Raw genomic sequence first — 144179 nt, 5'->3', positions numbered from 1 at the left:
CGGGTTTGATAATTGGTGGGTCCAGATAAGTAGATTAAGTGAACATAAAAGCAGTATGTAATATTATTGTTTATGTGTCGTTATTACATCTCTTGTTTACCAGGATAACCAAACATTGTCTCGTAACATACCATGACATATAATGTACCAGCATAGTAACATATATATACAATTTTACAATTTTAAGCAGAACTCTCAATCATGATAACATTTAGAGGTTAGCAAAATCAGGGAAGTCTAGCCAGGGAGACCATGTGGACAAGTATTTCTCGCGTGTCTTAGATTCCCAGTGTGAAAGTTCTTCAAATCGCTGAATTTCAAACATCTTATCCAACCATTGTGTAAAAGTTGGAGGGGAGGTGTCTTTCCATAACAAGGGAATCAATAATTTTGCTGCCGTTATCATATGGGTTGGTAAATTATTTTTTTTAGGCATAAATCCAGTTATAGGTAGGTTTCCATATTAATATTAATTCCGGCGTTAATGTTATATCAAGAGAGCAAATGGTGTTTATGGTTTTTTCTATGTGAAGCCAATATGGTTGAATAAGGGGGCAGTGCCACCAAATATGTGACAGTGAACCAATAGCCCCTCTACACCTCCAACATTGATCCGAGATTGAGTTATTTATAGCGTGAAGCACTAGTGGTGTTTTATACCACCGTGTTACAAGTTTAAAGGAATTTTCTTGAATTCTCGTACACCTAGAGAAACCATGTGTATTCGCCAGTGTGAAACGTAATTCAGGTTCAGTAAGCTGTATTCCCAGCTCTTGTTCCCATTTCCCAATATATCGCGGTTTGAAATCTGTTTGCATCATTAAAGCATGTTGATATATCTGTGATAATTTCGGGGTAGTGTATGGGGTTAAGGCCAGCAAGTCTTCCAACCAGGTAGTAGTACGAGGCGTTACACATGATGACTTTAGTTTTTAGCATTCTATAAGAATATGATGCGTCAGTAAGAAATTCCCCGGTGGGATCTTGTCTTTTTCAATAAGATTCATTATTTCAGTATCTCCTGAAAGCTTATGAACATCGGCTATGGTTAGATTGTTCGATATATCCCAAGGAACTGGAGAGGAGGAGTTAGAGCCATGTTGAAGATATGGAAGTAAATTCAAGGGCATCAAGGAGGGTGGGGAGGATAGCAGTGTAGAAAATGTATTCACTTCTTGCCAAACTGATATGGTACCTTTAAGTAGAGACTCGTTGCAAATTTTGCTAGATATAGCTGAACGTAAACCCCAAAATGCCTGTTTTTCCCCAACTGACATAAGAGATCGTTCCAAAGAGGCATAAATATTTTCCGAGTCACGATGTGTCAAGATGGTCCATCGACGTAGATGGTTAGCCCTATAATAGGACAATAAATCAAAGAGGCCGAAGCCTCCCAATCGGGAATTCATAATAAGATACTTATAAGAAAGTCGAGGACGTTTGTTATTCCAAATAAATGCAGAGAAGGCTCTTTTTACTAATAGAAAAAAGGACATAGGAAGCCAGATAGGTACAGTCTGGAGGACATACAAGAATTTGGGGACAATATAGGTTTTAAGTATATTCCTCCTGCCCATCCATGACATAAAGGGTATATGCAAGGAATGCAAGTAAGTTTTAATGTCAGTTATCAAGTTGAGATAGTTAAGTTTATAGAGTAGGGATGGGTTTTTGGCAATGCGGATGCCTAGGTACTTAATAGACGTGTCTGGCCATAAATACGGAGAGCTATTTTTTAGTTGGAAAATCGTTGATTGTGGGACCGAAATGTTGAGGGCTTCAGACTTGCTGAAATTTATTTTAAAATTAGAGATCTTCCAAAATTCAGAGAAAATATGGGTGATCTGCGGGAAAGATCTCTCAGGATTAGTGGTGAGTATCAGCAGATCATCTGCAAATGCTGCTGTTTTGTGGGTAAATGAACCTATTGACAAGCCATGAATAATGGGGTCCTGTCGGATCTTCTGTATCAGTGTCTCCATGACCAATACAAATAGCGTTGGCGATAGAGGACAGCCTTGTCTCGTACCGTTAGTAATGGCAAAATAATCCGACAGTAGCCCATTGACTCTCACTCTAGCACTAGGGCCACTATATAGGGAAAGTATCGCTTGAATGAAAGAAGGAGGTATGCCAAATTTCTCAAGGGAAGCAATCATATAGGGCCAATCTACCCTATCAAATGGTTTTTCTGCATCTGTGCTAAGAAGAACCAAGGGTATACGAGATTTTAAGGCATATTGTACTAATCTCAAAACCCTGGAGGAATTATCTGATCCTTGTCTTCCCTTGACAAATCCGGTGTGTTCAGGTCCAATAATGTTAGGCAGCAGGGGCCTAAGACGGGCTGCTAGTGCTTTAGCCCACCATTTTATGTCAGTATTAAGTAGCGAAATGGGTCTGTAGCTTCCACATTGTGAAGCATCTTTACCCTCTTTAGGAATAAGAGTGATATGCGCTTCTAGAGCTTGGCCAGGGAGTTTCGAGCCTGTCAAAAGTGAATTACAAAGAGAGGTGAATGGAGCTATTAATAAATCTTTAAATTGTTTATAGTAGTTTATGGTATAACCGTCTGGGCCCGGACTTTTACCTGAAGGGATAGAGTGAAGGACTTGTAGAAGTTCTGTAGGGGAAAAAGGGGCTAGTAGTTCTTGGGCAGCGGTGTCGGATATGCGCGGAATGTCTATTGAATCTAAGAATGAATGGATAGTGTTTTTGGCGGTGGTAGGTGAGGGAATGGACGTTTTAGAGTCTGTAAGATTATAGAGGTTCATGTAGAATTTTTGAAATGCCTTAGCGATTGAGTTTGTATCTGTGACTAGGTTGCCCGGGGAGTGTGCAATCTTGCGAATGAACACTTTATCTTGATGTGTTTTAAGGAGAGCGGACATGGTCTTGTTACCTTTGTCTCCATGAGCGTAAAATTTAAACCGTGAAATTTGTAGCAATTTGGCCGATTTAATATTGAGAAGATCCTTGACTTTATTACGCAAAGTGTATAATTAGTCTTTAGTGGTTTCTGCTTGAGTGCGTTTATGGAGATTTTCTAGTGCGGAGATTTGAGAAAAAAGAGCATTTAAAAGTGCCGATCTCTGTTTTTTAACATATGTACATAGAGAGATAAACTCTCCTCGCAAGACTGATTTATGGGCCTCCCAGGTGATGGCCGGTGAGACATCTGGCGTAATATTAGTGTTAAAATAGTTCTGTATATGTGTCCGTATATGAGTTTGATGAGATGGATCTGCTAACAGGGTATCATTGATCCTCCAACACCATTGGCCCTTGGGAACATCTGCCAATGTCAGGGTAATGTGAATGGGTGCATGGTCTGAGAGGAGAATATTTCCTATGCCAGAATGGAGTAAGAAAGGGACATGAGATTGGGATATAAAGATATAATCTAACATGTGGTAAGTATGATGTGTATGAGAAAAATAAGTGTAGTCCCTATCAGAAGGGTGCAATAGTCTCCAAGCATCTGATAGGTGTAAGGTGTTGAAAACCCTACGAACTTTGGCAGTGTATTTATATGAGGTGGAAGATTTCCCAGTGGTGTCTAATAATGGATCCATAGGGATATTGAGGTCACCTCCCACCACTAAAACACCTTCAGCAAATTGTTTAAACAGTTGTAAGGTCTGAACTATCCACGTGGTCTGTTGTGAGTTAGGAGCATATAGATTAGCAATTGTATAAAGAGTATTGCCTAGGAGGCATTTGATAAATAAATAGCGACCTTCTGGGTCTACTACATCAGCTATCCATTTGAAGGGCACACTCTTGTGAAAAAGTATGCTCACTCCCCTACGTGAGGACGAATAGGTGCTATGATAAACGTTTGGAAAAACTTTCTTCCGTAAATTTGGAATTTTGTTGTGTTTAATATGTGTCTCTTGTAATAGAGCGATATTAGCTTTGTCTGTGAGAATTTGATGTAGAATTTGGTTTCTTTTTCGTGGAGAGTTCAGACCCCTAACATTAAATGAGGTAATTTTCAGGTCTGCCATTAATTCGGATTAGATGAAAGAGCAAGTCGACACATAGCCACAATTTGGTGACAAAGACCACCTATTATCTGTAAGGGGGGGAGACGGGTGGGAAAGAAGGGGAGGATAGGCAAGGGGAGGAAAGTAAATAAACATAGAAACAAAGTGGTTGTTAGCAACCATAAGGACAATAACAGCTCATGAAAATGAAAATGATAAATCATATGGGTGTGGCAGCTTGTCCTTATCCACAGGAGGAAATCTTGAGGTACAGAAAAATCCTGTAGGACTGAATACATGTTATACATACACCAACAAGTAATCCCTACACTGAAAAACCTACCAGAACATGGTAGAAGGGTTACATATCTAGGTATGGAAAACACTGAGAACAAAGGAGTCATACACTATTGGGATGAAATTTGCCAATGGCATAGAAAAATAAGCTTTATTAGGACAATACAAATTTCATACAATTTAAAATTAGACTGCAAAATCCAAGACCTGTACACCTCCCAAGTGGCATGAAAGAACACAAAGGAACCACCTCTTATAAATGCAGCTCCAAGAAGAAGAAGGTCTTTATAACAGATAAGCTAGGGCTCAAGCAACAAAATATAAGTTAAATATGATTAAGTATCAGTAAGGGCAAAAAAGCCAAACTGTGAAATATGAATGAAATTGTATCATTAATTCATCCAGACTCATAGTAACCTTTTGAGTAAATAATTATATGCTGGACTCAGAATAATGACAACGAATAGTTTACATAAGCCCACATCAAGCAAGACAGGTCTTCCCAGCAAGTAAAGCCACAAGAAGAAAGGCAAGTAGAAAAAGTATAGGGTACAACGTAAAGTACTACTAACCCATATAGTTCCTGTAGTTCAGTGACTTCCCGAGTACGGAGGGACCCCGACGCGCGTTTCGCGTGGATGGCTTTTTCAGAGGGGTATACTATCTTCGATCTAGTCTTTCTACCTTAAATACACTGTTTAATCCAGTCAGCTGGTACGGGTTGGCCAATGAAATCAACACGGCCGTGCTTGTCAGACCGAGACATCGCGAGACTCGCACACCTGCCAGCCGGGTCCCCACTACGCATGCGCGGCTCCGGAAACCGCGCACGCGCAGAGAAGCCGGTATACAACGTTATAGGATGAAATAAAGGTAAGTTTAAAAGACAAATGTTAATGCTACGAAGTTATATACTACAGTAATATTGTTTAGTGCAGATGTTAGAGCACACATCGATCCACGATGGTTCTCACTGGAATTGATCATAATAAGATCAGTGTGGAAGAATCGATACAATAAATCGGGATCGCAAAAAAAGCGCTAAATGACAGGTGAACCCTAAGGTGCTGTGATAAATTAATAAATATAATACATGGAAAAGAAAAGGTTCATCAATAAGAAAAAACAAATAAGAGATGAGCAATATATACATAAATATAATGAGAGTGCACAAAATACAATCCATGTTATAATAGCATGTTTATGTTATATTATCAGCATACAATGCTGAATTTAATCAACAGTGAAAAAAATAACGAATTAGGAGAGTCCCACTCTAAAGCGGAACACATTATGTGTTTGTTCCAACCATATCCCAGGCCGTCAAAAAGACATAAAAAATAACATATATACAACAATAATGACAGAAGATTATAAAGTACAGTGAATTATCCCACGACGTGTAGAGATACTAGACACGATTTCAAGCAGATCCACATAGTGGGAATTAAAGTCCCACGAACAGTAAGACAGGTGTTCCAAAGATATCGATCTTGGACCAATGTAAATACATGAAGGTCAGAGAATGGCCAAAGTAGAAGACTAGAAGGAGAAAATATAAAAATTAATAGACATACAGTTTAAAAACACAAGCATTTAAAAAATGGTAGAGGGATTACAGAAAGGGCGCAAAACTAAGTGTCTCATTCAGACCAACAGGGGCCATAGTTCCAAGCGTGATAATCCACTTGCACTCCCTCTGAGCTAGCAATTTCTTGGCATCCCCACCTCTGATGCCACATATCACCCTATCTATACCCCAAGCTTTGAAAGATCTTGGGTCACATGCATGATAGATTTTAAAATGTCTGGGGATTGTTTTCAGCAAAGTAAGATCTTCAATTTCCCTAGCGGCGACTATGTCGCGCACATGTTCCCTAATTCTGATCCGTAGTTGTCTGGATGTCAGACCGATATATACCTTTGAACAACCACATGTGGCATAGTATATGACGTTCGTTGTACTACAGAATATATAGTATCGGATCTTGAACTCTCTATTGTCAATCATAGAGGAAAAATTAGCTGTGCGGACCATATTTGTGCATGCCACACAATCGCCGTATTTATGAACTCAGATTATAATAGAAAAAACATTATCTCCTCACAAATATCAAGATGATAAACTGGTGAAAAATATTGCGGGAGATCTGTATGTTACTCACAGCGCTTCTTCCACAAACTTAATGGAGAAGCGGGTCGATCATAGAGCCATCAGGTAACGTATCCCGAACAGATGCAGATGCAGATGCAGAGCTTGGACTCGGAGCTCTCACTCAGCACGTCTTTCCACCATCAGCGCTAGGCCACGCCCCCCGTGTATTCCGTTTAAGGATAAGATTTATAGATGACTCAGGAAAGGAACCAAGGCAGAATTTGAGGAATTTGTAGCGACTCTCAATGTGAATAACCTAGGTTTATTTTTTACCTCTGAAATCAATGAAAATAAGATAACGTTTCTTGACGTGATGATTTCTAAAACAGCATCTGGGACCATTCAAACTAATATGTTCCGTAAGGACAGCGCCACAAATAGCCTCCTCAGATGGGAAAGCTGCCACCCAGTGAATCTTAAACGTGGAATACCTAAGGGCCAATTTCTGAGGGCAAGACGTAATTGTTCTACAATCTCTGACTACAAAATTTCAGCTAGGGAATTGGAAGGCAGATTCAGACATAGAGGGTACCCAAGTTATGTTCTTAAACAAGCATATCAGAATGCGCTTGGGTGTAATCGGAATGACCTGCTTAATCCAAAACCGCGGATAAAAGATGATGACACTATACGGGTAATAGGTACTTTTGACTCCGCGAACAAGGAGATCAAAGAAATCCTGCAGAGATACTGGGGAATCCTGAAAGCTGACCCCGACATTGGGAACTTGGTAGGAGACTCTCCTCTCATCACATATAGAAGAGGGCATAATGTGAAGGATCGATTGGTACATAGCCACATGAGTGAGCAGAATAAAACAAACACCTGGCTAGACAGGGGGGTAAGTGGAAGCTACAGATGTGGCTCATGCAAGGCATGCACCTCCATTATGTGTAGTAAGAACTTTAAAAGAACCAAGACTGGAAGGGTCTTTGAAAATAGATCATACATCAACTGCAAAACCAAAGGCATTGTGTATCTGATTACTTGTGGTTGTCAACTACAGTACATTGGCAAAAACAAGAGGGAGTTTAGAAGAAGGATTTGGGACCACATAGGTGACATCAGGAGAAAGGAAGATACTCCGGTGTCTCGGCATGTCTGGGAATGCCATCATGGAGATTCTCTTATTCTGAAATTTCAAGGGATTGAACATGTTAAACCGACGGCAAGAGGTGGTGACAATGACAAAAAGATCCTACGAAAAGAAGCACAATGGATCTATCACATGCAGACCATCAGTCCCTCGGGTCTAAATGAACAGATTTCCTATGCGTGCTTTCTTTAATTAGGAACCATCAATTTCTTACCCTTTACGCCATCCACAGTAGAGGTGCGGTTCATGTGCGGTTTATATGCGGTTCCTATGTCTTATTGAGGCGTTAATCGTTAGTCTGAACATTGTTCAAGACATTTCGCCTACATCATCGGCCCTCAGTATTGTTGATCTCTAATACGACCATATGCCAGAGTTCTAGTACCTCTATTATTTATGAGCAGTGTTTTGTGTGCATCCCCAAGATGATTCTGATATGCTATCATATCTATGTGACTGACCACTGTATCAGTTGTAGGATCTTAACCAAACAGATTCTTATTTAGTATTAATCATTCTATACTTACCCGATGTATCTTTCTTCCCCAGCATGTATTTATATCCGCTTCAGGATCTCCAGGGTTACCAGGGACGCTATGTCGTCCAACTTCACCCTGATTGGCGAGGCTGCAAGGAGGCTCGCCGCAATCTGGATACGTCACTTGTGACGTGTCTACTCGGAAATTGGCGGCAGGTCGGTAGCCACGTCAGTGGAGGGGGAGGGCTCTAGCCCTTCATATGCTCCCAGCCTCGCTGGCTCGTGTGCGGCCATCTGCATCAGAGTCGTGCACGAGCCGGGAGGTAGAACGCCTGCACACAATCTTAAACAATCCCTGATGATTTATCACATCTAACAGTGATATTGAAACGCGTAGGGTTGGAATTAATTGTTCAGCAAGTGGTCTTAGAGCTGTATCATATAAAAGGAGATATCAGTCTGCAAATAGGACTGTGGATAGACCCTTTCTCTCTGACCACCTGCTTGAGCCTGCTGGGCTGGAACAATCTTTTCAGCAAGTAGCTTCAGGGCTGTATAGTATAAGAGGAGATATCGGTCTGTAAACAGAATTATCAATAGACCGTCTCCTATCCCTGACCACTTGTCTGAGCCTGTACATATGTTTATCTGGGCTACATGAGCCAATTTTTTATATTCTATCAATAAAATTAACTTTTAATCGTTCTAATCAGGCAGTAAACCTACCAATTTAACTGAACGGAATATTACATCAATACAATCAGTTATCTATGTCAGTATAAGACAGCACATACTGATCTAGCAGGATCCCTATGCGCTGCCTAAATGAAGCGAGAGAAGTGCATGACGCTGATTGGTCAGCGTCATACACTCCTCTGTACAACGCCCACTTGGTCAGTAGTAAAACACGCCCAGTTGTCCATTAAGAAACAAATTAGCATAAAGCTAAAATCGCTAATAACGTGGTGAAAATAGATCGTTTTTTTTAAATAAAAAGCACTGCTGTCACCTACATTATAGCGCCCATCTCCTTATGTAGGAGATAGGGCACTTATATTGTGGTGACAGAGCCTCTTTAAGGTGCATCTGCCATAAGACAGATGTACTTTAAACAGCGGCATCTACAACATAAATAATTTAAATAGTAGGCAATTATTGGAGCCAAAACGGCTACCACCATCCAAATTAATTTGTCAACTGGGCAGCAAGCAGAAAATGTATTGGATATATTTAAAATGTACAATTGTACTGATTTTCATATGGTCATGGAAAAATATCTTTGAAGGTATAGTGTATAATCATTGGATTATTCCGAATTCCTTTTGTCTGTTCATCTTCCACTAAATTCACCACAATTATGCAAAAAGATTATTTTATGCCACTCAGTTACCAAAGGCCCCTTTACATGCAATGACTTTCATGCGAACAATCGGTGGTTCGGAAAATCGTTGGCGATGGTACGAGCCTCACACCAGGATGAGGAGCCTTAGGCTAGGTTCACACTGAGTTTTTTGCAGGAGGAATATCTGCCTCAAAATTCCGTTTGGAGTTTTGAGGCAGATTTTCCTCTGCCTGCATGCCGATTTTCACGGTGTTTTTTGCCCACGGCCATCGAGCGCCATGGGCATAAAACGCAGCGAAATACGCTTTCTCTGCCTCCCATTGATGTCTATGGGAGGTCAGAGGCGTAAATGCCTGAAGATAGGGCATGTCCCTTCTTTTTCCCACGACCCGGTTTTTACGCTCGCGGGAAAAAAACGCCTCTGCCTCCCATTGAAATCAATGGGAGGCATTTTCGGCAGATCTTTGGTGCGTTTTGCGGCGCGGTTTCCGCTTCAAAAAACTCAGTGTGAACTCCCCCTTATTGTTTTCTATACAGAATTTTAGTTAGTGTAAATATCACTTACATTTACTAATCGTGCAGCCAACAATAATAACTGTTACAGTGACCCGATCAGTCAAGATCAAAGATAAGCAATATTTTATTTTTAACCTTTCCCTATATTCAAACTGGGCATTTTCCTGTACACATGCTCACATATTAGCCAGCATAATCCGGTCTTTAGACTAGGGCTACTCGACGACTTTGGTCACATAACTGAGTTTCCATAGAAAAGCTGAGTTAATCATTTATGCAGGTTCATGTGACTTCTGATCACAAAAAAAACAAACATCAGCCATGTAAGGTTCACAAGGGCAATCCTGATGATAAAATAGTTTGTGATAATGAAGTTATTTTTGCAACATGACCAGGGGCGTAACTAGGAAAGACTGGGCCCCATAGCAAACTTTTGACTGGGGCCCCCCCTCCCCTGGGTGTCACACAACCCCCCCCTTGTAGATAGTGCCTTTTTTACAGCCCCCCCCTGTAGATAACGCCATACAGCCCCCCCTCTGTAGATAGCGCCATACAGCCCCCCCTCTGTAGATAGCGCCATACATCCCCCTGTAGAGAACGCCATACAGCCCCCCCCTGTAGAGAACGCCATACAGCCCCCCCCTGTAGAGAACGCCATACAGCCCCCCCTGTAGGGAACGCCATACAGCCCCCCCTGTAGAGAATGCCATACAGCCCCCCCCTGTAGGGCACGCCATACAGCTCCCCCCTGTAGGGAACGCCATACAGCCACCCCCCCTGTAGGGAACGCCATACAGCGTTCCCCCCCTGTAGGGAACGCCATACAGCGTCCCCCCTCCCAAAAAAATGCGACCTACAGTGTGTCCTACAAAATACATGTATCCCCTCTCCACAGGATCTCCACAGGATCTCCACAGGATAGGGGATACTTGAGTGATCGCTGGCAGCGATAGGGAGAACGGGGGACTGAAAGTCCCCTGAACTTCTCCATGACAAACCTCTGACTTCCGGCAAACCTCTGACTATCCCCTATACATGTCTTTTGCTCTATTTTGCACCTTCAGGACCAGACACCGTTTAGCCATTTTTAGCACGTGTTAGTTAAATGGCTAGAACTTTTTTATTTGTTGGGCTAACGACGTGATTTTTGCGACATTTTTTCCGTAGACAATGCAGGTTTAATTTTTTATCGTTTTTATACACACCTTTTTTGCTATTTTAGAATTTTTATTCATAAAGTTTGAAAATAATAGTAAAAAAGTAAGCTTTTTTACATTTCAGCTACTTTTTTTTGGTAATAACATAGTTTTACCCTAAAATAGACCTTTTATTTGTGATCGCCATTGTCTACCGTAAATTTGTATATATTACATGTCTTTATTAGGGTAATTGGGTCAGCGTTACAACAATGATTGGCGGGAGGGAACGTTTTTTTTTTTGGCGTGGGTATTTTATGTGTATTTATTATTTACATTTTTTTTGCACTTTACTTTATTCTTTTTTTATTACTATGGTCTGTCCCCCAAAGGTCAAAAAAGACCTTTGAGGAACTTTATATATATTTTTTCTTTCTTTTACACCATGTTTTTCCACTGTAACTGGAGCTGCACAGCAGCCCCCAGTTACAGGGGAAATCAGCCCTCTCATAGTGCCGATTGTCACTAATAGGGCTGTGCTGGGTCTAGTAAGACCCAGCAGCAGCCTGCCACTAACGGTACCCGGCGATCATGTGACTAGTCACATGATCACCGGGAGGATTAGAGACAGCGCCGCTGCTGCTGTCTCTATTCCTGTACACAGCGCGCATTGAGCGCTGTGTACAAGTGATCAGAGAAGACAGAAGCAGCGAAAGCTGCTTCTATCCTCTCCTCAGGGTTCCCCGGCAGTCACTGACAGCCGGAGATCCGACATTAAGCTGCCCGATCGCGCGGGCAGCAAGTTAAAACCCGAGCCGTAGAAAGTCTATGGCTCGGGTTTTAAGGACCCTGACCGCTGGCCGTAAAAATAGAGCCAGCGGTCGGGAACCAGTTAATGGCAGAGCGGGGAGATACCTCCCTGCTCTGCCGTAGTGTTCAGTGGCGTCCCGCTGTAGCAGCCATAGTGGCTGCTAGCGGAGGCTCCGGCCATGGTGGGGGCCCGTGCCGGCGGGCGACACGGGCCCCCTCATGCCGCGGGCCCCGTAGCAGCCGCTACTGCTGCTACGGCGGTAGTTACGCCACTGAACATGACAAAAATGACAATGCCAGGGATCCTACTATTGAAACGACCTAGTTCTGCACAGACATTTAGGTTAAAAATAACCATAAATGCAGTTGTTTCCCTTTCTGACCCATCACTTTTATGGTCCATTATACCTTTATTTCAACAATTATATTTTTGTAAGACAATATTAGAGCAGTATGTTATTAAGCTATAGAATGTAACTATGATAATAAAAATGTTTATTTAAATTACAGTGAAATGTAATATAACGGGACGATTTCAAACTTTCTCTGTGCAGCAGATATCTGATTTTTCCCAGTCAACACTAAAGGTATGTTCACACGTGCACGTCCGTTACGGCTGAAATTACGGAGCTGTTTTCAGGAGAAAACAGCTCCTGAATTTCAGATGTAATGGCATGTGCAGGCGTTTCTCGCAGCGTCCATTACGGACGTAATTGGAGCTGTTTTTCTATGGAGCCAATGAAAAATGGCTCCAATTACGTCCCAAGAAGTGACAGGCACTTCTTTCGGGCGTCTTTTTTACGCGCCGTCTTTTGACAGCGGCGCGTAAATAAAATGACCTTCTGCAGAGAACATCGTAAAACCCATTCAAATGAATGGGCAGATGTTTGCCGACGCTTTCAATCAGTATTTTCGGCCGTAATTCCAGGCGTAAAACGCCTGAATTACGTCCGTAAATAGTGCGTGTGAACATACCCTAACTCTGGACTGGAAGAACGTTAGGTTGTTATGCAAACTATTCATGGAGCACAATTTATATTCACATATCCTTTTCAACAGCAAATGGAAATACTCTTGAATTCATGCACACCATGTAAAATCCATATTCATTATATTCTTAGACATGTACTCACTTAGGTCCCAGTCTCTATAAAGCAATACAAAGGAACAGGTATCATAATGATGGATAATTTAATTATGGAACATTAATATTATGATCTGGAGGCTGCTATTTAACATGAGGATGAACAGCTTTTATGTTACCAACAAAGGAAAGATGATACAATGCATATCAGGCAGTTATTGGAGTCCTAATCCTTATCTATTCTTCTAGACAGATTTTAAGCCCATTTGGAACCTGTAAACACTTGTCATTTATGATGTTCAATCATTTTGAACTAATTATAATGGAAGGATTTTCGCTTACTGACATTAAACTATAATGTTTCACCAACATCTTATCTGACAGATACAAGGCTTTTAGGTATATAATTCAATAAAATAGTATAATATAGTACATTGAAAGACGAGAATGGACAATGATGTGATGAATAGTTAGTGCGAATACTGAATAAAAATTTATTGCACTGGTGCATAGGATTTCCTGTTCTGACATAGAAGTTGCAGCATTGAGATAACAATGAAATATACATTACACACAGGTACAAAGAGAAATTCGGTGACAAGTCATTTAGCAGGAATCACCACATGTTCCCCAGTAACTTGTTCCTTTAACCTGTTTACTGCCAAGGAAATATGTAATACATCATGACTTTAAATGCTTTCCGTTGTTATAATAATCTAGAGCTCAGATCTTGGCGTCATATTAAAGGCCAGAATCTTAGCTTTCAAATGATACCAGGCCTAAAATATTCAGAGAACAGCAAAGTCCGGGAGCAAAATGGAACGTTTTACGTTCTGTTTTGTGTCTCTGTAAGGGAGGGGTTAACAGCAGGAAGAAAGATCATCGTCAGTAAGCAGGGGAGGCCCAATAACCCTGGGGTGGGTGCCATTTTACTTTTCGCTTCAGGCAGCATAAAGGCTAGGTGTAGCCCTGTGAATCACTCTAAAGGCCCTTTTACACTTGCCAATTATCGGGCAAACAAGCGTTCCCGATAATTTCCCTGTGTAAACAGGGCAGCGATCAGCAAACGCTCGTTGATCAGCTGATCGCATAGTTTTAAAAGTGTAAAATATTATCGTTGTCGGCAGTACACCTCCCTGAGAAGTGCTGCCGACATGATACAAATGCACGGGACGAGCGATCGGAGTAACGATCGCTCGTCCACATACTAGCTCCTTGTGAAAGGAGCAAACGAGCGCCGATCAACGAGCTGTCTCGTTGATCGCCACTCTTTGCACCGGCCAAACTTGGCCAGTTTAAAGGTACCTTAACTGCAACCCTCATATTGCTCTATGATTAGAGAACAATAAGGAAATATAGTTACATAACATGGATAATGCACACAGCGATGTCCTACTGCAGGAATAATAAACACAATGAAGTCACAGTACAGTGATAATAGACAAAGAGAAGTCACAATACAGAGAATGAACAGTGATATACATATAATGATTTCAAAGTACATGGGTAATGACCAAGTAATCTAACAGTCCAACTGTTATAGTCACAGTGATGTTATAGTGCAAAAATGATGCACACAGTGATGTCGCAAAGTAACATAAAGGCATAAGCGAAGAAAAATAGCAATGTCACAGCTCAGGTATAATAAACACAGCATCATAATAAAGTGATATTTGGTGTTCTTTAAATAAATATCCAGTATTTCATATTTAAGTATTCTACGGTGGTACTATGTACACAGGCAGTTGTTAGGACATACCTAAGTATGCTCTAACAACAGGGAATATGGTCAGACAGCCCTGATTTCAATGGACCGCGATCAGCTTTGATCACGGCATTCAAGGGGGTATCTGCGGATAGAAGAGGCGTTAGAGCAGGGCTGAAGCTGTGTATTACAGCCTTTGCCCCACTCCTGATCGTGCCGGAACACTGACTGTCACAAAAAACAAGAATGCTCGTCCAAATGTGGCAAGCACCCGCCGCTCAGGACGAGTATTCTCGTCCTGTGTCTTCAACCAGTTAAAGGCAAGCTTTCCTAATACTTGGTTGCATTACCTTTTGCAACAATGACAGCTTGCAAATGTTGGTTGTAGCCATCTGTGAGCTTCTTGCACCTGTCTGCTGTTAGTTTCTTCCACTCTTCGGGTAAGTTCACACAGCGTATATAGTGCAAATTTTCCACAATGGATTTAATTGCTGAAAATCCACAGCATAATACAGGCTGCAGCGCTCACATGGGACGAAACGTCATCACAGGGGGCCGGTCTGCAGGATGGCAGAGGGACTTCGTCCCCATGGCTACGGAAGTATGAAATTATTTTTTTTTATGTGCAGCTTTCCGCTGTGGACATTCCGGGTGAAAAACTGAGCCACAATTTGGTGCGGTTTTTTTTGCCGGAATTCCCTGCGGCGCCCTGGGGAGGATACACTGTGTACTTTTATGCAGCGTATGCGCCCTGTCTGAACATAGCCTTACACTACAATTCTCTCAAGCTCATGAATGTTTTCAGGGTTCCTTTTCCCAATAGCAGATTTTAATTCTCTCCAAAGATCAGGACTCATTGCCGGCCAGTTTAAAACAGTCCATTTTACTCTAAAATACTCTGATAATTCTCTGATTTTATTGTTCCTGCAACACGTTCAAGGCCTTCAGTCCCAGAGGCATAAAGCTGACCCACAACATTATGGATCATGCAGGGGTGGCACGAGGGCAGAAGTCATTTTTGTCTTTCATATTGTCGCAGCAGTTATACATGGTACAGATCTAATATCCATCTCTCTTCTTACAGGTATATAGTCAATTCCAATCCTGCCATTAACTCCCTCTCTGCTGGACCTTAATTTCAAAGTGCAAAACAAAAGTCACTTCCATAAATCACTGAACCATCTGCTGTCTCTCTCCATTCTCCTGCTACTAGCTGCAGGGGACATCTCTTCTAACCTCTTACCTTCCACACATAGAAACCCTGTAAATCTTAATAACATTCCTTGTACGTCTTCTCCTGTCTCTTGTAACTGTGCTCTCTGGAATTCTCGGTCCGTGTGCAACAAACTCACCTTTATTCATGACCTATTCCTTTCTAACACTCTCAACCTTCTGGCTCTTACAGAAACATGGCTACACCTGGTGGTCTCCAGTTCTCTCATGCCCCCAGACCTGAGAACGAGCAAGGTGAAGTAGGCACACTTCTTTCCCAACACTGCACTTTCCAGGTCATTGCCCGAATACCCTCACTCCCACCCCCCCCCCTCTATTCTCTGAAATACCCACTCTTATTATGGGTGACTTTAACATCCCCATTGATAATCCAATCTCCTGATCTGCCTCTCAGTTTATATCTTTAACCTCCTCCCCAGGTCTTTTACAGCTTTCTTTTTGTCCTACACATGAAGATGGGAATTCACTTGATCTGGTCTACTTCCGGCTCTAATTTTAAAAACTATCAAACATTCTCTGCCTCTTCAGGACATGCCTACCTATTAGGGCATGCCCCCACGTGGCGGATTTCCTCCGCAACTGTCCGCATCAATGCCGCACAGAATCTGCGTTGCAGATTCTGCGGCGGATCTGCCCAAAATGTGCAGTAAATTGATGCGGATTAGCTGCTGTGTACTGCAGGAAAAGTGCTGCCCTTCTCTGTATCAGTGAAGGATAGAGAGAAGGGACAGCACTTTCCCTAGTGAAAGTAAACGAATTTCATACTTACCGGCCGTTGTCTTGGTGACGCGTCCCTCTTTTGGCATCCAGCCCGACCTCCCTGGATGACGCGGCAGTCCATGTGACCGCTGCAGCCTGTGATTGGCTGCAGCCGTCACTTAGAGTGAAACGTCATCCTGGGAAGCCGGACTGGAGACAGAAGCAGGGAGTTCTCGGTAAGTATGAACTTCTATTTTTTTTACAGGTTGCTGTATATTGGGATCGGTAGTTACTGTCCAGGGTGCAGAAACAGTTACTGCCGATCGCTTAACTCTTTCAGCACCCTGGACAGTGACTATTTACTGACGTCTCCTAGCAACGCTCCCGTAATTACGGGAGCCCCATTGACTTCCTCAGTCTGGCTGTAGACCTAGAAATACATAGGTCCAGCCAGAATGAAGAAATGTCATGTCAAGAAAGCAAGACGCATCCGCAGCACATATAACATTTTCATCACAGCTGCGGACTTCATTGCAGAATTTAGAATCTCCATTGAAGTCAATGGAGAAATTCCGCCGTGAGTCCGCAACCAGTCCGCCACAACTCCGCAACAGCCCTAGCATGCTGCGGACACCAAATTCCGCTCCGCAGCCTATGCTCCGCAGCGGAATTTTACGCCTCGTCTAAACGAACACTGCTAAATAAAAGTGGAAGTCAATGGACAAACGGCTCCGCTGCGGATTAACGCTGCGGAGTGTCCGCTGCGGAATTCAAGAGGAATTCCGCCACGTGTGACTTTGCCCTTAGACATGTACATTCCATCAACACTCAGCAATTTTAGACAGTCTACAGTCCCCTATCTCTTCCCTCTTCTGTCCCAGTCTGGCTGCCAAACATTACAATAAAACTCTCAATAATGCCTTGGAAGAAGAAGCCCCCCTAAACTCTGAAAATCTCGACACAGACAGCGACAACCTTGGCACATAACTTAACATCGCTCACTTCAGCAGTGCCAAGGTGCGGCAAACATCTGTGGAGAGAAATCGGATAAGTCAGCAGATTTCCTACATTACAAACTCATGCTCAAAACTTACAACTCTGCCCTTCACCGTGCCAAACAAGTCTATTTCACCTCTCTCATCTCATCAAATAATCCAAAACGCCTCTTTGATACTTTTTACTCCCTCCTTAGTCCTAAAGTGCAGATACCGATCACAGATTTCAGTGCTGAAGACCTAGCCAATTTTTTTAGGGTCAGTTCACACGTAGCGTAAATACTGCAGATTTTCCACAACGGATTTTGTTTGCGGAAAATCTGCAGCATAATATAGTAGCAGCAAAGTGGATGAGATTTAAACAAATCTCATCCACACACTGCGTAAATGCGGAGCGGAAAAAATGGTCAGAAATTGATATGCTGCTTCATCCCATGTGGCCTCTGCAGACAATGACGGGTTGCAGGGGTCACATGGGATTCAAACGTCATCCCAGGAGACAGGGCTGCGGGATGGCGGAGGGTCGTTTTGCCATTGTAACGTAAATATCAAGCTTTTTTTTTCAGGTGCAGTTTTCCGCATCACACATAAAACTGCACCACAATTTGGTGTGGTTTTTCGGCCGGAATTAACTGCTGCGCAGAGGCCGGATAAGCTCTGTGCTTTGATGCAGCGTATCTGTCCTGTGTGAACATACACTTAAAGTTCAAATTGACACCATCTGGCACATTATCTCCTAGTCCCCTAGTAGAATTGATCCTCTTCCCTCCCACACTCCCTTTTCTTCACATTCAGCATTTTACCCAATAACAGAAGTCACTAGGCTCCTCTCGTCTTACTACCTGCCTAAGGGTATGTTCACATGGCTGTAAATGCCCCCTGAAAAACGGCTGAAAATATGGGGACTGAACACCTCCAAACATCCGCCTACTGATTTCAATGGGAAAACGGCTTTACTTTCCCACGAGGCGTTTTTTTATGCGCCCGTTTTTATAAGTGGCATTTACGGGGCATTTACGGGGCATTTAAAAAAACGCCCCGTAAAAAAGAAGTGCATGACACTTCTTGAGCCGTTTTTGGAGCCGTTTTTCATTGGGTCAATAGAAAAAGAGCTCCAAAAACGGCTGTAAAAAACGCATCAAAAAACGCCTGATGCATAAAAAAGGCTGGAAATCAGAGGCTGTTTCCCCTTGAAAACAGCACCGTATTTTACAGCCATTTTTTGTTAAGCGTTTGAACATACCCTAAGTGATACTATTCCCTTACGTCTCGGCCAGTGTCTCTCCCCAGCTGTCACTAATCACCTAATATATTTGAACTCTTTCTTCTGGGATCTTTTCCTCCTATTTTAGGGTAAGGCCACACAGGGTCGACCCTGACACGGTCGCAACGCGGCCAACAACCACGCTGGCACTATGTAGGAGCGGCTGTCAAATACCTTGTTAGGGAGTATTCCAGTTACATGCGCATGTGCACTGCCAGTCCATTCATTCTCTATGGGAGCGCCGGAGATAGCCGAGTGCAGTGTTTGGCTTTTTCCGGCGCTGCCATAGAGAATGAATAGGGGGTAAGTTTTTGTAATTTGCTAAATCGTGCAGCCATAAAGGGTGTATTAATTTATGGCCACATGATTTTGCAGATAAAGGGATGGTTTACCCACGTTAACGTGCTGCCACTAACAGGCTGTTTGACAGCCGTACCGAACATGGTGCCGGCGCGGTTGTTAGCCGCGTTGCAACCGTGTCAGGGCTGCTCCATGTGGCCTTACCCTTAAACATACTGTTATAACCCTATTACTGAAAAAAAACAACTCTTGACCCGTCCTGCGCTGCTAACTACTGACCTGTCTGTAATCTTCCCACTATTACATTAGTCATCAGAACCAGATCCCTTCATTTAGCCGTATCCCCCATACCCCTTGCAACCTAATGCACTTCATGTCTGTCATACACAGACATTGGCTGGTAATTGGCTCTTGCAGCTTTATGTGTACTAACCTATGTTTATAAAAAAATATTTATATGCTTTATTAAGTTGACTATAAACTTAAACCGGTATTCCGGTTAGAACAAGTTACCCCCTATATGTAGGATAGGGGGTAACTTGCTAATCGGTGGACAGCTGGGACCCCCACTGTTCACGAGATTAGGGGATCCATACCAGTTTGCAAGAAGCGGCAAGTCGCTCATGCGCACTGCCGCTTCATTCATTCTCTATCCGAGCACCGGAGAAAGTAGAGTACAGCGTTCGGTTATTTCCGGCACTCCCATAGAGAATTAATGAAGCCGCAGTGCGCATGACAGCCGCTCTGTTCAAACGGGGGTACGTGACCCCGTTCTCATGATCAGGGTGTCCCAGATGTCGGACACCCACCGATCTGCAAGTTACCCCCTATCCTACGGATAGGGTGTAACTTGTTCTAACCGAAGTACCCCTTTAACACTGGTATGCATTGCCAAAAAGCTGTAGTTTGGTTTAATTTGTCCATAGAACATTTTCCCAGAAGGATCGTGGTTTGTCTATAAGAGTATATTTACACGCCCTATTTACGGACGTAATTCAGGCGTTTTACGACTGGAATTACGCCCGAAAATACGGCTCCAAAGCGTCGGCAAACATCTGCCCATTGAATTCAATGGATCTTACGGTGTTCTGTGCAGACAGGCTTTTTTTTTACGAGCTGTAAAAAGACGGCCGCCTCAAAGAAGTGCATGTCACTTCTTGGGATGTAATTGGAGCCGTTTTTCATTGACTCCATTGAAAAACAGCTCCAATTACGTCTGTAATGGACACAGCGAAAAACGCCTGCACATGCCATTATGTCTGAAATTCAGGAGCTGTATTTTACGTTTGAGTGTGAACATACCCTAAAACTTGTCAACATACCGTCACTTTTTTTATGCAAGCAGTGGGGTCCTCCTTTGCCCATAGACTGCTGTTCTTTTTCAGTATGCTGTGTATGACCACTCCAGATGTCTCCAGCACAGCCTGAAGTTTTTTGGATGTTTTAGGTGATCTTTTCCACATGTTAAACCAGCTTCCGTAGGGTTCTCCCGTCAATTTTCCTCTTTCCACCATGTCCTGGAAGATTCTTGATTGTTCCTTGGGTAGCAAAAATTCTTGAAAACATTTTGAATTATTAAAGCTGGAAAGCCATGTTCTTTGTTGATAGTCTTGTACCCTTAACCCCTTAATGACCAGCCTATTTTAAACCTTAATGACCAAGCTATTTTTTAAGTTTTTACATCGTCGCATTCCAAGAGCTATAACTTTTTTATTTTTGCGTCGACATAGCTGTATAAGGTCTTGTTTTTTGCGGGACGAGTTGTATTTTTTAATAGCACCATTTTTAGGTACATATTATTTATTGATTAACTTTTATTAACTTTTTTGGGGGGGGGGGATAGAAAAAAATCTGAAATTTCGCCACTCTTTTTTGCGTCCTAAATCTACACGGTTTACCGTGTGGTATAAATAACACAATAAATTTATTCAGCGGGTTGTTACGATTGCAACGATATCAAATTTGTATAGTTTTTGTATGTTTTACTACTTTTACACAGTAAAAACGCTTTTTTTTCAAAATTATTTGTTTTTGTGTCTCCATATTTGAAGAGCCGTAACGTTTTTATTTTTTCGCCGATGCAGTTGTATGAGGGCTTTTTTTTTGCGGGAAGACTTGTCGTTTTTATTGGTACCATTTTGGAGTAGATGCAACTTTTTAATCACATTTTTTTAAAGTCAGGATTCACAGAAAACAGCAATTTTTCCGTCGTTTTTTATTTAATTTTTTACGCCGTTCACCGTGCGGGTTAAGTAATGTAATAGCTTTATAGTCGGGGTCTTTACAGACGCGGCGATACCAAATATGTGTAATTTTTTTACTTTATTTTGGTTTTTTAATAGTAAAGCAGTTTGTAAGGGGTAAAAGTGGGTTTTTCATTTTTTTTTCACATTTTTTTTTTATTAACTTTATGAAACTTTTTTTTAACTTTTTTACTAGTCCCACTAGGGGACTTCACTATGCGATCCTCCGATCGCTATTATAATACACTGCAATACTTTTGTATTGCAGTGTATTATGCTTGTCCGTTTAAAACGGACAGGCATCTGCTAGGTCATGCCTCCGGCATGACCTAGCAGGCATTCGCTCCAGGCAGACCTGGGGGACTTTATTAGGCCCCCGGCTGCCATTAGAGACACAGACACTCGGCGATCTTATCGCCGGGTGTCGGTGGGATGAGAGGGAGCTCCCTCCCTCTCTCCAAAACCACTCAGATGCAGGGACATCTGCTCTGTTTACTTATTCCGATGCCGCGATGTAAAAAGTCTATGGCATCAGAATAAGGCCCGTTAATGACCGACGTAAAAAGACTATGGGCGGGTCACTAACGGGTTAAGACTGCTTGGTGATAATAGCATTTCTGGTCTGTTTAGACAGCTCTCGTCTATGTCTTAGTAAACAGGGAACAGGGAATAAAACTGGCCTCATTAAGCTTCAAAATCTTCGTAATAGACTAATTTAAAGAGATGTTAGCACTGACAAGATGGGGACATCCGAGTCTAACTTCCTGCCACTGTTCTCAATTTTGGATCCTTTTTTCTGTATTAAACATATGAGTGTATCTCTCTCATATCTATCTACTGTATATCCATCCAAGCAGTTTCACTAAACACATTATTTCAGGAGATATTTTACATGGTATACTTAAAGGGGTTATCCGGGGACCAACATTTTTAAAAAATGCATTGCATTAATATTTTTATGCAAAAAGAAGTCACTTACTAATGTACTTTCATTTAAAATTCGGTACTAAATAGTACCGTTCAAACCCGGTGAATTGTTCCTGGAAGTCCTGTCGCTTTTCTAATATTGATGATGGGCCGACACGGCCCCACGTGACTGAGGGCTTGCTTCCTGTGCTGTTCGTGTCGGCGTGTCATCAATGGCATGACCGCACGGGGCTGTCTCAATGCCTATTGCTGGAGTCCCCCGAGCAGAGAATCCATTAGCACTTTGCTCGGGACTCCAGCACTGCTCCCGACATTTGGTCAGTGACTTCAGATTTGGTCAGGGTTTCCTATCACTGGAGTTCCCGAGCAGAACATCAGCTGATGTTCTGCCCGGGGACTCCAGCATTGCTTCCAATGTCTCTGTCAATATATGGGAAGTGACGTCGGTAGTAGTACTAGAGTCCCCGAGCAGAGCATCAGCTGATGTTCTGCTCGGAGACTTCAGCGATAGGAAACCCCTGATGTCACTGTCCACATATGTACAGTGATGTCGGCAGCAGTACTGGAGTCCCCGAGCAGAACATCAGCTGATGCCGACATGAACAGCACAGGAAGCAAGCCCTCAGTCACGTGGCGCGTCATCAATATTAGAGCAGCTACAGGACTTCCGGGAACAATTCACCGGCTTTGAACGACACCATTTAGTACCAAATTTTAAATTAAAGTACATTAGTAAGTGATTTTTTACATAAAAATATTAATGCAATGCAATTTTTGGTCTCCGGATTATCCCTTTAATTGTACTGGGGTAGGTGGCGGCTTTAATTGTACTTGGGTGGGTGGCAGCATTAATTGTACTGGGGTGGGTGGTGGCATTAATTGTATTGGGGTGGGTGGTGGCATTACTAGGGATAGGTGGTAGCATTAATTGTACTGGTGTGGGTAGCATTATGGCAATAACTGTACTGATGTGGGTGACATTACTGGTGGTGGGTGGTGGCATTAACTGTACTGAGGTGGGTGGCATTACTAGGGGTGGATGGTGGCATTCATTATACTGGGGTGGGTGGCGGCAGCATTAATTGTATTGGGGTGTGTGACGGTATATAATTGTGCTAAAGGTGGTGACAATATTATTATTTGTACTAGGGGTGGGTCACACCATAAGGGTAGGTTCACATGTAGCATAAACTCTGCAGATTTTCCAAACTTATTTCATTGCGGAAAATACACAGTGTATTACAGTAGCAGCAGAGTAGATGAGAATTGAATAAATCTCATCCACACACAGTGCAAAAAATCCAAAGAAAAAACGTTCATAAATTGACCTGCTGCACGATTTTTTTAATCCGCTGCACGTCAGTTTATGCTTCGGAATTGCTGCTTTTCTGTTGCGGGTTTTCTCCATTGAATTCAATGGGAAGGTAAAACCTGCAACAAATAGCCAATGTTGCAATTTCATAAGATGGCTGCAGATGGAGGGGGATATAATGAGACATGTCATTCAGCTTCCTCCATTGCGTCTGCTCTAGTCTCTTGTGCATTGTGTTACTATAGAGGAGTCTGAATGACCTGTTTCTTCACATGTCCCTCCATCTGCAGTCATCTTAAGGACGGGACAGAAGGCTGACCGAGCGTGGAGGGGGGACTTCAGAAATATACCAAATGGGACACCACTTCAAAAAAGCATGTATAGCGTATAATCATTGTTAATATACGTTGATTAGCATTAAAATGGCCAATTCCTTTAAGATTGCGAAGGAACATAGCAATGGGGTACTTGGTTGAAATTTCCTTGGCTTGGGGTACTAGACTTGTCAGACAGAGCAGTGAATAGATACACAAATCATCTGTCGCTCTGGAGGAGCATGTCCATACATTACATGGACAACCTATTGAGTTCATTGGAAAATGTAGTGCCTGAGTACTCCTGTGGAGGAGCTGCAGGGAAATTGTACACATACTGCCAGGTTACCCCTTAGATTAAAACTGTTTGCTGGGGGTCCTAGCATCAGGACACCCTGTGACCAGCTTATTAAAGGGGTACCATTCCAACAATTCTAATTTCCATCTAAAATAGAAAAAAAGTGCAAAAAGTTTAATAAAACTGTGTATTCAGCTCTTTTATATTTAACTTTTTTTTCCGTCATTGATTTCCAAAAGTGACTACAGAAATTGTCTGCTCATACAGCTGCTACAGAATGTCACCCAGCTTTCCCAGGATGCTGCATGTCAAATCTACATAAGTATCATACTTGCCCCTCAACATGACATAAGAATCAAGAGCCTGGTCAGTAATTCTCATACCCTTCCATAAACTGCTAAAATGTAACCAAGAACAACTGTAGCCGGTCAATCGCTTCTCACCTAGATTAGCATTTATGGATGACAGATTAAGTAGGTTTTAGATTAAAGTGCAATCGTCAGTGGATAAATAATTAATTCTGCTAAATCGAGCAGTCCTGATACCTGTCCTGAAAATAATCCACACGGCCACATTATAGTATACGGAGCTAGTCAGAAGAAGGTGATGTAAACACTGCATTTTATATGGTCTAGCCTATATGTACTATTCTGTGATCTGTCCTCTATAATGTCCTGTACATGTGTGATATGTCCTCTATATAGTCCTGTACATGTCATCCTGTGTGATCTGTCCTCTATAATGTAATGTACAAATGTCCTGTGTGATCTGTCCTCTATATAGTCATGTACATGTGTCCTGTTTGATCTGTCCTCTATATAGTCCTGTACATGTGTCCTGTGTGTTCTGTCCTGTTTAGTCCCGTGCATGCCATCCTGTGTGATCTATCCTCTATAATGTCATGTACATGTGTCCTGTGTTATCTGTCCTCTATATAGTCCTGTACCAGTGTCCTCTGTGGTCTGTTCTCTATATAGTCCTGTACATGTCATTCTGTGAGATCTGTCCTCTATAATGTCATGTACAAATGTCCTGTGTGATCTGTCCTCTATAATGTCATGTACATGTGTCCTGTGTGATCTGTCCTCTATATAGTCATGTACATGTGTCCTGTTTGATCTGTCCTCTATATAGTCCTGTACATGTGTCCTGTGTGTTCTGTCCTGTTTAGTCCCGTGCATGCCATCCTGTGTGATCTATCCTCTATAATGTCATGTACATGTGTCCTGTGTTATCTGTCCTCTATATAGTCCTGTACCAGTGTCCTCTGTGGTCTGTTCTCTATATAGTCCTGTACATGTCATTCTGTGAGATCTGTCCTCTATAATGTCATGTACAAATGTCCTGTGTGATCTGTCCTCTATAATGTCATGTACATGTGTCCTGTGTGATCTGTCCTCTATATAGTCATGTACCAGTGTCCTCTGTGGTCTGTTCTCTATATAGTCCTGTACATGTCATTCTGTGAGATCTGTCCTCTATAATGTCATGTACAAATGTCCTGTGTGATCTGTCCTCTATAATGTCATGTACATGTGTCCTGTGTGATCTGTCCTCTATATAGTCCTGTACCAGTGTCCTCTGTGGTCTGTTCTCTATATAGTCCTGTACATGTCATCCTGTGAGATCTCTCCTCTATAATGTCATGTACATGTGTTCTGTGTGATCTGTCCTCTATATAGTCCTGTACATGTCACCTATTGTGATCTGTCCTCTATATGGTCCTGCACATGTCATCCTGAGGGATCTGTCCTCTATATAGTCCTGTACATGTCATCCAGTGTGATCTGTCCTCTATATAGTCCTGTACATGTCATCCTGTGTGAACTGTCCTCTGTAAATGTCCTGTACATGTGTCTTGTGTGATCTGTCCTCTATATAGTCCTGCACGTGTCACCCTGTGTGAGTTGTCCTCTATAATGTCATGTACATGTCAACCTGTGTGATCTGTCCTCTATAATGTCCTGTACATGTCACCATGTGTGATCTGTCCTGTACATGTGTCCGGTGTGAACTGTCTTCTATAATGTCCTGTAGATGTGTCCCGTGTGATCTGTCCTCTATATAGTCCTGTACATATCACCCTGTGTGATCTTTCCTCTATATAGTCCTGTACATGTCATCATGTGTGATATGTCCTCTATAACGTCCTGTACTTGTCACCCTGTGTGATCTGTCAGCTATATAGTCCTGTACATGTCACCCCCTGTGATCTGTCCTCTATAATGTTCTTTACATATCACGCTGTGTGATCTATACACTATAAGGTCCTGTACATTTGTCTTGTGTGATCTGTCCTGTACATGTGTACTGTGTAAACGGTCTTCTATACTGTCCTGTACATCTGTCCTGTGTGATCTGTCCTCTAAATAGTCCTGTACATGTCACCCTGTGTAATCTGTCCTCTATATAGTCCTGTACATGTCACCATGTGTGATCTGTCCTCTATAATGTCATGTACATGTCACCCTTTGTGATATGTCCTCTATATCGTCCTGTACATGTCACCCCGTGTTATCTGTCCTCTATAATGTACTGTACATGTCACCCTGTGTGATCCGTCCTCTATAACGTTCCATACATTTGTCCTGTGTGATCTGTACTGTACATGTGTCCTGTGTAAACTGTCCTCTATACTGTCCTGTACATGTGTCCTATGTTATCTGTCCTCTATATATAGTCCTGTACATGTCACCATGTGTGATTTGTCCTCCATAATGTCCTGTACATGTCACCCTGTGTGATCTGTCCTCTATATAGTCCTGTACATGTCACCCTGTGTGATCTGTCCACTATATAGTCCTGTACATGTTGCCCTGTGAAATCTGTCCTCTGTATAGTCCTGTACATGTGTCCAGTGTGATCGGTCCTCTATATAGTCCTGTACATGTCACCCAGTGTGATCTGTCTTCTATATAGTCCTGTACATGTGTCCTGGATGATCTGTCCTCTATAATGTCCTGTACATGTCACCCTGTATGATTTGTTCTCTATATAGTCCTGTACATGTCACCCTGTGTGATCTGTCTTCTTTCATGTCCTGTACATGTCACCCTGTGTGATCTGTCCTGTTCATGTGTCCTGTGTGAACTGTCCTCTATAATGCCCTGTACATGTGTCCTGTGTGATCTGTCCTCTATATAGTCCTGTACATGTCACCCTGTGTGATCTGTCCTCTATATAATCATGTACATGTGCCCTTTGGGATCTGTCCTCTATAATGTTCTGCACATGTCACACTGTGTGATCTGTTCTCTATAATGTCCTGTACATGTCACCCTGTGTGATCTGTCCTATATATGTGTCTTGTGTGAGCTGTCCTCTATAATGTCCTGTACATGTGGCCCATGTGATGTGTCCTCTATATAGTCATGTACATGTCACCCTGTGTGATCTGTCCTCTATATAGTCGTGTACATGTCATCATGTGTGATCTGTCCTCTATAATGTGCTATACATGTCACTGTGTGATCTGTTCTCCTTAATGTACTGTACATGTCACCCTGTGTGATCTGTCCTCTATATAGTCCTGTACATGCGTCCTAGGTGATCTGTCCTCTATAATGTGCTGTACATGTCACTCTCTGATCTTTCCTGTACATGTGTCCTGTGTGAACTGTCCTCTATAATGTCCTGTACATGTGTCCAGTGTGATCGGTCCTCTATATAGTCCTGTACATGTCACCCTGTGTGATCTGTCTTCTATATAGTCCTGTATATGTGTCCTGGATGATCTGTCCTCTATAATGTCCTGTACATGTCACCCTGTATGATTTGTTCTCTATATAGTCATGTACATGTCACCCTGTATGATCTGTCCTCTATATAGTCTTGCACATGTCATCATGTGTCATCTGTCCTCTATAATGTCCTTTACTTGTCACCCTGTGTGATCTGTTCTCTATATAGTCTTATACATGTCACCCTGTGTGATCTGTCCTCTATAAAGTTCTGTACATGTCACCCTGTGTGATCTGTCCTCTATAATGTCCTGTACATGTCACGTTGTGTGATATGTCCCCTATATCGTCCTGTACATGTCACCCCATGTGATCTGTTCTCTATAATGTCCTGTACATTTGTCCTCTGTGATCTGTCCTGTATACGTGTCCTGTGTGAACTGTCCTCTATATAGTTCTGTACATGTCACCCTGTGTGATCTGTCCTCTACATAGTTCTGTACATGTCACCCTGTGTGGTCTGTCCTCTATAATGTCCTGTACATGTCACATTGTGGGATCTGTCCCATTTATCGTCCTGCACATGTCACCCCATGTGATCTGTCCTCTATAATGTCCTGTACATGTGGCCCATGTGATCTCTCCTCTATATAGTTCTGTACATGTCAACCTGTGTGATCTGACTTCTATATAGTCCTGTACATGTCATCATGTGTGATCTGTCCTCTATAATGTCCTGTACTTGTCACCCTGTGTGATCTGTCCTCTATATAGTCCTGTACATGTCACCCTGTGTGATCTGTTCTCTATTTAGTTCTATACATGTCACTCTGTGTGATCTGTCCTCTATAATCTCCTGTACATGTCACCCTGTGTGATCTGTGTTCTATATCATCCTGTACATGTCACCAATGTGTGATCTGTCCTCTATATAGTCCTGTACATGTCACGTTGTGTGATCTGTCCCCTATATCGTCATGTACATGTCACCCCGTGTGATCTGTCCTCTATAATGTCCTGTACATTTGTCCTGTGAGATCTGTCCTGTAGATGTGTCCTGTGTGAACTGTCCTCTATAATGTCCTGTACATGTAACCCTGTGTGATTTGTCTTCTATATAGTCCTGTACATGTGCCGTGTGATCTGTCCTCTGTAATGTCCTGTACATTTGTCCTGTGTGATCTGTCCCCTATATATTCCTGTACATGTGTCGTTTGATCTGTCCTCTATAATGTCCTGAACATTTGTCCTGTGTGATATGTCCTCTATATAGTCCTGTACATGTGTCCTGTACATGTGTCTTACTTTGCTTTTTTTGTATATTTTTTAAAACGTTATTAAATTACTACCTAGAGCTTATTCAGACTACCGTAGTATACTTCCATGTGACGGCCGTTAAAACAACGGCTGTCACACGGACGCATGTATTTCAATGGGGCCATTCACATGGCCGTTGTTTCAACAGACCGTGTGAAGGGTCCATTGAAAAATAGAACATGTCTTATTTTCTCCAGTTTTCACAGATCCTTCCATAGACTCAAGTCTATGCGGATCCGTGAAAATGTGTGCAACTCGAATGTGAAAAACGTTAGTTTTTCACGTCTGAGTTTGCACTCGTTTATATGAATCTGGCCTTAGAACTTATTCAGATGGCTGTGTTCGGTCCGTGATATACGGAACCGTGTGTCGGCAATATTTGAGCCAACCACAGTTCAGGGAGCGGGACTCATAGTATCATAGTTATCTATGATGCCTTCCTCCCTGTGGGAATACTGTCCTGTACAGAAAACCTAATTACAGCATGGGACAGTATTCTGGCAGGGACTCCTAGCATCATAGATAACTATGATGCTAGGAACTCGGCTCCTTCAACTGTGATCAGTCCGGGAAATACTGCTGACATGAGGTGCGTAAATCACGGACCAAACACGGCCATCTAAATAAGGCCTAAGGTAATAGAAAGTGAGGATACATGGGAAAAAGGAGGGGAATTGGGCATAACCCTAGTGATTCTAATAAAAGTAGATAGTGATGGTGGGCGACACTACTCAGCGTACCCACTAAAATAGCACCCCCCTTTAAACAAAATAATATTTGGTGCCACACAATAGCATTCTGTGACACAAAATAGTATTCTGTGTCACAGAAGGGTATTATGTCATTAACATTATTTATATGTTACAGAATGTTGTTTTTTGACATTCTGCTCATAAACTCCTCCAGGCCTTTACATTAGTGCTACAAAATATCATTTTGTGAGACATAATACCATTTTATGACATTTTCAGACACAAAATCAGTTTAGATTTTTGTGGCGCATAAAGTCCAATTCTTTGTGAAAGAGTATACTCTTATATAGAATTTATATTCTCTGTGTCCCAAACATATTGCTTGTAGTTATTCTTTGTGATAATAAAATTGTCACATAATTACATTTACACTTATTTTGTGATTATAAAATGCATTTTATAGTATAAAATATTTTGTGAACAAACGGCGCTACATATCATGTCATCTGGTCTGTACTTGCTATGAACTGTCTTCCCTAATCCTGTACAAGTCATCATTTTATTTTTTCCATAGTTTTAATCGTTTTTTCAACAAAAAAAAACAAATTTCTAGAATGCAAGTCCTAACTTGTTCTTTGAAGCTTGCCACGCTCAGAAGGCTCCTGACACAAAGCTTTCCAGAGTCTTTGAAGGTAAGAAGGGAAATGAAGACTAGCCCAAATGTCTAGTCTGTAATTCTTCATGATGGTATCAACGTTAGACCAGGAAGCTGCACCTCAAATTCAGTCAACGAAATCTTCTGCCTTCCACTGAAGAGGTTGCTCTACTCTATCTGAATCAAGTCATCCCCTCAGGAGGAGTCTTATCCGCGAGTTTGTAACAGATCTCAATTACTTCTCTTCGCCATCTGGCTAGGGTGGCTTTTGAAGCTCTTCTTCTCTCCTAAGACTGTGATAAAAATATTTTATTATAAACCTAGAAACGGAGTCCGACACACCAAGGTTTGGTTAAAAATGACAAATTTTATTAGAACAGATAACAAAAGACATTTAAAAGTTAAAGATGATGGCCACAGTATGAAAAAGATGCCAGACAGTGATGTAGGCAATGTTAGAGTTGTAATACATTAAATAACAAAGTGACAAGGGGAAGAAATGAGCAATTCCTAATTCATAAATGAATGAATAAATGAAATAAATAAATAAATGAATAAATAAATATATAAATAAATAAATATGAGTGTAGCTATAGTGCACACAGTCCTGCACCCAGTGTAATGGGTGAGGATCACACCAGGCGGTGATATTAATCACAGCCAGATGCAGGAGTTGGAGAGAGCAACAGTCCACTCGCACATGTATAACCATCAAAGGAATACATGCATGGAAGGAACGGCTGAAATGAAGCAAAACGTCTTACCCATGTCACAGTTGGCACTGTCTGGCATCAACCCCGACGCGCGTTTCGGCCCTCGAGCCTTCGTCTGGGGGTCTGATAAAAATATTCCCAGACTGTCTGAACGCTTTGGTTCTTTCAAGTACATGCACAGATTCCTGGCAAGATCCAAAGGATGAATCTCCTGGATCAGACCAATCTGAGTAGGTAAGTATCTTTGGCATCCTCTGGTTCAGAGCAGGCACAGTTCTCGTACTCCTGTCTCAACAAAATAGTCTTACAGGCACTTAACTTAGTCCTCACAGATCTATCGGACAACAAAATAAACATACAAACCATTGGCCAACGCGTGGAGCATCTGGAGTCTGTGGTTACCATTACCTTCTGTTACTTCCACAAACTTCAGCATGAGGAGACTCAATTGAACAAGGATTTCAGTCTTCTGGAGGACCAGGAGAATAGAAGCCTCCTTTCCCATTCCAACCATTTTTCGTTTAGAGAGTCAGTATTAATTAGTCAAACACCTATAGAAGTAAGCCTCAATTCAACTACTATGGCATTTGCTAACTTAGTGTCATACAAAGTTAAAGGCTTGAATTTGCCTAAGAAACGCACCCAACACTTGACTTTGTTGAAAAAAGATAGATAATCTTTTGAATTTTTACAAGAAACACACTTTAAGGAAGGGAAAATTCCAAAATTGCTCATTAACACTTTCCCAAATGGTTCCATGGTTGCTCCCCCAGGTCTGACTCTCGGTGTTGCGATTGCGTTCCACAAGGATGTTCCCTTTACCCTCACTGCCCAGCATTGGCCCAGCTTAAAGGCCAACTAATGGTATGGAACTGTTACGATGCGGGGTGTGGACCCACTGGGCCGTACCGCGTAGCGGGATGGCAGCTGGCCAAACAGGTATAGTACAGAGTCTATAGTCCAGAAAGGGCACTTGAGGCAATGTAGACAGTAGCAAGGCAGGCTCAGCTGGGACCAGACAGCAGGCAGACGTCAGGCGTAGAGTAGCGGAACAGGCGTGGAATACAGCACAACATGACAACAGCTCAGCACGGCACTAGACCAGAATAGCACGGGATACAGGATACAGGAACAGGTAACACTTGGTAACTGGAAGACACTAGGAGACCATTTGCAAGACAAACTTTGGGTAACGAACAACGCTCAGGCAAAAAACAAGAGGGCAGAGCCCTTTTTATAGTCCAGTAACATTCTGGGCTTGATTGCAGACTTCCTGCAATTATGCGCGCACTGGCCCTTTAAGACCGTGCACGCACATGCGGGCGCACGCGCGCGCGCCCTCTGGGAGACAGTCTCGATACCAGGAAGAGAGTGCTGGCGCCTCACTGGGGGACAACGCTCAATGGGAACACACATGTCCATGGCCGTCGAGGGGTAAGTCAGAACGACGGGCCGTGGCCATAGACATTACAGGAATTCATACAGGATAACACTACAAGCCCCCATTCTTCGTATATATTTGATGCCTGCCTCGTTATTGATTAAAAAAAGTAAAAAAATTATTGGAGCTGATAGCACGAAAGGCAGGCGCTGGAAATGGTAATGCCTTGCCGTTTTATTGGAAATGCAACCCTCTGGAAACGTTTGTGAGATCTTTTATAGGTTCACATATATCAGTTGTATCAGCATCAGTTTTTTTCGTCTATCAAGTGATTACAACTGATGCAAAAACTGATGCGAAAATGTATCAGTTGCTATCAGGCTTTTTCACGATTTTTACTACAAAACCATCAGTTGTTGTTAGATGTCATCAGTTTTTACCATCCGTTTTTAACACCAGTTCTTACCACAATGGTACACAAAATGGTAGTCTAGGCTCTGAAAATGTGCCCCTGTATATAGTGCCACACACCCCCTACAGATAATACCGCAGTGCCCTCTGTAGACAGTGACACACCCCCTGTATATAGTGCCACGCACCCCCTGTAGCTAATGCCACAGTGCCCTCTGTATATGGTGCCACACAACCCCTATAGATAATGCTGAAGTGCCTTCTTTAGATAGTGCCACCCCCTCCCCTGTATATAGTGCTACTCACCCCCTGTATATAGTGCCACACATGCCCTGTAGATAATGCCGCAGTACCCTCTGTATATAATGCCACAGTACCCCCTGTAGATAGCGCCACTGAAGATCCCTCTAGCAGAGGAATCCCCAGCCAGAGCTTTGCGGATGCTGTGGCCAGGGATTCTCTCTTGGAGGACCCCCTGATGGCACTGTCCATATATGGACAGTGATGTCAAGGGCTTCCCCGAGCACAGCGCTTAAAGTAGTGCTGTGCCCGGGGAATTATTGGTGAGCGAAGGAGCTCCCTCTGCTCCTCCGCTCTGAACTCATTCTGAAGCAGGGACTTGATCTTTCCCTGCTACAGTATTAAGTTCAACTGTGTCTGCGTCCTGAGGACGCAAACAGAGTTGACAGCGGGACATGCCCCTGGCTGCATGGAGCAGCGGGACACCGCCCGGAATCCGGGACTGTCCCGCTGAATCCGGGACGGGTGAGGGGTTAGTCACCAGGGTCTCAGCCTGTAGCGGAATAACCGGCAATGCTATGACCGGGGATTCCGCTCCTAGCTCACATCCATCTTCCTGCTGGGTGCTGCCGGAAAGTGGATGTGGCTCCCAGGGAGATCCGGCGCCATACGGTGCCACAACTGATGTCCCCTGTGCCAGAATAGATCCCAGATATTGGGATCCGTTCTAGCATCAGTTTACCTCCGGCTTTTCTTCAACACGCCGGAGGTAAACTGAAGCGGACGCCGGACATATGTGAACGGCCCCTTATAGGGATGTGAAGATTATTTTTTTGAAGAAAAAAAATCCAAAGTAGCCATGAAATTTCCTGACTAGAGAAGAGCATCGACTAAATTTGTGGTCTCTTTCTTTCTTGAGCAGCAAGGATCTTTCTAGACTTTCTGTTGGAATCCTGGTAACCTGAATATTTGGCTCCAGCATAGAAGGAAAACTTATTGCATAGCCTTCAGGTATAACATCTATAACCCAGGGATCTAATTCCTGTTCTGGCCAGGCTGATGCGAAAGATGTCAGCCTTCCGCCCACCAGAGGGTTATCGGCATCAGAAGTTATATAAAAAGATAAAGAAGGATCTTCCTCAGTCTTAGGTAACCTCCTCTCTGTGGGTTCGTACCCCTGTTCTCTTCATGCTTTCTGGTTCTTGGAGCTCTGGTACCCGGCATGGAAACCCCTTGATCTGAGAATTTTCTCCTGGATCTCTGAAGAAAGGGCAAGGATTTCCTTTGTTGTTTGATAACCTTTGCATAAGTTCACAGTCCGCTATGCATCAAACAATCTGCCTGGTTTAAATTCCATGGTGCATGGTTTTCTGGGAATATACATTGATGGTCTATGTTTAGCATAAGTCATCAATGTGGGATGGGTGGTGGTCTTACCCCCTGGGCAGTGGCATAACTACTGCTGTAGCAGCCATAGCGGCTGCTATGGGGCCCGCGGCATGAGGGGGGCCTGTGCCACCCGCCATCATGGGCCCCCCCATGCCGGTGGCGCCGCTATGGCTGCTACAGCGGTAGCGACACCACATTCAATAGTATCTGTGTCCCTAAGAAGCAGATACTATTGAACACACATCGCCGGAGCAGGGAGGTATCTCCCAGCTCTGCCATTAAAGGGGTTGTCCAAATAAAACACATGTATCCACTATCCACAGGATAGGGGATACATATGTGATTGTTGGGGGTCTGACTGCTGGGACCCCTAGCGATAAGGAGAACGGGGTTCCGAAAGTCCCCCGAAGTGCTCCATGAGAAGCATGGGACTTCCGGGGTCTGTGTCTGGCAATTGTGTCCGGCATCTCCACAGAAATGAATTGAGCGCTTGTGTGTGTGCGTGACCGGCGCTCAATTCATTTCTATGGAGCTTACGAACACACAAGCCAGATACAGACCCCGGAAGTTCCATGCTTCTCATGGAACACTTCAGGGAACTTTCTGTCCCCCGTTCTAATCACTGGGGGTCCTAGCGGTCGGACACCCAGCGATCACACATGTATCCCCTATCCTGTGGATAGGTGATACAGGTGTTTTGTGGGACAACCCCTTTAACTTTGCTACATATGGCGCTATCTACAGGAGTGGGGGGAGCTGTATGGCGCTAACTAGCGGAGGGGGAGCTGTATGGCACTATCTACAGGAGGGGGAGCTGTATGGCGCTATCTACAGGAGGGGGAGCTTTATGGCTCTAGCTACAGGAGGGGGAGCTGTATGGAGCTATCTACAGGAGGGGTTCTGTATGGCGCTATCTACATGAGGGGGGTCTGTATGGCACTATCTACAAGAGGGGTGTCTGTATCATGCTATCTACAGGAGGGGAGTTGTATGGCGCTATCTACAGGATAGATGGCGCTATTTATAGTAGGGGGGTCTGTATGGCGCTATCTACAGAGGGGAGGTGGGGGTGCTATCTACAAGTGGGTGTGACACTATCTATAGGGGGGCTGTATAGCACAATCTACAAAGGGCACTACCTACAAGGTGGTGCTGTGTGGCAGAATCTTCTGGGGGCACTATCTACAAGGGGGGCTGTGTGTGGCACCCAGGGGAGGGGGGCCAGTCAAAAGTGTGCTATGGGGCCCAGGTATTCCACGTTACGCCCCTGCCCCTGGATATCCACTGATTAGCTGAATGAAGGAGTATACTATTGAACACACATCGCCGGAGCAGGGAGGTATCTCCCAGCTCTGCCATTAAAGGGGTTGTCCAAATAAAACACATGTATCCACTATCCACAGGATAGGGGATACATATGTGATTGTTGGGGGTCCGACTGCTGGGACCCCTAGCGATAAGGAGAACGGGGTTCCGAAAGTCCCCCGAAGTGCTCCATGAGAAGCATGGGACTTCCGGGGTCTGTGTCTGGCAATTGTGTCCGGCATCTCCACAGAAATGAATTGAGCGCTTGTGTGTGTGCGTGACCGGCGCTCAATTCATTTCTATGGTGCTTACGAACACACAAGCCAGATACAGACCCCGGAAGTTCCATGCTTCTCATGGAACACTTCAGGGAACTTTCTGTCCCCCGTTCTAATCACTGGGGGTCCTAGCGGTCGGACACCCAGCGATCACACATGTATCCCCTATCCTGTGGATAGGTGATACAGGTGTTTTGTGGGACAACCCCTTTAACTTTGCTACATATGGCGCTATCTACAGGAGTGGGGGAGCTGTATGGTGCTAACTAGCGGAGGGGGAGCTGTATGGCACTATCTACAGGAGGGGGAGCTGTATGGCGCTATCTACAGGAGGGGGAGCTTTATGGCTCTATCTACAGGAGGGGGAGCTGTATGGAGCTATCTACAGGAGGGGTTCTGTATGGCGCTATCTACATGAGGGGGGTCTGTATGGCACTATCTACAAGAGGGGTGTCTGTATCATGCTATCTACAGGAGGGGAGTTGTATGGCGCTATCTACAGGATAGATGGCGCTATTTATAGTAGGGGGGTCTGTATGGCGCTATCTACAGAGGGGAGGTGGGGGTGCTATCTACAAGTGGGTGTGACACTATCTACAGGGGGGCTGTATAGCACAATCTACAAAGGGCACTACCTACAAGGTGGTGCTGTGTGGCAGAATCTTCTGGGGGCACTTTCTACAAGGGGGGCTGTGTGTGGCACCCAGGGGAGGGGGGGCCAGTCAAAAGTGTGCTATGGGGCCCAGGTATTCCACGTTACGCCCCTGCCCCTGGATATCCACTGATTAGCTGAATGAAGGAGTGGATATTCATGCTATTCTTAGCATTGAAGTATTGCTGTTACCAATTGATAATCTTTGGTTTAATATGGTCTAAATTGGATATCTGACCAGTTTTTTTGACTTTTTTTGGAAACATTTCTCAACATGTTGGGGGGAATTCACTAAGTTCTGGGCAAAAAAATGTGACTTTTGATGCATTTAGGCCACCTTCACCGCTTTTCCAAAAAGTGGCTGGAGCTTGGCGGAGCTTAACAGAAGGCAACGTAGCCACCTGCAGCCTAACAACTTTACTATAATTTATGCCAGAATGTGGAGTAAAGTATAGCACAAATTTTCTCCAGCTCACAGGTGAAGTAGACTTGAATTTCTGTTGCACGGTCATTTAGAGATGCGCCTAATTTTTTTAAGAGGTGTGTACCTCTCAATAAATTGTGCGCATCTTACTTAAGCGCTATTTTTGGCGTATCTTTGTGTCTTGGTTTTTCTTTTTTTTTTTTAAATCAGATATTTTTTTATTGAAGTTTCAAAATTATACAGTACAAAACAAAACAAAAGAAAACATACAAAACCCTCCCCTAACCCTCCCCAGGCACCATCATATTTGACAGAAAGAAAAGACGTATGCGGTGATACATATTCCAAACAGCAAATAAGCAATTCACATGAGAACAATTACAATACATTTTCAAGGCAAACAGAGACCTCCCTTAAACCACCCATTCTTATCCCCTCCAGTATATACATTTAATCAGGGTACGACATAGAGAATCTTCAGCCAGAAAATACCTATGAGCACAGCTTATGATGCAAGATCCAATACGCACAACCATGGACCCCATATGGATTAAAAAATGTTAAGAGCATTGCGCTTTACATACACGTTTTTTTCCAATACAATAATTTTATTCACTTTAGCAATGAATTCACTCGTAGTCGGCGGGGCGCCCTGTATCCAGTGTAGTGCAATACGTTTTCTAGCTATGTATAGCAACTATGCAATAGCAAGCTAACCCAAGACAGGAGTCTGTATATGTGTAACACACCACAAAACAAGCAATCCCATAAGCATCCTGAATCAGTTTCAGTACCTCCGACCAGTATGGTGTTAAAGTGGACAGGACCACAACATATGCATATGATCAGCCCCATCTTCCGAGCACCTGGGACAGGTAGAATCACCACGTACACCAATGTTGAAAATAAATTTAGTGGTCTTATATACTCTATGAATAATGTATAGTTGGGAAAGGCGCCCAGCCTCACTAAGAGAAACATTCGGGACTGCTTCCATGATATCCGATAATTGTTCTTCAGAGATGGGACCCATATCCCGCTCCCATTTTCGAGAAGCAATCAAGGGATACTTATCCAAAAATTTACCTAGCAATAGTTGATAAATAGTTGAAATAACACCAGAGGTGCCCCTCCCAGTATGCAATACAGCCAACAACCCATTTGAATGTAAAGTCAAATCAACGACCTTCCTTTGGGCATCATATGCATGTCTTATCTGTAAATACTGGTAAAAAGAACTTCGGGGGAATCCAAATTCCTCCTGAAGCTGTTGATAAGTTTTAAATGTATAATCATGGAGTAACTGCGACACACGGAAGATGCCCTTCAACCGCCAATCCTCAAAGCCTTCAAGAGAAAAGAACTCCTGAAGTGCCCTATTACCCCATAAAGGAGTAAAAGCTGTGCATTCCTCTATAGCTCTAATGGACCGTGCCTTTTCACAAACTTTGTGCATTAGCGTATAGGTGGGCATGTTTTTACCTAAAAGCAAAGAGGGACCTGCTTCCAAAACAGACAGTAAAACAGAGGGACCAAACTGAAACTGCAAGATCGCACCATTAGATCCATTCGGAAAAGGTTCCCCCCAACACTTAAAATGTTGACATTGGGATGCAAGGAAGTATAACCAAGGATTAGGTATGGCCAACCCACCGTCATGCTTTGCTCATTGTAAGATTTCCAATTTAAGTCTAGGGTGACCCTTATGCCATATTAGATCCCGAAATAGTGCATTAACATGGTAAAAGTAGCGTAGAGGAATCCATACAGGGAAATTGTAATGGCAGGGGGTAGGGAGACGGACAAGTGAGCCCTAATCTACCCGCCACTCTGTCCCTGCCTACTTGCAACGACCCGCCCTAGGCGACGGGGTACAACTGGGCGGCGGTCCCTGCGCTCAGTAAGTGCACGACAAACACGACAAACATACAAGGAACACAAGCAAGGAAAAGGGGCCGTTGCCCACGGCAACACCGTGAGCAACCAGAGTGGTGAACGAGCCGAGTCAAGCCAGGAGTGTGCGAGGTACAAAACGAAAAGCAGAAGAGTAGTCGGTAAGCCAGGGTCGGTATGGAGCAGGATCAAAAATAGCAGGAGCTGTAGCTGGGCCAGGAACCACAAGGAAAGAAACAAAGCAATAACAAGCACCGAGGGACAGGAAGTGCAGGCTTAAATAGACCGAGGGCGGGAGCTAGCTGAGTCTGGCCAGGTTACGATAGGCTCTCCCACTCCTAAGCCTGCCAGCCTGAATGGTGGAAGCAGGAGTCAGTCTCAGGGATGTATTCTCAGGTGCTGACTGATTAGTTCTGGGAGTTAACCCCGCTGTGCCTGGCAGATCCTTTACAGTACCCCCCCTTTTATGAGGGGCCACCGGACCCCTTTCTAAGTGGACCTGGCTTACTGGGGAAACGCAGGTGGAACCTCCTGACCAATACCCCAGCGTGAACATCCCGGGCGGGTACCCAAGTCCTCTCCTCGGGCCCGTATCCTCTCCAATGGACCAGGTACTGGAGGGAGCCTTGGACCATCTTGCTGTCCACAATCCTGGCCACCTCGAATTCCACCCCCTCCGGGGTGAGGATGGGAATAGGAGGTCTCCTCGAGGGAGCCAAGGACGGGGAGCAGCGTTTGAGGAGGGAGGCATGAAACACGTCGTGTATCCGAAAAGACGGGGGTAACTCCAGCCGGAAGGAGACAGGATTGAGGACCTCAATGACCTTATACGGCCCAATAAACCGGGGAGCAAACTTCTTGGACGGAACCTTGAGACGCAAGTTCCTAGACGACAACCACACCAGATCCCCGACCATAAACAGGGGGTTAGCAGAACGTTTTTTATCAGCCTGAGTTTTTTGTACGCTCTGGGACACCTCTAGGTTTTTCTGAACCTGGGCCCAGACTGTGCACAGTTCCCGATGAACGACCTCTACCTCAGGATTGTTGGAACTACCAGGTGAAACGGAGGAGAACCGTGGATTAAACCCAAAATTACAAAAAAAAGGAGAGACCCCTGACGAGTTACTGACCCGGTTATTAAGGGAAAATTCGGCGAGGGGAATGAAAGAGACCCAATCAAATTGACAGTCAGAGACAAAACACCTTAAATATTGTTCTAGAGATTGATTAGTCCTCTCCGTTTGGCCATTGGTTTCAGGATGGAAGGCAGAGGAGAAGGACAGATCAATCCCCAACTTCATACAGAAGGCTCTCCAAAACAATGAAACAAATTGTACCTCTCTGTCCGAAACAATATTGACAGGGACCCCATGGAGACGCAGGATGTGTTTGACAAACAAGGTAGCCAACGTTTTGGCGTTGGGTAGTTTCTTGAGGGGCACAAAGTGGCACATCTTACTGAAGCGGTCCACCACCACCCACACCACCGACTTGCCTTGGGATGGAGGCAAATCGGTGATAAAATCCATGGAGATATGTGTCCAAGGTCTCTGGGGAATGGGCAACGAACGCAGTAAGCCCGCTGGTCGGGACCTGGGAGTCTTGGACCTAGCACAAACCTCACAAGCGGCGACGTAGGCCTTAACGTCTTTAGGCAACCCAGGCCACCAATAATTTCTGGTAATGAGGTGTTTGGTACCCAGGATGCCTGGATGACCAGATAGTGCGGAGTCATGATTTTCCCTAAGTACCCTTAGCCGGAATTGCAGGGGAACAAACAGCTTGTTCTCAGGAAGGTTCCCGGGAGCTGAACCTTGATCAGCAGCAATTTCAGAGACTAAATCAGAATCGATCGAGGAAATGATTATAGCTGGAGGCAAAATACAAGCAGGATCTTCCTCCGAAGGAGGGCTGGCCATGAAGCTACGCGACAGTGCATCAGCCTTAATATTTTTAGACCCAGCCCTATAGGTAACCAAAAAATTGAATCTGGTAAAAAATAACGCCCATCGAGCTTGTCTCGGGTTTAGCCTCCGGGCAGATTCTAGGAAAACCAGATTCTTGTGGTCGGTAAGGACCGTTACCTGGTGCCTAGCCCCCTCCAGGAAGTGGCGCCACTCTTCAAATGCCCATTTAATGGCTAAGAGTTCGCGGTTGCCAATATCATAGTTACTTTCAGTTGGCGAAAACTTCCTGGAGAAGTAGGCACAGGGGCGAAGATGGGTGAGGGACCTGGTACCCTGGGACAAGACAGCCCCCACTCCCACCTCAGATGCGTCAACTTCCACGATAAATGGCTCAATTTGGTTGGGCTGAACCAGCACCGGGGCCGAGACAAAGCACTTCTTAAGGACCTCAAAAGCCTGGACAGCCTCAGGAGGCCAGTGGAGGAGATCAGCACCTTTGCGAGTGAGGTCCGTAAGGGGCTTAGCGATGACCGAGAAGTTAGCAATAAATCTCCTGTAATAATTAGCAAACCCCAAAAAACACTGTAACGCCTTCAGGGAGGCAGGTTGGACCCATTCCGCCACAGCCTGAACCTTGGCGGGGTCCATGCGGAATTCATGAGGAGTAAGGATTTGACCCAAAAATGGAATCTCCTGTACCCCAAACACACATTTTTCGGTTTTGGCAAACAGTTTATTTTCCCGAAGGACCTGGAGCACCTTCCTGACATGCTCCACGTGGGAGGACCAGTCCTTGGAAAACACCAGTATGTCATCAAGGTACACTACCAGAAAAATCCCCAGGTAATTTCTCAAAATCTCATTTATGAAATTCTGGAAGACCGCAGGGGCATTACACAACCCAAAGGGCATGACGAGGTATTCGAAATGGCCTTCGGGCGTGTTAAACGCAGTCTTCCACTCATCCCCCTCTTTGATGCGAATAAGGTTATACGCCCCCCGTAGATCCAATTTAGAAAACCATTGGGCCCCCTGAACCTGATTAAAGAGATCAGGAATCAAAGGAAGGGGATACTGGTTCCTTACCGTGACCTTATTCAGGCTACGGTAGTCAATGCATGGCCTAAGACCACCATCCTTCTTCCCCACGAAGAAGAAGCCAGCACCTACCGGAGAAGAAGAGGGACGAATGTAACCCTTGGCCAGGGATTCCTGGATATACACTCTCATAGCTTCACGTTCGGGACAAGAAAGATTAAATATCCTACCCTTAGGAAGCTTAGCTCCTGGTACCAATTCGATAGCGCAATCGTATTCTCTATGAGGAGGTAACACTTCGGAGGCCTCCCTAGAGAAAACATCAGCGAAGTCCTGAACAAACTCGGGTAGCGTATTCGCCTCCTTAGGGGGAGAAATTGAATTAACAGAAAAACATGACGTACAACATTCATTACCCCATTTGGTTAGCTCCCCAGTATTCCAGTCAAACGTAGGATTATGCAACTGCAACCAGGGAAGACCTAGAACCAAATCATACGATAATCCCTGCATCAACAGTACAGAGCATTGCTCCAAATGCATGGAGCCAACAAGGAGTTCAAAAACAGGGGTATGCTGTGTAAAATAACCATTAGCAAGAGGAGTGGCGTCGATACCCACTACCGGGACAGGTTTAGGCAAATCAATAAGAGGCATAGCAAGGGACATAGCAAATTCCACAGACATGATATTAGTAGAGGACCCTGAATCCACGAAAGCACTGCCGGTAGCAGACCTACCACCAAAAGAGACCTGAAAGGGAAGCAAGATCTTAGTACGTTTCATATTTACGGGAAATACCTGTGCGCCCAAGTGACCTCCCCGATGATCACTTAGACGCGGAAGTTCTCTGGCTGCAACCTTACGCTTAGGACAGTTGTTCACTTGATGCTTGTCGTCCCCACAGTAGAAGCAGAGACCATTCTTCCTGCGGAATTCTCTACGTTGTTGGGGGGACACGGAGGCCCCGAGTTGCATAGGTATCTCTGAATCTTTCGGGGAGGAACGAAGCAACGGAGCTTCGGGAGGCATCATGGGGGAGTCGGAGGAGAAAACACATAAACGTTCACGTTGTCGTTCCCTGAGACGTCGGTCAAGTCGTATCGCTAAAGCCATAACCTGGTCTAGGGAGTCAGAAGAGGGATAGCTAACTAGCAGGTCTTTCAGGGCATTCGACAGACCCAACCTAAACTGGCATCTTAAGGCAGGGTCATTCCACCGAGAAGCTACGCACCACTTCCGAAAGTCAGAGCAATACTCCTCAACAGGTCTCTTACCCTGACGTAAGGTCACCAGCTGACTCTCGGCAAAGGCAGTCCTGTCAGTCTCGTCATAAATAAGTCCGAGAGCAGAAAAGAAACAATCAACGGAGGAAAGTTCAGGGGCGTCAGGAGCCAAGGAGAAGGCCCACTCTTGGGGCCCTTCCTGGAGCCGGGACATAATTATACCCACCCGCTGGCTCTCAGAACCTGAGGAATGAGGCTTTAAACGAAAGTAAAGCCTACAACTCTCCCGAAAGGAGAGAAAAGTCCTCCGGTCCCCTGAGAACCGGTCGGGCAACTTGAGGTGGGGTTCAAGAGGTGCGGTGCGGGGAACTACCAGGGTAGCATCAGGCTGGTTGACCCTCTGAGCCAGGGCCTGGACCTGTAGGGAGAGACCCTGCATTTGCTGAGCCAGGGTCTCACGGGGATCCATAGTGGTGTCAGGGACCAGGGGTAGACTAGGTATGGGCTTGTTATTATGTAATGGCAGGGGGTAGGGAGACGGACAAGTGAGCCCTAATCTACCCGCCACTCTGTCCCTGCCTACTTGCAACGACCCGCTCTAGGCGACGGGGTACAACTGGGCGGCGGTCCCTGCGCTCAGTAAGTGCACGACAAACACGACAAACATACAAGGAACACAAGCAAGGAAAAGGGGCCGTTGCCCACGGCAACACCGTGAGCAACCAGAGTGGTGAACGAGCCGAGTCAAGCCAGGAGTGTGCGAGGTACAAAACGAAAAGCAGAAGAGTAGTCGGTAAGCCAGGGTCGGTATGGAGCAGGATCAAAAATAGCAGGAGCTGTAGCTGGGCCAGGAACCACAAGGAAAGAAACAAAGCAATAACAAGCACCGAGGGACAGGAAGTGCAGGCTTAAATAGACCGAGGGCGGGAGCTAGCTGAGTCTGGCCAGGTTACGATAGGCTCTCCCACTCCTAAGCCTGCCAGCCTGAATGGTGGAAGCAGGAGTCAGTCTCAGGGATGTATTCTCAGGTGCTGACTGATTAGTTCTGGGAGTTAACCCCGCTGTGCCTGGCAGATCCTTTACAGAAATTATGGAAAATGTACAACAACTGCGGCATTAGGATCATCTTAATGAGATTAGCCCTTCCCACAACTGACAAATATAACTTACCCCAAGCTGTTATTTTCATCTTGAATTTGACCAATAGTGGTTGTAAATTAAGGCGGAATTCACACGACAGGGTTTCCCGGCCGGGTGACGGCCGTTCATAAATCGGCCGTCACCCGGCTGCATTAGGAAAAATAGACCCCTAATGGGGCTATTCACACGACCGATTTTTTGACGGGCCGGGAAACCGGCCGTCAAAAAATGGGACATGCCCTATTTTCGGCCGGGTGCCCGGCCGCCCGGCTCCCATAGAAGTCTATGGGGCCGGGTAATACACGGCCATCACCGGAATGTGTCCCGAGTGATGGCCAGTCTACCGTCGATCGCGCACTCTCTCTTCCTCCTCACAGCGCAGAGTGCATGTGAGGAGGAGGAGGAGTTGATGCCATTCGGACGAATTGCTACACTGGAGATACACTGTGTGGCAGGGCCCTGGTGTACAGCAGGTGGAAGGGAGCGCTGCGCTGGCTCCCTTCCCCTGCTTGTTTTAAAAGCGCCCTGGCCCGGCGACACCTTTGATGGCGCCGCTAGCAGCTGCTGCGGCTGCTACTATTGCAGCGACGCCACTGTAGCAGAGCAGGGAGGTATCTCCCTGCTCTGCTATGTGCTAGCCCTACCTTTAACTCCCTGAAGGAGCGGAATCCCTGTGTGTTCGGGGATTCCGCTCCTGGACAGAGCGCTTGATGTCTCTGTCCATATATGGACAGTGACATCAGGGGAAACTCCTGAAGCGGAATCACCGGCCACATGGAGATTCCACTTCAGGAGTTGCACCTGATGTCCCTATCCAGATATGAACAGAGACATCAAACGCTCTGTCCAGGGGGACATACAAAAGAATGTTGAAAACTAATGAAGTAAAAGAATGAACATTATTAGTAAAGTGAAGATAATATAAAAAAAATTCATCCGATTAAAAAACGGTCAGGGAGAAAAACGGATGCAAATCGGGTCCAAATCGGCCGGTAAAAATGGCAACACGGCCCGGAACGGAATCGGAACGGATGCAAACCAGATGCAAACCGGCCGGGAAAATCGGCCAAAAACGGCCGATTTTCCCGGCCGACACTCAGGCCCTGTCGTGTGAATGAGGCCTAATGGAGATATAATCAAGAAAAGAGGCCGAAAACTCTATCCCCAAATATTTAAAGTTCGTAACACACACTAAGGAATCATTATGAACCCTTGGGGCAGAGCGCATTGGGTCCACAGGGAGCAAGTGCGACTTATCCCAATTTATTTTAAAACCAGAATATGTACCAAAATTCTCAATTAGGGATATTGCTGCTGCTACTGATCCACTGACATCCCCCAGATAGAGAAGCATGTCATCTGCATAAAGCTGCACTTTTTCCTGCAAGTGTCCATAGGAAAATCCCCTAATATCATCAGACAAGCGTATGAGTGCAGCCAGTGACTCTACTGCTACAGCATACAAAAGGGACAGCCCTGTCTAGTTCCTCTTTCAAGAGCAAACTGAGCAGACAATCCTCCATTTGCCCGTATTTGAGCTGTAGGACAAGAATACAGGACCTTAATCCATGCTATAAAGGACGATCCAAAGGCCATAGCCTCCAAGGTGCACCAAAGATACTGCCACTCTACGCTATCAAACGCTTTAGCAGCGTCCAATGAAAGAATAGCTCTGTCCCCTACATTATCTGCCTGCAGCTGCAGATTTAGAAATAAGCGTCTCAGATTCATAGCAGTGAACCTTGCAGGCATAAAGCCGGTCTGATCCGGGTGTATAATGGTAGAAATAACTTTATTCAACCTCAAAGCTAAGGCCTACGCCAAGATCTTAACATCAGTCATAAGTAACGAAATCGGGCGATAAGAATCAGCTAATTGAGGATCCTTCCCGGGTTTTGGCAAGACCACGATAATAGCCTCTTGCATAGAAGCCGGCAAGGAACCATGGACCAATGAATAGTGAAACACTTCCAATAATTTGGGTAAGAGTACTGCACAGTATTTTTTATAAATTTCAACTGGCAACCCATCTGCCCCAGGCGCCTTATCATTAGCCATCTATTTGACAGCTTCTTCCAATTCCACCAGCGTAAGCGGAGAATCTAAAAGGGCTTTAGCCTCCCCAGACAATTGAGAGAGTTGTGCTCTAGCTAAGAATGAGCAAATATCAGTTTTGGATGGATGCACCTTGGAGGCATACAGATCAGAATAGAAGTCCCCGAAAACCTCTAAGACCTCCGAAGTTTCCATAACTAGAGTGCCCCGCACCGTTTTCAAAGCAGCTATATGAAAAACATTCTGCTGTGCCTTTGCCAACATTGCCAGCATATGGCCAGCCTTCTCCCCTTCTTCAAAAGCTTTCTGTGCATGAAACTGCCGCTTTCTACCCGCTACTTCCAAAAGATGGAGATTTAATACTTCTTGTGCAGTTCTTAATCGTGTCTGATGTACCACAGTAGGGCTGGAAATAAATGCCTCCTCAGACCTACGCAATTCTTCATGCAAACTTTTATCTACCGCCCTAGCTGCAGTTTTATGTCTACTGATTGTTTGCATAAACAAGCCTCGCAAATACGCCTTCATCACATCCCAGACATAAGGGACAGAAGAAGAGACACAATTAATTTGAAAGTAATCCTCTATCCTCCGGACAACGAATCCCTGCTTGTCAACTAGAGTTAGCCAGAAGGGGTTCAGTTTCCACATTCGAGGGCCATGGGGACCCTGAGTATTAACGTCAACAGTGACTCTAACTGGAGAGTGATCAGATAACATTCTAGGGAGATACTCTACCTGACTGACCAAAGACAGCATACATTCATTCCCTAAAGCCAAATCTATGTATTCTGGATAAAGAAGAGTAAGTGGATGAACAACATGAGAATTTACTCTCACAAGGATGTTTTAACCTCCACACATCCAGTAATCCTAACTCTTGTACCAGAGTACCAAACGGGGTCGTAGCCTCACCGTCATTCCTAGCCTCACCTCTACATTTATCCCAATTGAAGTCAGGAATATTATTAAAATCTCCAAGAAAAATCAAAGGTATCCCAGGCTTATCAGCCACAAAAGACATGGCCCTAAGCAGTACTCTATTAGAAAAAGGAGGGGGTATATAGATAGATATTATTATGAACAGTTTTGAGTATATGGTACATAACAGACAGATATATTGCCCTTCTTTATCTATCTCCATGTCTAAGCATTTAAATGGGGTTTGTTTGTGTACTAATATGCTGACTCCCCTAGAATACACTGAGAACGTGGAATGACAGCTAAAGCCCAACCATCTCCTTTGTAGCTGCTGTAATCTGTCATCTATCAAATGTGTCTCTTGGAGACACACAATCGCTGGTTGGTGCTTGTTAATGTATTGAAAAATGGCATGACGCTTCGTGGCATCAGCCATTCCCCGAATATTCCAACTAATAAAACTAACTGAATTAGCCATATTCAAAATAGGACACAGAATTTAACTAGCCATATTCAAAATAGGACACAGAATTTAACACACATACAATCAAATAATGTGCCAACTGTAACCCCAGAACCACAAAAAAAAAAAATAGATGAACATGTCTCACCGAGAAAGTGGGCGTTTAGATTCCTACTAGTGCAATGTTCAGAACCACAGAAAAGTTCTATCAAAACATATATCCTGCATTTCAACATAACAATATACTTGCTAGGCATAAAGCCCATAAGTGCTGCCTTAGTAACCAATAAATAGCAGCAAGCCAGGCCACATACTCACTACTTTACGCATCATTTAACAGAATGCAAGTCCCATAAGACATGACTTGTAAAAGAAAAACATGTGAATCATAGTTCAGGACGCCTTGACTCGCAGTTGCCTCTCGTGGCCATCAAGCCATTGCATGGCCAGTTGTGGGTTGTCAAAAAAATGAGCTCCTAAAAAGCTGCAACACGCAATTTCGCTGGGTATAGCATAGAATACGCCACCTGGAAAGTTCTCAGTCTTTTCTTGACATCTTGAAAACTTGCTCTTTTACACTGAACCTCTGCTGAATAATCCGGGAAGTTGGAGACTTTCCCGCCATTTATAGCTAAAACCGTCCGCTCCCACGCTTTTCTAAGAATGATATCCCGATATTCATGGTGCAATAATTTGGCAAATATAGGTCGCAGAGGATGTCCAGGTGGTAAAGTGCGAGTAGGTACATGATGAGCCCGTTCAATAGCAAATAATGGGGTGAAGGTGTCTTCCCCAAAAGAAGTGCGCAACCATTTCTCCATGTATTCTATGCAATTAGAGCCTTCTGACATTATTACGACGTAGCCTATTTTCTAGGTCAGGTGTCCCAAGCACACTAGTATCGGCTCTGCTCCGAGACTCTGGAATTCCCTGACATCGCTGTCCACATATGAACAGCGATGTCTGGGGCTTCCCAAGAGCCGGAGTCCCGGGCAGAGCGCTAGTACAGGCTCTGCTCCGGGACTCTGTGGAATTCTCTGACATCGCTGTCAACATATGGACAGTGTGTCAGGGTCTTCCTCAGAGCGGAGTCCCGGGCAGAGCGCTAGTATCGGCTCTGCTCCGGCACGCTGTGAAATTCCCTGACATCGCTGCCCATATATGGACAGTGTGTCAGGGTCTTCCCCAGAGCCGGAGTCCCGGGCAGAGCGCTAATACAGGCTCTGCTCCGGGACTCTGTGGAATTCCCTGACATCGCTGCCCATATATGGACAGTGTGTCAGGGTCTTCCCCAGAGCGGAGTCCCGGGCAGAGCGCTAGTATCAGCTCTGCTTCTGGACTCTGTGGAATTCCCTGACATCGCTGCCCATATATGGACAGTGTGTCAGGGTCTTCCCCAGAGCCGGAGTCCCGGGCAGAGCGCTAATACAGGCTCTGCTCCGGGACTCTGTGGAATTCCCTGACATCGCTGTCCACATATGAACAGCGATGTCTGGGGCTTCCCCAGAGCCGGAGTCCCGGGCAGGGCGCTAGTACAGGCTCTGCTCCAGGACTCTGTGGCATTCCCTGACATCGCTGTCAACATATGGACAGTGTGTCAGGGTCTTCCTCAGAGCGGAGTCCCGGGCAGAGCGCTAGTATCGGCTCTGCTCCGGGACGCTGCGAAATTCCCTGACATCGCTGCCCATATATGGACAGTGTGTCAGGGTCTTCCCCAGAGCGGAGTCCCGGGCAGAGCGCTAATGTCGGCTCTGCTCCGGGACGCTGTGGAATTCCCTGACATCGCTGCCCATACAGTGAAGGAAATAAGTATTTGATCCCTTGCTGATTTTGTAAGTTTGCCCACTGTCAAAGACATGAACAGTCTAGAATTTTTAGGCTAGGTTTATTTTACCAGTGAGAGATAGATTATATAAAAAAAAAAAAACAGAAAATCACATAGTCATAATTATATATATTTATTTGCATTGTGCACAGAGAAATAAGTATTTGATCCCTTTGGCAAACAAGACTTAATACTTGGTGGCAAAACCCTTGTTGGCAAGCACAGCAGTCAGACGTTTTTTGTAGATGATGATGAGGTTTGCACACATGTTAGATTTTAATTTTGGCCCACTCCTCTTTGATGATCATCTGTAAATCATTAAGATTTCGAGGCTGTCGCTTGGCAACTCGGATCTTCAGCTCCCTCCATAAATTTTCGATGGGATTAAGGTCTGGAGACTGGCTAGGCCACTCCGTGACCTTAATCTGCTTTTCCAGCCACTCCTTTGTTGCCTTGGCTGTATGTTTCGGGTCATTGTCGTGCTGGAAGACCCAGCCACGAGCCATTTTTAATGTCCTGGTGGAGGGAAGGAGGTTGTCACTCAGGATTTGACGGTACATGGCTCCATCCATTCTCCCATTGATGCGGTGAAGTAGTCCTGTGCCCTTAGCAGAGAAACACCCCCAAAACATAATGTTTCCACCTCCATGCTTGACAGTGGGGACGGTGTTCTTTGGGTCATAGGCAGCATTTCTCTTCCTCCAAACACGGCGAGTTGAGCTAATGCCAAAGAGCTAAATTTTAGTCTCATCTGACCACAGCACCTTCTCCCAATCACTCTCAGAATCATCCAGATGTTCATTTGCAAACTTCAGACAGGCCTGTACATGTGCCTTCTTGAGCAGGGGGACCTTGCGGGCACTGCAGGATTTGAATCCATTACGGCGTAATGTGTTACCAATGGTTTTCTTGGTGACTATGGTCCCAGCTGCCTTGAGATCATTAACAAGTTCCCCCCGTGTAGTTTTCAGCTGAGCTCTCACCTTCCTCAGGATCAAGCATACCCCACGAGGTGAGATTTTGCATGGAGCCCCCAGATCGATGTCGATTGACAGTCATTTTGTATCTCTTCCATTTTCTTACTATTGCACCAACAGTTGTCTCCTTCTCACCCAGCGTCTTACTTATGGTTTTGTAGCCCATTCCAGCCTTGTGCAGGTCTATGATCTTGTCCCTGACATCCTTAGAAAGCTCTTTGGTCTTGCCCATGTTGTAGAGGTTAGAGTCAGACTGATTCATTGAGTCTGTGGACAGGAGTCTTTTATACAGGTGACCATGTAAGAGCTGTCTTTAATGCAGGCACCAAGTTGATTTAGAGCGTGTAACTGGTCTGGAGGAGGCTGAACTCTTAATGGTTGGTAGGGGATCAAATACTTATTTCTCTGTGCACAATGCAAATAAATAGATATAATTTTGACTATGTGATATTCTGTTTTTTTTTTATATAATCTATCTCTCACTGGTAAAATTAACCTAGCCTAAAAATTCTAGACTGTTCATGTCTTTGACAGTGGGCAAACTTACAAAATCAGCAAAGGATCAAATACTTATTTTCTTCACTGTATATGGACAGTGTGTCAGGGTCTTCCCAAGAGCGGAGTCCCGGGCAGAGCGCTAGTATCGGCTCTGCTTCTGGACTCTGTGGAATTCCCTGACATCGCTGCCCATATATGGACAGTGTGTCAGGGTCTTCCCCAGAGCCGGAGTCCCGGGCAGAGCGCTACTGTCGGCTCTGCTCCGGGACGCTGCAAAATTCCCTGACATCGCTGCCCATATATGGACAGTGTGTCAGGGTCTTCCCCAGAGCGGAGTCCCGGGCAGAGCGCTATTATCGGCTCTTCTCCGAGACTCTGGGGAAGCCTCTGACATCGCTGTCCATACATCGACAATGATGTCAGGGGCTTCCCCAGAGCAGGAGTCCCAGTGATGTCAGGAGCACAGCTGGAGTCCCAGTCTACAGGGGCCACTGCTGTGGCAGCATCTACAGGGGGCACTGCTGTGGCAGCATCTACAGGGGGCACTACTGTGGCGGCATCTACAGGGGGCACTGCTGTGGCGGCATCTACAGAGGGCACTGCTGTGGCAGCATCTACAGAGGGCACTGCTGTGGCAGCATTTACAGAGGGCACTGCTGTGGCAGCATCTACAAAGGTCACTGCTGTGGCAGCATCTACACAGGGCACTGCTGTGGCAGCATCTACACAGGGCACTGCTGTGGCAGCATCTACACAGGACTCTGCGGCAGCATCCACCGAGGGCACAGTGGCACTATCTAAAAAGGGGCTGCCCAATCTTGACATGTGTGCTAACTGAGCCGCCGGACTGCATTTAGTGACACTTAAACTGGAAAGCTGGATTGTTGAAATAAGCACGTGGAGAAATCTCTGATATTTTTAACCTAGCGGTATTATTATAGTAATATAGTGTTATAGTAGTTCAAATAACTAATTGATTAACAATAATTTAGTATTGTATCAAATTTGAAATTCATGCGACCCGACCACTTCACATTTTTTTTTTTATATGCGGCCCACTTACCCGGCCGAGTTTGAGACCCCTGTTCTAGGTCGTCCGTTTTGTTAAACAAAGCCACAATATCGTGAGTCGACTTTTTAGAGTCTCTTATAGTAGTTAACATGTTATCCTCCAGGTCTGTGACACGGCCCTCCACTTTACCAAGCCGCTCATTAACCTTTTTGAATATCATGTCTGATAATGGCTATATCTTCCTTCATGGCACCCACCTTCATATTTAGGGTAGACAGCGTAGACTTGCAATAGTTAATAGTCAAAAACACGTCTCGGAGCGTGGGCTCAGCTCCCGCCATTGTCTTATGATTTCTTGTAGCACGTTTCCTTAATAGTTTTGACTAAAAATCTCTTGCTGTTTTGTGTCTACAGATCCTATGCAGACCTATAAGTATTCATGGTAACAGACTACACACAAAAGTTGTGTAGTCTGATCCTGTAATTTATTCCTTGCTTTACATCTGTATCTTACTTCTTGTTTACTATCATTTGATGGGAGACAGATGGAAGAGAGTATGGCTGCAAAATCAGATTACAAATGGGTTGTTTGTAGTCTGTAACCATGGAGCCACATAGACCTGCATGGGAGCTGTATACACAAAATAGTACAAGCTTTTTAATCAAAACTATTTATAGGTCAAACATGAATTTGCTTAAAAAATGAATGTCCGTCATACTTAGCTATAATGTATCATTTGAATATTAATCTGAAGCATTTTTCCTTCTTGCAGGTGTGCGGCGCTTTGCAGCATGTTATGGACAAAAATCCTTTTAGACTTCAGGTTCTGGTGGACCAGTGGCCAGATTTTACTACGGTCATGTGTCGCCCCCCATTGGAAGTGAGTAATTACAGAGATATACAGGAATGCCTAATTGCCTCTTTTGCCCGTCCTATAATCTGGCCTTATATATATCGGTAAACGTATGCCTATTATGTGTAAAATATTATTATTGATAAAGTGTTTTTATTTATTATTATTGATTTAAGTGCTTTGCATAATATTTTAGTTTTTTTCATTACTAGGAGGCGCCCTATTCCAGGCAAACATCTGGTGACTGTACGGTCTGTATAGTACACCATCATATTCTTGCCTGACCATATCATCCAAACTAAGGTCGACAGAGTCCGAGCTTAGGTTGGATGGTAACTTGTGCGCCACCTTCTACTGGTGCATCCCCATATGGTGCATCATATAGAGCCTAAATAATACTGTGATACAGTGTGCGGATAATAGGGGCAGGCACTCCGGGTGCCCAGTCCGCACAGTTTGCACCCTTAAGGTCAGCCCTGGATGGAGATAGTCCATCAGATGTTAAGCATAGAGTATAGAAGAGCAGTGGAAGATATTTTTGGTTTATCGGGTAATTTTGTCTATTGCTATTGGGTTATGGGAAACACTGGCTGTTACTTTTAGTTTATGGGAAAACTCTTGCTCTCGCTCTTGGTTTATGGAGGAACTCTAGCTGTCCCTGTTGGTTTGTTAGAAAACTCTAGCTGTCTAGTTTTCCCAACATACACGCTAAGCTTATCCATAGGGTTCCATCAGGGCCAGTATGTTGAATGGTATAGTAGGCTATGGTATTTCATGCGACTATCGTATTGTGTTGCCTGTCATAATTCGACCAAATTCACATTATTTACCTGCGCTGTAACGATGCAACATCGCGATCTTCATGTTGCCGTGTCACACTATCCTAAACCTTATCTGTATGAGTTTAAAAATGACAGATTCCTCTTAGGTTCTAATCATTTGTACCTGATGTGGGGCACCTGATTCTAATTTTAGATCTTTAATGGTCTATACACACGTTGCGGTCATACCGTGATTTTTACTTCCATTGTTGCGAAATGGTTGCAAAATGTTGCAGCTTGGTAAAAATCTGCAATCTGACCACACCATGTGAATAAACCCTACAGGGGTTGTCTAGTTTAGAAATTCATTTTAATACAATGGCTGAGTGTGATGGCAAAGAATGTCACATTGACTTGAATAGACACTGTGTAATGCTTCATTTCTCCTGTGGTGGCGCTGCAGGGAAATTGAACACTTACTGAAAGGTTTCCCCACAGATTACAGCTGATCGCTGAGGATCTCAACAGAAGGGACCCTTCTAACATGTAGGAATTGTCCAAATCAGAGAACCCCTTTAGCGTAGAGGTAAATGTAGGGGGTGTTTTCCACCGAAGGAAATTGCATATTCCGCATCTATGAATTTTTTAAATAATAGTTTTCAAAGTCAATGTGTTAGTTTCTTTTGTTTAATGACATCACTTTGAGGGTGTGTTCACAAATACTTGTGTTGGGTTGTGCTGCAAAAAACGATGCAACAAAACCGTATGAATTGCGGTGGTATCACTATTTTTTCTGGCTTAGCAAGTTTTACTAGTAGATTTTACTGGGAAAAGTTTTGACTTGTTATCACAAATGCCTAAAATGGCATAAAACTTTTCTTCCATAGGAAATGAAGGATCCATCAGATCCTTACACCAACACATATTTTCTCTACAGTAAAGACCCCCAGGGGTTACGTCAGTTCCTCCAAGATCCCCAAACTGTGAACTGGAAGCAGGAGTTACAGATACAAGGTGACTATGCTACATAAAGACATCTTGGACAAATGCTCAAACAATAATTTAGTAAAAGTCAATAATAATACTTTATTGGGGTATAGAAAATCTAAATGAAAAACTGATCTTATTGCCCATTGCAACCAATCACAATGCAGTTTTTATTTTTTTAGAGCAGTTTAAAGAGGACCGGTTACCTCTCCCGACATGTCTGTTTTTAGTAAATAATTGTATTCCCCATGAAATAACAATTCTGGAGATTCTTTTCTTAGAACTCTACCTTGTGTCGTTCCTCTGTTATTCCTCCCAGTAATTTATTTATAAATTGACAGCTGGGTGTTACCAGTTGGGGTGTGTCCCTACACAGCCTGTCCAATCAGTGCTGATAGAGTGAGACTGTATAGGGACACGCCCCTTTGATAAGGGTAATGGTAACACCCAGTTGTTAATTTACTCATATATTTCTAAGAGGAATAACAGAGGAACAACACAATGTAGAGTTCTAAGAAAATATGTTCTAGAATTGTTATTTAATGAGGATTACAAGTATTTACTAAAATAGACATGTGAAGAGAGTGGTGCTATCTCTTTAAGAAATTAAAGATGAGCTCTAATCGGTTGCCATTATATGTGACTTAATGTGGAGCTCAAATTTGATGGTAACGGGTGACATCAATGTGACCAGTGTCAGACTGAGGTGTTTTTGGCCCACCATACAAAATAATTCATGCACGTTCAGAACATGTGCATGTCAACTAAGTAACCAATACTTGATGGTTAGGCAAACCGAGAAGAAAAATTTGGCTTCTTAAAGAGGTTGTCTCAGCAGACACACTCCTTTCAGAATATAGACGCCACAGCGATCAGCTGAGCGCTCAGGCCTTGCTCCCAGTCCCCCCTCCAAAAACAGCTCCTCTGCAGGGGAAATTAAATTTTAAATGGTGGCAATACAGATGGATGGCGCTAATCCCCCACAACTCTAGCTGCTATTACAGATTGGCTCTCCATTCTGGCACAAGAAGGGTCCCAACCAGGGGACTCCTCTTTGATGTCCATATGCCCTAATAAATGTCCCTCATATATATGATTGTCTTAGTATCATTGCTTAATATTAATTAAATGAATACGTAACTTTTGTCCTGTTTACGGCTTATTAATTACTTATCGCAGGATGCCAACCAGAATTGACCAGTGTGCTTGAAGAGGTCAGCTCCAAACATGGCAGCCAAATGTATACAACAAGTAATCTGTTATTCATGAGAGATGGAATGGAGAGTGAAGAGCTGGAGAAGATGAGCAAAATAAGGTAGACCAAACATTAATCCACACCAATGCATATATCATGGGTAGCAGCGAGTTAGTGATGGTGGCACAGGTGCCCATTGGGATGAAGTGAAAAATATATGTTGATATGTTCTCTTTCTATCTGTGTCTGTCATCACCTTGCACTGAGAGCCAACTTAAAGGGCAAAAGTTTAAAAAAACTTTACATACACCATATTAAGGAATTCTGAATTAGTAGAGATGGGTCCGCTGTTCAGGATCCTCATTTCTTGGTCAGAGTGGAGAGCAGTTACATAGAGCGCTCCTCTCTCTCTGGATAACCTGTCCTGTCCTGCTTTACACAGACATCCCATTGATATGAATGGACACTGTAATGCTTCATTTCTCCTGTGGAGGGACTGCATGAAAATGTAATATTGCCCAATTTCCCCACAGATTACAACCGATCACTGGGTATCCCAGCAGGAGGTTATCTTGTTATCATCTTATTGTCAAGGGACCCTTCTAACAAGTAGGGGTTGTCCAAAGTGGAGAACCCCTTTTAACCCCTTCCCGACATTTGACGTATCCATACGCCAAAGTCGGGTAGGGGAAGTATGGAGTGGGCTCAGGGAGTGAACCCGTTCCATACGATGCCGGTGTTGGCTGTTTGTTACAGCCGACACTTCAGAGTAACGGGCGGCATCGCGATCGAGCGCGATCCCGCTCGTTTAACTTGTTAAATGCCGCGGTCAATAGCGACCACAGCATTTAAATCGTTAGAAAGAGGGTGGCTTAATAGATGCCTGTCAGAATCACCATATACTGCAATACATTAGTATTGCAGTATATCGTGCAAGCGATCTAACAATCGCTGGCTGAAGTCCCCTAGGGGGACTAATAAAAAAAGTAAAAATTTGTGAAATATAGTTTTTTTTGTGCAAAAAAAAATGTCAAATTAAAAGTTTAAAAAAAACCCCTTTTCTCATTTTCCCCCTAGAGCACGGTGAACGGCGTAAAAATTTTTTGGGGAAACGCCAGAATCTCTATTTTTTGGTCACCTAATCTCCCACAAAAAATTAAATAAAAAGTGATCAAACCGTCGCATGTACACCAAAATGGTATTATTAAAAACTCCAGCTTATCCTGCAAAAAATAAGCCCTCATACCACTTAATCGACGGAAAAATAAAAAAGTTATGGCTCTCGGAATTTGGCGACATAAAATAAATTTTCTTTTTTACACTTAGGTTTTTACTTGTAAAAGTAGTAAAATATAGAAAAAACTATATATATTTGGTATCACCGTAATCATATTGACCCACAGAATAAAGTTAATATGTTGTTTTAATTGCACAGTGAATTCCGTAAATATGGTGCGCAAAAAACCATGGAGGAATCGCAGTTTTTTTCATTTTCTACCCCACAAATAATTTTTTCCCCGTTTCCTAGTACATTATATGGCTAAATAAATGGTACTACGATAAACTACAACTCGTCCCGCAAAAATCAAGCTCTCATAGTACTATATCGACGGAAAAATAAAGACGTTATGGCTTTTGGAAGGTGGGGAGGAAAAAATGAAAATGAAAATCTGAAAATGGGCTGCGGCGGGAAGGGGTTAAAGAAGGGTTCTTTGTGATACCTTGCCATAATTCCAGTAAAAATTATGTAGGACGACCATTTTCTAAAAGTTTCATATAGCCACTCGCTTGCTTCCCTCTGTTGGCTTTCCTGATCCTGCTTTGCTCCTTCAGATTTAAGCCTGTAACCTTCCTTGCTGAACTCTCTGATAGTAACCTTTGTCCTGGGGAACGGATTAGGAAAGTCTATACATCCATGAGTGGGTTAATGGTGTGAAATGGAAGGGGACTTGGACTACAAGCCTTGGTTAGTCAGTGCCAAATCAGATGCGGCGCTAAGTGTTCTACTATTTGGTGAGTTACGTTACACTTCTAGTGTAGTCTTCTGTAGATAATAACTGTTCCTGCCTGGAAACAGTCATCTTTGTAGCTACTACAAAGTCTATAGCAAGTGGCCCTTCTGTGCCCTGCCAGTGTAGGTACAATTAGGGTATGTGCACACGATAACGGCAAATACGTCTGAAATTAAGGAGCTGTTTTCAGGAGAAAACAGCTCCTGAATTTCAGACGGAATTGCTCGTACTCTCGTTTTTCGCGGCGTCCGTTACGGACGTAATTGGATCTGTTTTTCAATGGAGTCAATTAAAAACGGCCCCAATTATGTCCCAAGAAGCGTCCTGCACTTCTTTTGATGAGCCATCTTTTTTATGCGCCGTCTTTTGACAGCAACGCGTAAAATGACAGGTCGTCGGCACAGTACATCGTAAACCCATTGAAAGTAATGGGCAGATGTTTGCCGACGTATTGGAGCCGTCTTTTCAGGCGTAATTCGAGGCGTAAAACGCCTCCATTACGTCTGAAAAGAGGTCTTGTGAACCCAGTCTTAGTGTTTTTTTGTGAAATTGAAACACATAAGGCCCTTTTACACGGGCCAATGATCAGGCAAACAAGCGTTCATATGAACGCTCAAACGTTCGTTCATCGACTGATCGGCTCGTTTATGCGGCCAATAAAATGGTCGCTAGTCCGCAGCACAACTCCCTGTATAAACGGGGAGATGCGCTGCTGACATAATGAAAATGTATGGGGACGAGCGATTGCAGTAACAATTGCTCGTCCCCATACATAACCAATCGTAGCTCCTTGTGAAATGAGCAAACGAGCCCCGATCGACGAGCTGTCTCCTTGATCAGTGCACATGACAGTGACCTTTCCATGTTCACTGCCATTTCCACCCTGATGGACCCTGTGCACCTCCTTACACCCTGCCATCTGGCTACCCTACCTAAAATCATCGATATGGGCATAAAAAAGAAAAAGCATGCATGCCTGAGGAATGAATTGCAAATGGTTGCTCAGGAGGGTACCTGCAGAAGTTGTAAGACATGTGTAAGGAGTCTATCTCAATATGTTTCTCACATTAAGATTTATCTTTAATTTTTGTTTTTATATAGTGAGCATTAAATCAGACATGCACAACTAAAAGTTTTTAAAGGCTTCAAAAAGTGATTTTGGGTGGTATATCGCATATAAAACCTCATGACAAATTGTACCCACCCGGGATACCTGCCTGATAATAGTCTGAAATTTAGTCCAGTGATGTTTTGAAGCCTTTGAAACCATGAGAGCCACCAACATGGTATAATTTCGGAAGGAATGGAAATGCCACTGATGCGTTTAGGTTGAAAAAGGGGTTGATAAATGTAAGGCTATACATTTTAGAAAGTTGTATACATTTTAGAGAGTTGGCCGACATTTTAGAGAGTTGTGGTCAAGAGTGGTCTTGGGAAGAAAACCACTCCCAGACTTCTCTGGCAGTGGCTTACTAAATAATGAACAAAAAAAACGGCATGCAAAAATTCAACATCCCAGACCCTTCTCTCCCCCATCATCTGCCGTCGGAGAGTCGGGACACCGCCAGACACATTCGATAGTCGGCTATTGCCATCAAAATCGGCGGGATAGGCCAATATACATTTAACGTTCATGGCCGGCTCAACTCTCTATAGGCATTACATGTCTGTTTCACAGATGTCCACCAAAAGACTAGTAAGCTCCATCTATGTAGATAAAGGCTGACTAAATCACTAATATTGTCAGATTATTCAATGTGTATGGGGCAATCCGATGGTTCCCTGACATCTGTCATCAGGGGAAAGAATAATTGGAAATGTTTGATTTTAACATGCCCAAATATTTTGTTCCCAGAGTAAATAAGTGGTGCCAGAGAAATATATTGACTCTTTTAAGTCTATTGTACTAAACATGCAAGATCAGCCGTTCCACAGGGGAATTTGGAGAGATAGCTGTCAGCCAAGTGTTCGACCAGCTTAACAGAACTTGATCATTTTCCCACATTGCTTCTTAAGATATAACCCAAAAATATGGAGTTCCTTAGCCACAAAAATGGGCAGATGCAACAAGTACAGACCACACGTGACTATCTAAGTTAGGACTTTTTATATAGATGCCGGATGTTGCCAGTGTCCATGTTTTATTATTAATAAATCAATCAAGTGTTTATGTAGGAGAAGAAATCCCATCCGTACCCTTCAGATCACTCCAAACTAATATACATGGGGCCATTGAGCTCTAGAAAAGCTTCAGTTCATCTCTAAAAATGGCAAAATCTAATTGTCTCCAGTCTGCCCTAGATTATACGTCCTCTGCCGTTTCTGCCATCTTGCTTTTGAAACAGGAGAATTTAACGGCGGACCATTATGTTGTCACATTTTGCATAGCAAGTTATAGACTGGAAGAATTAACTCATTTCTGCCTGCTCCAAGGATTACTGGCGTAGTCCTCGCACTTTTATATTCTCTATTTAATGGCACTGCTCGCTCCTGCGAATAATGCCATCAACAGGCTCGGGCTGTCATTTTGACAGTCCAACTCTGTACTCTGATAAGGAAAGGACATATAATTTCACTGTTTATGTAAGGCGGTCATCTAAAACTAAAATTGGGGCTTTGCTCATGTAGCGCTATAGCCGCGTGAAACGTTAGATGATGTACACATATTTATCAGGTATGAGGTTTCTGACCTTAGTAGTGAACTAACCTGTGGGTGAGGTAGTGCAACAAGAGGTGCTTTCAACCTCTTAGATATAGCGTATAAGGAAATAAGCACTAGTTCAGACAGTAATGTCAAAATGTAGAACATTTTTTCAATGTCAAATGACAGAAAACAAAAGCAATAAAATTGCCAAATGTGAATAACATATTTCACCCATCTGAAGGTTAGAGTCCTGGAAACGTCTGACAACACCTGTGCAACGTTTCGGGGGACCGTCCCCTTTCTTGAGCAAACCTGTTGGACGTTCAGTGCTCATTTAAATAGTGATCGACTAAGGTAAGTGTAATTAATATAATATATAACATTTTACAAAAACTTGAATATTAAAACGTGTAAATAATTTAAAACAAGCATTGAGTTTCACTTTGAATATTAGAGGAATGGATTGTTTTAGAGGTTATAATGTTTCAATAAATTTAGTTAGTGAAGGGTTAAATGTTACATATTTTCTCCCTTTTTATTTTTATGAAGGAGTTCTCTTTTTTTAATATACTAGTATATGTATGAAAACCAATCCATTAATTCAATAGTCAGTAAATCGGATGTAAAATTAGAACGATATCTCAATAATAAAATACATAGTATTATTTAATATTTACAGATCACTATTTAAACGAACACCGAACGTCCGACAGGTATGCTTGAGAATGGTGGCGGTCCCCCGAAACATCGCACAGGTATTGTCAGACGCCAATCCTCCACGCATGTTGTCTCTGCTATCGGCGAAAGCCCTGGATCTAAATGAGAAAACTATGAAGGAACTCTAACCAGGACATTTCCAGGACTCTAACCTTCAGATGGGTGAAATATTTTATTCACATCTGGCAATTTTATTGCATTTGTTTTCAATTGACATTGAAAAAATCTAAAACACAATTTTCTACTTTTTGACATTGCTGTCTGAACTAGTGCTTATTTCCTTATACAGTACATATATTTATCACCATCTTTTCAGAAGAATTAGGGGATAAATATTTGCGGTAAATAATGAATGAACCAACTACCCAAGAAAAGAATGTGAAAATAATGAAACAAAAATAGTTTTTTCCATGTTTCTGCCCATTTTTAGTCCTAAATAGGACTTTGTAATAAAAAAAAATATTAGATCCAATTTGGTCAAATTAAAAAAACGTATGTGTCCTGAAAAGGAAATAAAAAAATATTTGGGTAGACTAAGAAACAAAAAATGTAATTCTGCAGCAATCCAAAATGTGAAATTTTGCTCTGGGCATCAAGAGGCCCAAAACACCCTTAGTCAAGAAAGAGTTAATGCCACATTCTACTCCGTTAAATTTGCCACCTTTGGACAGCCTTATAAACTTGGCACCAAGCACCCTTATTTAGTTTCAGGAAAAAGCACTTTCCTAACAGAAACAATGGTGTCTGCCTCCAAGCAATCCATGCAAAAGTGCACAGTCTGCCCCTGCCATGGAACATTAATCCGATCTGCTATCATTGACCTATGCAAGTTGAGAAACGGAAACAGTGACCTAAGGTAGTTTGGTAACATTACTGGACCACCCTTGCTCCAGATATTCAGATTCTGCTGCTCATTGTTTACACCTTTAAAAAGCATTTTCAGGCTCTACTCTCTCTAAGACTATCGCTTCCAAGTAACATCCAGTTTTGTATCACTTTGTATCCCACCAATGTCCCTGAACCCCATTATGCTCAGTCTACTATGGCTTCATGCCCATTCCCAACTGGTTGAATATTGAGGTACCACAATTGAAGACCAGCTATTTTTGTAACGCTTTGGCTGTTTTTCAACTACTTTGCTAATAACATCGTCAATAGTCTACTGTGCCGAAATATGATGTGATGATCTGACCTCAAGCATTTCGAGAGTTTGGAATCTCACCTAGAAGAGCATAATCAACTTTCAGTCAAAAATAACAGCTTCCTTGTGCTCTCAGATCATTATGTGCAGTACCTTTTGTGAAGCATTTTCTCTTCAAAGCTCAGACACTTGCATTCCAGACCTCTAATGTTTCCCAATTCACTAACAGAAACCTAATAGTGCAAATGAAAGCACAGGGATCCATGGAAACTCACACACTAGATGGATCCTCGGCGCACTTACATCTTATCGTCCAGGTGGATACAGTGGATACAGCCCGGTCACTACATACAGTGTTATTATTGAGTTCAACCGTATATAGTAACGAAAAACAGAGCTTCAGCTGCTATTAAGACACATTTCGAGGTTATTCGTATTACATTATCCAATCAGAAAGCAGCATAAATGAAGTATTTTTTTACACGACCTGAAAGCTCTGTGTTCTAGTTGGCTGCCTGCGTTGAAGCCTTTTTCCTTTTAAATATTTTTTAATTTTAGAGATATAAAAAGTACAAACGTACAAAATTGTAAGCATTATAATGATAGGGGAAGGGTGCAGCTAGGTAAAATACTATTACCTTTGAAAAGATGAAGGGAAGCATAGACATCAAATGACCGTAAGTTAATGGTACAATTGAGCATTCCAGCATAAAAGCTCTATGTATTCAAAAGGCATGTGATCACGTGGGGTGTCACCCTGGAGGATAGAAAAGACAAGCTTCAGGATAGTGCCGTCTAAAAAGAATTGGGGAGATTGCTCCGGTGAGAAGCCAGGTTTCTCAGCGATCGGCAGAAGAGGCCCTGCTGTATCATATCAAACCCTATGTCTAACATAAAGGGGGATCTGTATGCTCCCAGGCAAGTTTGTGGTCCAGGGAAGGGCAGTTATGGTCAATGGGCAGATGTACTGTGCCATAGTCATGCTTAGTTTTGACCATTATAGAAAAGTTGGCAATAGGCAGTAACACAAACGCCACTCGGGTAGACCAAACCCATCAGTATCTCTAGGTCTAGTGAGGACGCCCCTACGTCTGCATAGACCTTATAAAGTTATTACAGTCTCTGGATCCAGAGCTAGAAGGAGGATGGGATCTTGAGGGGGATAGTCTGTAATAAGTTCATAGTTTAGAGAGTAGCATCATTATAATTGTAACGTCTGCGGCCCGTCGTGCCCACTCACCCCTCGACGGCCGCGACTGCAGGCACCCCCAGTTTTGGTTGGCATATCCTTCTTCACTTTCGCTCCACTATGCAGTCTCCCTTAGTGTGCGCGCGCGTGCTCTGCAGTGTACATCCTCACAAATTTATGGCTGGCCATGCCCCCCCCCCCCCGCCCAAACCATTGAAGCATATTTGTTGGGCTTTAGCATAAATGAACAAGGTGAAATTCAAAAAAGATTCAGAAGTGTCAGGATTGTGAGTACACATGACGTCCAGACTGGATTTCATGTGTATTCATTATCAGGACACTGTAGTAATGTTAGGGCTTGTGTATGAGGCTGCACATAGTGATATATCTATATCGCTAGTGCAGTGTAAATGAATGGAGAGGAGTGCATGATGCTGATTGGTCAGCGTCATGCACTCCTCTGTACAACGCCCACTTGGTCGAAAGTAAAAGTACGCCCACTTGGGCATTAAGAAAGCTCATTAGCATAAACTTAAATCGCTCCTAACTTTGTGAAAAAAGATCGTTTTTTTTAAATAAAAAGCATTACTGTCACCTACATTACAGCGCCGATCTCCTTATATAGGAGATAGGGCACTTATAATGTGGTGACAGAGCCTCTTTAAGCCAGTTTCAGACAGCTATTACAAATCCACATTTTAAGGTCCATATTAAAGTCGCAAGAGCCAAACCGGTGCAGTGGTAATCTCAGTTTGATTTAGTAGAACTGATATTATAGCTATAAAGGGTATGGGGAAACCTTTCCAAAAGAGTACCTCTTTCAGAAGACCATCCCATTATCTAGAGCATATTTCCTGTGCCAGAGTTCATTCTATCGTATTCTATGCATACTAGCATCTTCTTCAGAGCATCTAGGAGACCATTTTTCTCAAAGAAGTTTCCCTGTGATTGTATTTCTATAGTATTCAATACAAACATAAGACTTGTCATTACAGGCATTGTCTAGTTCATAAAACTTATTTGTCATACACCCTATTAGGACATTGTGTTAATCGAGCGGAATCCTCTATTAAGGATCCTCCTCTCTTATCCAAAGTAGAAAGTGGTTACCAAGACTGGCTCTCGCTTTGGAGGACCTGTCCTGTCCTGCATTATACAGCAACCCATTGACAACCCCTGTGTAATGCATAATTTTCCCTGTGGTGGCACTGCAGGGAAATTCAATACTTATTGTTAGGTTTCTCCACGGATTACAGCTGATCGCTAGTGATCACAGCAGGGAGACAATTAAGGATAAAAAGTTCTAACTAATAGGGATTGTGCAGAGCGAAGAATGAAAACCAAAGCGACCCTAGGAATAAAGAAAATGTAGGTTAAGGAGCGAGGAGGAAGAAAACATAGTGTTCTGGGTGGAAGGATTCTATTGAAAACAAGGTTCAATCAATTACCATCTCTTATTTCTCACACAGTTCAGACGAATTGCAGTACACCCCGCTCCAAACCCATGAAGCTCCTTATGTGAACGATCAGTGGCTGTTCGGCAAGAATGAGCATAGTCTTCATTATATAGAGCGCTGCATTCAGAACTTTTCTTCAATCAGTGTCCGAAAAAAAGGAGTGGATCAACCAATTGCCTGGGCAGTCACTGAGCAATCTATGGAAATCCGTATGGGGTACACTCTACCAGCCTACAGGAATTTGGGACTTTCCTCTATGATCCTACTCAAGTATGCTGCTATCAATCACAAGAAGGGGTATCCTACCTATGTTCATGCTGCACTTGATAATAAAGCAAGTCAAGCCGTAGCCTACAGAACAGGATACCAGCAAAAAGGCAGATGGTTACAGTGGAGCTTCCAGCAAAAAATTCAAAAAGCAAAATACTAAAAGGTGCAACCTGTACCTATCCTTTCTATTGCAGTCAGAGCCCAAAGGTTGTAGCTCCAAATCTCCTAAACATATAACTATTCCACAAATGTTGCAAAGGTGGTACTTTCTCATTCCATATGGTGCCTTATTACCAGTGCCATACAGTATGGTACCCAAATAACACAATCACTATATAATGCAAAAATAATCTGCAGTACTTTACTCAAGTAGTAGTGCCACACAAGTAAATATACCCATACAATACTCCAATAATACCCCAAATAACACTAACATACAGTGCTATACAATGTCGTAATAGTACTGATATGGAACTAATATTACAATTCTCACATGCCATGGTGCCAGGCCATTGGTGGCACTCCCTTCAATAGGGATGAGTGATTACACAGGTGGCACACCCTTGGGCGGACCTCCTTATAGTCCACAAGCTCGCTCCATAATTCTGTGAATGAAGGCAGTCAATAAAGTGCAAATCAGATTACGAATGGAAAAAGTAACAATCTGAGTTGTGCCTAAAGTTTATCTTTCCGTATTTGCTATAAAGTTGTATGTAAACATTTCAGCCTGGTGAGAGTCTGACTGTCCAATAGGATTACTGTTTGGACATCCAGAACGAAAACCCTTCCATTTAGAATCTCTACGTAATCTCACATGTCCCCAGCACTGAGAACCTCATCTATGTAACGGAGAAGCACCTTTTACGTCACTCTTCTGTCATAATCTGAGCATGTAATCTGCAAGAAATGTCAACAACTAAACTATTAACGTGTTCCTGTTTGTGTTGTTTCTAGTTACTCTTTATATATCCGATTATGTATACGTAGTTTCACTCTGTACATTTATGGCGTACATGTACACCACTGTGATCGCGCGGGATTAACATCAGGAGGGCTGCACTCTTACTGTAACAGGATATGAGGTACCTCTAATCCTCGCTTTTTAATCTATTCATCACCACGTTCAGTACTGACTGCGGCAGAGATGGAGGTCGCTGTTTATCACTTCTGGCATGCTTCTGAATTCAGCAGTTGGGAAACGCATCCATATAAGTCAGCGGCTCTCTTCCAAATGACATTGCCAAGAGGGTAGTTGTCACGATCTAGGGGTATGTGGACCCCCTAGGCCGCTCAACCATAGCGGAGAGGCAGCTGGCCAAGTCACAGTCTATGCAAAAATCTATATGAGTTTGTAGCACAAGGATACCTGAAATAGTCCAGATGGTGGCAGGGGCTCTGGCACGGATGGTAGTAGGTGCAGCAGGTTGCGCCAGATGTGGCGGATGACAGCAGGTGCAGTAGGTTGCTCCAGACGTGGCGGATGACAACCAGTGCAGTAGGTTGCGCCAGACGTGGCGGATGACAACGGGTGCTGTAGGTTGCACCAGTTGTGGCGGATGACAAGGGGTGTAGTAGGACACAACTCCAATCACTAAACAGGCTCAGGAACCATAACACAGCACGGGATACAGGATACAGGTAGCAGGGCACGGAACACTGGGAACGGGACAACACTAAGGAACTGTTTGCAAGACTAACATGGGAATTACAAACAACGCTCAGGCAAGGATCAGAAAGGCAGGGCCCTTATTATAGTTTAGGGTGATTAGGGAATAATTAATTAATTATTTACATATGCGCGCCCTCTAGTGAGTGTAGCGTTCATGGCCACGGGCCGTCAGGTTTACCCACCTCCCGACGTCCGCAGCCATGGATCAGTGAGCGCTGGCTCACATCTTCTTCCTAGGAGACACCAGCGCTCACTTCCGCTCCGGTCCGCTGTGTCTTGTAGGGTGCACGCGAAGGCTCGTGCCGGACTTAAACGGCAAGCGCACGCACATGTGAACAATCATCATCATCAACTACACATGATTTCCTGGATTATAAGAAGGGCCCTGCCACGTCTAGTACTGTCCGCCACGTCTGGCGCAACCTGCTGCACCTACCTCCATCTGTGCTGAAGCCACAGTCACTGCCTGGACTAATTCAGGTACCCGTGTGTTACGAACTGCTATAGACTTTTGTATAGACTGTGACTAGGCCAGCTGCCTCTCCACTAAGGCGGAGCGGCCTAGTAGGTCCGCATACTCTGTGATCGTGACAGTACACTCTGGCCATGAAACCCGCTGGTCAGCCCAAGACCGCACTCCAGAAGATACAGACGGAGATGCATGACCTACGCATACATCAGGATCAACTCCTTGAGGGTGTAAATACTATCATGGCCCGTCTGAATCAACTCACTGTTCCTCCTCCGGTTCTTCCTCCAGAGGCTGTTGCTGTGCCACTGCCCGTTGGTCCCCGTTTGTTCCGGATCCACAGTTCCTCTGCCTCTTCCTCCTCACTATGACGGTGATCCCAGAGCCTGTAGAGGATTTATTAACCAATTCACGGTTCATTTTAGGCTACGGGCTCATCTCTTCCCCTCCGAGGAGGCCAAAGTAGTGTTTATTATCTCCCTCCTCGCTGGCAAGGCCCTCGCATGTGCGAACCCAATCTTGGAACAACAAGGACCTGTATCCTCGGACCTAGCCTTGTTCCTGCAGTCCTTTCGTGCCGTGTTTGAGGAGCCGGGCCGAACATCCTCTGCCGTGGCCACTCTGTTGACCCTCAAGCAAGATGGTTCCACAGTAGGGGAGTATGATATCTCCTTCCTTACCCTCGCAGCAGAGCTGGCATAGAACAATGAGGCACTGGTGGCGACCTTCTGGCAGGGACTGTCCTCTCACATCAAGAACGAACTGGCGGCCCGCGACCTTCCTTCTACCTCAGATGCCCTCATCCTGTTAGCCACTCGGGTTAACATGAGAATCCGGGAGCGCACTCAAGAGGTTCGACGGGAGAGCCGGTGTCACAGACCAGCACCCTCGGTCCAGAGACCACTATTGCCTTCCCCTAGTGCGCTACCTGAAGAACCCATGCAGGTAGACAGAGTCCGGTTGTCCAAACAAGAGAAGCAGCGCAGATGCTCCACTGGACTATGTATGTATTGTGGCCTTAAGGGTCATATTGTGCGCACAGATACCGGGAAACTCTAGCACCTAAGGTTGGTTGGAGTGGCAACTCTAGGTGGGACGTCTCCAAACGTTCAAACCTCTTCCAAATTATCGGTTCCTTCCTTGTATTAGCCAAGGCTATCAATCCTATCCTGCTGGGTCTGCCATGGCTTCGCCTACACGTCCTGGTTCTTGACTGGATTTCCAGAGAAATTTTTCAATGGGGTCCCAGATGCCATAGCCATTGCCTGTCACAAGTTCGTCCTGTTATGCCCCCCTCTGCCTCAGTCACTCTCCGATCTATCTCAGTATGCCAGTTTTGCGGAGGCTGAGACGTTGCTTCCACATCGGAATTATGACTGCCCAATTGAACTGGTTCCAAATGCTTTTCTTCCCCGTGGACGGGAATATCCTCTCTCCTTGCCAGATACTTTATCCATGCCAGCCTATATCAAGGAGAATTTGGAGAGGGGTTTTATATGAAAATCTTCCTCCCCGGCCGGGGCTGGGTTCTTCTTCATTAAGAAGAAAGACGGATCTCTTCGACCCGTGGTCTCAACCAGATCACGGTCAAGAACAAATACCTGTTGCCACTTATATCCGAGCTGTTTGACCGTATACGAGGAGCCAGAATTTTTTCAAAATTAGACTTGCGTGGGGCTTATAATTTGATTTGAATCTGTAAAGGGGATGAGTGGAAGACGGCGTTCAATACCCGAGACAGGAACTACAAATACCTGGTGATGCCCTTTGGACTGTATAACGCTCCCGCAGTCTTTCAGGAATTCGTCAATTATATTTTCCAAGATTTCCTCTATATCTGTGTTGTAGTCTATCTCGATGATATTTTGATTTTCTCCCCAGATCTGATGACTCAACGGAGGCATGTCCGTCAGGTTCTACTGCGATTAAGGGAGAATTGCTTACATGCCAAATTGGGGAAGTGCGTCTTTGAAAAGAAGTCTTTGCCCTTCCTGGGCTACATCATCTCGGATCAAGGTCTCAAGATGGATCCTGAGAAACTGAAGTCTGTCCTGGAATGGCCACGTTCTCAAGGCGTGAGGGCCATAAAGCGTTTCCTGGGATTCACCAATTTCTACCGCCAGTTTATTCCAAACTTCTCATCTCTGACGGCTCCCATCTCTACCCTTACGAAGAAGTGTGTGAACGCCAAGGTGTGGACTCCAGAAGCAGAGTCCGCATTTATTAGCCTCAAGAGAGCCTTCACTTCAGCCTCGATCCTCCATCATCCAGACATATCTCTGCAGTTTTCATTGGAGGTGTACGCTTCTTCTGTTGGTGCAGGTGCACTTCTGTTACAGAGGAGCTCCAAAGGAAAGGCAGTAGTATGTGGCTACTCGAGACTTTTTTCTTATGCAGAGCGCAATTACTCTATTGGGGATCGGGACCTGCTGGCCATCAAATTGGCTCTGGAGGAGTGGAGACATCTTCTAGAGGGTGCAGCTCACCCCATCTTGATTTACACCGACCGCAAGAACCTCAACTATCTACAGTCCGCTCAACGACTAAATCCCCGTCAAGCCAGGTGGTCGCTGTTCTTCACCCGTTTGCAATTCATGCTCCACTACCGTCCCGCTGACAAGAATGTGAGGGTCGATGCCCTGTCCAGGTCATTTGAGAAGGATGACACGGTGAAGCCCCTTCAAAGTATCATAGATCCATCCTGCATTGTCACTGCCAATCCTTTGCCGGTCAGAGACATACCTCCGGGGAGGACTTTTGTTCGGTTGGCGGACAGGAGAAGAATTCTTCACTGGGGACACAGCTCTAAACTGGCTGGGCACGCTAGGGTGTTTGTAAGACCCGGGACCTGATTTCTCATCTCTTCTGGTGGCCAACGCTACCCAAAGATGTTGTGCACTTTGTCTCTTCCTGCACGGCGTGTGCTTCTAAAAAGGTTACTCCAGGCCTGTCGGCCTGCTCCAATCTCTGCCTGAACCCAATGCCCCCTGGCAGCACATTGCGATGGACTTTGTCTCAGACCTTCCTCCATCAGCAGGATGCAACACTGTCTCGGTGGTTGTGGACCGGTTCTCGAAGATGGCACATTTTATCCCCCTTCTGCTCCCCGACTGGCGAGTCTCTTTATTCAGCACATATTTCCGATTGCATGGCTTGCCTCTTCACATTGTGTTCGATCGGGGGGTTCAATTTACCTCAAAGTTCTGGAGAGCCCTCTGTAAACTCCTGGATGTGAGATTGGACTTTTCCTCAGTCTATCACCCTCAGTCCAATAGGCAAGTCGAGAGGATCAACCAGATCATGGAGAATTATCTCCACCACTTCATCTCCTTGCAGCATGACAACTGGGTAAAGCTTCTTCCATGGGCCGTGTTCTCTTATAACAACCACACAAGCGAGTCCATCACTTCCACTCCGTTTTACATTGTGTACAGTCAACATCCTAGAGTCCCTCTTCCTGTGTCGACTACATCTCAGGTACCCGCTGCTGACTCTGCATTTGGGGACTTTCTGCAGATCTGGCAACAGACCCGGTCCTCAATTTTGCTGGCAGTCGATCGCATGAAGCGAAAAGCGGATACAAAGAGAAGAGAGCCGCCTCAGTATCTTCCAGGTACCAAAGTCTGGCTGTCCTCACGCCAAATTAGTTTGAAGGTGCCTTCATACAAGTTTGCTCCCAGGTTCCTCAGTCCTTTTGAGATTCTGCAACAGATAAACCCTGTCTCCTATAAGCTGCGGCTGCCTCCTACCCTCAGAATCCCCAAATCCTTTCATGTGTCCCTGCTCTCATTAAGAAATTTCTCTCTCGCTCTGGTCCCAAGAAGAGGGGGCGTAATAGGAGGGATACTGTAGCATCCATGGCCGCAGGCGATCGCGTTTACTCACCTCCCGATGCCCGCAGCCATGGATCAGTGAGCGCTGGCTCGCATCTCCTTTCTAGAAGACGCCAGCGCTCACTTCCGCTAAGGTCCGCTGTGCCCCGTAGGGTGTGCACGCACGCTTGTGCCCGGTTTTAAAGGGCCAGCGCGCACATGTGAACAATCCTCATCATCAACTACACATGATTTCCTGGACTATAAGAAGGGCCCGGCCCTTCTGATCCTTGCCTGAGCATTGTTAGTGTATCCCAAGCCTGTCTTGCAAATTGTCCCTTAGTGTTTTCCCGTTCCAGATGTTACCCATGCCCTGTTACCCGTATCCTGTATCCCGTGCTCTGTTCTCGTTTCTTCTGACAAGTCCAGTGTCTTTTGCCACGTCCAGTATCGTCTGCCATGTGTAGTACTGTCCGCCACGTCTGGTGCAACCTGCTGCACCTACCTCCATCGGTGCTGAAGCCACAGTCACTGCCTAGACTAGTTCAGGTACCCGCGTGTTACGAACTGCTATAGACTTTTGTATAGACTGTGACTTGGCCAGCTGCCTCTGCGCTACGGCGGAGCGGCCTAGTGTGTCCACATACCCTGTGATCGTGACAGTGAGCACTATGGGAAAGAGCGGACACATGTGCCGGCATCTCCAGGGAGGTTTACGCCATCAGGAAGAGCAAGATCTGCGGGAGGCAGGTAAGTGGAGGTTGCGGTCCATGATCGCGGCCGTAACAGTAGTCTATTAGGAGTGTGAGGCTGGGTTCACACGACCTATTTTCAGACGTAAACGAGGCGTATTATGCCTCGTTTTACGTCTGAAAATACGGCTACAATACGTCGGCAAACATCTGCCCATTCATTAGAATGGGTTTGCCGATGTACTGTGCAGATAACCTGTCATTTACGCGTTGTCGTTTGACAGCTGTCAAACGACGACGCGTAAAAATACAGCCTTGTCAAAAGAAGTGCAGGACACTTCTTTGGACGTTTTTGGAGCCGTTTTCTCATAGACTCCAATGAAAACAGCTCCAAAAACGGACGTAAAAAACGCTGCGAAAACGGCGCGAAAAACGATGCGAAAAACGCGAGTTGCTCAAAAAACGTCTGAAAATCAGGGGCTGTTTTCCCTTGAAAACAGCTCCGTATTTTCAGACGTTTTTGGTCACTACGTGTGCACATACCCTAAGAGGTTTCACCATCAGGGTAGGAAGTAGTTCGTCTCTTAATGCTAGACTCTGAAAATACCTGGGGCATTTTGGGGCACTGGTTTACTGAGACAGGATTTAAGGAATTAACCCCTTAGTGACCAACAATACGCCGTTTCACGTTCGTCACTAAGGGGCCTTAGGCTAGGCTGACACCTTTTCACGTGAGCCTAGTCCAAATCCTGCACGGGTCTCCTGATGACAGCTGAGCTCCTGCTCCAACGCCCGCGATCGAAGTTTACTTCGATTGCGGCCGTTTAACCTGTTAAATGCCGCCGTCAATAGCGACCGCGGCATTTAACTTGTTTACAGAGGGAGTGAGCTCCCTCTGTCACTCATCGGCGGCCCGCAAATGCAATCGCGGGTCTCCGATGGGTTGTCATGGCAGCCGGGGGCTTGGTAGAAGCCCCCAGGCCCTGGACATATGCCTGTTAGGACGCGCCGGAGGCACGTCCTAATAGATTGCCTGTCAGATTTACACTGACAGGCAATAATGCTCTGGTATACGAAGTATACCAAAGCATTATAGCAGCGATTTGAAGATCACACAGTAAAGTCCCCTAGTGGGACTAATGAAATAAATAATAAATGTGAAATAAAGATTAATAAAAATTACAGTAAAAAATTTACATTTATTTAGTAAAAGTGTAAAAAAGAAATAAAAGTACACATATATGGTATCGCCGCGACCGTAATGACTCCATTAATAAAGTTAATATGTAATTTAAACGAAAAAGTTGAACACCGTAAAAAAGAAAACGAAAAACCAATGGCGAAATTGCAATTTTTTTCTATTGCCCCCCAAAAAAGCCATAACAAAAATGAATCAATAAGTCCCATGCACCCCAAAACAGTACCAATCAAAACTACGTCTCGTCCCGCAGAAAACAAGCCGAAAAAATCACTACATTGATAGAAAAATAAAAAAGTTACGGCTCTTGGAAAGCGACGATGCAAAAACAAATAATTTTAGTTCAAAAGTGTTTTTATTGTGCAAAAGTCGTAAAACATAAAAAAAAACCTCTACATACGTGGTATCGCTGTAATCGTACCGACCCATAGAATAAAGGTAACATGTTATTTACGCCGCACAGTGAACGGCGTCAATTTAAAAACGCATAGAACAATGGTAGAATTTCAGGTTTTTTTTATAATCCCCCCCAAAAAAGTTAAAAAAAATTATATGTACCATAAAATGGTGCTATTAAAAAGTACAACTAATCCCGCAAAAAACAAGTCCTCATACAGCTATGTAGACGAAAAAAGAAAAAAAGTTATAGCTCTTTGAATGCGACTATAGAAAAACAAACAAAATAGCTTGGTCATTAGGGCCTAAAATGGGCTGGTCACTAAGGGGTTAAAGGTCGTGCCATGAAAGGATATTATGTAGAGGCAAGCAACATTTTTCACCATAGGCATGTTTCCTATTTTAGGCCCATCCCAAAATACTTTGCCTCATCATTAATACATATGGCATACCTCTAAACAGGAATAAAAATAATACCACTGTAACGTGACCAATTCTTACCACTATATGCCGTACGGGTGCAGTTAGACAACAATTAAATCCGATGACTCACAGGTGACATCTTCTCCCCTTGTAGTCCTTGCATTTATGTCTTTTTCATCTGGCCCAGACCAGGATGAATGTTTCTTTCAGCTATAATCCTCCACGTTAGAGATTGGCTTCCAATCATCTTTATTCAAAACGTTTACACCCCATTCACCATATGACAGCCATAATGCCCTCCATACCAGCCCCAACATCCCACATACCAGCCACAGTTACCCGTTCCCCATGAGCCAGCCACAGGATTTTAGTCGTTTGATGTGTTTTAACCATCTAATCCTGAACAACCCCTCCGTTAACTCACTTTTCTTGCCCAGGGGTATCCTGCTCTCTATGCCCGCCTTAGTACAGTTAACTGGCATGCTGTCTCAATGGCTAACAAATTTGTCTTACTGAACTTGGGCCTGAAGTGAGCAACATCTGCATGGAGTTTGTGCGTTCCCCTCATGTTTCTTCAGAATGGGTCCATCCATTCCTGTAATTACATTGGCCACCTAGCACCCGGTACACAGGTGCCCAAAACCGTACAAGTGGTTCTATGTTCTTGTCTTAGGCATTTAGAAATTTTTTGGTGTATGTCATGGTTTTATAACTGATTGTTACAATTTATTGTCCACTAATATCCCTGATTTTTAGAATCAGTAGCCGGGCTTTAAATTTTTTGAATTTTTTTCTTATTTCTTTTTTTTTTTCATGCAGTGACCTCCAATTCTCTACCCTCGAACCTGATGAAGCCTATCTTGTCAATGAAGTCTGGGCATTTGGTGGAAATCCGCTCAGTGAATGTTACATCAGTCAATGTATCCAGAGTTTTCCAAATGTTTGTGCAAGAAGAGGAGGTATCGGGAAACCTGTCGCCTGGACAATGAGTGAACAATCTGCGGAAATGCGTATGGGGTACACTGAAAGGACAAACAGGAATCAAGGAGTCTTTCGCACAATGATAATTCAATTAGCTAGTGAATTAAGTTTTAAGGGATTTCCGCTCTACTGCCATGTGGCCCCAGATAATAAGATCAGCCAAGCAGCTACTCTTCGAGCAGGATTTCCGCTGGCTGGAAGATGGCAACAGTGGAAGTTTCAACATTTGTGACTTTCTCTCTGGCTTTTTATTACTCATATTAAATCCAATGAACACTTAAACAGCTTATTAGATGGGGCTTACAATAATTTATATACTTTGTTTGATCTTGGCCCCATCCCCCCCACACCACACCATAACTAATCATGCTCTTCTCGGCCTCATACTCTTTCCCACAATAACCTTTTTGAAAGTTGTAATTCATGGTAGTACAATTTATCAGAGCATTCAGACCCCAGGCTTAGATGACCCCCAAATTAAGTCAGATCTCCAGCTAGTTCTTCTTCCGGCTTGTCCTTGGTGATGTAGGAACTGTCAGTAGCCCAATTGTCTCTGGACTGCTCTGACTGATTTCTAGGAAAACCTTGGTGCCGATAACCATCACGTGACTTCATGGCCATGGGTTTCACAAAATAAAGTGGCCAAGAGAAGAAAGGGTTGGGTTTTTTCCTTTACTTAGCACAGATTGGTGGCTGCCAAGGGGGAAAGAGATGCAAGTGCCTGGGGAGATGCCATCTGTCTGCATCACAAACTGGACAATCAATGTGGGTCTGGGAGGTCCCCCTACATTTTTACAGGAGTCTCCTGGGCCCTTCTACTCCTCAGGCCCTGACATCACAGGATGAAATAGACTATAAAGCAGTTAGTCATCATATGGGTAACGTGTTATCTATTATCCACATTCTTAAAGGGAAGGTGTCATGAAATTATTATTTTTTTTATCATATTGCTTTTAGAATGATATTAAAATAAATTTTATTTATTTGTGTTCTTGTGTTCTACTTTTTACTTTTTTCTCACTTTTACTTCTCTATGGGGGCTGCCATTTTTTTTTCATCTCTGTATGTGTCGATTAACGGCACATACAGAGATGGAATACGGCACATTCAACCCCATAGAGAATGCGAACGGGAGCCGTTCAATTCACTGCAGCGTACGCCGCTCCCACACAGACCAAAACTAAGCACGTTCGCAGAGCGAAATCCGGCACCATTTTCATGTGGACCGGAAGCCGCTGCCGGACAGTAAGATGACGACTTCCGGCCGCGGCTTCCGGCCATATGTACAAGGCAGCGAAAGCACAAGGAATAGGAGTGGAGGCGGCAGCAGCTGCAGGAGCAGGTAAGTTATGTTCGTGTATGTGATGTGTGTATTAAGTTTGTTTATGTTTGTGTTATACTGTCTGCTGAGCACTGTATCTAATGCTCCTACACTGTGCAGTCGCTCAGAAAATGGCGGGACACAGTGTAGGAGGTTTGATGGTTTAAACCCGTCCTTCTCCTAGCACTAGCCAGAATAAGGGAGGGGGGATTGTGTGAGGACACTAGAGAGTGTGTCTACCCTAAATTTGCAGCATAAAGCAATGAGGTTGCTTTACCACATTGACAATGCTGCAATTTTGGGAACTGCTCCCTCTAGTGCCCAGCACATGGAAATGTTATAAATTTGAATCTAATTTATAATATTTCCTGACTTGTGAAAAAATTAGAAAAATTAAAACAATGTGTAATCACTCAAATAATAATTGTTTGACAAAAAAAAAAAACATTTCTAGCGACACATTCCCTTTAAGTAGCTCTTCCTTTGTGGTTCCTTGGTGAAACTTGACTGCCAATGTATTGAAGTGTTAGACTTGTCAAGCATTAAGGACTTACAGTGAAGGAAATAAGTATTTGATCCCTTGCTGATTTTGTAAGTTTGCCCACTGTCAAAGACATGAACAGTCTAGAATTTTTAGGCTAGGTTAATTTTACCAGTGAGAGATAGATTATATATATATATTTTAAAAAAAAAACAAAAAAAAAAAACAGAAAATCACATAGTCAAAATTATATATATTTATTTGCATTGTGCACAGAGAAATAAGTATTTGATCCCCTACCAACCATTAAGAGTTCAGCCTCCTCCAGACCAGTTACACGCTCCAAATCAACTTGGTGCCTGCATTAAAGACAGCTGTCTTAAATGGTCACCTGTATAAAAGACACCTGTCCACAGACTCAATTATTCAGTCTGACTCTAACCTCTACAACATGGGCAAGACCAAAGAGCTTTCTAAGGATGTCAGGGACAAGATCATAGACCTGCACAAGGCTGGAATGGGCTACAAAACCATAAGTAAGACGCTGGGTGAGAAGGAGACAACTGTTGGTGCAATAGTAAGAAAATGGAAGACATACAAAATGACTGTCAATCGACATCGATCTGGGGCTCCATGCAAAATCTCACCTCGTGGGGTATTCTTGATCCTGAGGAAGGTGAGAGCTCAGCCGAAAACTACACGGGGGGAACTTGTTAATGATCTCAAGGCAGCTGGGACCACAGTCACCAAGAAAACCATTGTTAACACATTACGCCGTAATGGATTAAAATCCTGCAGTGCCCGCAAGATCCCCCTGCTAAAGAAGGCACATGTACAGGCCCGTCTGAAGTTTGCAAATTAAAATCTGGATGATTCTGAGAGTGATTGGGAGAAGGTGCTGTGGTCAGATGAGACTAAAATTGAGCTCTTTGGCATTAACTCAACTCGCCGTGTTTGGAGGAAGAGAAATGCTGCCTATGACCCAAAGAACACCGTCCCCACTGTCAAGCATGGAGGTGGAAACATTATGTTTTGGGGGTGTTTCTCTGCTAAGGGCACAGGACTACTTCACCGCATCAATGGGAGAATGGATGGAGCCATGTACCGTCAAATCCTGAGTGACAACCTCCTTCCCTCCACCAGGACATTACAAATGGCTCGTGGCTGGGTCTTCCAGCACGACAATGACCCGAAACATACAGCCAAGGCAACAAAGGAGTGGCTCAAAAAGAAGCACATTAAGGTCATGGAGTGGCCTAGCCAGTCTCCAGACCTTAATCCCATCGAAAACTTATGGAGGGACCTGAAGATCCGAGTTGCCAAGTGACAGCCTCGAAATCTTAATGATTTACAGATGATCTGCAAAGAGGAGTGGGCCAAAATTCCATCTAACATGTGTGCAAACCTCATCATCAACTACAAAAAACGTCTGACTGCTGTGCTTGCCAACAAGGGTTTTGCCACCAAGTATTAAGTCTTGTTTGCCAAAGGGATCAAATACTTATTTCTCTGTGCACAATGCAAATAAATATATATAATTTTGACAATCTGATTTTCTGTTTGTTTTTTTATATAATCTATCTCTCACTGGTAAAATTAACCTAGCCTAAAAATTCTAGACTGTTCATGTCTTTGACAGTGGGCAAACGTACAAAATCAGCAAGGAATCAAATACTTATTTCCTTCACTGTACATAGTAATCTTATCCTTTAATGATTTATATTTTTTGCCACTGATATTTTTTTAACAACTAGACCACAAACTGATTTAAAGGTAATGTTTTCTTTTTTTTTACTAAGTTACTTATTTTTATTATATTTTTTAAGTTGTTTTGGTGTATTTTTTTTTTCTTCTACAAGTTGGGAAGTATTAAAAATGGAATAATAATTTGACATGTTTTCCTATGTTCGCCACCAGAGGGAGCACTTCTCAGAAATAAAGCAAGGTAAATCAGGCAAAGCAACCTGACTTACAGCTGCTGTAAACGTGGGAGGGAGACTCACCCCCTCCCTATTTTTAGCTACAAACCATGAAGAGGTGTCTTCAAATTGTCAAGAACTGTGCAGCGCCATTTTTGAAGTGATTGTACAATGGTAGTACATGCTGATCACGGCAGCTACAGGACACACCAAAAGGCTAAGAATGATGAAATTCAAGAGGGACAACCCTGTGGTGAATGACTTTTCATTTGACAGGTTTACACGGCGTGTATTTGACAAATTTTTTGGTTAAGCTTCCCATTTACAGCTATGGGAAAGCGCACCGTTAGTACATACAACGCGCTTTATTACGCGAGTGTTTTAACAAAAATGCGTTGCGTAACAAAAAAAGCGTCAGATTATTTCTTTGGTGTGATAAACGCGCCAAATGTTCCCATAGTCAATGGGAGTCCAAATTACACGCCAAAAAGCTTGCACAAAACGCGTCAAAGAACACGTGGAAAACGCATCAAAAACGCCTATTTTAAAAAGCGCTTCACAGGAAAAGCTAGTGCATTTGACACGTTTACACGTCGTTTTTTTTCCATGTTTGAATATGCCCTAAGACAATTATTTTTCATTGACCTCTAGTTTCTATTGCAGCGCAGGGGAGAAGACAGACAGAAGTCTGCTGGAGGTGAGGAGAAGATTTTTGGTGCGTTTTTCTTTAGAACTAGTCAGATACAATTTGCAAGCTGAAACGCAGGATAAAATTACATGCTGCGGATTTTAAAATACGCACCGCAGGTCAATTTACGTGCATAAAAACTCTGCACTGTGCAGATCAGAGTTCTTGAAATCTCATTTACTTTGCTGGTACTGTATTACGCTGCAGATTTGCCGCATGAAAACACTGCGTTTTTCCTGCCGCGACCGAAAACCGCATAATCGTTGCAAAATCGCTGTAAAAACGCATGCATTTTTCGATGCAGTTTTCCGTCTCCGTCATTATCTGCTCCTACTGTGAAGCGCTGTGTAGTGGTGGTTCACAGTATTACAGCCTTCTTCCAATCACTTGAGTATAACAACGATTCACAGTAGGAGCGCGGACTGAAAGTGAAGTAGAGTACAAGCGCTGCTGATCCTTCAAAGCCGCCAATCCACTGCAGCGATGGGGGACTGCAATTCAAATGAATTGCCGGCCGCTCCTGCATTTTCAGCAGACGGGTCCCGGCAATTTATTTTAATTAGCGGCAGCTCTTGCAATGACTGCAGGGGCTACTGCTCTTCAATAAAATGGTGTCCTTCCCTCTTGAAGCGAGGGTCGCTGTGAACTGTGCATGCCAAAGAGCATGCGCAGTTCACAGTTAGAAGGGCAGCAGCATAGGAGATAGGGTCGGCTCCCATCCATATTTTTCTAATCTCTGAGTTTGACATAAAGTCATGAAGAGACACATACACAGATGCTAATAAAGATGGCTGCCACAACAAAATTAGAACCACACAAATAAATTTAAAAAAAATAATGCCATAACTTAAAACACATAAAATAAATAACAAATTTGTGACATCTTTCCTTTAACCCCTTAATGACCGCCGATAAGCCTTTTCACGGCGGTCATTAGTGGGCTTTATTTTGATGCAATAGCCTTTTCACGGCGCTGCATCAGGATAAATAAATAGAGCAGGGAGCCGTTAAATATCCCTGCTCTCAGCTACCAGAGATAGCTGAGGGCATCCCTGCTCGAACGTGTGAGATCAATATTAGTATCGATCTCACCCGTTTAACCCCTCAGATGCGGCGCTCGATAGCGTGCGCCACATCTGAGTTGTTTTGGAGAGAGGAAGGGAGCTCCCTCTCATCCCACAGGCACCCGGCGATAAGATCGCCGAGTTTCTGTGTCTCCGATGGCAGCCGGGGGCCTAATAAAAGCCCCCAGGTCTGCCTGTAGTAAATGCCTGCTAGGTCATGCCAGAGGAATGGCCTAGCAGATGCCTGTCCGTTTTACACGGACAGGCATAATACACTGCAATACAGAAGTATTGCAGTGTATTATAAAAGCGATCAGATGATCGCATAGTAAAGTCCCCTAGTAGGACTAGTAAAAAAAAAAAGTTTAATAAAGTTAATTTAAAAAACTTGAAAAAAAAAAATAAAAAACCCACTTTTTCCCCTTACAAAATTATATACTTTAAAAAAAATAAAAAATAAAGCAAAAACGTTAGACATATTTGGTATCACCTCGTCCGTAACGACCCTGTCAATAAAGCTATTACATTATTTAACCCACACGGTGAACGCCGTAAAATTAAAATAAAAAACAATCGAAAAATTGCTGTTTTCTGTGAATCCTGACTATAAAAAAATTTGATAAAAAGTGATCAAAAAGTTGCATTTACTCCGAAATGGAACCAATAAAAACTACAAGTCATGCCACAAAAAAAAGCCCTCATACAACTGCATCGGCGGAACAATAAAAAAGTTATGGCTCTTCAAATATGGAGACACAAAAACAAATAATTTTGAAAAAAAAGGGTTTTTACTGTGTAAGTAGTAAAACATACAAAATCTATACAAATTTGGTATTGTTGCAATCGTAACAACCCGCTGAATAAAGTTATTGTGTTATTTATACCACTCGGTAAACGGCGTAGATTTAGGATGCAAAAAAGCGTGGCGAAATTTCAGGTTTTCTTCTATCCCTCCCCAAAAAAAGTTAATACAATTTAATCAATAAATAATATGTACCCCAAAATGGTGCTATTAAAAAATACAACTTGTCCCGCAAAAAACAAGACCTTATACAGCTATGTCGACGATAAAATAAAAAAGTTATAGCTTTTCGAATGTGACGATGGAAAAACTTAAAAAATTGCTTGGTCATTAGGGCCCAGAATGCAAGCAAGGGGAAGGGGTTAATCCTCCTCTGCTCATACATCCCAAATAAAGCCCCAAAAAATCGTACAGTGTCCAAACTGTAGCGTAAGAGTTTATATTCACACACGCCAGATTTGTGGGAGAATTTTCTAGCATACATGTGATATAAAGTGCCATAATGTCACAAGATTATACCCCTACAAAGTGATCGTCATAAAAAGCACAACTAAAACGAATTTACATAAGAAATGATACAATGAGGGCTCAGAATAAAGGGGTCGTCCGGGATTGTCATGTGGTTATTAAGAAAGGACAAGGAGGGATCTCTACTCTCCGGCACATACATAGTTAATTAGCATATAGGGACATTGTGATGCATTGGCAATGACATCACAAACAGGTGGCACTGGGGTGATTGTGATGCATGGACATTGACATCACAAACCATAATGTTCTGACCTGGGAGATGTCCTGCTCTTACCAAATTTGACGCCTCAGTCCAGAAGGCCGAAGACAAAAAACCTGAACCACGATGGCCTTTAATGAGGCACATAGATGATCTCCTGTATTCTCCATAAGCAAGTAGGCTGGAGACCGGACCGGTGCAGATTTCCCAACGTACTCCACCCCGAAAGGAACGTCCAACGGAGTCAAGCACCATAGAAGACAACAACCGGCCCGTCTCATACAGAGGTGCCATAAAGTCCCCCATGTCTAAAGTGGCCCTGTGGATACTAATCACTCTGGGAATAATGGTTCTGGGCATTTATGTCTGCCTGATGTGTCTTCATGACTTCGTTAACAAGCACGGGTATAAGATATCAGAAGGTAAGATCATGGACTTATATGCCAAGCCACAATCACCTGAGGAGTAATCCCATTGAAACAGGAGCATAGCTATAGGGGGTGCAGTACTAGCAGTCGCAGCTGGGCCCTGGAACCTGAGGGGCCACAAAAGCCCCTTTGTCGCAGAAGACGACTCCAGTATTATAAATGATATATGGTAGATTGGGGCACTTGAGCTTTAACTTACGCCTCTGACCCTAATAGCCTTAACCCCAACCCTGACTATAACCCACAGTGAGGTGAGGAGGAGGAGAATGAACCAGGACAAGAACATGAGCGAGGACTGTGAGTCTATTAATCCTTAACATAACCCAATAACCCTAGTTCACTGACAGATGAGGAGGAGAGTGGAACCAGGGTGAGAATTCTGAGACTGCTAGCCCCCACCCTGACCCTTACTCCAACCATCGCCCTAATGACCCTAACCATGGACGTAACTATAGCTGTAGCAGTCACAGCAGCCGCTATGGGGCTCATAGTCTGAGCGGGCTCACACAGGTGCAAGAATGTGGTCTTTATTGTAGGGAAAAGGAGGGTGGTCGTTTTCTGCTATTTAGCCCGTCTGTGTGAGATCTCCTTGGTGCAAAAAATCTGCTAAGTGACCTGACTTTCACATCCAAATTCATCAAAAAAATTTGTTGCAAATCTCAATTCCCCCGATTGACCTACAAAAATCGTGTTTGATTCTCTGATGTCCACTAGGACTGCATTTGACTCTTTCAAGCTCTTTAAAGTCCAGCCAGCATGTGCTAGAGGGGGGGATAACCACAGTGCAAGGCATTATAGGGAAGCCTGGATCCGCTATTTTTCCCCAATTCGTGTGCCATGAACCCAAAAAGTTTTAGATTTTGCAGAATATGAAACTTTTTGGAGATTCAGACTGAATTTGATTTGTGTAGAATGGATTCGCTCATCTCTAGCTACTTGGTTGCTGCTTAAGTAAAAATAGCTAACCCTCTGTTTGCATTACTGCAGTTCAGCTTCCTGTTATCTAGGTGGTGTGGGCCATCACTGACTTTGCTATGGCACCCTATGGAATCTAGTAACGCCCCTGCATTTGAACCAAGGAGTTTGGGGATCCAGTGATGTCATCATTGTACATCTGCCCCGACCTCCACTCTGCTCCTAGTGTTTAGGTGATATATCCAGAAAACTTCCCTATCTAGTAGAGCATGCTTCTGATTGCCACCTCTTGCTGAGATTTTAACTCTTTCTATGGCATATAAGCAAAATGTTTGTGACGACCTACTGTTGTTTTGCTACAGTGGAGATATTTAGTGGAGTTGGATTCCTAATGTATCCTAAATGCTCCAAGATCCGAGTCTTAAACTTTCTGGTAGTGCAACCCACATACATAAGTTTGCATTCCAAACATTCTATAACATATACTACCAGTTCGCAATTGCAATTGATATATTCTTTATTGGAAAATGTTCTCTCACTGCTGGAATTATAGAAGGTTTTTACTGTGGCCAACATCAAGTTCTCCTGCTACTGTGACCAACATCAAGTTCTGCTCCTTCTATGGTGTTAAACATCAAGATCTAGTCCTGACCAACATCAAGTTCTGCTTCTGTTACTGTGATAAACATCAAGATGAAGATCTGCTACTGTGACCAACATCATGTTCTTCTCCTACTAACAATACCAACATCTCCTGCTACCGTGACCAACACCAACTTCAGCTTCTGTTACTATAACAATCATCAAAATCTACTCTTGCTACTGCGACCAAAATCAAGTTCTTCTACTGCTACTGTGACCAGCATCGAGACCTGCTCCTGCTACTGTGACCAACACCAAGTTGCTACACCACCGCGGCGGTTAACTGTGCAAAGTGTCAGTCCTGCATTCCCTGTTGGTGTTCAACGGCACATCACCGCTGATTTCGGCAGTTAACCTCTTAGATCCGGCGTTCGGTTGCGATCGCCGCATTTAAGGTGTTTAGCGTAGAGTGGCATCCCCCACGTGAAATCACGGGGGCTGGCGATGGTATCTATGGCAACCGGAAGCCAGACAATGGCTTCGGGGCTGCCATGTACAGAAGCCTATGAGGACAAGCCGGAGGCTGGTCCTCATAGGCTTGCTGTCAGAGTGACTGTCACGTCACAATGACAGTTAGAACACATTACACTATGTAGGTAGTGTAATGTATTCTAGCAGCGATCAGAGCTGCAAGTAAAAAAAGAAAGTGTAAAAAGTAAAAAAAAATTTAATAATGTTCTAATAATGTAATAATGTATTCTAGCAGCGATCAGAGCTGCAAGTCTAAATGTCCCCTAGTGGGACAAGTAAAAAAAAGATAATAACAATGTTTTATAAAAGTTTAAAAATAAAAGTTAAAAGTTACATAAACAAAAAATGCTTTTTTTCCTATAATAAGTCTTTTATTATAGGACAAAATATGAACACGTTAAAAAAGTACACATATTTGGTATCACCACGTTCATAACGACCCAAACTATGGAACTAAAATGTTATTTTCCCACACGGTGAATACCGCAAAAAATGTAAGTAAAAGACCATGCCAGAATCACTATTTTTTGGTCACCACCCCTCCTAAAATATACAATAAAAAGTGATCAAAAAGTCGCATGTACCCCAAAATAGTACCAATAAAAACTACAACCCGTCCTGCAAAAAGCAAGCCCTTACACAGCTTTTTTGACTAAAAAATAAAAAAGTTATGGCTCTCAGAATATGGGGATACAAAAAATTTATTATTTTATAAAATAGTGATTTTATTGCGCAAACGCTGCAAAACGTAAAAAAGACTATATACATATGATATCGACATAATCATATCGACCTGCAGTATAAAGTAAAATGGTCACCTTGCTTGCCAAAAAATTGAATAAAAAGTGTTAAAAAAAACCTGCATGTACCCCAAAATGGTACCAATGAAAACTAAAGATTGTCTCACAACAATTAAGCCCTCACACAGCTCCAGTGGAGAAAAAATAAAAACATTCTGTCTCTCAGAATATAGCGATGCAAAATGTGCAGTGTTGTAAAAGCGGATAACATCTGGCACCATTTATTAATGCGACACTGGCCACATACCTATGAATTATTATTTATTAACCCCATTAATATACCCTCTTATTATGCCCTGATGTACCCCGCGCAGCTTACATATGCCCCCCACATTATAATCTGAAATACAAGTAAAACGCCAAACAGAACTACTACCAAGCTAAATCTGCGCTCTAAAAGCCAAATGGCGCTCCCTCTCTTTTGAGCCCTACAGTGTACCCAAACAGCAGTTTACGTCCACAGATCTGGCATTTTATGAGGTATTTGTCTTCAGTGGCACAAACTGGGCACAACATATTGTGCACTAAAATGGCATATGAGTGGAAAATTGTAATTTTCACTCCGCACCACCCGTTGCGCATTAACCCCTTCGTGCACCACGACTTAATAGCATGTCGTAGTGTGCGGGAGGGGGGGGAGTATGAAGCGGGCTTACACGCTGAGCCCGTGCCATACGTTGCGGGTGTCAGCTGTGTATTACAGCTGACACCCGGGACTAACGGACAGAAACAGCGATCACGCTGTTACAGGAGCCTGTAAAAATTACAATATACGGCAATACATTAGTATTGCAGTGTATTGTACCAGTGATCTAATGCAAGTCCCCTAGGTGGACTAATAAAATTTGTAAAAAAAGAAAAATTCAATAAAGTTATTACTGAAAATATTATAAATAAATATTATAAATAAATAAAGTCGAAAAGAAAACCCTTTTCCTATTTTTTCGCTAAATCAATGTAAAAAATAGAAAAATACACAATATTGGTATCGCTGCGTCCGTAAAAGTCCGAACTATTACAATATACCGTTTTTTTACTCCCACGGTGAACACCGTATATAATAAAGAATTTAAAACGCCAAAATCGCTGTTTTTTGGTCACCTTAGCTCTAAAAAAAATGTAACAAAAAGTGCTCAAAAAGTTATACGTATCAAAAAATGGTACCAATATAAACTACAGTGGGTTCCGCAAGAAATAGGTCCTCACACCACTCTATTGACGGAAAAATAAAAACGTTATGGCTCTTGGAAGGCGGGGAGTGAAAAACAAAAATAAAAAAGCAAAAAATGGATCAGTCCAGATAGGCTTAATTAATTTCTAATAAAAAAATATTTATGACCACATGTGGGGTATTGCCGTACTCGGGAGAAATTGCTTTACAAATGTTGTGGTGAATTTTCCTCCTTTAATTTAAAAAATTCAACATTTTAGTGGAAATAATGGAGATATTCATTTTCACGGCCTAATTCGAATAAATTCTGTAAAAGACCTGTGGGGTCAAAATGCTCACTATACCCCTAGATAGATTCCTTAAGTGGTGTAGTTTCACAAATGGGGTCACTTTTGGGGGGTTTCCCCTGTTTTGGTACCTCAGGGGCTTTGCAAATACGACATGACACCCGAAAACCATTTCAGCTAAATTTGAGCTCCCAAAGCCAAATAGAACTCCTTCCCTTCTAAGCCATGCTGTGGGTCCAAACAGCAGTTTATTACCACATATTTACATAATCGGGAAAAATTGCTTTACAAATACTGGGGTATTTTTTTTCCTTTATTCTTTGTAAAAATTACAAATTTCTACGTTTTTTCAGAAAAAAAGTAGATTTTCATCTTCACAGACTAATTCAAATACATTTAGCAAAAAAACTGTGGAGTCAAAATGCTAACTATACCCCTAGATAAATTCCGGGAGGGGTGTAGTTTCCAAAATGGGGTCACTTTTCGTTTTTGTTTTTTTTACTGTTTTGTCACCACAAGACCTCTTCAAACCTGACATGGTGCCTAAAATATATTTAAAAAAAAGGAGGCCCCAAAATCCACTAGGTTGCTCCTTTGCTTCTGAGGCCTGTGTTTCAGTCTATTAGCACACTAGGGCCACATTTGGGATATTTCTAAAAACGACACAATATGGGCAATATAAATTGAGTGCATTTCTCGTGTAAAACCTTCTGTGTTACAGAAAAAACTGTATTACAAATTATTTTTGGCAAAAAAAATGCATTTTGTAAATTTCACTTCTACTTTGCTTTAAAGGGAATGTGTCGCTAGAAATGTTTTTTTTTTCCGTTAAACAGTTAGTATATAAGTTACACATTGTTTTAATTTTTTTCATTTTTTCACAAGTCAGGAAATATTATAAATTAGATTCTAATTTATAACATTTCCATGTGCTGGTCACTAGAGGGAGCAATTCCCAAAATTGCAGCATTGGCAATGTGGTAAAGCAACCTCATTGCTTTATGCTGCAAATTTGGGGTAGACACACTCGCTCTAGTTTCCTCACACAATCCCCCCTCCCTTATCCTGGCTAGTGCCAGGAGAAGGAGGGGGTTGAATCTTCAAACCTCCTACACTGTGTGCCGCCATTTTCTGAGCGAATGCACAGTGTAGGAGGATTAGATACAGTGGTAATCAGACAGTATAACACGAACATACACGAACATAATACACATATCACATACACAAACATAACTTACCTGCTCCTGCTGCCTCCTCTGCTCCTATACCTTGCGTCTTCGCTGTGGACCGGAAGTCGCGACCGGAAGTCATCATCTTACTGTCCGGCCGCGGCTTCCAGTCAACATTAAAATGGTGCCGGATTTCGCTCTGCCGAAGACCTTCCTTTTGGTCTGTGTTGGAGCGGCGCATGCGCCGTTCCCACACAGACGGCGTACGCTATAGTGAATGGAACGGCTCCCCCATAGAGAAGTAAAAGTGAGAAAAAAGTAAAAAGTAGAACAAAAAAAAACAAACAAATAAAATTTATTTTAATAACATACAAAAAGCAATATTATGTATAAAAAAATAAATTTGCGACACCTTCCCTTTAATTCCTGAGAAACGCCTATGGGGTTAAAACACTTTCTGAATGCTGTTTTGGGTACTTTGAGGGGTGCAGTTTTCAAAATGGGGTGATTTATGGGGACTTTCTAATATATAAGTCCATCAAAGCCACTTCAGAACTAAACTGGTCCCTGAAAAAAGGTGCTTTTGAAATTTTCTTGAAAATATGAGAAATTGCTGCTAAAGTTCTAAGCCTTGTAACGTCCTGGAAAAATAAAATAATGCTCAAAAAACGATGCAAACATAAAGTACACATATGGGATATATGAAATAGTAACTATTTTGTGTGGTATTACTGTCTGTCTTACAAGCAGATACATTTAATTTTAGAAAAATGGCAATTTTTGCAAATTTTCTAAAAATTTTGGTGTTTTTCACACATAAATATTGAATTTATCATCCAACTTTTTTTTCTAACATAAAGTACAATATGTCAGAAGAAAATAATCTCAGAATCACTTGGATAGGTCCCAAGTTATTACTACATAAGGTAACACTTGAAAAAATCAGCTTCGTCCTCAAGGCCAAAACAGGCTCTGTCCTGAAGGGGTTAAACTGCAGCCAGTTGCAACAGTGAAAATAACACAAGGACAGGGATGCAGAAATAGGCAATGGTGCAACCGGACAGTCCATAAAGAAATAAAAGTGCCAACAAGCTATGTGGACCAACTAGGCCACACCGCTGTAGCGGAGTAGTAGCTCGTCAAATAACAGTCTATACAATGTCCTAGCACAAGAGTACCTGTAATAGTCCAGAAAGTAACAAAGGCTTAGGCACAGATGAAACTTAAAGGTAGATGATGCCACACTTTGCAGATGATATCAGGCGTGGCAGATGACACCAGCCATGGTGTATGACAGCAGGCGTGACAGGTGGCACAACATGACTCCATCATCAGATAAGGCTCAGGAACAAACACAGCATGATATACAGGATACACAATCCGAAAGAAGAGGCAGCACTCCAGTAATGTAGAAAAATCCAAAATTTATTCTCCCAACATACAGGCAACGTTTCACCTTCCCATTGAAGGCTGTCAGCTGAGCGCGGCAACTACAACATATCACGGCTGCTCTGACAGCAGAGTCAATTTGAAGGACGGCTCCCCCACACCGCTTCTCAGCTGACAGCTAAGCGCGGCTATAGTACACATTACGGCTGCTCCCCACGCTGCTGCCCTGACGCACAGGGACACCAGCGTGAGGGTGCAGTTGTAAACTGACTGTTCACACTGTGCCACAAATATATCGCATGGCAGTGCATTTGGCATAGTTTGCCTCCATCTATCGTACAGTCTTAACCTGACACCAATACTAACGGCACGGCAAGTTTAATCACTACAATCGCGCTGCCTATTAACACAGCTAACGCAGTAACGCTAACCCAAGCAAATATCTTACTGTCTAGAGATTGACTGATTGTTATACTTCTCAGCCTACTGGCTTTACTGATGTCATCAATTTTACCTACTACGTATCTTGGCATCCAGACAGCACAGAAACCCATGTGTTTCTCACTTGAGCTTTACTGACAGCATAATTATTTATTTATTTCATAACAATATTCTACTATACAACATATGGCCAATAGGTATGTGAGCTTGGGGGTCACTCACACATACCAGGTTGCACCATTGGACTTTTAATTTATTATCTATCTTAATGCATATTAATAAAAGTTAAATATTAATTTACCTACAGACCACATTCTTTCCCCTTCCCTTTTCCTGACCAATTACTGATATAAGCTTTGTAGGGGCTGATCATATGAGCTTTGTGGGGCATAGAGGGGGTATTTTTACTGTCAAGGGGGCATTATTACTTTCTAGAGGGCACAAAGGGGGCATTATTACTTTCTAGAGGGCACAATGGGGGCATTACTTTATTGGGGGTGCAACTGTGGGCATTATTACTATGTAGGGGTAAAAAGGGTCATTATTGCGGTGTGGAAGTACAAAGGGGGACGACGACACTAAGAGGAGCTCCATTACTGTTTGTGGCTTAAATGTAGCACTATTACCTAACGGGGTACAAAATATGACACTTTTACAGTCTGGTGCACTTATTTTATATAACTTATTTAGGGGTCTGGGGTCAGAATTTATTTCTATTACTAGGCGGGAATGGCTGCAGAAGCTTAAAGCCATAGACTTCTTGCCAGGAAACTGCAGTTGTCAGGAAAATCGGTCTGGACTCGAGGGAAAAGAAAAGACGTCACCTGTGAGTCACTCAATTTATAGAGGATCTATCACCTCTCCTGACATCTCTGTTAGGCCTGATTCACACGAGCGTGTTAAACGTCCGTGGGACGGCCGTTGAAACAGCGGCCGTCCCACGGACCTATGTAATTCAATGTGGCCGTTCACACAGCTGTTGTTTCAACGGACCGTGTGAAGGGTCCGTGGGAAAATAGGACTTGTCCTATGTAGCGTCCATGGCCACGGGCCGTCGGGTTTACTCACCTCCCGACACCCACAGCCATGGATCCGTGAGCGCTGGTTCCAATCTCCTTCCTAGGAGACGCCAGCGCTCACTTCTGTTCCGTTCTGCTGTGTCCCGTAGGGTGCGCACGCATGATCGTGCCCGTCCTTAAAGGGCCAGCGCGCGAACATCAGGAAATCATCATCATCAACGGCCCAAGATTTCCTGGCCTATAAGAAGGTCCCAGCCCTTCTGATCCTTGCCTGAGCATTGTTAGTTTATCCCAGTCTGTCTTGCAAATGGTCCCTTAGTGTTTCCCGTTCCAGTTGTTACCCGTGCCTTTTTACCTGTTCATGTATCCCATATTGTTCTTGTTCCTGTGCCTACCAGTGTTGGAGTCGTGTCTACTGCACCTGCAGTCGTTTGCCACGTCCAGTGTCGTTTGCCATGTCCAGTGTCTTCTGCCACAACGGATACTGCCCGCCACGTGTGGCGCTACCTGCTGTACCGGCCTCCATCCGTGCTGAAGCCACAGCCACCGTCTGGACTAGTTCAGGTACCCAAGCGTTACTATCTAATATTGACTTTCATATAGACTGTGACCTGGTCAGCTGCCTCTCCGCTACGGCGGAGCGGCCTAGTGGGTCCACATACCCTGTGACCGTGACATCTTATTTTTTCACGCATCACTCCATAGACTCTCAACTATGGGGGATGCGTGACATCCCCGCAGACTGCAGTTTTTCACGTCCGAGATGCGCAGCACTCGTGTGAATCAGGCCTTATAGTCAATTATTGTATTCCACATGAGATGATAAATCTGGAGCATTTTAAAACGCTTTGGTGTGCAATTCCTCTGTTATTTCTCCTGCAAATGTATAAATAGAGACTGGCCTACCTGGAGACTTTTTATAACACAACTAACTGATTTTAACTATAATGCTACAACAGCAGTACAAAGCAATATATTTAGTTGAATGAAATCTTGTGGACTGCAGCTGACACTCAATAGTTAAAATGATACTGTCAGCGATGATTGGACACTGTCACAGTGTATAGGGACGTAGCCCTCTGACATGCAGAATGTTAACAGTCAGTTGTCAATTTGTGCATATACTTTCAGGAGTATGAAAGGCTATGTACATCTTTAAGAATTTTTTTTTTAAATAAATGGATCAGTCAGTTTGTTTAGTCTAACTTTGTATTTAGTCTTTTTTAAACATTTGTTTTACTTTTGGAGATACAGCTGTTCTATATTCTCTATACAGAACAGCTGTATCACTCGTTTTACACTGAATCAGTCAGTCCCGGTAGGTCCAGTGTGTCTGTAAAGATGGGGATGTAGTGTTACAGGGATGTCGTTGGATCTCTCGGTAATAAAAAGAATTCACAAAAAAACAAAACAGAAAAAAGAAAAGTTCACACTGTAATTCTTTATTGTGCTCTTTTATTTTAATACAATGTATTTGCCTTTATCTAGATCTGGCCATGTGTTTGTCTGTATATTGTGTAACTTTTGCCTCATTCTGGCAATGTTTAAAAAAGCTGAAAAATAAATCTTTTTTTAAAAAATAATTAATTTGTGGAAAGTTGAAAGAAAATTCCTCGGCAGCACCAACTAAGGGGAAATTAAACATTTCACCATTCCTAATTTAATAAATGGGCTGTGTGAGTAATGCATGGACACGTCAGGTGCGTCAGAGCGAGAGACGTTAATAGATCGTCCTAAAGTCAAAATTCCCTAATAGGGTAGCCGAAAATGTGTTTTCTAAACCAGACAATCCCTTTTAGTCATGTTTTTGTAGATTGTAGACCCTATGTTACGAGTTAAGAAAAAAAGTGAGACATTTTTACTATACACACAGACACACACAATCTCGTAGCTGCAGAGTAGGGTGAATCCTAGTCTCCTAATTAATGATTGACTTTTGTATATTGTGAGTGGGGCACGGAAAGGGAAATTGTGTGCATGCGTTAATCTCCACAGCTCAGTTTTGTGACTTTTCCCTGCCGCTTATCCCCCTTCCACTTGGAGTCAAAAATGTTATCACTTTGGCCCTGACTGCTATTTCACTTTAGTGTTGAAATCGTATTGCTCTGAGCAACAAGGCGATCCGTGGAAGGGTATGCAATAGCTAGACTGGCTGATGTGTATGCTACATGCCCGCTACAGTGTGTTAAAGGGGAGGTGGACATTTGATGAGTAGATATTTATTAGAAAATAGATTAAAGCTGTTATCACTATTTAAAAAAAAAAAAATCTTATGACAACTGCTTACGGCCTAAAGTAAGAAATACTCAATTTTTTGAAGGATCAAGGGTCCCGTGGTCTTCGCTGCATCACTGTTCCCACCCATGATGACTGCAGCCAATCACTGGCCACAGTATGAAGGTCAGTATGTAAAAAAAAAATTGCCGGAGATCATCGGACCATTGGCTCTTGAGTGGTGGATACACCATATGATAACCCATTATGTATATTTGTTGAGCAGAATGTTTTTGAGAGGAACATCTCATGATTGATACGAACCATAAAGACCATTAACAACGTGTAGGCTCCCGTGGGCGGATAAGGGAATCGTATAAGAACTTTAAGACCCATACCACATATTAGGAGAGTCTTTCAGGAAAGGGTCTGTGAAATGAATGGGCCCATGACTACAATATCACCTGTACTGCCTTGATGGTGGCCCTAAGTGTAACACTAATAGAGCATGACGGCTTTGGACCATCTGCAGGCCACAATATTTTTAAATAGTAAAGAAATGATGACTGGAAAGATGGACCATAAGGACATTTTCTATTTTAGGTGGTGGAGTTACAAAAAGCGTTGCACAATTTATTTATTTTTTTTAGATAGCCGGTGTTTTTTTGTACAATGCTTTTCCTGACCTGCTCTTCCAAGCAAACCACACTGAGAAAACGACTGACCTATAGCTTCCCTGAACGTAGGTGAAGGATAGTTATGGCTTGAAAATGTAATTCAGACTAATCCACTCCTGATTTTGGCCATCACGCAGATACATGGGGCATTACATAATGTAATCTGCAATAACCCTTTCAGACTCCAAGTGCTGGTGGACCAGTGGCCAGAAGTAACTTCTGTAATATGTCGTCCCCTGCTTGGGGTGAGAAAGCCCACAATCGACCCATCACAATAATTATATGTATGTTAAAAAGGGTTATCTGGGGACCTGAAAATTGCATTGCATTAATATTTTTTTAAGAGAAGTCACTTACTAATTAATCAAGCCGTTCAAAACCAATGAATTGTTCCGGAAGTCCTGTAGCTTTTCGAATACTGATGACATGCCGACACGGCCCTACGTGACTGAGGTCTTGCTTCCTGTGCTGTTCGTGTGTGTGATTAATGGCATGACCGCAAGGGGCTCTCACGTTGCCTATTCCTGAAGTCCCCTGAGAAGAGCATCAGCTAGCGGTTTTCTTGGGACACTAGCACTGCTCCTGACATTTGGTCAGTGACTTCAGAGGTTTCCTATCGCTGGAGTTCCCGAGCAGAGCATCAGCTGATGCTCTGCCCATGGACTCTAGCACTGCTTCCAATGTCACTGTCCATATATGGGCAGTGACGTCAGCAGAAGTACTGGAGTCCCCAAGCAGAGCATCAGCTGACACTCTGATCGGGGGACTCCAACAATAGGCAATTTTACAGCCCCTTGCGGTCATCCGATTGATGAGATGCCTACACGAACACAAGAAGCAAGCCCTCAGTCAAGTGGGGCCTAGTCATCAATATTAGAAAAGCTACAGGACTTCCAGGAACAATTCACCGGGTGTGACCGTCACCATTTAATACCGAAATTTTAATCAACCCTTTCATGACAAAGGGTCATTGATGCCCGTGTCCAGGTCAAATTTTCCATTTTTGATATGCACTTAAACGATAATATCTTTGGAACCGCTTGGAATATCACAACTATTTGACTTTGCTTTTTTAGAAGATTTATGAGGCTTTCATTTTCTAGATTAGTTTAATTCAGTGTTTTTAATTTGTATTATTATGAGCAGACAAATCACTAAAAGAAAAAAAAAAAAGTTTTTGTAATTTTTTTATATCTATCTATCTATCCACTGTAGAGCTCTGTAACAATTAGTCTTCTTTTTTCTCAGTCACCCTGGATCGCTGTGAGGGGAGAGTGAGGAGGGCTATATACACAACCGTGAAAAAAATGGCAGTCAACAACGAATCAACGGTCAGTATTTCATGCCTGTTTTGCATCAATGTGTCTCAAAATTTTAATCCATTTCCCGGCCGTTTGACTGTTTTTAAGCAGCATTTGCCATCAGTTTTTCACGGACGTTAAAAAAATAAAAAAAAATATTGGATGAATTTTATTCGTTAGGGTTATTTGTTCCAACCCCCTAAAAACACCACAGTGCCCTTGTAGATAATGATGCAATACCACTGTAGATAGTGCAACATTGCCCAAATAGTGGCAGTGCCCACATAGTGCACACTGTAAATAGTGCCAGTTCCCTGTAGATAATGCCCACATAGTGCCACACAGTGACCATGTAGATAGCGCCAGTGTCCCCTGTGGATAGTGCCACACACCCCTTGTAAATAGCAAAACCCGCCCTGTAGATAGCGACACTCCCCACGTAAATGGCACTCCCTTCCTGTAAATAGCACCACTGTAGATCCCTATAGGAGCGGAATCTCTCTGGCAAAACATTCCGCTCCTACCAGAAGCCCCTGATGTCTCTGTCCATGTATGGACAATGACGTCAGGGGTTAACTCTGGCAGGGGATTCCGCTTTTAAAGCAGGGATTCAGCTCCAGGAGTAGCCCGACATCACTGTCCATACATGGATAGTGACACCAGGGGCTTCTCCAGTAGCGGAATCCCCAGCTAAAGTGTAGGCTGGGGATTCCGCTCCTAGAGAGTCACTAACGTCACTGGCAAAATGGACAGTGACGTCAGGAGCTCTCTCTAGAAGCAGAATCGCAGACCAGTGCGATCTGACATCGGGGATTCCGCTCCTAGAGTCAGCATCGCGCCACCTGAGCTATCTACAGCGGGGGGTTGCTATCTGCAGGGGGGTGGGTGGAACTATCTACAGCGGGGAAGGAGAGACGGTGGGGGGCTCCCTCTAGGAGGGGAATCCTCGGCCATAGTGCTGGCCGGGGATTCCGATGCTGTAGGGTGCTTAGGTGACGCGATCCACAGTGTAGGGGGGGGGGGTGTATTCCGGGGCTCGCAAAGCCCCGGCCGACATGACTGCAGCACTGCACTCATTAAAGCCGTTCCAGGCGGTCAGCGTTTATACACATGCTAACTGCACGGGAAATCGGCAGTTAGAAGGGACATAGCCGTAAAGTCGTGAAGGGGTTAAGTACATTAGTAAGCGACTTCTTTTTACATAAAAATATTAATAAAATTTTTGGTCCACGGACAACCCCTTTAATATTTAGTGGTGTCAATAATGTTGACCACAACTGTATGTAATAAAAGTTATGTGGGCCACTGCATAACTATATCATGTCTAGCGGTGGAAACAGCTTGAATGGAAAAAACGGGTGACAGACTCCCTATACCTTGGCCACTTCGCTAGCAAAACATGAAAATAATGTCAACACAAAATTTATTTAAGAAATAACACAAATCAACAAGTCAGTTCATAAAAGCAGATGGCATTTCAGAATAGTTGGGAAGTGACTAGAGGAAAATCCATTGTGTCCGACAGGTTCCTTTTACAGTAAGTGTTCAGAAAGAATACGGCAAGAGTCCACTGTTCATCTGCTTGCTGCTTGTTCAGTACATACTTTTCTTAAGTTCATTTCACACATTCACATAAAAAGTTCCTAAAATATACACCAAAATTGACGCAGCATCCAAATAGTTCACAAAATGAATGAATCATGAATCACCAGACTGGATGGCAATTTCAGTAAATAGCACGAGGATTTTTAGTGCTATAATATGCCTCACAGGCAGCCACATATGCCGACTCGGGAAAGAAGTCTTCATGATACTCTGCAAGAAACCTGCAAAAGAAAAGCAACACACTTTAACGATAACTATGGAATTGTTAGCTGAGGGGGCTTTACGCATATACTATGAAGATGATATTGTCAAAGGGGTTTAGGTGCTCAATGGTTTGGGAAATCAGTGGAGGTTGAAACTTAGACTCAATGATGTTATCTACTGACACATCTTTATGGTATGTCAAAATATGCATTTTGGATGGATTTCTCCTTAAAACAATTCTAAGAGGTTCTGAAAATGTTAAAGTGAGACATCACCTTGGAGCCACTTTGCTTCTTGTATTAGGTATTACACTATTCTTAAAGTTAAACTCCAGTAAATACAATAGTAAAAGATGGTTACTAATGTGCCTGGTTACCACATTGCTAGAGTTCATGCTAGATGCAGATATCAAACTGAGCGGCAGTGATTTATAGCATTATTAAAAAAAAAAAAAAAAAAAAAAAAAGTGCACACTCGTCGCTTGAATGCAACTTCTTTACTCTACTTTAACCCCTTTAGGACACAGCCTGTTTTGGCCTTGTGGACACAGATGATTTTTTCAAATCGGACATGTGTCACTTTATGTGGTAATAACTCCGGAACGCTTTTACCTATCCACGCGATTCTGAGATTGTTTTCTCGGGACATATTGTACTAGGTTAGTGAAAAAATTTGGTCGATGAATTCAATATTTGTGAAAAACGTCAAATTTTTGCAAAAATTGCCATTTTTCTAAATGTAAATGTGTTTGCTTGTAAAAACAGATAGTAATACCACACAAAATAGTTACTAGTTAACATCCCCCATATGTCTACTTTATGTTTGCAGCATTTTTTTTTCACGTACTTTTATTTTTCTAGGACGTTACTAGGCTTAGAACTTTAGCAGCAATTTCTCATATTTTCAAAAAAATTTCAATAGCCCATTTTTTCAGGTACCAGTTCAGATCTGAAGTGGTTTTGAGGGACTTCTATATTAGAAAGTCCACAAAAATCACCCCATTTTGAAAACTGCACCCCTCAAGGTATTCAAAACCACATTCAGAAAGTATTTTAACCCTTTAGGCGTTTCACAGGAATTAAGGCAAAGTAGAGGTGAAATTGACAAATTTCGTTTTTTTTGCCGAAATTCATTTGTAATAAAAAAAAAATAATCTGTAACAGAAGGTTTTACCAGAGAAACGCAACTCAATATTTATTGCCCAGATTCTGCAGATTTTAGAAATATCCAACATGTGGCCCTAGTGTCCTAATGGACTGAAGCACAGGCCTCAGAAGCAAAGGAGCACCTAGTGGATTTTGGGGCCTCCTTTTTTTAGGAATATATTTTAGACACCATGTCAGGTTTGAGGAGGTCTTGTGGTAGTTAAACAGTCGAAACCCCCCAAAAGTGACCCCATTTTGAAAACTACACCCTTCAAGGCATTTTTCTAGGGGTATAGTTAGCATTTTGACCCCACAGTTTTTTTGCAGAATTTAGTGGAATTAGTCTGTAAAGATGAAAATCACCTATTTTTCTGTGGAAACCTAGAATTTTCTCATTTTTAAAAAGGAATAAAGGAGAAAAAGCACGCCAACATTTGTAAAGCAATTTCTCCCGATTACGGCAATACCCCATATGTGGTCGTAAACTGCCGTTTGGTCCCGCTGCAGGGCTCAGGAGGGAAGGAGCGCCTTTTGGATTTTGGAGCGCAGATTTTGCTGGATTGGTTTTCAGTGCCGTGTCGGGTTTGCAAAGCCCCGGAGGGACCAAAACAGTGGAAACCCCCAAAAGTGACCCCATTTTGGAATCTACACCCCTCAAGGAATTTTTCTATGGGTATAGTGAGCATTTTGACCCCACAGGATCTTTTTTTAGAGCTAAGGTGACCAAAAAAACAGCAATTTTGGCGCTTTAAATTCTTTATTTCTTACAGCGTTCACCGTGCACAATAAATTATGTTATACTTTATTCTGCGGGTCGGTACGATTACGCCGATACTATATGTGTATAGTTTTTTTTTACGTTTTGCAGTGTTTGCACAATAAAATTATGTTTCTATAAAATAATATATTTTCTGAGACACGCTATTCTGAGCCGTAAATTTTTTATTTTTTCGTCCAAAAAGCTGTGGGAGGTCTTGTTTTTTGCGGTACGGGTTGTAGTTTTTATTGGTACTATTTTGGGGTAAATGCAACCTTTTGATCACTTTTTATTCTATATCTTGAGAGGGGTGGTGACCAAAAAATAGCGATGTTGACATAGTTTTCCGTTTATTTTGTTTGCGGCGTTCACCGTGCGGAAAAATTAACATTATAGTTTCATAGTTTGGGTCGTTACGAACACTGATACCAAATATGTGTACTTTTTTTTTTAACGGTTTCATTTTTTACCTATAATAAATGACTTATTATAGGAAAACAAAAACGTATTTTTACACGTTTATAAAACATTATTAAAATTTTTTTTACTTTTTACACTTTCTTTTTTTACCTGCAGCTCTGATCGCTGCTAGAATACATTACACTACCTAGGTAGTGTAATGTATTCCAACTGTCAGTGTGACGTCACAGTCACTCTGACAGTAAATCTACGAGGATCAGCAGAGGCTGATCCTCATAGGCTGACATACACGGCAGACCTGGGGGCCGTTGTCTGGCCCCCCGTGTGCCACCACAAGCATCAGAAGCCCCCACGATTGCATGGGGGCTGCTGATGCTCTACAAACCCGCTACATGCGGAGATCGCAATCGAGCCCCGCATGTAACGGGTTAATTGCCGAAATTAGCGGCGATCTCCAAGTTCCCGATGCACACCTTGTCGTCGACAGTGTGCATCGGGAAAGACACAGTGACTTCCTGTCACTCTGACAGGAAGCCTATCAGGACCAGCCAAAGGTTGGTCCTGATGGGCTTCCGTCCATGGCAGACACGGAAGCCATTGTTTGGCTTCCGTTTGCCTAACTATCGGCAAACCCCGTGATTTCGGACCGGTGTCTGCTGATATGTTAGAAACCCCCAAAATTCGGCGATTGCAACCGATCGCCGAATTTAAGGGGTTAATTCGCCAAAATCAGCGGCAAAGGACCGCTTGTCGGCAAGAGTGGAGTGTCAGCTGTCGGCGACAGCTGACCTCCCGGTTCCCGGTGCACACTGTCGCCGACAGTGTGCACCGGGAAAAACTTAGTAACTGTACGTCCTCGTGCGGGAAGTAACCTCCCGCGACGACGTACAGTTGCTTCCTCGTGCGGGTAGGGGGTTAAGCAATGACTCGCTTACACATTTCAAGCTGTTGCGTTTCCAGTCATATTTATCATACAATGCAAACCAAGTTTTATTCAAGGGATGAGCTTGTGCTGGATATTTTTATTAAATAAAACGCCAGTAAATATCAGTTTTCCACCATAATTGTGCATTAAAGAGGCTCTGTCACCAGATTTTGCAACCCCTATCTGCGCTGCAATGTAGATTACAGTAACGTTTTTATTTTTAAAAAACGAGCATTTTTGGCCAAGTTATGACCATTTTTGTATTTATGTAAATGAGGCTTGCTAAAGTCCAACTGGGCGTGTATTATGTGTGTTACATCGGGGCGTTTTTACTTCTTTTACTAGCTGGGCGTTCTGACGAGAAGTATCATCCACTTCTCTTCAGAACGCCCAGCTTCTGGCAGATCACGCTGTGACTTCACTTCCCCAGGTCCTGCATCGTGTCAGACGAGCGAGGACACATCGGCACCAGAGGCTACAGTTGATTCTGCAGCAGCATCGGCGTTTGCAGGTAAGTCGATGTAGCTACTTACCTGCAAACGCTGATGCTGCTGCAGAATCAACTGTAGCCTCTGGTGCCGATGTGGCCGACACGATGCAGGACCTGGGGCAGGAAGTGAGTGACGTTACAGCGTGATCTCTCGAGAACACGCTGTGTGTCTGCACTGCCAGAAGCTGGGTGTTAACGAACAGAAGTGGATGATGCTGATTCGTCAGCATCATACACTCCCATTCCCAATGCCCAGCTAGTAAAAGAAGTAAAAACGCCCCGATATACGCACATAATACACGCCCAGTTGTACTTTTGCAAGCCTCATTTGTATAAATACAAAAATGGTCATAACTTGGCCAAAAATGCTCGTTTTTTTTAAATAAAAACGTTACTGTAATCTACATTGCAGCACCGATCTGCTGCAATAGGAGATAGGGGTTGCAAAATCTGGTGACAGAGCCTCTTTAAGGGATCTTTCAGACTACCTAATAATTTTTGGTGCCGTTTTGTAAAACACAGCTTGTCTATGCAACGTGTCACAAGACTCCATGTCCACACTCTCGTGGAAATCCAGCTGCGTTAAAGGCTATGAACACCTTCACAACTATTTTTTTTAGTCCTCCATCTGTCCACTATTTCCTGCTAACCTACCAAACATTTGTTAAATAGTAGTATGCCTGCAGATTCAGACTACACTGGGTTGGTTTATCGTGTGTTACTTTAGAGTCAAACGTCTGCATAAAATGTATATACACAAAATGGTAGGACATTTAAACTGAAGACTATTATCCAAGTTGCTTCATTTTTCATTTTAGATGCATTGCAGAAATGAAAATAAATACAAATATTTGTGTAGGTGGGCATATTCTTAAAGTTAATTACAAATCAAATGTGTATGTACCGATATAGACCATCACTTCTAATCACAGTACAAAAGGGGAAGATGGCTGCTGGCCCTCAGATATGTGGAAATGCAATTACTCGTGCGATTTACTTTTTTGGACGGGGATCCAGTGAATTATCGAATGTCTTCCATGCCAGTGTTCTCTATAAATAACATTATCTGTTGGCTCTGTAGCATCTTACTTTTTTCAAGAGGTTCTGTAGGCACGAACCATGAATACTTACTACATTTCTTACTCTACCATCATTACCTACAGATTTACAAAAGGAGCGGCATTAAAGGAGTACAACTTCAGGACATTCACATACCTTAGAAAAAGCTCAAAGTGCTTCAGCAAAACCTTCACGTTTTTCTCAACAAAGAACATCTTTCCCATTATTTCTGGTAGTTTCACTAAAACAGTAAACAAGTTTGGATTTATTTAAATTGCATCAGTCATAAAAGTTTCTCTTTTGTGCGACAATTTTATATCTTACTTTTCCTCCATACAATTTATAAACCTGCTTTTTGCAAAGTTTTAGAGCACATAGGCGATTTAAGCTGCAATGATACAGTGTTGCCATTACAAAACATGCCTAATAAAAACATTAAAAAGCATGAGAACTTTAAAAAAAAAAAAAAAAAAATCATAAACCTTGAACAGAAAGATCTTTTTCACTTAAATATGATTAATACTAAGAACAAACAGCAGATGAACTGAGCAGGTGAAAGTAAAAAAGTTAGAGTTCTTCTGCAGAAGGTATTCTAAGCCCAATGATTCTACATCCAACCAAGATTGCAGAGTGGAAAAAAGCCCTATTTCAGGCTAATAGAAAATTGCAGTATTGCCACACTATTTAAAATCTAAAAGGAACTTTATTATACTCACAATAAGTATGATAAAAATGTGCATCTAACATATAAAACAGCTTTCAAATTATATACGCATTTTTATCATAGTTATTGGTTGGAGGTAGAATCACCGGGCTCAGAATACACTCTGCAGAAGATTGCCCTCACCGCTGTTTACCATCTGCTGCATTTACTCCATCAACTTAAACGCGGTCTAGTTTCCCCCTGTGCACACAGACCCAGCGGAGTTTCATGTCCAGAGAGTGTCTGAACGGTGAAGTATATATGTACTCTTCCACCTATACGTCTGTGAATGCAAGTAATAGAGTGCTATTCTGCTGCTTCAATTACAAGGCTACAAAGCTAAGCCTATACCATATTGGCTTCTGCTTGTTGTGTCTTGTCTTCCGATCCTAACGTATGTCAGATCCCAATGGTGCCCAATGGGCTCCATTAACTTACAATAGGGTCTGTCAGAAGTTCCTTCATAGTTTCTGCATGCTGCACTATTCTTGCAATCAAACCGGTAGAACTGCAGACGCAACTCTGACAGAATCTGAGTAGACCTTACAACAGCAGTGTGAACAAAGCCTTAAACAACCAAATTAAAGGATTTTCCCAAAGAGAGTTCTTACCAAACAAACGAAGCAAATGTTGCGACCCATATATATAAGAAGGAGGAGGTGGCTGGTCGCTCTGAGGGTAATTTTCTGGCATTAATTTCCAAGACAACACCTGCGGGCATAAAAAAAAAATGAGGGTTTGTTCACGCATAAAAGTAAAAACGGCTGTATAATACGGAGCGGATTTCAAGGGGAACTTTTTTTGATGTGTTTTCTGGAGCCATTTTTGGAGCGTTTTTTCTATTGACACAATAAAAAACAGGTCAAGAAGTGACATGCTGCTTCTTTTTACGACCCGTTTTTTCAAACTGCCACGTAAAAAAAAAAAAAAAAAACCCAGTCTGAATGAAATGCTGTTTTTTCCAAATGGGCAGATGTTTGTAGGCGTTCAGCTTCTGTTTTTCATGCTTTTTTCGAGGAGTTTATTCCTCGAAAAAAAATAGAATTTTACTGGTCATTGCTGCTGGCTCTCTTTCCTGCGTATCTGTTATTAGTAGGTCAGTGATGGATTGTTCACTAGACCCATCCAGCACTGCCCTACTGAATACAAAGGTATAATCTCTATCTGTCATAATCCCACTGATTTATACTGGTGTAGATTTACCTGGAAAGAGTTGGAGGTCGATTAACGGGTAAGGCCTACAGTGCTGTGAAAAAGTATTTTCCCCTCACCCCATTTCTTCTATTTTTGTGAATTTGTCACATCAAAATATTTTAGATCATCCAATTTATTTTAATATAAAGACAACATGAGTGAACACAAAATGCAGCTTTTGCCAGATATGGCAGGATAAACCTGGTGACAGTCTCTTCAACTGGGACAAGTGAGGCCTGCATTTCTTTAGGTGTTCGTCTGGATTTTTTGGGAAATTCTGGTAGGCCGGACACTTCTGGGAAGGTTAACTACTGTAAGGGTATGTTCACACACCCTATTTACGTACGTAATTCGGGCGTTTTAGCCCCGAATTACGTCCGAAAATACGGCTCCAAAGCGTCGGCAAACATCTGCCCATTCATTTGAATGGGCTTTACGATGTTCTGTGCCGACGGTCATTTTTTTTTACGCGCTGCTGTCAAAAGACGGCGTGTAAAAAAGATGACCGCGTCAAAGTAGTGCCTATCACTTCTTGAGACGTAATAGGAGCCGTTTTCCATTGACACCATGGAAAAACAGCTCCAAGTACGTCCGTAATGGACGCAGCAAAAAGCGCCTGAACTTGCCACTACGTCTGAAATTGCGGAGCTGCTTTCTCCTGAAAACAGCTCCGTGATTTCAGCTGTAACGGACGTGTACGTGTGAACATACCCTTACAAGTTTTCTCCATTTGTGGATCATGGATCACCGTTTCACTGGAGTCCCGTAGCATTACACTTTCCATACTGGCAGATTAATGACAATGTTTGGCATCTGTACTTGAATCTCTTCAGAACATGGAATCAGGTGCTGCTTTTTGAGGCTTTCTAGCCTGATTCACATTGTTAGGGTATGTTCACACGGCTTATTTTCAGCCGTTTTTTGGGCCGTAAATGGGCCGTTTTTGGAGCCATTTTTCATAGACTATGGAAAAACAGCCGTAAAAAACGCGAGTGGCTTAAAAAAACCTCTGAAAATCAGGAGCTGTTTTCCCTTGAAAACAGCTCTATATTTTGATACGTTATTTATTTTTGTGTGTGCACATACCCTTAGGCCTCATGCACACGACCGTAGCCATGTGAACGGCAGTGATTTTCAGGTCGGTCGGCCGGCCATGGAGTGTCAGCCGCAAGCCGCCTGCAAATCGCGGGCTGTGCACATTATTTTCAATGAGCCCGGACCGCAGAACACGACCGTAATAAGGCTTGTCCGTTCTTTCTTACATTCCGGGCACCGGGGCCATGCACGGACCGTGGAAACCACGGTCGTGTGCATGGCCCCACAGGAATGAATGGAGCCGCAATTCTAGCGTGGATTTTTGGTGGAATTGTGGCCGCAAAAGCACATTCGTGTGCATGGGGCCTTAGACAGGTTCTATTCATATAAAGTTTAGATTCAAAAGGCCTGGGTGTGGCTAGTGGTTTAAAGGCTATGTAGGCCTTTGTAAGCCAAATTTTATTTTATTTTTTAATAAAAAAGGTGTATTAGTGTGTTTGGTGCAACTTTACAAATACTTTTTATTAAAAAGGTTTTACTTTTTTTAGATACAGCTGCTCTGCGCTATTACCTTAATCAGTCAGTCCCGTAGACCTGACTGGTTCAGTGACAGCGGGTCCTGCATGTCTCTATAGAAACTACAGAGCAGCTGGATCTAAAAAAATGTAAATTGAATAAAAAGTATTAGTAAAGTTGCACCAAACACACGGGTTCACTTTTTTTTTTTTTTTAAATAAATGTTTTGCCTTACAAAAAGGTGTACATAAACTTTAACCCAGTTGTCAATGGAATATGGTTAACATGTTGATTTAGTAGCAAAGGGGGCAATTACTTTTTCACGTAAGGCTAGATGCGGCTGATAGTGATTTTTTTATTATTGAAGTAAAAAATGCTCATTTAAAAACATCACTGTGTTTAATTGGATTATCTTGGTCTAATATTAATAGCATGGAAAAACTGTATGTCGTGGTGTGGAGGGAGAAGTATGGAGCTGGCTTAGTCATACACTGCGGGTGTCAGCTGTTTATTGCAGCAGACACCTCGCACTAATTGCTGGGATCAGAGTTAACTCCGATCCTGGCCGTTTAACCATTTAGATGCTGCAGTCAATAGTAATTGCGGCATCTAAGCCGTTCGTAAGAGGGGGACGGCCCCCTTCAAGTCTGCCATCTTTCTGCCCCTATTAAACCTTGCTAAAGGCAGGGTTTAATAGAACCCGGTAAATGGCACAATACACTGAAATACATAAGTATTGCACTGTATTGTACAAGCGATCAAACACGAATATTAACCCCTACGTGCACCACAACGTAATAGCAAATCATAGTGCAGGGGGTGATGTTTGGAGCGGGCTCACCTGCTGATCCCGCTCAGTGCGCAGCTGTGTATTACAGCTGACACCCGGGACTAACTGCCAGGAACAGCGATACCGCTGTTCCTGGTCTATTAACCCCTTTGCTGCGATCAATCACGATTGCAGCATCTAAGACATTAGAAAGAGTGGGGCGCCCCACTCTGACAGCACATCAGCTCCCCTGTGACGAGATCAAGGGTTGCGGATAGTTGGACTACTTTTCTTCATCTCCTGTTAAAATGACAATATACTGCAATAAATTACTGCATGGCTAGTTAAACTCCCCTAGGGGGCCTAATAAAATGTGTAAAAAAAAAAGTTAAAGGTTTTAGTAATGGTAAAAAAAAAAAAACAACTTCTCCCATTTTTCCTCTCAAGTAATGTATAAAAAAAATAAAAAAATAAATAAATAAAATCGAACATAATTGGTATCGCCACGTCTGTAAAAGTATGAACCACTACAATATACCATTTAGCCCACACTGAACGTCAAAAAAATATTGCGTTATTTTGGCCATTTCATAGGCCACAAATTTTTTTATAAAAAGTGATCAAAAAGTCTCATGTAGCCCAAAATCGTACCAATAGAAACTACAGCTCGCCCCACAAAAAAATAAGCCCTCATACCGCTCAATTGACGAAAATAAAATAAAAATAAGTTATGGCTCTCAGAACGTGGCGACAACATTTTTAACAATTCGTTTCTTCCTTGTAAACGTAGTAAAACATAAAAAAAAATGTCGAGAAATTTGGTATTGGCTTTCGGAAAGGTGGGGAGGAAAAAATGAAAACCCAAAAAATGGCAGCATCCTGAAGTTACAAAAAACAAAACATATTCCCATTCTTCACTTAAAGAGGCTCTGTCACCAGATTTTGCAGCCCCTATCTGCTATTGCAGCAGATCGGCGCTGCAATGTAGATTACAGTAACGTTTTTATTTTTAAAAAACGAGCATTTTTGGCCAAGTTATGACCATTTTTGTATTTATGCAAATGAGGCTTGCAAAAGTCCAACTGGGCGTGTTGAAAAGTAAAAGTACAACTGGGTGTGTATTATGTGCGTACATCGGGGCGTGTTTACTACTTTTACTAGCTGGGCGTTGTGTATAGAAGTATCATCCACTTCTCTTCACAACGCCCAGCTTCTGGCAGTGCAGATCTGTGACGTCACTCACAGGTCCTGCATCGTGTCGGCCACATCGGCACCAGAGGCTACAGTTGATTCTGCAGCAGCATCCACGTTTGCAGGTAAGTCGATGTAGCAACTTACCTGCAAACGCTGATGCTGCTGCAGAATCAACTGTAGCCTCTGGTGCCGACACGATGCAGGACCTGTGAGTGACGTCACAGATCTGCACTGCCAGAAGCTGGGCGTTCTGAAGAGAAGTGGATGATACTTCTCGTCAGAACGCCCAGCTAGTAAAAGTATTAAAAACGCCCCGATGTACGCACATAATACACGCCCACTTGGACTTTTACTTTTAAACACACCCACTTGGACTTTTGCAAGCCTCATTTGCATAAATACAAAAATGGTCATAACTTGGCCAAAAATGCTCGTTTTTTAAAAATAAAAACGTTACTGTAATCTACATTGCAGCGCCTATCTGCTGCAATAGCAGATAGGGGTTGCAAAATCTGGTGACAGAGCCTCTTTAAAGTATGGTAACAAATAGTTGTGTCCGTAACTATTAAAATAATCCGAACTATTACAATGACTATTTAATCCGCTAGGTAAACGCTGCAGGAGAAAAAACAATAAATAAATAAGGTTTGGCCTGTAAAAAAAACAAGCCCTTACACTGCCCAGCGACAGGAAAATAAAAAGTTATGACTCTTAGGATATGGCGACACAAAACAATAAATTTTTTTAAAAACAAAATTGTTTTTTTGTAAACTTACATTAAAAAAATAAGCCCTCATACGGCTGTGTCGACACAAAACTAAAAATGTTTTATGGCTTTTGGAAGGTGGAGAGAATTTATTTTTTTTTTTTTAATTAAAACTTAAGAAATGGCTGTGGCACCAAGGGGTTAAAAGAAGTTTGACGATTTGAAACAATCAAGTGACAAATATGAGAATTCATAATAGTATGTGGTTAACTGTAAACATGTTTTTTGTAATTATATTATTGAAGTATCTAAGAAACGTACATGGTTTGAATATAGGAGATTCATAATGTAGGGCAGCATTGGTGTCATTTTTTTCAGATATAAGACTATTGATGGGCTATCCAGATCAATTTTCGGATTCATTTTTGGACTAGCTCAAGAAAATTATAGGCAAACAAATACTTCCATTGTATATTATTGACTGGTACAACTGGGAATCGAGCATTCACTACTATGGGAGTTACTGAAACAGCGTAGCTCAGCGACTTACCCGGTTTCCGTAACTCCCGAACATGTAATCAGGAAGTGGCCGGGAGTCCACATTACCAGAAAAAGCTAGAATGGGATTTAGGGGGCCCCGTTCTAGACATAGGTGTGGGTCCCAGAGGTGGGACATATCCTGGGGATATATCATAACTGTCCCTCATGGGAGAACCCCATGCCACAATCAATAACGACCGCAGCATTTAAACAGTTGGGAGTGGGACAGCCCCCTCCGACAGCCCAACGGCCCCCAAGGAAACCAAAGATATTGCGCTCAGATTGTGGTGAAACAGAACAATTTTTTTTTCAACAAATAGTTTTTGTTTGCAAAAGTAGTAAAATATGAAATAATTTTCCTATTTTCTGTTGTCTAAAACCTGGGTGCATCTTCTAGTCAGGTGCGTGTTATATAGTCCGAAAAATATGGTAGTTAATGCCCCATGCACAAGACCGTACAATTCGTCGGTAATTGCGGACCGTAATTACGGTCATCAATTACGGACCCATTCATTTCTATTGACCGCGGACACCTTCCCGTATATTTGCAGGAAGGTGTCCGGGCCGTAGAAAGCCCCCGCAAAAGATAATACACGTCCTATCTTTTGCTTTTTACGGATTGTGCTCCCATGCTTTATATGGAAGCACGGGCTGAAAATGCAGATGGCTGTCCGCGGCCGCGCCACCAATAGCGGACAGTGATTACAGGCAAGGACGTGTGCATGAGGCCTAAGCAATACAGATCTAATGTGTTTTAGTTTGCACATGCAATCACATACCCCACCATTTCTCAGATGTGCAAGATGCATTATGGCCAAGAATACAAGCAGCAGAACGACTACTCGCAATATAGGAAAGGGTCGTTCACTTTAACACTTGATGGATATAGGTCTTTTTTCAACTGTACTAACTATGCAACTACAGGTAATAATTACCTCATTGAGTTCATTGTTTCGTCGACCTTCAAGTCCAGAAAACACAGAACTTCCCTCTTTGCTGGGAGTTAAAGTAATTGGTGATGAAGAACCGCTATGAACAGGCGTTTCTAGAAAACATTGAAGGTAAAATAAAAAAATAATGCTTCAAATACAGAAAAACATGTAAGTGTCGTTAAATGGTAAAGAAAGAAAAAATCCAATCAGTTTGATTCTGTCTTGAAGCACAAGTGAAGCTTTCCAGTGTGTATAATGATTGTTGCATTAATGGCAGTATACAGCAAAAAACAAAAAGGTTTATGGTTAACTTAAAGCGTACTTGCCGTTTCAGGGGGCATTTTTGAATAAGTTGTCCTGTGTGTCTACATGAGGAATAACACTATTTCTGGCCATTATAGGACTTGTTTATACTATTGATTTATGCAATGTTAGGGTATGTGCACACACACTAATTACGTCCGTAATTGACGGACGTATTTCGGCCGCAAGTACCGGACCGAACACAGTGCAGGGAGCCGGGCTCCTAGCATCATACTTATGTACGATGCTAGGAGTCCCTGCCTCTCCGTGGAACTACTGTCCCGTACTGAAAACATGATTACAGTACGGGACAGTTGTCCTGCAGCGAGGCAGGGACTCCTAGCATCGTACATAAGTATAATGCTAGGAGCCCGGCCCCCTGCACTGTGTTCGGTCCGGTACTTGCGGCCGAAATACGTCCGTCAATTACGGATGTAATTAGTGTGTGTGCACATACCCTTAGTGTCTAGCACAGTGCATTTTCAAGCATAGGAGAGTACCTACTCTTCTCTAAGTGAAGAAATAGCTTTGGCATTGAAGTTGGTGTCTCTGGATGCCGTCGCTTGGGCTGTGGAGAAGCACTACTCTCTGACATCCTATCACAGCTTGTACTATGGCGTGTGGAGCGCCTCAAGGATTGTAAAATGTCCGGCTCTGTTCTCCGTCTCTTTGGAGTAGTGGACTCTACAGTGGTGGGCAGGCTGTCTGTGGACTGTGGAGTTGGTGGGTTTAATAGCGGTGGACTTGGCGATACTTCTTCTTGATTTCTAAAAAGAAATAAAAAAATAAAAATTGTTTTACTGGACTTAAAGAGGAACTGTCACTAGGTCATAAGTTGAACTAGTTTATTGACATGAATAGCACAGTCTACATGATTTAAGCACTCTTTTCTGCCCACCCCCATTCCAGAGATATGACCCACTGTTGTGTTGGCTCCCTCTTTACTAATTTGCAGTAGTTAGCCAACAGGGCGTGAACTAACTTCAAGCTGCCTCACGCTGACTTGTCAGCATCAAAGCCAGGGGAGCTAGCTCCACCCCGTTGGCCAACTACAGCAAATTAGCATATAGGGAGCCAGCACATCAGTGGGCCATATCTCTGGAATGATGGGAGTCTATGGGGGAAAAACAGCCCTGGAATCAGGCAGACAGCACTAGTCAGGTCAGTAAACCAGTTCAACTTATTAGACTTAGTGGCAGGTCCTCTTTAATGGATTAGGATTTTTGAAAAGCAAGAAAAAATAAAAACAAAGCATAAAACATACCTGTTGCCAATAGATGTAACTTCTTTAATAGGAAGAAAAAATTTAGATGAGATCACCTTCTTATATTGGGTTTGCTCATATGGGTAAAGGAGTATCAGTGGGAGTGTGAAGTCAAATGTAATTCTTAAGCCATCCACCATTTCCTTGCATAGTTCCACACTAAAAAAACAAAAATTATATTTAATACCTAAATGTTTTAGGAATAAAAACGTATCAGATTCATCCAAGAAACTGCAGATGAAAACAAAAAACTTCAGGTTAGACTTCGTTCACATCTGCATCAGGGCTCCATTCCAACGTTCCAGTGTTGCTTCCTGTCAGGACGGAGCCCTGACTAACCATAGGTTTCCGTTTGCATCTCCATTGATTTCAATGCTGATGGATCCGGTGAAATGATTTCCGTTGGTCTCAGTTGTGCAAAGGTTCCGTCGTATTGAGGGAATGAATAGCGTAGTCATCTAAGATATTGATTCCATCAAAACTATGGAACCCTTGCACAACTAAGACAAATGGAAAGCATTTGCACCAGATCCGTCACCATTAGGGTGTGTTCACACGCCCTATTTACGGACGTAATTCAGGCGTTTTACGCCTCGAATTACGGCCGAAAAAACGGCTTCAAACCATCTGCCCATTGAATTCAATGGGTCTTACGGTGTTCTGTGCATTCACAGGCTTTTTACGCGCCGCTGTCAAAAGGCGGCGCATAAAAAGACGCCCGCCTCAAAGAAGTGCATGTCACTTCTTGGGACGTAATTGGAGCCGTTTTTCATTGACTCCATAGAAAAACAGCTCCAATTACGTCTGTAAAAAACGCCGTGAAAAACACGTGCACTAGTAAAAACGGCTGAAATTCCGGAGCTGTTTTCGCCTGAAAACAGCTCTGTAATTTCAGACGTAATTGGCGTTGCCATGTGAACATACGCTCATAATCAATGGTGATGCAAACGGAAACCTATGGTTTCCATCTGTTTCAGTCATGGCTCCGTTCTGACGGGAAGCTCCGACGGAATGTCAGAACGGAGCCATGACGCAGATGTGAACGAAGCCTTAGTTTGTAAAGCGCACTTCAAATAGCTGGAGGTTCACTAGCTCCTATTACACAACAAAATTAACAATAAATGTCATATTTGGATATTGTGTAGATTTTTTTCGGAAACATTCAAGCTTACCGCAAAAACATTTGTTCACTTAACAGATCTAAGGGTATCGAATAGCAATTTTTATAGATCGATAGAAATTCAATGAAACAACTTTGGAGACACCTTATAGACTACGTAAGAGAGAATGGAAACAGAGCAGCTGAAGAGGATTTTAGATTCCCTGTTGCCCAAAGCATTCTTCAGACAGCTATATAATGCAGCCTACTATAAGGGTATGTGCACACAAAGTAAAAAAACGTCTCAAAATAGTCGCGTTTTTAATGGCCGTTTTTGGAGCTGTTTTTCTATAGAGTCTATGAAAAATGGATCCAAAAAAACGGCTGAAGTAGTGACATGCACTTTTTTTGAAAAACGGGCACGTAAAAAACGATCCGTCGGAACAGAACGACGTTTTTCCGATTGAAATCAATGGGCAGATTTTTGGAGAAGTTCTGCTTCCGATTTTTCAGCCATTTGTTGGGACGTTTACGCCACAAAAAAACAGCTGAAAACCCTCAGTGTGAACATACCCTAAAAGTTATAAACCGCCACAAAAAAAAAAAAAAATTGGTAAAGGCTATGTAAACTTTTGAAGGCAATTTTTTTTTCTTCTAATAAATCAGTTTTATTTTGGACAGCTTAAGAGTATGTTCACACAGAGATTTTTGACGAGTTTGACGCGTAAACCGCGCCGCAAAACTCGCCAAAAACCGGCCGAAAATGCCTCCCATTGATTTCAATGGGAGGCAGAGAAAGTTTATTTTGCGGCGTTATGCCCGCGGGCGAAAAACGCCGTGAAAATCGGCGTGCAGGCAGAGGAAAATCTGCCTCAAACTTCCAAACTGAATTTTGAGGCAGATTATCCGCCTGCAAAAAAACTCTGTGTGAACCCAGCCTAATATTTAATTATTTATTTTTTCATTTAAAAAATAAAATGATTTTACTTTGGCATACAGCTTCTACGTATCCCAAATACATAGGAGCTGTCTCTCGGTCAAAGCTGAATCAGTTGAAAGTCTCGCTCCACAGTATAGAATATTAGTGTGTAAACTTTTAGTAATGGCTAAATTAGTTGTAACGAGATATTGGAAAACTACTAAGGCTCCCCCACTACATGAGCGGATATCACTGATAAATACGTCTTATGTCTAGGAGAAGATTATTGCGTATGGCAATTTTACTTATGATACTTTTGCTAAACGTTGGATTGCATGGGTTCATAGCGCTCACTTCTACCTTCCTGTCTCTTGTAACTTCTCCTTTGTCTAGACCTTTTATTATATCCTGTAATGGCCTTATCACCTAGATATGTACGGCTGGCTTTTGCTTTTGATTTGTTCTCTTTCTGTTTCTACTGCTGTTCATGTATATTTTGTTTGATTTTCAAGCAGCTACACACAAGGGTCATGATATGCTTACATTGTAACTAGAAAAACATGTCACTACCTGAAGTATGACTTGTACCTGATTTATGACCTGTACCTGATTGTGAATATTTACATTTCTTTTATTTGTCATGTTCATGTTCTATGCAAAAACTTCATAAAAATCATTGAAACGAAAGCTGAATCAGTCAGGTCTGCAGGACCGAAGCCGTCAGTCCTGCAGACCTGACAGATTCGGCTTTGACCGCAAGATACATAGAAGTTGCATCTCAAAAAGCAAACACTCCGATTAAAAAAAGAAGTTCAAAATTAAATTTAAAAAAATTAAATTTAAAAAAAAATTAAAAAATGTACATAGCTTTTCAATTATTCTGCTCTTTTCAGATACAATTTCTAGAGAAATGCACATTTCCAAAATCTAAGCCACTAAACAGGTCTAAATTTACCTGACCAGCTTAATTTATTCAAAGTGGAAGTTTTTAGTTTTTTTTAAACCACAGCATGTTTTACTCATCTTGATAGTGTTACGATTTGCTATTTTTCCCCTATCAACTTTATGAAAGCCAACAGACCTGGCAATATTTCCTAGAGATATTTATTAAAGATAAAAAAAAAGGATATGTGGCTGCACAAAGCTGCACGGACTATCATGTGTTTTTGTGGCTTGTTTGACGCGGTAGTCTGAAAGTATCCTTCAGTTTTTTGGTTTTTTTTAAACTTAAAAAAAAAAAAAAACAAAACACCACTGTGTGAATATACATATTGCAAAAACCTTACTTTTTCTCAGGCGGAACATAGTGAAGATTCATGTTGACATTGGATGTGGTCTGATGATGCCGGATTCTCTCATTTGCAGAAAATGCTGCGTTTATTGCAAAGTGTTTAACGTAAGATTCAAGAATGGTAATGATGTTGGTCTGACAAGGCAGTTTCACAAGCTGAAATGGAAGTAAAAATAAAGATTTGTCAATTATACTATTTATGTAACTGGTAAACAAAAAGGATGTACTAACATTGTTCACATCTGTATCGTGTTTTCCATGATAGTGCAAAACCTAGAAGGAAGGACACCAGCGTCTCCCAATGGGGTCCGTCGGGTTCCGCCGATGTGTCTGTCACTTTAACAGGAAAGATAGCGCTGCATAGGGCGCTATTTTTCCTGTCAAATTTGATGGAATAATTCGGAGCCTTCCTTACAAGTCCTCAGACTCCGTTCAAACTTTCGTTAGTTTCTTTCGATCAGGTTTGTGTTTCTTTTTAAATGTCAGAATAACGTAGCACGCTGCGCTATTTTATCTACCAAATAAAAACAGAGAGCTAACCGAAACCTAGGAGACCCATTATAAATCAAAGGGAGTTGAAAAAAGCGAAACGAAATCATGACGGACCAGTGAAATGGATCATAACTGTCATGTATTTGGTAAGGTGGTAAAACGCCAGTGTGCACAGAGTAAGGCTCTCTTTACATCTACAATATATATTTCTGTTCTGCTCTGTCATAACAGAACAGAACAAAAATAGCGGCAGTGACGGATCGGTCACGACAGATTTCCGTTGGGTTTACCAGACAAAATAGCGCAACATGCTGTGCTATTTTGTCCGGCATTTCTTAATAGATCTGCGACAAAGGCTTCTAACTGAGCCGCCTCTGCCGCAGATATGAACGCAGCTGCAGGCTCTGTTCAAAACGCAGAATATTACAGATATATAACTTTGATGTATGTGAACAGTGCCTTAGCGGTAGTGGGCTACCATATATTTTTTTTAAGCTTAAAAAGTAAAGACAAGCATTTTTATGATAGAAAAAACATAAGTGATGCTGTATAAACGTACCCGTTTGCGTTTGTTGATGTAATAGCAATCTTCTTCAAGTTTCTTTTTCAAGATGTCAGGTATTTCTATTACAATGCTTTTTTCTTCCATGTCACGTTTTGAGAAAATCTCTTGTTCTTCTTTCTACAAAAGAAAAGACAATTAAATGATCTAATGTGTCAGAAACACAATGAAACCAAGAGTACATATCCAAATTAACTTTGTACAAAAATTGCTTAGTAGTCTCTGCCCATTAACCCCTTCTCTTTTCATCTATTTGTTTTTTTTGCTTGCCACCCACCAAAAGCCATAACTTTTTTCTTTTTCCATTGACATAGCCTAATGATGGTTTCTTTTTTTTGCGGGTCGAGTTGTATTTTTTGTAAAGGCACCATTTCATGTAGCATAATATACTGGGAAATATAAAAAAAAAAAAAAAAAAAAAAAGAAGGATTTTGTTGGGTGGAATGGAAAAATAAATCTATATAAAAACAACGCAATCCCTCCATTGTTATTTGGATCTACGGTGTTCAGCAAGCCGCCTGGCGAAAAAAAAAAAAGCCCCCACACAGCTCCATCGACAGAAAAAAAAAAATACTTATCTTGGCGTCCGATTATGGAGACTAATTTTTTTGAAAAAATTGTTTTTATTTTGTACAGTTGGTAAAAGAAAAATATAACAAAATATATAAATTTGGTATTAGCGTACACATATTCAGATAAAAGTAACATTTCTTTTTTTTTTGTCTCCATATTCGAAGACCTAATTAACTTACTATTTTTCCATTGATGGAGCTGTGTGAGGGATTGAGTTTTGCTGGGGATAGTTTCTATTAGTACTATTTTGGGTTTCATGCAACTTTTTGATCACTCTGGTTTATTTTTTTACCGCATTCATTTTGCTGGTCAAATAACGTTATATTCTAATAGTTCATACTTTTACAGATGCAGCATTAGTAGTTATGTTTATTTACCTTGTATTTGTTAAGTCCCACTAGGGGACTTTTTAAGCAAAAAAAACTCTTCAAAAATAACAATTACAAGAAAAGAAAACGAATAAAAAGAATTACACAAATGTAATAACATATCCCAAATCCAAGAAAAAAATATATATATCCCCACTAGTTTTATAATTATATTTCATCCTTTAGGGAACGTGAATATGCAGTTGTTAGATCGCTGGTAAAATACAATGCAATACTCATGGGTCAGCAAACTTTGGTAGCTGTTGTAAAACTAATTCCCAGCATGTCCAAACAGCCTTGGACTGGAATAATAAAGCCTTTGGCTGTCTGGGCATGCTGGGAGTTTCACAACAGCTGGTGCACCACAGGTTGCTGACCCCTGTATTACAGTGTATTTTTCTTTTAATATCCTCCTATTAGGCCCTGATAGGGTGGCAGAGGGGACCCCTGTCTAACTGTTTAGATGCTGCGGTCGCTATTGACTTCGACATTTAAGCGGTTAAACGGCCAGGATTGGAGTGCGTGGTATCAGCTGCAATACACAGCTGACATTTGCAGCGTATGGAGCTCACTCCATACTCCCCTCTTCAGCTTCCAAATACTTATACAAAATACTGACCTAAAAACTGTCATGCAAAAAAAAAAAACAAGTGCAGAACATTCACTGATGAGGCAGAAGCTGTATTTTTCTCATCTTAGGAAAACAAATCCTTAATATGACAATTAGAATCTCTGGATTAATAACCCATCATCATTCTCCAGTAATCTAGCACATAACTTGTCATATGTTTCATTTATTTCACCAAAGGAATTCAAAACAGATTTTTAAAACCGATTCAATGGTTAATTAAATCATAAAATCCCATGGCAGAGTTGTCCATAGTCTTCGGCTGGGTTCACATGACCTATTTTCAGACGTAATGGAGGCGTTTTATGCCTCGAATTACTCCTGAAAACACGGCTCCAATACGTCGGCAAACATCTGCTCATTCATTTCAATGGGTTTGCCGACAACTTGTAATTTTATGCATGTCAAAAGACGGCGCGTAAAATAACAGCGTCGTCAAAGAAGTGCAGGACACTTCTTGGGACGTAATTTGAGCCTTTTTCATTGACTTCAATGAAGAACAGCTCCAAATTACAGCCGTAATGGACACCTCGCAAAACGCGAGTACGAGCAATTACGTCTGAAATGCAGGAGCTGTTTTCTCCTTAAAACGGCTCCGTAATTTCAGCCGTAATTGTCGTTATCGTGTGCACGTACCCTAACTGCTTTTACAGTATAGAATCCTCTTCTATGCGACATGTATCTACATTTGTGAGTGGTCACATGGAGCTTTCCCTGGCAATAACAGCGGATTACCGGGGGTTAGAAAAGCTGTCCAGGTTAGACAACCCCCTTTAAGGGGTGACAAAGCTTTCATAAAATTCCGGAAATATCATAGTGACATGTCAGACGTTTTGATCGGCGGGGGGTCTAAACACGGAGACCCCCACCGAAAACGAAGCGGCAGAAGCACTTAGGTTAGCGCTTTTTTTGGAATGCTGAGCAAATGGTGTACAGGATCAATAGAAAATCTATGAGCCCGTACACACTGCTTGGCTTTCCGAGAAAAGTCAATCAGAAATTAAGCGGCTCAGCGCTCCCCCGAGTGCTTCTGCCGCTTCGTTTTAGCGAACGGTGGGGGTCTCAGTGTTTAGACCCCCAACTATGAAAAATTCTGTCACTATGACAAGTCAGAATTTTTCTGTAAGTTTATTTACCCTTGGCCAAACATATACTAGGTATTAAAGGGGTACAGAAATCTTTTAAATCAATTTCTTACAACCCTTGGCACTCTTTTTAAAGCAACTTGGACCTATTTCCATATGTCGGCTGTGAAATAGACTTACCATTTCCGCCTTTTCTTCAAAGTCACTTTCTTCACTTTTTATTTCCTCATCTGTTCCTTCCTCGCTGTCCTCTGATGAACTGCTCAGGGCTATGGGATAAATGCAGTGTGACTGGTTACCTCAAATGTTTGTGTTATACATACTTTCATCTTTTAACGCTGCACAACAGAACATAAACATTTAGATCTCCACACTCAAGAAATAGTTTACTTTCAGCATAAACACTTTCACAGAAATAGGACATGCACGTGAAGAACGGTACACATTATAAATTAAAATCTGTACATGTAGCACATAAAACACAATGGAAAATACAGAAGTTAAAACGCTGCATGTAATACCAGCTCCTTAGCAAGGCTTTGAAGTGTTTTATTCTGTACAGCCTATACATTACTTCAATCCTTTAAAAACTAAGACTGGATTCACATGGGACAGAAATGATGCGGATCACAGTCCCAGCCAATGCGATGAGATTGAACAAATCTCATCCACACGCTGCCGCACATTTTCCGGTCATGAATCCAATGGCTGCAAATTTTTATATCCGCAGCATGCGCATTCTATTCTGCATGTTCACTGGTCAATGTAGAAGGGGTGAAATCCACTGTAGATCTGCAAGTAACATGAGCGGATTCAGCTATGGAAACCCTTAGGCCCCCCTGCACACGCTGAAGATTCTGGATTTGCTGCAGAAACAACTTCCTGTGCAGGGGCCTTAGGGCACCCACACACATTACAGACTTTGCACAGCGCATCCACCGCAATTCAGCAGCAAAATATGCACGGGTTATGTGAAGTTTACCCCGTCTACATTGAAAATGGTGAAATCCTCATGCTGCGAATTTGTAAACCCACCTGCAAAAAAAAATCTACAGCACGTGCAGGGGCCTTACTCTACTTAGAAGACACAAACATTCCTGTTTTCATCCAGAGGTGTTTGTCATGATCTCCTCCAACTTCCAGCTGAAATTTGTCACCATATTTCATTCTAGGAAAGTCTCTAAACTAAAAAGAGAAGCATTACAGGTCTCTACCGTCTCCAATGCCACTACCCGCATGGAAACATTGTCACATACTGCAACAGTGTTCAAGTAGGTTTAGATGCACTATATAGACATAAGTATTGGGACACACCTCTTCATCAGTGAACTCAGGTGTTTCAGTCAGTCCTATTGCCAGGGGTGTATAAAATCCAGCACCTAATCATGCAGTCTGCCTTTACAGACATTTGTGAAAGAATGGGTCGGTCTAAAGATCTCACTGAATGCCAGTGTGGTACTGCAACGGCAAGTCCACGTGTAGCCTAAGTACTGTGGGTAATCCACAGTAGAAGCGGCAGAACGGATGAGATTTGAACAAAGCGCTGCGTAAAAAAACTTTCATAAATTGTACTGCAGTGCAGTTTTTTGATCCGCAGCGTGTCAATTTATGCTGCGAAATCGCTGGTTTTCTGTTGTGGGTTTTCCCCCATTGAATTCAATGGGGTGTTAAAACTCACAATAAAACACCGGAGTTACGATGGCAGCTTTTCTGCTGCAAAAAGAAGCTCAGAAGAAAGTCTTACCCAGAACACTCTGCTTCTGCGTCCAGCCCGGCTTCCTGGGAGGACATTTCATCCCACATAACTGCTGCAGCGGTCACACAGGCGGAAACTTCATTCCATGAGGCCGGTCTGCAGAACGTCAGAGGGACACCTCGCCATAGGTACTGGTAAGTATAGGTTATTTTTTTTTATTTTTTTTATCGTGCAGTTTTCTGCAGTGAACGTTCCGAGCAAAAAACTGCACAACAATTTTTTCCCTGCAGGGACTAGGGCAGATACGATGTGTGCTTTTTATGCAGCATATCCACCCCGTGTGAGCATACCCTAAGGCCTCATGCCCTCGACCGTAGCTATGTGCACGGTCGTGATTTCCGGGTCGGCCGGCCAAGGTGTGACAGCCGCGAGCCGCCCGCTGTGCACTCGTCCGCGGCCATTATTTTCAATGAGCCCAGACCGCAGAACACTGCCGAGTGCATGACGCTGATTGGTCAGCGCCACACACTCCTCTGTACAACACCCACTTGGTCTAAAGTAAACACACGCCCAGTTGGGCATTAAGACAGTAATTTGCATAAAGCTAAAATCACTCCTAATGTGGTGAATAGATGGTTTTTCTAAATAAAAAGCTCTGCTGTCCTCTACATTACAGCGCCCATCTCCTTATGTAGGAGATACGGCACTTATAATGTGGTGACAGAGCCTCTTTAATGACCAAGCATTCTTTTTTTTCTTTTTCTCATCTTCACATTCCAAGAGTTATAACTTAACTTTTTTATTTTTCTGTCAAAATAGGCGTATGAAGGCTTGTTTTTTGCGGGACGAGTTGTGTTTTTCAATGGCACAATTTTTTGGTGCATATATTATATTGATTAACTTTTTTGGGTGAAGGGAATTGAAAAAAAACTTTTAAACGCGTTTGAAATTTACGCCGTTCACTATGCGGTATAAATACCATGTTACCATTATTCTGTGTCGGTACGATTACGACGATACCACATATGTAGTTTTTTTATGTTTTACTACGTTTGCACAATAAGAAACCTTTTAACCCCTTAATGACCAGCCTATTTTAAACCTTAATGACCAAGCCATTTTTTACGTTTTTCCATCGTCGCATTCCAAGAGCTATAACTTTTTTGATTTTTGCGTCGACAGCTGTATAAGGTCTTGTTTTTTGCGGGACAAGTTGTATTTTTTAATCGCACCATTTTGAGGTAAATATTATTTATTTAACTTTTATTAACTTTTTTTTGGGGGGGAATAGAAAAAACCCTGAAATTTCGCCACGCTTTTTCGCGTATTAAATCTACGCCGTTTACCGTGTGATATAAATAACACAATAACTTTATTCAGCGGGTTGTTACGATTGCAAGGATACCAAATTTGTATCGTTTTTGTATGTTTTACTACTTTTACACAGTAAAAACGCTTTTTTTCAAAATTATTGTATGAGGGCTTTTTTTTTGCGGGATGACTTGTAGTTTTTATTGGTACCATTTTGGAGTAGATGCGACTTTTTGATCACTTTTTATAAAAAAAAATTTTAAGTGAGGATTCACAGAAAACAGCAATTTTTCCGTCGTTTTTTATTACATTTTTTACGGCGTTCACCGTGCGGGTTAAATAATGTAATAGATTTATAGTCGGAGTCGTTACGGACGCGGCGATACCAAATATGCGTAACTTTTTTAATTTATTTTGTTTTTTTAATAGTAAAGCATTTTGTAAGGGGAAAAGCTGGGTTTTTCATTTTTTTTCACATTTTTTTTTAAATTAACTTTATTAAACTTTTTTTTTTACTTTTTTACTAGTCCCACTAGGGGACTTCACTATGCGATCCTCCGATCGCTATTATAATACACTGCAATACTTCTGTATTGCAGTGTATTATGCCTGTCCGTTTAAAACGGATAGGCATCTGCTAGGTCATGCCAGAGGCATGATCTAGCAGGCATTCATGACAGGCAGACCTGGGGGCCTTTATTAGGCCCCCGGCTGCCATTAGAGACAGACACTCGGCGATCTTATCGCCGGGTGTCGGTGGGAGAGAGGGGGAGCTCCGTCCCTCTCTCCAAAACCACTCAGATGCGGTGCTCGCTATTGCGCACCGCATCTGAGGGGTTAAACATGTGAGATTGATACTTAGATCGATCTCACACGGCAGAGCAGGGACGCTCCCAGCCCTCAGCTACCTCTGGCAGCTGAGAGCAGGGAGATTTGACGGCTCCCTGCTGTGTTTACTCATCCTGATGCAGTGCCGTAAAAAGGCACATGCATCAGAATAAAGCCCGTTAGTGGCCACCGTTAAAAGGCGTATTGGCGGTCACTAACGGGTTACAAAAATAATAATTTTTTGCATAACTGCATTCTAAGAGCCGTAACTTTATTATTTTTCCGTTGACATCGCCATATGAGGGCTTGTTTTTTTGCAGGACAAGGGGTAGTTTTCATCGTTAATATTTTGGAGTGCACGGGACATATTGATTAACTTTTATTATTTTTTGGGTGGGGGAATGGAGAAAAAAAGCGATTTTTGACGTTTTTTTACACGGCATTCACTATACAGTTGAATTAGTGTCTTATCTTTATTCTTTGTCGTTACGATCGCAACAATACCATATATGTATAATTTTCATGTTTTTTCTTTTACACTTTTATTAAATAAAGCCATGGTTGGGTGAGTTTGGTGGAACTTGACTGGTCCACACAGAGCCCTGACCTCAACCGCATTAAACACCTTTGGGATGAACTAGAATGGAGGTTGTGAGCCAAGCCCTCTCCTCCAGCTGCTGGTAAGTATAGTTTTTTCTCTTTTTTATCGTGCAGTTTTCTGCAGTGAATGTTCCGAGCAAAAAACTGCACCACAATTTGGTGCGTTTTTTTTTGGCCGGAATTCCCTGCAGGGACCAGGGCAGATACGATGTGTGCCTTTTACGCAGCATATCCACCCCGTGTGAGCATACCCTAAGGCCTCATGCGCATGACCGTAGCCATGTGCACGGCTGTGATATCCGGGTCGGCCGGCCGGCCATGGAGTGACAGCCGTGAGCCGCCCGAAAATCGCGGGCTGTGCACATGGCCGCGGCCATTATTTTCAATGAGCACGGATCGCAGAACACGGCCATAATAAGGCTTGCCCGTTCTTTCTGTGGTCCGGGCTCCGGGGCCATGAACGGACTGTTAAAACCACGGTCGTGTGCATGGCCCCATAGGTATGAATGCCCCATTCTGGATTTTCGGGGGAATTACAGCCGCAAAAGCACGTTCGTGTGCATGAGGCCTTACACTTTAAGAAACCCGCACCTATACCCGGAACGGGGGACCCCTGACCCTGGTGAGGCAGCCACTGCATACAGGAAGAGAATGAATGGAGAGGTGGCCGTGCCTATTTCTAGGCTCAGCTGTTTCCGTAACGCTCAGAAATTAACGGAGACCCGCGGCCACATCTCCATTCATTCTCAAAGTGTATGCGGCAGATGATGGCAGCCTCACCAGCCGGAACGGGGGACTCCCATTCTAGAGCTGTCTAGGTTCCAGAGGAATAAAGTGGGAAATTAAAGCCCATCTTTTAATCTCTCGCTGCTTCGGCAACATGGTTCATGGTTCTCCACCGGTTAGTGTTTACTTTGCTGAAGCTATGATGTGCCATGGTCACATGTGACTGAACCATCCAATTACTAATTGCAGCAGTCACGTCCCAGCTTCTGCAATATAAATACAGACCAGCGAGGGATCGTAGACTGACCGCGTTAGCTTTTTTTCATTGAAATCTACGGACATCTTTGCATTGAATTTTTTATTTTTCATTGAAAGTTGTAACGTTTTCATACTGTAAAGTCTAACTACTGTGTATAGCTGGCAGACCTGCTACTTGTGACATAGATCCGACAGCACACTGCTCTTGGATGTGTGGGCTCACTCTGCTCTCCTACTCCTTTCTCTGTGTTAGGCCTTATTCACACTCCGTTTTGCGCGCATAAAAAAAACGCAGTGTTTTTCTTGCGTTGCAGTTCCGTGTGGCATCCGTGTACGGTGCGCGTCTGCTTTTTTTTTATGCGCGTATGTAATGCATTTAAGTCAACAAAAAAAAAACTGAAGGAGGTGTTATTGTTTCCTCATCATTTCTTTAGCTACTTGTGCATGAAAAACACGGACAGCACACTGATGACGTCCATGTGCTGTCTGTTTTTTTTCACGCACCCATTGACTTCAATGGGTGCATGATGCGCAAAGAACACACAAGAATAGGACATTCAGTGAGTTTCACGCAGTGGACAGACACTGCGTGAAAAACACAATGTCTGAATGGCCCCATTGAATTGAATAGGTCCGTGTGACGTCCGTTGTTTTAACGCGTGTAACACGGATGTGAAATACGCTCTTGTGAATAAGCCCTTAGAAACAGCAGCAGGGAAGTGGAGATAGCTAAACACGCAGAGCAGAGAGAGAGAGGGGGGGGGGATCCAAGTATTTAGAAAGGGCAGAGCATACAGGCTGCCAGTGTAGATAGAGGGGCAGTCTGCAGGGGGCTAATCACACAGGCTGTATATTAGTGTATAGAGGGAGGAGAGCACTTACAGCAGGGAAAATCACACACTCCTCAGCATCAGCCAGCAAATGGGAGAAAAGATTCCTCATGGGCTGTAGAGTGAACTTTAACTCCCACTAACCACTTTCATGTGTAAAAATGATTTGTTCCATGATAAAGGTGTCCATAGCCTTTAAGTTGTGCCGTTTTGAATCGCACCGGAAAATTCCTTCAAAATATGCTGATCTGTTGTACAGCAGTTATATAAGTTAATAGTTCTGGTACTTTAACTGTGAGGCGTTCAGAAAGCCCCTTTATTATGTGAAATTTCTAAAATGGTTGTACTTGTCACAGGAAGCTATTAAAATTTACATGCATTTGATAACGAAGTGCTAAATATGAGAAAAAAAATGGCACAATTGGCATGGTCGTTTTTTTTTTTACATAATTTAAGTTCATAAATGTGGCACGTAACAAGCACATTATGATAATGGGGAGTTGGTCACAGGATTAAGAGAAGGCGGTGATACTATAGGAGTGCTTTACAACAGAAGTAAGAGCAGCTGATATAGGCAGGGTCAGTGCTGTTAATACAACAATTAATATACTGAATTGGCTGAATGCAGATATTGTCCAAGCGAAGTTAAATAAAATAAATGAGAACAAGGTTCCTGAAATAGATGGGTTACACAGAACAGCCCATAAAGGACTCAGTTCAGCTGGTTCTGTTCCCCTGCCAATAATATTTTGAGATTCTCTAATAACTGGCAGTACACCAATGGATTGTGGCTGAGCAAAAAGGGCTCTGTCTTCCCCCAAGTAATTATAGACCAGTAAGATTAACATTCATTTTAGGAAAGAAGTTTGAAGGCTCTTAAGGGAATTTATACAGGTATATGTGACAGAAAATAACATTATTTAAAGGGTTATTCCCATCTCAGACATTTATGGCGTATCTACAGGATATGCCGAAAGTGTCCGATAGATGAGCACCCCAACTTTGGAACCCACACTTATCTCTAGAATGTGCCCCGTGCCCACGTTCTGCCTTTTTGCGCTGTTGCTGCTCTCCAGCCACTGATTTGAGTTTGCTGGAAGTACGGAACCAGCCAAGTATGCTGAGCTACGCTGTTTCCAGAACTGAATGTGAGTTATTGAAATAGCGTAGCACAGGGAGCAACTCGGGAGCTACTGAAACAGTGCACCTCACTAGGCTAAGCAGTTTCCGTAACTCCCATTTCCTTCTACGGGAGTTACAAAAATGGCATAGCTCAGCGAGCTTGGGTGTTTCCGTACTCCCGGGCACCTTGTAACTCAGTGGCTGGAGTCCAGCGACAGCAGGAGAAGGTAGCACAGGGTGCCCCAGTTTAGAGATAGGCGTGGGTTCCAGAGGTGAGACCCTCATCTATTGGACATTTATGGCCTATCCTGGGGATAGGCCATAAATGCGAGATTGTAATACCCCTTTAAGTGACAGCCAACATGGTTTAACTAAGGACAGAAATTGTCAAACTAACCTGATTTGTTTTTGTGAAGAGGTGAGTAGAAGCCTGGACAGAGGGGCGGCTGTGGATATTGTGTTTTTGGACTTTGCAAAGGCGTTTGACACTGTCCCTCATAGACACCTAATGGGTAAAATAAGGTCTATTGGTTTAGAAAGCAAAGTCTGTAATTCGATTGAAAATTGGCTTAAGGCCCGTATCCAGAGAGTTGTGGTCACTGAATCCTACTCTGAATGGTCCCCGGTTATAAGTGGTGTACCCCAGGGTTCAGTGCTGGGACCACTATTATTCAAAGTGTTTATTAATAATGAAGAAGATGAGATTAAAGTACTGTTTCTATTTTTGCAGGTGACCCCCAAGCTCTGTCGTATAGTTCAGTCTATGGAAAATGTTCAGAAGTTACAAGCTGACATGGACACACTGGGGCACTTTTTGCTATTCGAAATGTGCCCGAATTCTGGCGTACATGCTGTGCGCCACATTTATTAACTGTTTGAGACACTTAGTGGGAAAGGGGCATAGCTTAAAATGCTAAATTTTCGCACAAAAAAACTGAGCTAACCAATAGGCAGTATAAGGAAGAGAAAAGTGTCTAAAATGTCTAGCAAGATGCACCAAATTTATCATACATCATGCACCACTTTAATATATCGTCGGTCTGCCTTATCTAAGTTTACACTGCCTAAAATGTAGATAGTATTAGTAAATCTGCCCACTGAGTGTTCGGGGGGATAAACATTGCAAATGAGATTAAATGTAAAGTTATACATCTGGGTACTAATAATCTGCACGCATCATATGTGACAAAGGGAGTTGGGGTCCTTTCACACTGGCCAATTTGGGCCGTAAAAACGAGCACCGATTAACAAAACAGCTCTTTGATCGGCGCTCGTTTACTGATCATAGTTCCTTGTGAAAGGAGCAATGTATAGGGACAAGTGCTCGTTGCTACGATCACTCGCCCCATGCATTTCCATCATGTTTACACAGGGAGATATGCTGCGGACAAGTATAATATTTTGTGCTGCATAAACGATACTCAGCCAATGAACGAGTGTTTGCTCGTTTGTCAGCTGATCGTCACCCTGTTAACACAGCGCAATGATCGGGAACGAGCGTTCACATAAACGCCCCTCTGCCCAAACATTGGCCCGTGTCAAAGGGCCTTTAAATTGTACAAGTCACTTGTTGAGAAGGATCTGGGTGTCCCCGATCAGACTAAATAACAGCATGCAATGTCAATTAGGTGCTTCTAAGGCCAGCAGGATACTGTCTTGCATTAATAGAGGCATGGACTCGCGGGACAGGGACTTAATCGTACAGCTTTACAAAGCATTATTGCGGCCTCATCTAGAATATGCTGTTCAGTTCTGGGCTCCAATTCATAGAAAGGATGCCCTGGATTTGGAAAAATACAAACTAGAGCAACTAAACTAATAAGGGGCATGGGGAATCTAAGTTATAAGGAGAGATTAAAATATTTTCATATTTTTGGTCTTGAAATGGCCCATATAAAAATATGGAGCGAACCTGTTCCATGTAAAATCCCCTCAAAAGACAAGGGGGTACTCCCTCCGTCTGGGAAAAAAAGGTTTAATTTCCAGAGATAAGCCTACTTTACCATAGGAACTGTAACTCTGTGGACAAGCCTACTTACTGCAGGAGTTGGACAAAGCAGGAACAATTATAATTTCTTAAAATATAGACTTCTTCTTTTATGAATGTTTACCCAGTCTGATCGCCACTTGGAATCAGGAGGGAGTTTTTTTTCTTTCTAGGACAGGTTGGTTCATGGTTGTTTTTTACCTTACTATGGCTCAATAGCAGAAAACAGTTCTAAAGTTTATCCATACCCCTTCTCTTTATCCTCTCAATGGACATGTCTCTTTTCTACCATACTAGCTATGTAACAACCCCTTTTATTAAAGTTGCATGAGAATTTTTTGGTTCGGAGTCATAATAGTGACTAATACCATTGTAGCCAACTCTCAGCTGTAAGAAGTATTATCTCTGTACGGATTTTCAGCCCCTTTACGTATAATCTATATTATGTCCAATCTGACTTTTTGAAAAATACCTACAATGATCATCATTATCTTCTTTTTCATTAGCTGGAAGGCTTTTTAGAACGGAGTCGACTCCAGGCAACCGACACCGTCTCTTCTTCCTTCCCTTCCTTCTCCTAAAAGCACAAAAGCCAGTGAATTTATTTTGTGATTATTCATTGTTTAAAACCATTTTAGGAGATTTATCAAAATAGGTGCAAAGGAAAAGTGGAGGTCCATTGAAAAATGAATGCAGCAGCAACTTTATTGATTTCTATGAAGAACTACTCCCCTTTTTCTTTTGATCCAGTTTTGATGCATCTAACCCAAAATCAATAATAAAGCAGCATGCTACTTATATAACCATACAGTGTAGTAAGTGTTAGTATATGCAGACACTGCGCAATGGATGTTAGGATACAGGTCATCTGGTACATTGACCAGTTCTGCCACTCTAGATTACACCTTCCATATTATGATATTATATATTATAAAATCACCAGTGTATAATTCAAACAACATTCAAACAAAGAAAGAACAGCCTTACATGTAAAATAATTCAACAAGCCTATACGAGCAAGCATAGGCCACTTTCGAGCGTATCTTTCATCTACGTCGCATCAGTATTTATCTGGTTTAAATACATAAGCAGATTTTGTACAGTAAAGACAGGGGGGTAGTTTCGTAAAGACACTGTATAAAAAGTGAATTACTGTTTAATTTAAAAAAATATGTCTAGAAAAAAATATTGTCGAAAACCCCTCTAAATGGGTAATCCACCTTCAGCCAATAAATATTTTTTGCACAAAAGAAAGTTATACAATTCCCAACATTACCATTTGTTTGCATGTCCAATTGTTCTCATTATTTCTGTATGTCCTTCAAGCAGATATATTATTCAGTGCTTTTCTATAATATTTTGTCATAACCACTCCTTGTATATCCCCTTATGAGAGCGACTAATGTAAAATTGTTTGATGTTTTGTTTCAAAATTGTATAAAAAGATTTGAAAAGAAAGTTCTACAATTCCCTATGGTTTTTAAGATCTCTGCTTGTGTCATTCAATAGGAACATTGGGGGAGATTTATGAAAATTGGTGCATAGGCGCTAAAATTCTGTCCATGGTCATGTGATGGACACACAGCTGCTTGGCTCGTTACAAGACAGTTCTGACACATAGTGTAACTGTAAGCACCTGTGTCCATCACATGACCAGGACACATTGTATCTACTGGAAGCAAAGAATGAAGGTCCCTATTGGATGACTACAAGAAAAAGTGTTAAAGGAATTCATACAAAAAGTATATTTGAAATTTCTGCAACTTTTCATTATACAAAGAGTAACATTTATTTGCTGAAATCGGCATACCCATTTAATTGGCCATCAAACTTGAAGAATATAGGGAGTATATTCCACAAAATAAAATCATGGGGCTATAAAGCAAAAATTACATGACTGATGAATGATGTGCGCTCACGGCACTAATAACAGAACTTGTAAAGGTATGTTCACACGCACTGTTTTCAAACGTAGTTTTACGCCTCGAATTACGCCTGAAAAGACGGCTCCATTACGTCTGCAAACATCTGACCATTGCCTGCAATGGGTTTTACGATGTTCTGTTCAGACGAGGTGTCATTTTACGCGTCGCTGTCAAAAGACGACGCGCAAAAATACGCCCGCCTCAAAGAAGTGCATGTCACTTCTTGGGACGTTTTTGGAGCCGTTTTTCATTGATTCCATTGAAAAACAGCTCCAATTACGTCCGTAAAAGACGCAGCGAAAAACACGAGTACTTGCAAAAACGTCTGAAATTCAGGAGCTGTTTTCGCCTGAAAACAGCTCCGTAATTTCAGACGTAATTTCTTAAGACGTGTGAACATACCCTAACGGTCTGCATCATGCTAAAAAAATATATTTCATTTATAAGTATTAAAAAGACTATGATAAATTGACTTATGTTTTTAGCATATACTAGTCCTTTTAAATGAATTAGAATATCATCAAAAAGTTAATTTATTTCAGTAATTCAATTCAAAAAGTGAAGGTCATATATTATATAGATTCATTACACACAGAGTGATCGATTTCCAGCATTTTTTTCTTTTAATGTTGATGATTATGTTAAGGGTATGTGCACACACACTAATTACGTCCGTAATTGACGTACGTATTTCGGCCGCAAGTACCGGACCGAACTCAGTGCAGGGAGCCGGGCTCCTAGCATCATACTTATGTACGATGCTAGGAGTCCCTGCCTCGCTGCAGGACAACTGTCCCGTACTGAAAACATGATTACAGTACGGGACAGTAGTTCCACGGAGAGGCAGGGACTCCTAGCATCGTACATAAGTATGATGCTAGGAGCCCGGCTCCCTGCACTGAGTTCGGTCCGGTACTTGCGGCCGAAATACGTCCGTCAATTACGGACGTAATTATTGTGTGTGCACATACCCTAACAGATAATGAGAACCCAAAATTTTGTGTCTCAGAAAATTATATAAGCCCAACTTCAAAAATTATTTTTAATACCGAAATGTTGTCCTACTGAAAAGTATGTCCAGTATATGCCCTCAATACTTGGTCGGGGCTACTTTTGATTGAATTCCTGCATCAATGCGGCGTGGCATGGAGGCGATCAGCCTGTGGCACTGCTGAGGTGTTATCAATGCGGCGTGGCATGGAGGCGATCAGCCTGTGGCACTGCTGAGGTGTTATCAATGCGGTGTGGCATGGAGGCGATCAGCCTGTGGCACTGCTGAGGTGTTATCAATGCGGTGTGGCTTGGAGGCGATCAGCCTGTGGCACTGCTGAGGTGTTATGGAAGCCCAGTTTGCTTTGATAGCGGCCTTCAGCTTGTCTGCATTGTTGGGTCTGGTCCCCTCTTCCTCTTGACAATACCCCATAGATTCTCTGGGGTTTAGGTTAGGCGAGTTTGCTGGCCAATCAAGAACAGTGATACTGTGGTTAGTAAACCAGGTATTGGTACTTTTGGCAGTGTTGGCAGGTGCCAAGTCCTGCTGGAAAATGAAATCCGCATCTCCATAAAGCTTGTCAGCAGAGGGAAGTGCTCGAAAATTTCCTGCTAGACGGCTGCGTTGACTCTGAGACACTAAATTTGGGGTTTTCATAAAAAAATGCTGGACATAGATCACTCTGTGTGTAATGAATCTATATAATACATGAGTTTCACTTTTTGAATTGAATTACTGAAATAAATTACCTTTTTTATGATATTCTAATTCATTGAGAAGGACTAGTATATGATTTAAATATGTCCTATGAGATGTAAGGCTTGCATAGAAGCCAGCATTGTAACGATGTAATCATTTTAAGATGTGTGTGTTTAGTCGGCGGCTATTTAAACTGTGCACTATGGTACACGCCTTACAAGCCCCGGAAGAAGCCGGAAGGGCGAAACCCAGGGTCGGGCTGGATTTGTTTGGCGTGCCGTGCTTTTAAACGTTTTATTATGTTTGAAATATCCTAATCCTTGTGAGTATGGAAATAACTTTGTACTTTGATAAATCTCAAAACAGTATTGCACTTTATTTCTAATTTTTTCATCTAGAAATACTAAATCTGTAACCTGTTGGATCTATGTGTAGTGGCAACCAACCTTGAAAAATCTGGATTAGCCTCCATAAAGCTACAGGTCTCAGGAGACGTTGTCCACCTTTTGCATCCTTTTTGGACATTATTTCCTATTTGTGTATGTGCTGGGTAAAGGGATATATGCTAAGGATGTTTCACTAGGTTACTATTTTTTATATCGTTAGAGCTGTATAATTCTTTTTTTTTTTTTGTATTTACATTTGAGTGTTGTGGATTTGACCCTTTTTTTTTTTATACCTGCATGATAATTGTAGTGTGCAACAGGAGCATTTCAGAAATTGATCCTGCTACAACCTGTTTCTATAGGCAGCATTTGGCCACACCACCAATCTACTGGAGAATCTCTTAGGCCCAGTTCACACTGAGATTTTTTACGCAGAAACCACGTATGAATCTGCGCCAAAAAAATGGCCAAAGCGTCTCCCATTGATTTCAATGGGAGGCGGAGGCTTTTTTCGCTGAGCAGATTTAAGTTGGGAGGGGGGGGGGGAGCGGCATGTCCTTTCTTGCCGCGGTTCCCCGTTTGACCTTTTATTGAACTCCATAGGAGGCACAGAAAGCCTTTTTATGGCGGGTATTTTTTCTTGCCCGCATTGCTAAATGCCCGGGCGAAAAACGCAGCAATACTATGGCAAACAAGTGCAGGCAGGACAAAATCTGCCTCCAGAATTCCTTAAGGAATTTTGTGCCAGATTTTTTTCTGCCTGCAAAATACTTTGTGTGAACAGGGCCTTAGGGATTGAAGAAATGTAACACCGTAAAATAATAGACCAAGGGACTAAAAAAAAAAAAATGGAGCATGTAAATGTAGCATCAGTAAGTGACTACCTAGAGAGGAACCTTACATGCGGGCCACGGCTTTCCTTGCCAGCTTTCTTTGCAATCTCCTATTTTCATCAGTATCACGTAGAACATGGTCTTCTGCTGCCCATCTATCCCAGCTAAAATATATTAAAAATAAACACATACAGACATAATAAATAAACAGTGGTTTGCTAAGGCTTCGTTCACATCTGCGTCAAGGCTCCGTTCAGGGGTTCTGTGGGAGCTTTCCATCAGGGGAACCCATGAACGGAACCCTGCCTAAAATAAACGGAAACCATAGGTTTCTGTTTGCATCACCATTGATTTCAGTGGTGACGGATCCGGTGCAAATTGTTTCAATTTGTCTCTGTTGTGCAAGTGTTCTGTTGTTTTGACGGAAGCAATACCGTAGTAGACTAAGCTATTCATTCCGTCAAAACTATGGAACCCTTCCACAGCTGAGACAAACGGAAACTATTTGCACCGGATCTGTCACCATTGAAATTAATGATGATGCAAACAGAAACCTATGGTTTCTGTTTGTTTCAGTCAGCGTTCCATTCATGGGTTCCCCTGATGGAAAGCTCAGGCAGAACCCCTGAACGGAGCCTTGATGCAGATGTGAACGAAGCCTTAGTCTCAAGACACGGATTAAACAATCCCATAAGATTTCTTACGTCTTCAAAATAAAACGGAGTCACTCCTCTGAGTGCTATCTTGGAACAGCTGTCTATAACTGAGTTTTCCAGTTTGTGGCGCTGGAATAGGCTAAAGCTCTGTTCACATCTGCGTTGGGGGTCCCGTTCTGACGGTCCGTCGGAGCTTTCCATCAGAACGGGACCCTGAACAGGCACAAGCTGACAAATCGTTTTGCCTGAAGAAATAGCGTAGTCTACTACGCTATTGCTTCCGGCAAAACGACGGATACGGTGCACAACAGAGACAAACAGAAACCATGGGCACCGGATCCGTCACCATTGAAATCAATGGTGATGGAAACCGTTCGCGTCAGTTTGTGTCTGTTCAGGTCCCGTTCTGACGGAAAGCTCAGACGGAACGTCAGAACGGGATCCCAACGCAGATGTGAACAGAGCCTAAGCAGTACCACTTTTTTGCATCTAAGGTACAAAGATGATACAGTTTTCAGCAGTCCTCTTTCAACTGTACGTTCTAGCGTGTCCAGTAGTGATCTGCTATTTCAAAGAGGTCCGATATCAGGTGTTGACATTATTTGCGCCTGATATCACTACATTGTAAGGCTTCATCCAGACCGGGGTATTGTTCCTGTTCAAATTTCTGTATTGAAGATGCAAAAAACTTCCCTCATACGATTCTATTGAATTAAATGTCCAGCACCATATGAATCTACGGAGTAGTAACAAACGGGAGTCTGGTTGTTACCATCTGGTTTATGACAGTAAAACATGGGTGCAAAACACCTGTCTGAATGAGGCATAACACAAATTCCTTGATATAACTTGCAATTCTGCTTTATTTACGGCCAGAAAAGTAATATATCTTGCTTGCCATAACTTACCTTCTATTCCAACCATTAAAATGGATCAGATATTCTGGATTTTTTTTGCCTTTGTCATCTTTGCTGACAACAACATCAACAACCTTTAAAATAAAAAAAGAACAAATATAGCAAATAAGTAAAAATTATAAGGTACATAATCACTTTGATTTTGTTCTTTTACACATTGAAAAATGTATATATTCAATACCTAAATATTTGATCATTGCAATGTACTTTATTTTCTTTAGGAAATAGTATTCTAGAATGCATAACCAGAGTCTGCAATTGTAGTAATTTATAATAGAATGTATTTGGGCGTCTACTAGGTGACAGTACTGAATTCCATCTTAGAGCCACATTATACATTATACACTATACTAGGAAACTGAATTACCAGCTATTCCCCAAACCAGAACCTGGAGTGAGAAGACCAACTTGTCGCCATGTGCCGGATGACCGTATTCTGCTGGCAGCACCCACAAGGCATTTATTTACTTTACTGCCACCCTACTATGCTATTTGTACTACTTCCTCACTTGTAAAGGTTGCAATACATGGGAATTGCTAATACTGTAGTTCCAAATGGGTACAATATGTCAGATGACAAATGTCTGGGGGTAGCCCATGCCTTACTTACAAGTGCCCACACTTTGTAATACACATTTTGAGAGCAGTTATGTAGGAGAGGGAAGATCGAGTTATTAGATGTGGCTGCATCAAGTCTAATCTCTCTCACTTAGAAGTGATCCATACATAGAAATCAATGAAAGGAGCGCCATCGTTCGTGGCTGCAGAGAACATGATCCATCTCTGACATGAATGCTAAAATGCAGCCACATTAGAGTGGTCTGAACGCAGTCAAAGGCCTCATCATGCACGCGGAAGAGCTTGTAGAGCAGTACGGAGTGTCTCCATACCGCACTAGTAGCATTAGTTCTAGGAAAGGATACCTACGTAACACAGAACCCCACAAAGCATGTCAAGATTTCGTTTTTTGTTAGTCGGATTCATAGGTATGAAATTAGGGGGTATATGGCGGTCCGGCATGGATTTAGGCTACCATAGATGCTTTACTACCGCTCCGTACAACACATGTAGTCGTAATATGGATAGGTGAATGAGCCCTAAAGCTGCCCATAAACACAGGATAAAAAATTACCAGCCATGTCCTCTGATTTCCCATAACCCTGATGACACCACTAGCAGCTTATCTCGAGGGAGCAGAGGTCAAATGACCAGGCGTGTTGGATACTTCCTGAACACATCTTCCACCAGGGGGCAGTCAGACTGTCCACATACACATTAGGCCAGGACTCCATATGCGATAGCATTGTCAATCACTACAAGTCTTTGGTGTTAATATTAGCCAATCGGGGTTTTAATGAAATTTAATGAACACAATTTCACGCAATCCCCTTAGCAGTAATAACGTGATCTCACAGGGCAAGAATTGCGGCACACAATAGTGTCATGGACCCCTGGCTTTAGATAGTAGGACTACGCCACCGAAGCACATCGCTGCACCGTTACCAACGCATGCCAATATAAAGTAACAGAAGTATTTAGTCACTACACTGACAGGCCCATCTACACCAAGCTCTGGTTCAATGCAATCGGTAAGGCCTAATTCCCATCTGCGTTAGAGACTCTGTTAGGGGCCTCCGCCGCAGATTCCGCCGAAAATAATGGAAACAATAGCGCAGCATGCTGCATTATTGTTTCCGGTAAAGCCACGGTCACCCCGTCGGAAACCATTAAAGTCAATGGGTGCCATTGGGCGCCGGTTGTCTCCGTATCATGGAACTTGCACTTCTTGTATTCTCGTTGTTCTGCTCCTCTGACCGAGCAGAGCAACGGAATGGCGAACACAGATGTGAGCGGGTTATATAAAACCAGCGTGTATACATTGGGAGTCATTTAAGAAAACTGACTAACAGATAAAAGTCCCTGTTACCTCTCCCAACCAATCACAGTGCAACTTTCATTTTACCAAACCAGTTTAAGAACAGAAAGCTGAGGTCCGATTGGTTGCTAGGGACAGCAAGACAAGTTTCCTGTTACATATTGCACTTGCTGCACTTTTTTTCTGCACTGGCTTTTATATTATTATTCCTATTACTTATTGCCCTGTGTAAATGGGTCTGGAGGGTTCTCTTGTTTTAGAGGATACTTGTTGTTATCAGTGGAAACGATTGAGGTAGACAACACACACACACACACGCGGTACATCCATCGTTACACACAAATTCTTTAATAAATGATACTAGTACCGCAACGATGACGTCACACCACAGCATTCTCTCACGCAATCACGACCACGTAGTGCAATAAATGTGTAAATGACTAATGAGATTCAGGTATTGCGCGGCTCATGCAGAGGGATGCTGACTACCGCCACAGACTCTCACAGCAGAGGCCATTGTGGGATGAGGCGGCCGTTTCACCCACACAACTACCCGCTCTCCTCAATACTACGCGCACCTTGGCATCGTACAACACTTTAGCCTTGGTCGGGTCTGGTTCAAAGCAGAGAACTTTCTCCCCTTTTTGGAACTTAAATTTCATTCCCCGTGAATTCATTTGTTCATCATGGCGCAGAGCAGGAAGCGAAACTCCCGCAGCGGCCTCGGCGCTGCACAGAGCACGGGGGAAGAGGAAGACACCGCCATTCCGGGACGAAGAAGCCCCACCTCCTCCAGCACCCTTATCCAATCACAAAGGCACATGGGTGTAGTTATTGAAATTCCGCCAATTAGATGTGAGTGAAGGTGGAGTTATTCTAGAATTAACCTATCATACTGAGGGCGCGCCAGCTGGCATAATCTGCGTCATGACTACGTCATTGCCTAGCGTTTCATACATAGAGCTGTGAGAGGTTTGTTCTGGGAGCATGCGCGGCCGTTATTTCATGATTGAGCCCTGTAAGGACCGTGTATCTGCTCTTAACCCTTTCAGGACACAGCTATTTTTGGGATTTTCCTCTTCATTTTTTTCTCCCCACCTTCCAAAAGCTATACCATTTTTATTTTCCCGTACATAAAGCCATACGAGGGTTTGTTTTTTGCGGGACGAGCGGCATAATTTATTGTACCGTGTAATGTATTAGGAAACTGGAAAAAAGTTAAAGAGGCTCTGTCACCACATTATGAGTGCCCTATATTGTACATGATGTGATCGACGCTGTAATGTAGATTACAGCAGTGGTTTTTATTTAGAAAAACGATCATTTTTGACGGAGTTATGACCTATTTTAGCTTTATGCTAATGAGTTTCTCAATGGACAACTGGGCGTGTTTTACTTTAGACCAAGTGTGCGTTGTACAGAGGAGTGTATGACGCTGACCAATCAGTGACCAATCAGCGTTATACACTTCTCCCCATTCATTAACACAGCAGATAGTGAGCTTATTATATCGCTATGTGCAGCCACATAAACACACTATAACGTTACTGCAGTGTCCTGACAATGAATATACATTACCTCCAGGACGTGATGTGTATTCAGAATCCTGACACTTCGCTAACACAATCCCGACACTACAGCACAGCAAGCGTAATCTCGCGAGAAAAACTCAGTGTGAACTCCCCCTTAGAAGGAAGATCTAATTGTTAACCCCTTAGTGACGACCAATACGCCTTTTCACGGCGGTCGCTAAGGGCCTTAGGCTAGGCCGCCGCCTTTTCACGGTGGCCCAGTCTAAGCCCTGCACGGGTGTCCCTGCTCCACCTGCCACAATTGAAGTTTTCTTCGATCGCGGCCGTTTAACCCGTTAAATGCTGCGGTATTTAAATCATTTGCAGAGGGAAGTGAGCTCCCTCTGTCGCCGAACGACGGCCTGCAATTGCGGGCTTCCGGGGTAGTCATGGTAGCCGGGGTGCCTGATAAAGACCCCAGGTCTTCCCTGGGCATATGCCTATTAGGACGCACCAGAGGTTTACACTGACAGGCAATAATGCTCTGGTATACGAAGTATACCAAAGCATTATAGCAGCAATCTGAAGATCGCATAGTGAAGTCCCCTAGTGGGACTAATAAAATAAGTAATAAATGTGAATTAAAAATTACAGTAAAAAAATATTTTTTTTTTCCATAAAAAGTGGTTTTATTTAGTAAAAGTGTAAAAAATAAATACAACTACACATATATGGTATCGCTGCAACCTTAATGACCCAAACAATAAAGTTAATATGTAATTTAGACCACAAGATGAACACCGTAAAAATAACCGCAAAAAACAATGGTGAAATTGCTACCGTATTTTTCGGACTATAAAACGCACCTGACCATAAGACGCACGCAGGTTTTAAACAACAGAAAATAGGAAAAAAAATATTTGTTAAAAAATAATTGATTCTCTTTCACCACATTCTGAGAGCCAAAACTATTTTTATATTTTTTTCATCGATTGAGCGGAGTGAGGGCTTAATATATGGGACGGGCTGTAGTTTTATTGGCACCATTTTTTGGTACATACTATTTTTCTTTATCACTTTTTTTTTAATGTAATTTTTTAAGTGCTAAGGTGACCAAAAAACTATTTTGATGTTTTACATTTTTAAACTCACCATGTGAGTTAAATAATGGTATATTGTAATAGATCGGACTTTTACGGACACAGCGATACCAAATAATTTTCTTTTTTACATTGTGCTTGGGGAAAAATGGGAAAAGGTTTTGTTTTTTTTAACTTTTAATATTTTTATTTTTTTACACTCCTGAAAATGTATCTTACACTTATTTTTTTACACATTTTATTAGTTCCCCTAGGAGACTGGAACCAGCGGCCACTTGGTTACATGTGAAGTTACGTAAACAGCGTAACTCGCTGAGCTACTCTGTTTCCCTAACTCCCATAGTAGTGAATGGCAGTTACGGAAGCAGCGTAGCATGCGTGTTACGCTGTTTCAGTAAGGCTGGATTCACACGAGCATGTTCGGTCCGTAAATGCTGGAACGTATTTCGGCCGCAAGTCCCGGACCAAACACACTGCAGGGAGCCGGGCTCCTAGCATCATAGTTATGTACGATGCTAGGAGTCCCTGCCTCTCCGTGGAACTACTGTCCCGTACTGAAAACATGATTACAGTACGGGACAGTTGTCCTGCAGCGAGGCAGGGACTCCTAGCATCGTACATCACTATGATGCTAGGAGTGCAGCCGAAATACGTTCCATCCATTACGGACCGAACATGCTCGTGTGAATCCAGCCTAACTCCACATGTGTATAGAAAAAACTGAAAAATTCTCCAATTAAATCACCTAGAAAAAATGCAACAAACTATAATATGCACGGTGCCGTCCAAATTGATAGTATGGCAAAAAACATTATCGGACAAAAACCAGCACACTCTAGGTAGAATTTTGATATTAAATAAGTACAAATTTATTAGTTAATTAAAAAATTAGAGTCGAGTCCATTCACTATATAGATAACACAATTATTTACTAGAGGACAGGAATCTATGACATACAATATAAATTGCTAAAAGGAGACCATGAAACAAAATCAACAGAGAAGATAAACATATCACGATAAGTACTGTTGATTAACCTCTTCCCGCACTGCGCCGCAATAGTACGTCCTGCAGAGGGGATAGTTCCCGCATCCAGACGTACTATTGCGGAGTAGTTCCCGGCGCACACTGTCCTAACGGACAGTGTCCGGGAACCGGGAGGTCAGCTGTCCCTGACCGCTGACACTCCAGCCTTGCCGGTCAGCGGACCATCGCCGCAGATTTAGGCAATTAACCCCCGACGGATTGCCGTCGCCGCATTTAAGGTGTTTGAAGCACATCGGCAGCCCCCACGAAGTGATCGTGGGGGATACCGATGCTTGTCACGGCAATCGGAGGTCAGATAATGACCTCTGGGTTGCCATGTACGGAAGCCTCGGAGGAGCAGCCTCCGGCCGGTCCTCCGATGCTTCCTGTCAGTGTGACTGTAACGTCACAATGACAGTTAGAATACATTACACTACGTGTGTAGTGTAATGTATTCCAGCAGCGATCAGAGCTGCAAGTCTAAGTGTCCCCTAGTGGGACAAGTGAAAAAAGTAAAAAAAAGAATAAAAATGTTTTAAAAAAAAGTGTACAAATAAAAGTTATAAGTGATATAAACAACACGAACACGTTAAAAAAAGTACACATATTTGGTATCACCGCGTTCATAACGACCCCAGCTATAAAACTATAATGTTATTTTTCCCGCACGGTGAACACCGTGAAAAAAATCAATAAAAAACTACACCAGAATCGCTATTTTTTGGTCACCACCCCTCCCAAAATAGAGAATAAAAAGTGATCAAAAAGTCGCATGTACCCGAAAATAATACCGATAAAAACTACAACCCGTCCCGCAAAAAGCAAGCCCTTACACAGCTTTTTTGACTGAAAAATAAAAAAGTTACGGCTCTCAGAATATGGGGACACAGAAAATTAATTATTTTATAAAAAAGTGATTTTATTGCGCAAACGCTGCAAAGCATAAAAAAAACCTATATACATATGGTATCGCCGTAATCGTACCGACCCGCAGAATAAAATATAATGGTCATTTATAGTGCACGGTGAACGCCGCAAAAAATAAACTAAAAAACATTGTCAGAATTGCTTGTTTTTGGTCACCCGGCTTGCAAAAAAATTTAATAAAAAGTGATCAAAAAAATCACATGTACCCCAAAATGGTACCAATGAAAAGTACAGATTGTCCCGCAACAAATAAGCCCTCACGCAGCTCCGGTGGTGAAAAAATAAAGAAGTTCTGGCTCCAAGGAATATGGCGATGCAAAATGTGCAGTGTTTTCTAAAAGCGGGTAACATCCGACACCATTTATCAGTGCGACATCGGCCACATATCTATGAATTATTATTTATTTACCGCATTTTTATACCCTCTTATTATGCCCTGATGTTCTCCGCACAGATTACATATGCCCCCACATTATAAACTGAAATACCAGCGAAACCCCAAACAGAAAAACTACCAAGCACAATCTGCGCTCCAAAGGCAAAATGGCGTCCCTCCCTTCTGAGCCTTGCAGCGTCCCCAAACAGCAGTTTGCGCCCACATATATGGCATCACCATACCCGGGAGAACTCGCTTAACGCTTTATGAGGTATTTGTCTTCAGTGGCACAAACTGGGCACAACATATTATGCACTAAAATGGCACATCAGTGGAAAATTGCAATTTTCACACCATCCGCTGTGCATTAACCCCTTTGAGCACTATGACTTAATAGCACGTCATGGTGCAGGGGTGATGTATGGAGCGGGCTCACGTGCTGAGCCCGCTCCATACGCTGCGGGCGTCGGCTGTGTATTAGAGCTGACACCCAGGACTAAGGGACAGGAACAGCGATCGTGCGGTTACAGAAGCCTGTAAAAATAACAATATACTGCAATACATTAGTATCGCAGCATATTGTACCCGCGGATCCAATGATCGCTGGTACAAGTCCCCTAAGGGGACTACTAAAATGTGTAGAAGAATTAAAGTTATTAGTAGTGAGAAAGAAAAAAAAGTTACAAAAAAAAACCTTTTCCCATTTTTCTTCAAAAGTAATGTAAAAAAATAAACAGAATTGATATCGCTACGTCCGTAAAAGGCCGAACTATTACAATATACCATTATTTAACTCGCACGGTGAACACCGTAAAAAACATAAATAATTTAAACCGCCAAAATCGCTGTAGTTTTCGTTTTTACCGCACGGCGAAAGCTGTAAAAACGAAAACCCCAAAAAATGGAATCAGATTTTTTTCCTATATTACTATATTTTCCAGTTTTTTTACAGTTTCCCAGTACTTTTTATTTCACTTTAAATGGTATCACTAGAAACTAAAATTCCTCCCGCAAGAAATAAGCCGTCACATCACTCTACTGACGGAAAAAAAAAAAAGTTATGGCTCTTGGAAGGCGGGTAGTGAAAAACGAAAATAAGAAAGCAAAAAATGTCCTGAAAGGGTTAATTCATTTCTAATGAAAAAAATGCATGACCCCATGTGGGGTATTTCCGTACCCGGGAGAAATAGCTTTACAAAAATTGGTTGTTTATTTCTCCTTTATCCCTTGTGAAAATGAGAAAATTCAACATTTTAGTGGAAAAAAATTGTGATATTAATTTTCTCCGCCTAATTCTAATAAATTCTGCAAAAGACTCGTGGAGTCTATATTCTCACTATACCCCTAGAAAAATTCCTTGAGGGGTGTTTCCAAACTGGGGTAACTTGGGGGGCTTCCACTGTTTTGGTCTCTCCAGGGCTTGCAAAGGCGGCATGGCACCGAAAAACAATCCATCAAAATCCGTGCTCCAAAATCCAAATGGCGCTACTTCCCATCTGAGCGCTGCCATGGGTCCAATCAGCAGTTTATTACCACATATGGGGTATTGCCGTAATCAGGAGAAAATGCTTTACAAATGTTGTTGTTCTTTTTTTTCCTTTATTGCTTGTAAAAATTTAAAATTTCTATGCTTTTTCAGAAAAAAAGTTGATTTTCATTTTCACTGCCTAATTCCACTAAATTCTGAAAAAAACCTGTGTGGTTAAAATGCTAACTATACCCCTAGATATATTCCTTGAGAGGTGTAGTTTCCAAAATGGGGTCACTTTTGGGGGGTTTCCCCTGTTTTGGTCTCTCCAGGGCATTGCAAACGCGACATGGCACCGAAAACCAATCCAGCAAAATCCGTGCTCCAAAATCCAAATGGCACTCCTTCCCTTCTGAGCCCTGCTGTGGGTCCAATCAGTAGTTTATTACCACATATGGGATATTGCTGTAATCAGGAGACATTGCTTTACAAATGTTGGGGTGATTTTCTTCATTATTCCTCGTAAATATTAAAAATTTCTATGTTTTTTCAGAAAAAAAGTAGATTTTAATTTTTACAGACTAATTCCAATATATTTAGTAAAAAACCTGTGTGGTCAAAATGCTAACTATACCCCTAGAAAAATTTCTTGATAGGTGTAGTTTCCAAAATGGGGTCACTTTTGGAGGGTTTCCCCTGTTTTGGTCCCTCCAGGGGGTTGCAAACGCGACATGGAACCGAAAACCAATCCACCAAAATCCGTGCTCCAAAATCCAAATGGCGCTCCTTCCCTTCTGAGCGCTGCTGTGGGTCCAATCAGCAGTTTATTACCACATATGGGATAGTACCGTAATCGGGAGACATTGCTTTACATATGTTGGGGTGCATTTTCTTTATTATTTCTTGTAAATATTAAAAATTTCTATGTTTTTTCAGAAAAAAGTAGATTTGAATTTTTACAGACTAATTCTAATAAATTTAGCGAGAAACCTGTGTGGTCAAAATGCTAACTATACACCTAGATAAATTCCTTGAGGGGTGTAGTTTCCAAAATGGCGTAACTTTTGGGGTGTTTCCACTGTTTTGGCACCACAAGGCCTCTTCAAACCTGACAAGGTGCCTAAAATATATTCTAAAAAAAAAAGGCCCAAAATACACTAGGTGCTCCTTTGCTTCTGAGGCTGGTGCTTCAGTCCATTATCACACTAGGGCCACATGTGGGATATTTCTAAAAACTGCAGAATCTGGGCAATAAATATTGAGTTGCATTTCTCTGGTAAAACCTTCTGTGTTACAAAAAAAAAATGTATTAGAAATTAATTTCTGCAAAAAAAATAAAATTTGTAAATTTCACCTCTACTTTGCTTTAATTCCTGTGAAACGCCTAAAGGGTTAAAACACTTTGTGAATGCTGATTCGAATACCTTGAGGGGTGCAGTTTTCAAAATGGGGTGACTTCTGGTGGAATTTCTAATATATAAGGCGCTCAAAGCCACCTCAGACTGAACAGGTCCCTGAAAAAATAGCCTTTTGAAATTTTCTTTAAAATATGAGAAATTGCTGCTAAAGTTCTAAGCCTTGTAACGTCCTAGAAAAATAAATTGTGGTGTTTTTTCAGAAATAAATACCAAAATGATCGCCAAAATTTTTTCACTAACATAAAGTACAACATGTCACGAGAAAACAATCTCAGAATCGCTTGGATAGGTAAAAGCATTCCAACGTTATTACCACATAAAGTAACACATGTCAGATTTGAAAAAATAGGCTGGGTCCTGAAGGCCAAAACAGGCAGGGTCCTGAAGGGGTTAAGGATCCAAGACAAGGTTCATAATCCAAGAAAGTTGTATGTAAAGACCAGGTACAAAGTGGACATAAATTGCCTACAGATACAAATGTACTTATCTATATCTTGACGTGATCAAGGGGCCCCATTGATATGTAGATTGTAGATTCGGCCGAATAGATGTCCTTAATGACGGTATAAGGAGCCTGTGTCTATGTGCCGTTTTTAGGAACACAAATCTCTCAAAAGACACCTCCAGTTGTCAGAACAAAATTAGATGTAGGGGAAGATCAGAATTCCATTCCCCAGATCCGACCAGCATGATCCCATTCTAGCCACTAGCGTGTACATATAGTGAGGTATCTATAGAATTCCTTGATTTAAATATATACAAGGAGAAGAGCGGGCTGATGACATCCACTTATCGCAAACCTACGGCAGGCAACACTCTTCTCTTCTGTCAGCAAGTAGCCATCATCCCC

General features: G+C 42.7%; 2 protein-coding genes across 7 annotated transcripts; one reads left to right on the top strand and one right to left on the bottom strand.

The window, feature by feature from the left end:
• Positions 1 to 24700: 24700 nt before the first annotated feature.
• On the top strand, positions 24701 to 76144 carry LOC142742710 (glycine N-acyltransferase-like). Of its 3 annotated transcripts, none has more exons than XM_075852755.1 (6): positions 24701 to 24796; positions 30457 to 30574; positions 53062 to 53169; positions 54791 to 54917; positions 56070 to 56205; positions 74994 to 76144. In XM_075852755.1, the coding sequence occupies exons 2-6, from the start codon at positions 30497 to 30499 to the stop codon at positions 75385 to 75387; spliced, it is 843 nt and encodes a 280-aa protein (XP_075708870.1). In that variant the 5' UTR covers positions 24701 to 24796; positions 30457 to 30496; the 3' UTR covers positions 75388 to 76144. The 3 variants fall into 3 exon arrangements, with proteins under 3 accessions (XP_075708870.1, XP_075708868.1, XP_075708869.1); XM_075852753.1 differs by lacking the exon at positions 74994 to 76144 and adding an exon at positions 65258 to 66449; XM_075852754.1 differs by lacking the exon at positions 74994 to 76144 and adding an exon at positions 65258 to 66449 and having other exon boundaries at positions 24724 to 24796; positions 30496 to 30574.
• Positions 76145 to 96490: 20346 nt separating this feature from the next.
• Positions 96491 to 136317, bottom strand: MSL3 (MSL complex subunit 3). 4 transcript variants are annotated; one of them, XM_075852749.1, is made up of 14 exons: positions 136082 to 136316; positions 133619 to 133701; positions 132123 to 132218; positions 127697 to 127797; positions 125631 to 125738; positions 118043 to 118131; positions 115206 to 115328; positions 114150 to 114310; positions 110846 to 111004; positions 110086 to 110348; positions 109282 to 109391; positions 103004 to 103103; positions 101846 to 101930; positions 96491 to 96910 (listed from the first exon to the last, which is right to left on the bottom strand). In XM_075852749.1, the coding sequence occupies exons 1-14, from the start codon at positions 136178 to 136180 to the stop codon at positions 96811 to 96813; spliced, it is 1677 nt and encodes a 558-aa protein (XP_075708864.1). In that variant the 5' UTR covers positions 136181 to 136316; the 3' UTR covers positions 96491 to 96810. The 4 variants fall into 4 exon arrangements, with proteins under 4 accessions (XP_075708864.1, XP_075708866.1, XP_075708865.1 ...); XM_075852751.1 differs by lacking the exon at positions 125631 to 125738; XM_075852750.1 differs by lacking the exon at positions 132123 to 132218 and having other exon boundaries at positions 136082 to 136315.
• Positions 136318 to 144179: the final 7862 nt, after the last annotated feature.

Source organism: Rhinoderma darwinii, chromosome 2 (genome assembly GCF_050947455.1).
Source record: "Rhinoderma darwinii isolate aRhiDar2 chromosome 2, aRhiDar2.hap1, whole genome shotgun sequence".
Taxonomy (NCBI): Eukaryota; Metazoa; Chordata; class Amphibia; order Anura; family Rhinodermatidae; genus Rhinoderma; species Rhinoderma darwinii.
The sequence above is the reverse complement of the archived record's forward strand: the minus strand, read 5'-3'. Positions and strand labels throughout refer to the sequence as shown.

Coding starts and splice junctions, on each gene's coding strand:
- LOC142742710 (XM_075852753.1), top strand. CDS start 30,497: ATGCAAGTCCTAACTTGTTCTTTGAAGCTTGCCACGCTCAGAAGGCTC. Junction 53,170..54,790: donor TGTGTCGCCCCCCATTGGAA/GTGAGTAATTAC, acceptor TTTCTTCCATAG/GAAATGAAGGATCCATCAGA. Junction 56,206..65,257: donor GAGAAGATGAGCAAAATAAG/GTAGACCAAACA, acceptor TTTCTCACACAG/TTCAGACGAATTGCAGTACA.
- MSL3 (XM_075852749.1), bottom strand. CDS start 136,180: ATGAATTCACGGGGAATGAAATTTAAGTTCCAAAAAGGGGAGAAAGTT. Junction 133,702..136,081: donor AAGTGTTGTACGATGCCAAG/GTGCGCGTAGTA, acceptor TTTATTTTAAAG/GTTGTTGATGTTGTTGTCAG. Junction 127,798..132,122: donor AGGAAAGCCGTGGCCCGCAT/GTAAGGTTCCTC, acceptor TTGTGCTTTTAG/GAGAAGGAAGGGAAGGAAGA.